The sequence below is a fragment of the Rhodamnia argentea genome, chromosome 7 (genome assembly GCF_020921035.1).
Source record: "Rhodamnia argentea isolate NSW1041297 chromosome 7, ASM2092103v1, whole genome shotgun sequence".
Classification (NCBI taxonomy): Eukaryota; Viridiplantae; Streptophyta; class Magnoliopsida; order Myrtales; family Myrtaceae; genus Rhodamnia; species Rhodamnia argentea.
The window spans coordinates 28039518-28176881 of NC_063156.1; the positions used below are offsets into that span (position 1 = coordinate 28039518).

The 137364-nt window shown below is 40.5% G+C and overlaps 16 protein-coding genes and 1 non-coding gene across 36 annotated transcripts; 11 read left to right on the forward strand and 6 right to left on the reverse strand.

Annotated features, from left to right (window-relative positions):
• Nucleotides 1-2631: 2631 nt before the first annotated feature.
• Nucleotides 2632-4025, forward strand: LOC115749784 (probable aquaporin PIP2-2). The gene is made up of 4 exons (XM_030686757.2): nt 2632-3045; nt 3264-3559; nt 3656-3796; nt 3906-4025. The coding sequence occupies exons 1-4, from the start codon at nt 2736-2738 to the stop codon at nt 4023-4025; spliced, it is 867 nt and encodes a 288-aa protein (XP_030542617.1). The 5' UTR covers nt 2632-2735.
• Nucleotides 3139-3213, forward strand: TRNAV-AAC. The gene has a single exon. It is a non-coding gene; the product is annotated as a tRNA-Val (tRNA).
• Nucleotides 4026-7740: 3715 nt separating the features above from the next.
• LOC115749703 (V-type proton ATPase subunit G1-like) lies at nt 7741-10965 on the forward strand. 2 transcript variants are annotated; one of them, XM_030686635.2, is made up of 4 exons: nt 7741-7853; nt 9888-9977; nt 10291-10391; nt 10596-10965. In XM_030686635.2, exons 2-4 carry the CDS (start codon nt 9890-9892, stop codon nt 10737-10739), a joined length of 333 nt encoding a protein of 110 aa, XP_030542495.1. In that variant the 5' UTR covers nt 7741-7853; nt 9888-9889; the 3' UTR covers nt 10740-10965. The 2 variants fall into 2 exon arrangements, with proteins under 2 accessions (XP_030542495.1, XP_048137993.1); XM_048282036.1 differs by lacking the exon at nt 7741-7853 and having other exon boundaries at nt 9869-9977.
• Nucleotides 10966-14018: 3053 nt separating this feature from the next.
• On the forward strand, nt 14019-17423 carry LOC115749702 (probable E3 ubiquitin-protein ligase LOG2). Its single transcript, XM_030686634.2, has 3 exons — nt 14019-14830; nt 15946-16438; nt 17102-17423. Exons 1-3 carry the CDS (start codon nt 14337-14339, stop codon nt 17216-17218), a joined length of 1104 nt encoding a protein of 367 aa, XP_030542494.1. The 5' UTR covers nt 14019-14336; the 3' UTR covers nt 17219-17423.
• A 13077-nt stretch (nt 17424-30500) lies between these two features.
• Nucleotides 30501-35214, forward strand: LOC115749684. 2 transcript variants are annotated; one of them, XM_048282215.1, is made up of 8 exons: nt 30501-30829; nt 31253-31753; nt 32619-32790; nt 33383-33674; nt 34054-34126; nt 34199-34289; nt 34386-34465; nt 34728-34893. In XM_048282215.1, the coding sequence occupies exons 1-8, from the start codon at nt 30740-30742 to the stop codon at nt 34758-34760; spliced, it is 1332 nt and encodes a 443-aa protein (XP_048138172.1). In that variant the 5' UTR covers nt 30501-30739; the 3' UTR covers nt 34761-34893. The 2 variants fall into 2 exon arrangements, with proteins under 2 accessions (XP_048138172.1, XP_030542472.1); XM_030686612.2 differs by having other exon boundaries at nt 30504-30829; nt 34703-35214.
• Nucleotides 35215-36717: 1503 nt separating this feature from the next.
• LOC115749683 (WD repeat-containing protein 20) lies at nt 36718-44957 on the reverse strand. Its single transcript, XM_030686610.2, has 12 exons — nt 44376-44957; nt 43521-43838; nt 43331-43439; nt 43151-43244; nt 41447-41534; nt 41261-41344; nt 39776-39872; nt 39580-39667; nt 39323-39428; nt 39144-39236; nt 37106-37471; nt 36718-37018 (listed from the first exon to the last, which is right to left on the reverse strand). Exons 1-12 carry the CDS (start codon nt 44553-44555, stop codon nt 36944-36946), a joined length of 1698 nt encoding a protein of 565 aa, XP_030542470.1. The 5' UTR covers nt 44556-44957; the 3' UTR covers nt 36718-36943.
• LOC115749681 lies at nt 44634-64947 on the forward strand. Of its 10 annotated transcripts, none has more exons than XM_048282214.1 (9): nt 44634-44660; nt 45753-45756; nt 55949-55999; nt 61739-61828; nt 62197-62967; nt 63049-63446; nt 64176-64274; nt 64353-64490; nt 64755-64947. In XM_048282214.1, the coding sequence occupies exons 4-9, from the start codon at nt 61741-61743 to the stop codon at nt 64902-64904; spliced, it is 1644 nt and encodes a 547-aa protein (XP_048138171.1). In that variant the 5' UTR covers nt 44634-44660; nt 45753-45756; nt 55949-55999; nt 61739-61740; the 3' UTR covers nt 64905-64947. The 10 variants fall into 10 exon arrangements, with proteins under 10 accessions (XP_048138171.1, XP_048138168.1, XP_030542466.1 ...); XM_048282211.1 differs by having other exon boundaries at nt 44635-44660; nt 61739-61840; XM_030686606.2 differs by lacking the exons at nt 44634-44660; nt 45753-45756 and adding an exon at nt 57793-57876 and having other exon boundaries at nt 61739-61840.
• Nucleotides 47819-53092, reverse strand: LOC115749685 (dnaJ protein P58IPK homolog). Its single transcript, XM_030686614.2, has 9 exons — nt 52832-53092; nt 51961-52123; nt 50350-50551; nt 50060-50220; nt 49892-49985; nt 49520-49732; nt 49278-49358; nt 48371-48589; nt 47819-48252 (listed from the first exon to the last, which is right to left on the reverse strand). Exons 1-9 carry the CDS (start codon nt 52959-52961, stop codon nt 48073-48075), a joined length of 1443 nt encoding a protein of 480 aa, XP_030542474.1. The 5' UTR covers nt 52962-53092; the 3' UTR covers nt 47819-48072.
• Nucleotides 64948-68455: 3508 nt separating the features above from the next.
• LOC115749680 (MLO-like protein 3) lies at nt 68456-75159 on the forward strand. The gene is made up of 15 exons (XM_030686599.2): nt 68456-68695; nt 68792-68849; nt 68940-69265; nt 69531-69647; nt 69744-69804; nt 71633-71721; nt 72059-72133; nt 72245-72336; nt 73141-73190; nt 73319-73359; nt 73477-73650; nt 73810-73845; nt 73963-74030; nt 74497-74557; nt 74668-75159. The coding sequence occupies exons 1-15, from the start codon at nt 68564-68566 to the stop codon at nt 75052-75054; spliced, it is 1767 nt and encodes a 588-aa protein (XP_030542459.2). The 5' UTR covers nt 68456-68563; the 3' UTR covers nt 75055-75159.
• A 974-nt stretch (nt 75160-76133) lies between these two features.
• Nucleotides 76134-81148, reverse strand: LOC115749686 (lipid phosphate phosphatase gamma). Of its 3 annotated transcripts, none has more exons than XM_030686615.2 (2): nt 80411-81148; nt 76134-76459 (listed from the first exon to the last, which is right to left on the reverse strand). In XM_030686615.2, the coding sequence occupies exon 1, from the start codon at nt 81108-81110 to the stop codon at nt 80451-80453; it is 660 nt and encodes a 219-aa protein (XP_030542475.1). In that variant the 5' UTR covers nt 81111-81148; the 3' UTR covers nt 76134-76459; nt 80411-80450. The 3 variants fall into 3 exon arrangements, 2 of the variants coding, with proteins under 2 accessions (XP_030542475.1, XP_030542476.1); XM_030686616.2 differs by lacking the exon at nt 76134-76459 and adding an exon at nt 78114-78449; XR_004016382.2 differs by lacking the exon at nt 76134-76459 and adding an exon at nt 79916-80296 and having other exon boundaries at nt 80331-81148.
• A 6617-nt stretch (nt 81149-87765) lies between these two features.
• Nucleotides 87766-95799, forward strand: LOC115749759 (importin subunit alpha-9). Its single transcript, XM_030686725.2, has 11 exons — nt 87766-87973; nt 88461-88704; nt 89953-90106; nt 90353-90455; nt 91447-91631; nt 91980-92059; nt 92694-92844; nt 93877-93958; nt 94037-94095; nt 94170-94475; nt 95357-95799. The coding sequence occupies exons 1-11, from the start codon at nt 87925-87927 to the stop codon at nt 95528-95530; spliced, it is 1587 nt and encodes a 528-aa protein (XP_030542585.1). The 5' UTR covers nt 87766-87924; the 3' UTR covers nt 95531-95799.
• Nucleotides 95800-96483: 684 nt separating this feature from the next.
• Nucleotides 96484-99301, forward strand: LOC115749692 (beta-1,4-xylosyltransferase IRX9-like). The gene is made up of 3 exons (XM_030686626.2): nt 96484-97261; nt 97564-97780; nt 99125-99301. Exons 1-3 carry the CDS (start codon nt 96609-96611, stop codon nt 99299-99301), a joined length of 1047 nt encoding a protein of 348 aa, XP_030542486.1. The 5' UTR covers nt 96484-96608.
• A 1951-nt stretch (nt 99302-101252) lies between these two features.
• On the forward strand, nt 101253-106910 carry LOC115749737 (interactor of constitutive active ROPs 2, chloroplastic). Of its 5 annotated transcripts, none has more exons than XM_030686686.2 (5): nt 101253-101624; nt 102047-102784; nt 104059-104245; nt 104713-106374; nt 106505-106910. In XM_030686686.2, the coding sequence occupies exons 2-4, from the start codon at nt 102765-102767 to the stop codon at nt 106360-106362; spliced, it is 1857 nt and encodes a 618-aa protein (XP_030542546.1). In that variant the 5' UTR covers nt 101253-101624; nt 102047-102764; the 3' UTR covers nt 106363-106374; nt 106505-106910. The 5 variants fall into 5 exon arrangements, with proteins under 5 accessions (XP_030542546.1, XP_030542545.1, XP_030542542.1 ...); XM_030686685.2 differs by having other exon boundaries at nt 101254-101624; nt 106568-106910; XM_030686682.2 differs by having other exon boundaries at nt 101254-101624; nt 102047-102380; nt 102686-102784; nt 104713-106910.
• A 3185-nt stretch (nt 106911-110095) lies between these two features.
• On the forward strand, nt 110096-112100 carry LOC115749714 (40S ribosomal protein S23). The gene is made up of 4 exons (XM_030686651.2): nt 110096-110201; nt 111332-111487; nt 111578-111704; nt 111803-112100. Exons 1-4 carry the CDS (start codon nt 110197-110199, stop codon nt 111941-111943), a joined length of 429 nt encoding a protein of 142 aa, XP_030542511.1. The 5' UTR covers nt 110096-110196; the 3' UTR covers nt 111944-112100.
• Nucleotides 112101-113220: 1120 nt separating this feature from the next.
• LOC115749713 (PWWP domain-containing protein 5-like) lies at nt 113221-117236 on the reverse strand. Of its 3 annotated transcripts, XM_030686649.2 has the most exons (5): nt 117135-117236; nt 116957-117049; nt 115950-116844; nt 113788-115727; nt 113221-113675 (listed from the first exon to the last, which is right to left on the reverse strand). In XM_030686649.2, the coding sequence occupies exons 2-4, from the start codon at nt 116996-116998 to the stop codon at nt 113809-113811; spliced, it is 2856 nt and encodes a 951-aa protein (XP_030542509.1). In that variant the 5' UTR covers nt 116999-117049; nt 117135-117236; the 3' UTR covers nt 113221-113675; nt 113788-113808. The 3 variants fall into 3 exon arrangements, with proteins under 3 accessions (XP_030542509.1, XP_030542510.1, XP_048137567.1); XM_030686650.2 differs by having other exon boundaries at nt 115950-116840; nt 116957-117230; XM_048281610.1 differs by having other exon boundaries at nt 116957-117230.
• A 2505-nt stretch (nt 117237-119741) lies between these two features.
• LOC115749772 (pentatricopeptide repeat-containing protein At3g09650, chloroplastic) lies at nt 119742-122511 on the reverse strand. The gene is given in 2 exon segments (XM_030686743.2): nt 119742-122090; nt 122093-122511. Coding segments are annotated over 2 exon segments (2283 nt in total). The 5' UTR covers nt 122192-122511; the 3' UTR covers nt 119742-119906.
• Nucleotides 122512-123227: 716 nt separating this feature from the next.
• LOC115749704 (probable LRR receptor-like serine/threonine-protein kinase At1g67720) lies at nt 123228-131118 on the reverse strand. The gene is made up of 16 exons (XM_030686637.2): nt 130688-131118; nt 130466-130557; nt 129186-129717; nt 128487-128992; nt 128152-128284; nt 127969-128040; nt 127787-127855; nt 127644-127715; nt 127345-127413; nt 126317-126465; nt 125976-126217; nt 125399-125525; nt 125256-125324; nt 124984-125170; nt 123985-124120; nt 123228-123848 (listed from the first exon to the last, which is right to left on the reverse strand). Exons 2-16 carry the CDS (start codon nt 130542-130544, stop codon nt 123516-123518), a joined length of 2775 nt encoding a protein of 924 aa, XP_030542497.1. The 5' UTR covers nt 130545-130557; nt 130688-131118; the 3' UTR covers nt 123228-123515.
• Nucleotides 131119-137364: the final 6246 nt, after the last annotated feature.

Sequence of the window (137364 nt, forward strand, 5' to 3'; positions counted from 1 at the left end):
TTATTTTAATTTTGAAATGCCCTTTTTTTCTAAATCCTAACATTTTTAACTTCAATCAGAAAAATACAAGCATAGACACGTAATTCACATAGAATTTTTCGTTTTCAAAATATGGACAATATTTCAATTCTCTGGAAGAAAAATAAAAAGTTCCCCTCTTTCTGTTGTTTATGAAAACAAACTTGTTCTTAGTGTTTTCAAGTTTCTATAATTTGTAATAAGCCAAGTAGACTAATAGCATGATGCTTAAATTTTATGTGATGTATATTAAAGAAAGGCCGATTTAAATTAAAAAATAATAATTTCTCAACTCAATTTGGCCAAAAAAATAGTTTGGAAATTGGATTAATCATTCGAATAAAGTACAAGAAATAGCAATATTTTTATCCTTGATGATACTAAAAAGCTGCGTAGAGGAAAAAAGTCATGGCAATCTTGCTGATACTCCAGAAGGTTTGGACAACACAAGCAGATTGATTATTTTTTATAATTAAAAAACAAAGCATATGGGAAAATAAATTGATTCTTTACTGATAATTATCCCTTTTTTTTGTCTCACCTTTCGTTGGAAGCAAAAATAAGTGGAATGAGTGTTACAATGCAATATCTGATTTTGGCTAGTCGAATTGTCTTATGAGTTTTGTCTTTCAAGCAATGGTGAAAACGTCGAATATGAACGAAAAATATTATTTTCACGAAATTGTTTCAATATAAATTATTGTTAACGATGAAAGTATTTTCCTTCATATTAATTATTTGAAAAGACGCAAGCAATTGACTTTAGAAAATTATTTTGTAACTTATTTTATTTTTAGTGAAACAAAATGATTCTTATCCAAAAAAAATGATTATGATTAAAACTGTATTTTTTTATTTTGTTCTCTGTATGATTTTAGAGAATTAGAATGCATTTGATGATTGTAAAAAATTTCTGTTTCCGAGCAAAAACGCATTTGGTAACTGCATAAAATTTATGTTCCTAGGAATAACCATGTGGCGAGAATTCTTTTTAAAATTTTTAACTTTTTAAAAGTTTTTTTACATTTTTTTTGCCCCATTTCTATTTTAATTTTTTTTTCATTTTATTATATTTTTAATTTCCCCTTTTAAAAAATGTTAAAACTTATTTTTAAATTTAATTTAAAAAATTAGTTATTAGTAAATTTTCAAATGTAGTTTTATTTTTTTTTAAAGTTCAGAAGTCCATGTGGGAGCCTTAAGTTTAAATTTTTTAATGGTTCAGAAGTCCACGTGAAACTTAATATTTTTAAAAGAATTGAGATGTTCTTTTTTGTTAATATCAAAAATAATTCTTTTTTTTACTTCAAAATTATTTTAGAAAATATAATCAGAAAAAAAAATTATTCACATTATTAAATATGTTTATGATTTTTTTTATTATGAAAAATAGGCTGAGAGAATTAAAATCGTTGTCACTCTAAAATTTTAATTTGACATGTCTAATTACGGATGATGACGATTGGAATTCCACGTGTCGAAGCGCGACAAATTCCAACGATGAGGACAACACGGAAGGGCCAACGACCAACCCATCAGACGCTCGTTTTCTCCCCCCTCCCCGACACGTGGCAGCACAAGAGCCAAGCTCTTCTTGTTCTCCGTTTTTCGATCTGTATTTTGAGGTTCTTCCGTCCCGCCGTTCCTTTCCTAGCACGTGTCGCATTTGAAGGGAACGATCATTGGCAGTGCAGCGGGCCCCACACCCCAAGGACTTGCAACGTGGACGGATAAGACTGGCGAGACGACCTCGAAGGGAGTGGGATCGGACGGTGGTGGTGAAGAGATCTCGCGCAAGGATTTTTTCTTTTTTCTCAACGAGAAAAATTGCCAACTAGTCTCATAATAAGAGAGTAATTGGAGAATTCACACATGTAACTTTCCTGAAGGCATGGAATATTATCTAAGCTTTGTGATCGCAGCTTTATTTAAAGGGTAATGATAGATAATGTATTTACACGTGTCATTTCGAGAAATAATTATATGCATAACATATTTTGATTGTGTGATCGCATGAAAAATATTTTACTGACAATTGAATATCGCAAGAAATGTTAATAACTTGCAAATTCACATGCTTTTTAACCATTTTCACATCTTTCTAACTCGTGAAGAGATGACATGGAAATTTCATAATCAGAAGAGGGTATGAAATTATCTGAATTTCGATAATTGCATGAGAAAGTACAAACAATTCCAATCCTTTTTACGATATTCACATGAGATTGGTAAATTTTGTTATAGCCTATAACATCCCGCAATAAAAAATTCTTTTCCCCCCCTCTCCTTTTTGAAGTTTGTTTTGCCTTCTCTCTTTTGTTTTTATTTTGTATTTCTTTGGGTGGTAGGAGTGAGCCATTCGGGAATGACCAGATTCGAGACATAGCAACCTCGGGAACACACCGGAACATCCTCAAATTTCAAGACCAAATAATACGGGGCCAGGTCACCATCAAAACCCCTGGAAAATCAAAACCCAAAGTGGGGCCCAGAAGCAAAAGGCCTATTGAAATATATATATATAGGGATAAATATTTCACTACAATCTTCTCGTTCGTTCACTCATTCTCGTACTTTGTCTGTAACACCCTCATAAATAGATAGAACATCTCCTGCCGACAGTCACTCATCCCTTTGCTTCTTGACTGATCAGCAACAACCACACTCTCTAGGATTCCCGTTCTGGGAAAGTTAAAGGAAAAAGGGATTCTAAGGGAATGGCCAAGGGCGTCGAGGTCGTCGAGCAACACGGGGAGTTCCACGCCAAGGACTACCGAGACCCGCCGCCGGCGCCGCTGGTGGACGCGGAGGAGCTCGTCAAGTGGTCCTTCTACCGGGCCATCATCGCCGAGTTCGTCGCCACGCTCCTCTTCCTCTACATCACCGTGCTGACGGTGATCGGGTACAACAGCCAGATCGACCGGGCCCACAACGGGGACGATTGCAGCGGCGTCGGCGTTCTCGGCATCGCCTGGGCCTTCGGCGGCATGATCTTCGTCCTCGTCTACTGCACCGCCGGCATTTCTGGTGCGCACAGTATATCGACTGTGATACTAGCTGTATCTTCTTTTGACATTTACATAGTTTCTAGCGAAAAAATTTGCGTATGACAAACGAAATGGTGTCGTGGTGTAGTTGGTTATCACGTCAGTCTAACACACCGGAAGGTCTCCGGTTCGAGTCCGGGCGACGCCAATCAGCGTTAATTTTTTTTTTTTTTTTCTTGACGTTCCTTGTTTGGCCAGGGGGGCACATAAACCCGGCGGTGACGTTCGGGCTGTTCCTGGCGAGGAAGGTGTCGCTGTTGCGGGCCATCCTCTACATGGTGGCGCAGTGCCTGGGCGCGGTGTGCGGGTGCGGCCTCGTGAAGGCGTTCCAGAGGGCCTACTACGAGCGGTACGGCGGCGGGGCCAACACGCTCAAGGACGGCTACAGCAAGGGCACTGGGCTGGGCGCCGAGATCATCGGCACCTTCGTCCTCGTCTACACCGTCCTCTCCGCCACCGATCCCAAGAGGAGGGCTCGGGACTCGCACGTCCCCGTAAGCTAAAAACCCCCTTTTCTCCATTTGCCTTCTCCCCTTTTCTGCTTCTTTTAGAATTCGATTTTGAAACCGTGGCGCATCGTATGTGAAAAGGTGTTGGCGCCCCTGCCCATCGGATTCGCGGTGTTCGTGGTCCACCTCGCCACGATCCCGGTCACCGGCACGGGCATCAACCCGGCCCGGAGCTTCGGGGCCGCGATGATTTACGGCAAGGAGAAGGCGTGGGATGACCAAGTAAGGAATTCGAACTCCCTCCCCAGAGCTCTAGTACACTCCCATCTTATAAATCGACCAGGCCACAGGATTTAACATCGTGCTTTTCTGTGTGTGTCGAATTGTGCAGTGGATGTTCTGGGTGGGGCCATTACTCGGAGCGGCCATTGCAACCTTCTTCCACCAGCACATCCTGAGAGCCGCAGGTATCAAGGCTCTGGGTTCCTTCATGAGCTCTTCCATCTTGTAACCACGAAAAATGCCCTCAAGACATCGTCATTCATCATCATGCTCATCGTCAGAAGAGTCGTCACGGAGACTTCATGTGTCGTGTCATGTAACTGTGGGTCAGTACGTACTGAGTTTTCTTAGTTCTGTTGCTCGCTTGGGTCACTGTGGAACCATGAAGTCGTATCTAAACGATAGTCGAATGCACTTTTCTCCTCGAAATGCCACTTGCTGTACCTTATCAGTGTGCCCCGATTGAGCCCCCTTGCGGGCCTGAACTGAAGTCCTTAGCCAGATCCTTCTGTGGTTCCTCATATATGATTCTTGATTTCACGGTCGGGTCCGAGCGAACCTAATCGGGTCTGAATGGGCGGGCACGGCCTCGAGACGGAATATTCTAACCGGGCGTGCCCGAAACGCACTTGGGCTTTGGAGAGGATGGGGATCCAGGTCGACCGCGTGCGAAAGCCGCCGAACCGGCCAAGTAGGCAGGTGCCGGGGTGGCCTGCGAATAGGATGATTTGCGCGCATCTCTCGAGTTAGTCTCGACAGAATTGTGAGGAGGACATAAAGGGACCTGAACAAATTAGATAACGTATTCCGACCAAAAAACAGAAAATAAGATAAGGGATGTTTCTTTTCTTTATTGTGTGTGTGAGCTGGGCACGTAAGGGGAAAAGAAAAGGCAAAAAAAAAGGGAACAGGCTCTGATTCGTACCGGGTAGCATTAGGGGTGACCTGTGATGGTTGAACATTGATTCGATTTTTTGAAGAATTGAGGATTAGATCGGTGATTTGAATCGGGAAAAGAAAAGGAAAAAAACGGGCGGGCTCTGATTCGTATTGGGTAGCACTAGGGGTGATAGGTGATGGTTAAGTATGGTTCGGATTGATTTGATTTTTTGAAGAATTGAGGATTAGATCAGTGATTTCAATTCTCCGGATCGGAAGTCTTTGGAACTGATAAAATGAAAATAAATAAAATAAAATAAAAAATAGAAATAGGAACTCGAATTTTTTTGCTGATCTTTCTTTGCGGGTTAGTGCATACATAGAGATCCTTGTGGAAGAGGGAGAAGAAGTAGATGACTCCGGCGAATTTGACAAGCCATTTCGGGGACATCGTGACAAAGTAGTAATTTTGCAGAGCAATATACTTCTACTTGTGTCAATTGTTCCCATAAAGTACTAAAATTATTTCCCACAAGTACCCCTAGTCAAGAGTCACATCTTTATTGTATAGTAAAAATTAAAAATGTATTAATCTAGGAGTGTGGCTCATCGGTCCAGTTCCCTTTTAAAATCGAAAACCGGATTGACCGAACATCGATTTCACTTTGAGGAACCGAGGATTCGAGAACCAGTCTAAAACCGTCGGTCCAGACAATTCTCGATCCGGTCGGTCCATTTTGCTTACTTATAAATAGCTTCAGAACACGACTTGTAAGGATGTGGATAAGTGCGTTGAGGTGTGATTCATGCTTCTTATTGAAATAAAGGCACGAGAATCTCGCTTCTTGATGAGCGAGCAGGGTTCGGTGGGTCACCCCGAGGGGGGTTGTAGGGAGTTAAACAAGACATTAACAAGGTGTTAACTGAGATGGTAAGAGAGTTTGTTGATGTTTTTTTTTTTTTTTTGTCTTGAGTATAAACCTTGCTGGGAGTACCTTAAGAGAACTAGAGAAGTGCGCAATTAAGACTTGAGCATCACTTGACCCCTAAAAATAAAGGAAAATTAAACAAAGCATCAAAGCAACAGTGAGGGTAATACACAATTTGCCCCTGAACTTTCAACCATTAATGATGTGTATTGAATTTTCATTTTATTACAATTGTTGATCCTTCGCTATCTTTTTCATTAGCATGTACAATGCACGTGACTTTTAATAGACAAGAACGTATTTTTATCTCATTTTTTTTTTTCAAGAAAATCTCTCTTTCACCCCTAATTACCATAAAAAAATGAAAAAAATAAAAATAAAAATGGGAGAAAACCAAATCATTAAAATACCAATAATAGGAAAAAAAAAATACACCGACAATAAATAAAGCTTTTTATTGATATTCATAAATGTAACCATTTAAACAGAACTAAATAAGATGTTATTTAAAAAAAAAGAATAATCCATATTAAACAAAAACAGGAAAATGCATGATAACAAAAATTGTATACTTACTATGCATTCGCAACGGTTAATTGATGCAAAAGAATCGATTGATCAACTGTACCCAATTTTTGTTATTCGGCCTTTTCTTTATTAATGTGTTTGTTCCTTTTTATTTAATTGTTTTCTTTTCTTGAAATATGTTTTTTTTTTTATCCAGCTTCTTATTATATCTCATTTTTTTATAGATAAATCACGGGTAAAAGAGAGATTTTCTTCTTTGAAAAATATATAAAAGTACAGATTTTCCATTCCTTGTTTGGATTAAACACTTCCTCCATGGCTTTTTTTATCTCCTTTACAATGTTGTACCCACAAAAAATCAAACGTGAGGCTCATTTGGATCTTTTTTTTTTTTATTTGTTTCTTCTTTGTCTTCCACTTTCCTTTTCTTCTTGGTGTCTTGTTGACTGAGGATGCTGCCTCACCTCCAACATTGGTTGATTGATGAGAGTTTCGAGCTCCTCATCATCCCGGATGTTCAATAGCACATACATCGAGGTTGTTCTCTTCATGTTCCAGTCTTTGCTCATGTTGCCCGTGAACTCGACCACCTCGATCAATTTTCCCCAATTCTCAAATATCATTACGAGAATCAAAGGATCGCTTGAGAGAATTATAAGCCCTCTCTTCATTGGTGAAGCTCGGGATGATCATCTCAAACCACGAAACCATAATTCTCAAAAGGACTCTTCCAAAATTCTTGCTGAAGGTGACGAAATCCTCTCGCCGACTCGATCGGTGATGGAATTCGGACTTTCCTCAACGGTTACAGCGCGACTCTCTCTAATATTTTGAATATGCCGAAATTGTTTTTCGAAAGCCCAAATTCCAGCGATCTCCCGATGTATCCGAGTCTCGATCGATTAGCGTGGCTAATCCTCATCTCGCTTTGGAGACTCAACACCAAGGTTGAGCCTACAAGGACGCGTCTCGCTCTTCTACCTATTCCTCGCGAATAATTTGAACCGCTCGACGAACCTCAAAACCCGCTTGAGGACGAGCATGTAGCGAGGCACTCAAAGAAGACGAGGCAATACGCGGCAAGCTATGCGGCCATGGTGCGGAACACGGTCCTCTCGTCCCTGCCCGAGGCGACGGCCATGGGATGATCACCGAAGGCAACACGTGCATGTTTCCGGAGGTTCAACGCGGTGTTCCGGGAGGAGTGCCGGAAGGCAGAAGCGGACGTCGTGGACCTTCCGGCCGAGAAGCCAAGGGATGAGATCAAGCCGTCCATCTCGAGAAGGCTCGGAGGAGCAAGTCGAAGTAGTGCCGGCGATAGGCTTGGTACAAGCGAGAACAAGCAGAAGGAAAGTGGAAGAAAAATAAAAGAAGAAACAAATAAAAAATAGGCCTCAAATAGGTCCCGCATTTGACTACGTGTGATATATTAATCTAAAGGGAAAAAAATCGAGAGGTAATATGATCAACACATTAAAGGGAGTATTTGAGCCATATAAGGAGTGGAAAAAGCGTTATCCTTGGAAAAAAAAAATTACAATGAGATGTTACTGGAATTGAAAAAGTTCAAAAGTTTAGGGGGAGTTTTTAGGTAATTCCAAAAGATATAAAGAAAAACATTATCTATCTCCTAAATCAATAAGGCGTTCGTTCGTATTCACCGTATTCTCCCGTTGCTGCGAAGAAACTCTCCCGGTCGGAGCGACGCCAGACCTCATCAGGTACGCCCAGCGCCTCTTCTATGTCGATCGATCCTCTCTGCTCATTTTGCATCTCCGTTAGATCCGCTCGATCGGATCTGCAATCGTTTCGGCTGTTGCTTTCGCGCTGGATCTCTGGCGGTCGATTATTTGGACTCGATTGGTCGGAACTGCGCGGAAAGGGAAGGAATGGCTTTCGTGTTTTGGATTCTCGGAATCGATTGGAGCCGAAGCTGGCTGTAGTTTTCTAGCTTGTGATGGCGAGACCAGATCTATTGGCCTCGCTTTGTCCTTGGCGAGTTTCGTGTGCGAACATAGGCCCTTCATCGTGTTGTTTTCCGGCAGAATTGTCACCGGCGTGAAGTGATTCTGCTTCGTATGTTTCGCGACGAGACTCGGTTCTTTTTGGCCGTTCTAGCGTATCACTACTCGCCGATGCGGCGATGAATTTGTAGTTGGGGATGTCTGGCATGTCACTGCTACTTTCTTTTATCCATGGTTCTATTTTTTTCCCCCCCATAAGTCGGTGTTTTATTCACAACACAAGCGGGTGAGCAAAACCTGCTACATGCTAAGAAAAAGGCTCTCTAATAGCCCAGTTCGAACAAGGGCTCTTGTATCTCTCTAGACGAGTTTTCTATCTGAAGTCAACAAATGTGCTAATCTCTCCCTAACTACTCTCTTAATCGTTAATAAAACAGAGTTAGTATTGACAACAAAAGAAGTGTTTTGTCCGTGGCCAAGTTTGTGCATTTGGTTGGGAACGTATAGCAGCGGCTATGTTGCTCATGTAAGCAGATAGCATTTTCATTAGTTGATTAGATGCATCAGTGTCGGCTAGTGAGGATGTTGCAACAGCGATGGAAGCTCTTAACTCGTCGACTTCGTTTAAGGAAAATTAGACCTTAGGCGAGATGAAGTTGAGTGTGTTCTAGGAGAAGGCTTTCCTTTCAATAAGACCAGTTTAACGCACCCTTAATGATAAGGCCAAAGCTTACAGTACCAAATTGTAATGATTATAAACACTTGCATCTTGGAGTCAGAACAGACAAATGTGCAGTATGTTCCCCGTAGTGTGTATGCTTTTAGAAATGTGCTTATCAAGATTCCCGCCAAAACCACCACGATATTACACTGCCTTAATCTTAGAATATCGACACACTCAGATGTTATTTCAAGAATAAAATTCTTTACCTTTGTTCAAGACATGTAACCGTGTAAATAGCATTATAAACAAAGGTAGGGAAGGTGACCCTTGTCATTGTCTTATTGTAGAAGCATTCCATCGCAAAAGCTATTTCTAATGTAGGTTTTCCTGTTATCAATCTGGTAAGACATCTCTGTTTTATTGTGTATTACCTTTCTTAATTTTGAGTTACTGTCCATTAGACTGTTCTGCTTTGTATGATAACATGAGACCGAACTCTGCTTCTTATTGAAAGCAGTTGATTGAGGAGATTAATTGTTGCTGTATTTGCCTCCTGGCGGATTGTCTACTGCATTCTAGATGCTGGATGTACATTCATGATATGATTCTCATTTGCAAAGATAGAGTTCTTATAACATAATCATGACTTCTTGATTTCAGCCCAATAAATGGAAGCATTCTAATGTTGTTTATTCAACTTATATTCATATGTATGTTCTTAATTGCTATAGGTCTATATAAATGTGTGAAAATGATTCAACAGGGTGGCAAACTACTAGTACTTCAAAATACATGTTATCAATAGGTTAGGGATTTGGTGTTTTTTATGCTAACAGCAGATCTCTACTTGTATTTGGCTATTAGTGGGAAACGACATGTTTTATTTATGGCCTATTAAGCTTGAATCGACTACCATCTCAAATCACTCCATACGTTGCCGTATATTTGCTGCCATATGCTCAATCATATTTGAGATTACCTGGTAGATTGGATAGTGATTGAGGCAAATCTTCTTCTTCTAATTTGAAGTAGTTACTCTATCTACTTGGTTCTTCTTTCAATCACATGTAACTGCCAGTGTGCTTTTTTATTCCCCTATAGCTAGTTAAGTTTGGATAACTGTGCAGGAATGGAAGCCAATAGGGGTCAGGGCGGGATTCAGCAGTTGCTTGCTGCAGAACAAGAAGCTCAACAAATTGTTAATGCTGCCCGAAATGGTATAAGATCATGAGCTTCCCTGATAATTTGATGCATTAGCATATTGCTTCAACTCTTGAATTTGAAGTCCCAATCTTCAACGTGCATTGCGTTAACCTTTACATATAAGAAGGATATGAAAGTTAGTGCATCTCTTAAATCAGTTCCTTTTTAATAGGGGAATATGTTGTTAAAGAAAGATCTGACACTCAGGTGGGATGATGCTTTTCGATAATTTGCCAACTGCAAGTCATTTTTTTATCATTTGTTAAAACCTTCCTGGTTTGTGTTTTTCAAAGCTAGTCATATCATACTTAAATCCTGCCTTTTCAGCGAAAATGACCAGACTGAAACAAGCCAAAGAAGAGGCTGAAAAGGAAATTGCAGAATATCGATCTCAGATGGAACTTGCTTTCCAGAAAAAGGTTGCAGCGGTAAGTTTGTGTTGATTTATTGATACGAAGAAACCAATTAGTTTCCTCATCCTTAGAAGTTAGTACGCCCACTGGTCTGCAAAGAAACAATCCTTTATCATCTTTGAGTTCTCGAAACATCAAATTATCTTGTAGACTCGGCCTCTTTTAGGGTGTCTATAACTGCTGACTCGGTTTCCATGTTGCCTTGTGATCATCCAACAGAGTAGCGGAGACTCGGGTGCCAATGTGAAGCGGCTCGAAGGAGAGACTGACACCAAAATAAGCAACCTAAAAATAGAAGCTGACAGAATATCACATGATGTTGTGCAGATGCTTCTGAAGCAGGTGACAACTGTGAAGAATTAGGCCTTTGCTAGCAAAGAAGTAAATCTTCATGTAATCTGGTAGCGTGTGCAATATGCGCTGCACTGTCGTTGCATCTCAGACGCATCATGAACAGCTAAATCAATGATTGTTTAACATAGGCAGACGGCACCTGTGACTCAAATAAGCGTGTTGTTTGTTTGTGACCTGAGTTTTATTTATGTGATGCGGCTCCTCTCCTGCCCGTTCCGGGGAGAAATTCGACTCATCTGAGTATTGCTGAGTATTGCAGAGTGAGTTAACAATCTCCCGTTTGCCTATATAGTTTACGGTTCTGCTGCATGCCAAATTGCCGCATTTTGTCGGCTTGATGGTTGGATAACGAATGTCTTTCCAAGCGTGGCAAGTCTGGTGTGGTTGAGGAGATTGTGAATTGGTCACGTCCTGCACTACAATTGGTTGGTAAACACCGATTGGTGTTGGTCTGACTAATTGGAACTTGAACGCCTTAAGCTTATAGAAGAGGTTGCCAAATAAATCAACCAAAGCTCGAAGATGCCTCTCGGATTTCACGTGATAGATCCGGGCCTTTGAACTGTGTACACAGCTATGTTTGGCAGTTCATCCTCAACGTACGAACCCCAACGGAGCCTCAGAAAGACGAACACTTTACGTTAAGAAATTGGAATACATGTACCTCCCAACGTCGTATCTACTCTCCTTTTGCCTTTTCCATTTCGAGATACAGGAACATTTTTGAACTTCAACCTGTCGTTTGCCTTAACGAGGAAACTGGGCATGAAGACCCCTCTCTTGAACTTCAAACCCAAAAAGTGAACTGTGAATTCGATGTGGAGATGAGCCTGAGAGAGATGTGCTTGTTTTTCTAGCCGCCGTGTTCTTTCACGGCGTCCAGGTGGTGGAGTACACGTGTCGAGCATAATCATGTGTGCGCTTTTCTTCCTCCGTCGTCTTTCTCGTGATTAGAAAAGCTTCAGTGAGCTATTGCAAATTTGGGAAAAATTCAAAAAAGGGCCTGAACTCTTCTTGTTTTCTCAAATAAGGGCCTCAAATGATCTCTGTTTCAAATAAGGGCCTGAAGTATCTTCATTTTCTCAAATAAGGACCTGAAGTGAATATTGTTTCAAATAAGGGCCTGAAGTGACTATAAAATTTCAAAAAAGGGCCTGATTTTAAGGGCATTTTCGTCTTTTTATTTATTTGATTTATTTTCTTTTTTTATTTTTTTTTATCTGTTTTTCCCCCTTTTTTTTTTCCTTCACTCTCTCTCTCTCTCTCTCTCTCTCTCTCTCTCTCTCTCCTGATGCGACCAGGCCCTCCCTTTTCCCTGATGCTTCTTTCTTCTCCTTCGTCTTCATCTTCTCCTTCTCCTTCTTTCCTGATGCGACCAGGCCCTCCCCTACTCTTTCTTTTCTTTCTTCTCCTTCGTCTTCATCTTCTCCTTCTCCTTCCTTCTGTTGCTCACAGCCACCCCTCCATCTCGTAGATGCCGCCCAACCGTCCACCTCAACCCACCTACGCCGCCGCGCCGCTCGTTGTCGGTCTAAGCCTCTCGCCGCCGTTGCCACCGTTTCGAGCCCCCGAACCCGCGGCCGAGAGACCCACGAACCCACGAGCTCGGTGAGGTCCGACCCCTATCTCCTTCTCTCGTTCACCGCCACCCACTCAACCACCGAGCTCCACCTCGCGCCACCGGCTATACGTTCAATCGCCGGCCCGCCTTCCCCTCGCCACCGGATCCGAGCCCGAGAAGCTCAAATCTGCACCCGACCCAGTGCCTTGAGCCGTCGCGCCACCAGAGGACCCCGCGGTCGAGGCTTAGACCGTCGTCGGTCTAAGACTATATTATTAGGGCGGGCCTTCACCGTCGTCGCCGACCCCCCCCATAAGCGATGCACGGCGGCCACACGGGCGGGAGGGGCGGCCCTCCCACCTGTGCGGCTTTTTTTATTTTTTAAAAAAAATTATAAATAAAAAAAGGAAAAAAAAGGAGGAAAATGAACAAAAAAAATTAAAATGTGAAATGACAAAAATGCCCTTCGGGCCGGACCCTTTCTTGAAATACTGTGGCCACTTCGGGCCCTTAATTGAAACGCACCTTGTCACTTTGGACCCTTATTTGCAACTGAGTTCACTTGGGACCCTAATTTGAAAAAACAAGAGGACTTCAGGCCTTTTTTTGATTTTTTCCCTGCAAATTTTAATGAAAATACTCCCAACGAAGATAATCATAAAGGAGAATATTTAGCATTCATTTATTTAGTGATTTAGAGAGTGGGATTTCTTTTCTTATCAAAAGAAAAATAATTTTTTCCCAGTTTAAATTTATTATTTTTAGTCCATGAAAAACGTTTTATAGTTTTTATCATCCAAAGTGATAAAACAATTTTTGAAAAAAAATATATTTTTCCAAATAAAGGGACTCTCAAAAACCTTTAATTCTAATTTAAGGTTGCATCAGGCATACCCAAAGCCTTAGATTGAGAGTAATCACGAGGAAAACGACTGATGTTTTTTCCTCAACCGAGTTCCCTTTTGCTTTTATATTCGAGACGAGACGGAACACGCAAAAATGCACCTTTTGTTAAAGTTTTGAGCGCATGATGCTTTGCTTTGTACATATTTCATTTAATCATGGTTGATTGACCATATCCATTTAGCGAATTCCATACACCTCGAACCAAATTTCAAAAGTGAAATGATCGAACTTGATGAAAATATAATGCCTCCAAATTCCGTGATTAGAACGTGTTTTGCGGATAGGGGAAGTGCTATTGTCTTGGAAGGTCTTGACTCAAACAAAAATACCCTCCTCGACGTATTATGACAAGAGAATGATATGATTCGTTTAAGATTCGTTTCATGTTACGGCGCGATCGAGTGAATTAGAATTTTCCAACAATTTTATTAAACATTACGAGAATTAGTGGAAATTAGATTGCCCGACAAGATATCCATACTCCAATGGTTCCCTTTTTTTGTTTCAAAGGTTCCTAAAATTCCTGACAATTACAAAACGAACGGCTTAATAAATGTCGGCAATAACATCCACTTTTTCCCTCAATGTAATGCAGCAACGTTGGAGTTGCGGATCAGAAGCAGTGTGATGGATCTGCCAGAAAAAAAACAAAAACCTGCATAATTGCAGGAAGTGGAGCTCTGGCATGTCTGTCAGTGAATCTGTCTTCTTTACGTCCCATCTTTCTCTAAAGTAGACACTCCATTTCATTTAATTGCAAAATTAAATATTGTTTATACTAATTAAATATATTAAAGAAAAGGATTAAAAAAAAAAAAAAAGAAGGGAGACAACCTTTCTCCCTCTCCTCTCTCGCTCTCATCAATGGTGGTTTGGGTGGAGCTTTACGCAACCCGTTACCCCTATTCTTGATCATATCTTCTCCGTAGCCCCACTTCAATCCCATTCCCTTCGATCTCTGTGTCTCTCTCTGGACTCTGCTGGATCGTTTCTCTTCTGCACTGTTGCGATTTGCGATGGTTGCGATGGTGAAGTTCGCTTTTTGACGCCTGAACAGTCCCATGCTCCCTTCGCTTGTTGCCTGATTTCGACCGAATCGAAAACCCACTTTTTCTTTTCTTCTGCCCGAAGGGAATTCCATGGGCAACAGCGGCAGCACCGGCGCCAACCGCCGCCGGAGGCACGGGAGCCGCCGCGGCCACCCTCCGCCCCCGGGGATGCCGCAGCCGGGGGTCACCTCCAACAGGTACGTCGTCACGGCTGCGACGACGTACCCGCCCCAGTACCCGAACCATAACCCCCCTCCTCCGCAGTACTACCAGTACCCTGGCTACTACCCTCCGCCCCCGCCGGTGATGCCCGTGCCGCTCCCGGCGCCGTACGACCACCACCACCACCGGGGCGGTGCTGGCGGCGGCGGCCCGCCGCATGTCGACCAGGCCCACGGGAATTGGGTCGGCGGGAGGTACCCCTGCGGGCCGGTCGTGATGATGCCTTATGTAGAGCATCAGAAGGCGGTTACTATTAGGAATGATGTGAACATAAAGAAGGAGACACTGAGGATTGAGCCTGATGTGGAGAATCCTGGGAAGTTTCTGGTTTCCTTTTCTTTTGACGCCACTGTCGATGGAAGGTATTGCTTCTTGTAGCTTCAGCACTGGTTTTGTAAAAATCTAGCTTTTGTTGAATCATCAAGTGTTATCTGTGATTTTCCTTGCTTAGGTTGCTCTGTCCATGGATGATGAGATCATTTGATGTGATGTGATCCTACAAAGAATAGAGTATCTTCTAGAATAGGATTTTGCGTAATATAAGCTCGTGACATGTATATTTTCTACGAATTGATCTGTGGTGGGACGATGGTACTTTGTATTTGGTCAATTGTTTCGGTGTCTCAATGCACTTTCTTTCTTTTTAAACCTGTCCTCGCGATGTAACAAACTAATAGTGGGAGGTTGATGTTTGGGAGCTTAGGAAGGATATAAAATCTGTATGCTGCAACTCGGGTCAGCATACTAGTGTCCTGTTCGGATGAAATGTCAAAGCGATTCTTAGAGTGTGACGGGTTGAAAAGAAGCTTTTGTAGTCTAGCAGACTTATTGATGGGGGGATGACAATGTGGTCGACCTGACATGCCATGGCCTAAGATATTATGAGTTTGAAACGAAGCTAGAGCATCGTGGATGGACCGCAAAAAGTGACGAACACTGAGCATTATGAAGGAGATGTAAGTGATGGAGACTGTTGTGTCGTCTAAACGAATAAATGCAGCTCGAATGTTTCCTCCTTTTTTCGTGCTGATAGCCTGTGAGGAGTTCTCTATATTGTGATAAGAAACACGTAATTCAACAGAGTTATGGATTGCAAAAGAGATATATAGCAAGTGCTGAAATGCTGCGCTTCATTGGGAGGTGCAGTGTTATGGTAGTGAATGGGTTCTTAAGATATTGTGTATTGGCTTGTGAGTTTGACTGAAGTTAAGGTGCATCCTTGAGCATTTTTCATTGCCCATTTTTCTTCTTGCTGATGTCACTTACATCTTACACTGCCGATTGATATGTTGCACTTCATGTTCATATTTCCTTCTTTGAAAGGTTGGTTTAATTGGATTGATGTGTGTTGGTCGTCTTAGGCATGTCACTTTTATTGTTGACCCAATAGAATGGAGACTTGTCATCTGACATTGGTTAAATAATAAACCATCCTCTGTTATTTTGTCATCTGTCTAATTGTATAGTCTTACTGCAGAATCACAGTGGTTTTCTTTGCAAAGGAAGGGGAGGACTGTAGTCTCGTTGCAATGAAAGAAGACCTTCTACCACCAGTAATAGTGGAATTCCAGGAAGGTCTTGGCCAGAAGTTTAAACAGCCCTCTGGAACAGGAATTGAATTTTCAATGTTCGAGGAGATGGAATTAAGATACAGTGACACAGACGTGTATACTCTAGCAGTGAAGGCGGAGGCATCCGTGTGTACCCAGAAAGGTCCTGATGGGAATGTTATGTCCAGGACCATGAACTCTCAGATAACTCAGGCTGTGTTTGAGAAGGAGAAGGGCGAATATCAGGTACGGGTTGTGAAGCAGATCTTGTGGGTGAATGGAATGAGGTATGAGCTGCAGGAGATTTATGGCATTGGGAACTCGGTTGAGAGTGACATTGATGGAAATGACCCTGGAAAGGAATGCGTGATTTGCCTGTCAGAACCAAGGGACACAACTGTCCTTCCCTGCCGACACATGGTAATTATGCTTCCCTAACTTTTCTTTTCGGTGTAGCACTGTGAAGCTTGACCGGATTGTAATTTCTTGCTTGAGGCTTGTCAAGGTTTGTGCATGACTAGAGAAGTTCGTTTTATTCTTTCCTGGATTCTTTTGAGTTCTTTGTTGAATTATCAAAACACAGTATGAAATCCTGGTTTACCAAATTGTACAAGTGTGGTTCAACTCACTAGAGGATCATGTTAATTGCCACTCCATGATAGCAACTCACTGAATAAAGAGAAGGAAAAGGTAAAAGAGTGAATTAATTCCAAGCCTAGATGAAGATACATGCTATTCTGCATTAATTTACCCTATAATCAAATTGATGAAACATGGAGGTTAATGAATGTCATTGAGGAGTCTCCAGCATTTGATTTTGCTCATGATGGTGGTTCAGGAAAGTGAGTATTTAACTCATCCTGAAGTGAAAATGCCTGATTGCATTGTTTATCTGGCGTTGCTTGTTTGGGTTTCACAGTGACAACGTCATGTGTCATTCATATCATCAGTATGTTTTGGCCGGCTTTGGCACTAAGTTCTTCACTTTCCTCTCTCCTTCAACAATCCTTTACTTACAAACTGTAACCGGTCAATCAAGACGGCAGTTTTGATTTCCTTTCTCCGTCTCTCTTCATGGTACAGTGTATGTGCAGCGGGTGTGCCAAGGTTTTGAGGTTCCAGACAAACAGGTGTCCCATTTGCCGGCAACCGGTCGAGAGGCTTCTGGAGATCAGGGTCAGCAGTGCTCCTGACGAATGAAGTTGCCCTTAATTAGTGTGCTCATGCTGTATAATAGTCCTTTGGTTTTGTTCCTTATTATTTTCTTTTCTTTGAAATTCTTTTTATTCCTTGGTCTATGCTTATTTAGTCTTGCCTGTGTAATGATCACATGGCGAGCTTTACTCACCAAGGCACAACGAAGCGTTCGCTCCGAATTCATCAATGAACATACTGGTTTTTAATACTTCTGGGCGTTGTTTATGTGAAATTCTATGGATCTCATGCAATCTTAGCTCCTCTAGCTGCTCAAGATGATGTGGCGATGAAATTCTGGCTCTGATGCTGTTTAATCCCCCCTTCACAGCTGAATGGGTGTCAAGGGCTCTAGAGATCCCGAAGTGAGACATTTGAGTTCTGTTAGGGAGCAGCATTGTTGAGTAGTTCTTCTCATGTTATGAATGTTAAGACAACCACTTGTGCCAAAAACTTACGAAAGGATTCGAATATACGATTGGAATTATTATTTTCATTTTGCGGGAGAAGTCGAATAAGAGCCTCTCAATTGGCTCAAGATTCTCTGCACCCGCGGTCCTGGCAGCACTTTCTTCTGGCCTCATCGATAGGGTCCGGTCCTATAACCACCCCGAGCGGTTTGCCCGATCTCAACCCGAGCCATCAGGCTGAACACCCTCTGATAAACATCAGCAGCGCTTGAGAGTTGAAGACAAAACGAAGGCATGAGATAGTAGGTCGATCAGAAACTTCAAGCCCCAATCCTCCTGCAGAATAGCACATACTCCTCTCTTTTTCCGTTCTTTGCAAGTGAGGACCAAGAGTATCTAGGCAATAGCCAATTGAGGACTTTCCTGAAAAAAGATTCGCACAACACCTCGTGCTTCTCCTCTCTATTCTCTAAGAGTGAGAGGGAGGAAATGTCTTCTCATTTTTTGCCCGATAGCGAGATCGAACCTGCTTGCGATCCTCGCAAACCGCACGTGGTTGCAAAAGGGGCTCATCTCTAGCTTGCATTTCGTGATGTCGTTGATTGCGAAGAGCTCGAATATATCAAGCCCCGACGTAGATGAACTCTGGATGTCAGCTGTTGTTGAGTAGTTCAGGACCTTCGGCTCACATGAATCGTTCCATAGCAAGAAAAACGGAGAATTCACATAGTCGAGCCCTGACGCAGATGAACCTTGGATGTAAGCTATTGTTGAGTAGTTCTGGGCCTCCGGCTCACATGAATCGTTCCATAGCAAGAAAAACGAAGAATTCACATTTCAAGAAGGATGCTATGCGATCGATATATACTGTAATGGAGAAAATTACTAAAAAAGTCTTAAACCTATTATAATTGTGTCAATTCAGTTCTAAATCTTATTTTTTTTGCCAATTGAGTTCTAAACCTTTTGCATTTGTGCTAATTCAGTCCATTCGATCGATTTTGACTGGAAATCATTGACATGGACACAAGTCATCCTAAGTGTCGTGGCTGGTGCTAACGTAAATAATAATAGAGAATTTTTTTATATGCTCTTTTTTTAAATTCCTTTCCTCCTTCCCGTAACCGGTCCCCGGACCTCGGCAACCAGCCGGAGGCGAGGGCTAGCGAGGTCGGCCTCTCCAGTGATGGGCGAGGCCGACCCTCGCTAGCACGACGATGGCGAGCCTTGCTAGTAGCCGGGTGAGGTCGAGCGTCGTCAGAGGCGGGCAAGGCCGACCTCGCCTTTGGTTGGTCGCCGAGTTCCGGTGACCGGCTAGAGTAAGAAGAAAGAAGGCAAGAAAAAAAAAGAAAGAGAAGGAAAAAATAAATAAAAATAGAGAAAATGGCAAAAAAATGAAAATGTTATTAAGAATTCTCCACGTTAGTATTAGTCGTGTCATGCATGATGACCACCGTTCTTGTTAGCGGTTTTCAATCAAAATTGGTCGGATAGATTGAATTAGCACTAATACAAAATGTTTAAGACTAAATTGATCAAAAGAGATTTAGAACTAAATCAACATAGTTAAAATAAATTTAGGACTTCCTTTTAATAATTCTCATAAGCAACTTCTGAATTTGATGCATCGATTTGGCATTCGTATACCGTAATTTTTGCATAAATCTCGAGCTGCATGCACCTTGAAAGTGGAGACCCATTTGAGGGTTTCTATTGACAATCTCCAATTTTATTTTTTTTTCCCTTTGTTTTTGTGTGGAAAGTGAATGTCCCATTCAAGTGGAAGTGGGCAAGGAAGGCCAAAGGTTGCGTTTTTTCAACATCAATGTGACAAGTGACCACTTTGGTGCTGTAGATAATGGGCCTAATTATATAATTCAGGATAAGTTTCCTCCGTCAATTAAATTGTTTCTTAATGGGTCTGACTTGCTCTCGTGCTTTTGACTATATCAACACTAACTCGTAAAGTTGCTTTCAATGTATAATACCGTTGAGGATTATCTTTATTTATTTCTCATATATGCTTCATGTCGACAGAAATCCACGTGGAAGAATGGGGGAGGCCAGGATAGTTTCTATGATGACACTAACTACTTAAAATAGTTCAATGCCCTGGTTACAATAATCACTTCCAACATTGTATGCCGTGTCAGCGATAATTAAGAATTTTGCGGGATAATTGCTTACGTTAGAGATATTTTGATAATTATGTTGATTGTTTATATCTCTCAAGGTTATTTGTATATCTTAATTGATATGTTGTCTTACATGGTTTTCTAATAAAGCTTGTAAAGAGGCTCGCGTACTCTTGTTCAAGATATATCGAAATTTACAAGTTTCATATTTCTCTCTTTCACATTATATTTCTCAACTTGATAACAAAGGGGCGATGTGCACCCGGTGCACCTCAAATTTCCCAATTCTATTTTTGATTTTTATCATTCTCAACTTGCACCCTATGCATCCATGAATCCATAACAAAATAAATCAATCATTGTCTCTCGATAGTAATAATAATTCATTCTAGTCTGAATAAGCCCCATGCTGGTCGTGTTACGATGTCGACACCCGTCGCCTTGTCGAGCAATTTTCACAGAGGTGGCTCTTCTTTCAATGCCATCCCCAAGGCCGCATCGCTTCGTAACTATTTTCAAGCCAGCTGTATAGGCCGTTTGATACTACGACACCGGCGGTTTAGGTCGTGTCGCTCGGTTACTATTTTGCAAGTCAACCGAATCGGCTGCTTGTTGTTTCCTCTCCGATTCTCGACGTTTCGAGAAGTCGACTCCACCATCAAACTCACTACTGTCAAACAATCTGCGTATTAAAATCTCCCATGGTGCCCGATGTTGTTCGGTTCGGTGCCGGTTTCGACCATTTTCACTATATGATATCATGGCGATCGAAGATTTGTTCGCACTGTATTTAAATTCAAGTTGGCATCTTCTAGTCACCTTGAGTTTGAGGGGATGTTAGCAATAATTAAGGATTCTATTGGGTAACTGCTTATATAGAGATATTTTGATAATTATGTTGGTTGTCCATATCTCTCAAGATTGTGCGTATATCTTGATTGATATGTTGTCTTAAATAGTTTTCTAATAAAGCCTATAAATAAGCTTGTGCATTCTTGTTCAAGATATATCGAAATATACAAGTTTCATATTTCTCTCTTCCGCGTTATATTTCTTGATTGCCAATTGATCACATTGCCATCATTTTGGGGCACGAAGTAATTTAAATCGTGCCGCAACTCGAAGCACCGTCCAAGATTTTGAAGTTCTGGAATCAATTCATCGGCTATAGTTTATACTGCATGCGGACCTGTTGCATCCGTTTAAACATGGGTTCCGATCCTAATTTTCTTATCAAGTACATCTATCAATTTACGGAGGTCAAAATCAAGAGGGTTTGATTGACCCTACTCTTTTCTTGACACTATTTTTCCAAGAATGTCTTAAAGGGTAATTTCCTTCAACAAGGTTTATTTGTTTTGTCATTAGTTAATAATGCAAAATTTGGAGGGCCAGTAGATGGTGGTAGTTGCATTAATCTGCACTAATCGATGTAATACTTGGCTCTTGTCACTTCCAAGGTAAATTAAGATTTAAATTTTGGGGGTGGAAACATAAATATATGAAAATCAAGGGAAAGCACATGAAATGGACTTAGCCGTCCGATGTCGCATGATGGTCGGAGGTTGCAACACCACGATTAGATTATCGTTTGCAACAAACGAACCATACCTAGCAAAAAAGAAAATGAAAATGAAAAAAATAAACAAACGGATGGTCAACTAATTGCGTTTACAAAACAATTCATTTTCTGCAAAATAAACGGAGCCGTAATAAATACTTTTTCTGTTTAGAAAATCATTCGAAGATGCTGACAACGTTACGCAAGATTGACAGAGATTTTTTTGTTCTTGATGAAAAGGGTTATGTGGACGAGTGCTCCTCGAATACTCGTTAACGGTATTAAAATATTTTTGTTCTTTATCCAATGATTACAACAGTAGAAAAAAATAATATATTAAGGCTCCGCCTTGTTTAGTGAAAAATGGATAATTTGAAAAATATTTTCTTAAAATTAATAGATTGTATCGCTAACTCAATGAAAAGAGTTTTCATTATCAATAATAATTCATGCTTACAATTTTTTTTAAGGGCCAGTAGCTAATGATAATTTTTTTGGTCAAAATAACATTTCATTCCCTTTCTCAAAATGCAAGAGAGAAATATCGCAGTTCAATGTAAATCAAGAGAAATTTCATATAACTTCAAAACAAAACAAAACAAGTTCTAGATAATAAGAGGAATCACCAGAACAAGGTTATGGAACACACACTCAAAGAGCACATCTGTGGCTTCTTCACACCAAAATCGGTGATAATAACCGAATCTGTCTTCGATGATAAGCACATACTAAAATCTCTATTCGTTGTTACGGCTTTGCTTTTTGACGATGCGCGGCTAGATTTGCAGTCCCCAGTACCATAACCTAACAGAGTATAAAGATAGAACGAGCATAGATTTGACACCTGTGAGAGCGAAAACTTCACGAAACTCCTCTGATCACTTTCAAAGCTGGATTCTTTCCCCAACGAAACTCAAGGAAAGCAAAATCCCGAAAACATACAGGCAGAAAATCCTAAATTTAAACTAAATGGGATGAAGATCTCCTTGAAAATGGGAGAGAAGCTTCCAAATTTAAACTAAATCGGAAGAGAAAATATCCCAAACGGGAGAAAAAGAAAAAAAGGAAAAAGGGAAGCAAAATAGCCTAAAAAAATGGGAGGGGTGGGAGAGATGAGCTTAAATCCTCCCCTCCGTGGAGGTTGAAGAAGAAAGTGTAGGAAAATAAGAGGGAGGGGAGAGAAGATGAGAGAGAAAACGAGGGCCGGCCGTTCCACATTAGATGATGGTGGTTGACTTAGTATATAAGGTAGTTGCATTAATCTATACTGATAGATGTAATACTTGGTTGTTGTTAGGAGTGATCGGTTCCAAGTTTTCCAAGGTGGGAACCTGAAACTTGGAAACTACTTTATTATAACGAATTCTCAATTTTTGAAATCTGAAACCTATGATGTTTGCTCTAGAACCTATTTTAGAACCTACCCTATTTTTTTGGTCCGATTTCAAGGTCTACCGAGAACCTGTTTTTCTTTTGTTCTTTTTTTTTTTTTTTTCTGGTTTCACTTTTTTTCAATAAAATAATATGAGTAGCAATGAAACTATTCAAAGTAAAAAAATTAATAATGAAAATCACTATCTACAAAATGTAATAATCGCTAAGAGGAAAGGCGAATGAGTGCTGCCATGTTGCCAAGTCTCTTCTGATGAGGTTTGATTTTAGGAGGGAAACACATTAGATTTGGCTTTTTAAGTCATGAAACCATTTCCATAATCGGTCGGACTCTCGGGTGGGTATTTACTCAGAATCGGGAACCCGACCTGTTCCAACACCGTTTCGGGGACCTATTTTTCGGATGATCCGGTCCGGTTTCCGGGTAGAACTGGTCTAGTTACCCACCCCTAGCTGTTGTCACTTCCAATATAAATTAAGATTCCAATTTTGGGGGTAGAAACATAAATATCTTAAAATCAAGGATAAGTACATGAAATGAACTTAGCCGTCCTATGTCGCATTAGGGTCGGAAGTTGCAACACCAAGGTCAGATTAGCCTTTGCAACAAACGAATCGTACCTACCAAGAAAAAACAAACAAACGGATGGTCGCTTCTTAATTATTATTTATGTGAACCAATTGCATGGTGATCTAATTTCTTAATTCTGTACCGATTGAGGCCATATCTGCCATTTTACCTTTGGAGGCTTATCTGATGCTAGGATCGATTTTATTATTATTTTTTGTGGCCATAAGGTTAATCGACCTAAAAGATTTGGATATAAGTATTATTAATTATAATTTCGCTAAAAATTGCTACAAGGCACCTGTTAAGTACCTTACTAAATAAAATTAATCATTTTTAGGCACCGACATTATCGTCATCTCCGAATGATTTTCTAAAAAGAAAAACTATATAGTATGGTTCCGTTTGTTTGGCGAAAAATGAATGATTTAAAAAATTATTTTCTCAAAATTGATAGATTGTATCGTTTGAAATAATTAATAAACCAAATTTTTTTTATTATCGGTAATAATTTATATTTAAATATTTTTTATGGATGATGAAAATTAATTTTGTTTATTTATTTTTATAAGCTATACACGATCCCTATATATATATAATAACAATGGGCAGGTTGCAAGTGAGCCCACTCGCAAGGCAGCGGGTCCCACCACCCTGATTTTGTGGATTTATCAATTCATCTATCATTATTTGGCGGCAGAGTATTGATCAATTAGTTAGGGGAAATAGGCTAATAAAAAATCTTTGGAAGAATTCTAGCTTGACAAGTGTTGTTTTCCTCTCTTTCTCCATCCATCAATCGAGATTTTTTGAACATCCGACTAATCTTCACCGAACATGACAATCCTCCCACCTCGCATACGATCATTGCGGACATACGACCTATATAGTGAGGAATCGCACGATTCGATCTCCGATCACAAACCTTTATCACTCGAGGAAGCCCTTTGGACGGTTGGTTGGACAAAGTAAGACTACGTTTGGTCGTTTAAATAAAATTTGAGATAGAATATACTTTATCCTATTATGTGTTAGATAGATGTCCAGATCAAGATAAATAGAAATAGAAAGAGATATATGGGGATAAAATAATCCTAAGGCGGGGGTAGGATGGAATCAGATAAGATTTTTCTTATCCATCACTCAAGTCATCCCTCGCCGTCATCCCCTATTTGCCTCTTTGCCACGCCTAGTAGCCTCTCCGGCGGCGGCAGGGGACAGCTTCTCCGGTGGAGGCCCCAGTGATGGCCCCGATCTAGTTCGTCTTCCCTTTCTTCAGCCCCATCAACTCCACCGTTGAATCCCTTTTTGTTAGTTTCACAATATATATTTCTTTTTTATGTAAAGAAACGTCTTAATTGGTTCTTGAATCGAGAGACTTCGTTCAGCATATTCAATGATGGTACAACCAACACTCCATACATCAATAGCAAAAGCAATCTCAGGACTTTTTCTTCTTCTTTGCCATAAATCCCCGGGTCCTTGACCCATTTTTCACCCATATTTTGCATAAATAGGTTATATATGCAATATGGGTTATTAACTTTCAGAGGACCTAGTAAAAATGGATCCAAAAATTTAAAGTTAAATTCGATGGGTCAAAAATAGGTTACATATAAAAATCACGTAAAATCCATTTTGGACCATCAAAAAGTTAGGTCAGGCTTGCGAAGGAAAATTCTGCGAGAAAGTTGGAGGGAAAGTCGAGAGTGAAGTGAGAGAGCAACTCTTACTGAGGGGAAATTTGTTTTTTTTATCTAATGTTAAATTTTTATTCAGGTAACATATACATGTTAAGAGCTTAAAATAGGTTAAAAATGTTAGTGTGTTTTGGTAATATGGATCAAAATGGATCGAGTCAGGTATGTGTCGGTTGTGAATCAATTAGGATATATATCATCAAATGTTGGTCAAAATGGGTTAGACGAGTCAATATAGATCGAACCATATTCGACCCGAGCCAAACTCGACCCAACCCGCTAATTTGACACCTCTATCTGAAGCCATCCAAGAAGGACTACCCTTGAGAGAGAGAGAGAGAGAGAATGGAAACCTGTCCTGTGAGCTGTATACAAGCTTGAGTTAGCATACAAGCAACTGACAATGTTGATGCAGTAAACTTCCATGATGCTGCCCATGGAATGCAAAGGTGGTGCCCGTCCATCCACGACAGCACATATTTCTACTTTGCTTATGTTTTTCAATTTGCTGAATCCTACCACCTGAGTTGCCCACCTTTCCTGAAACTTTTAGCTAAAAACCAAGTTTTCTACATGTCAAATAAACTTCCCCATCGTCCAAAAATAAATAAATAAATAAACAAACTTCCTCAAAACTTGTAATTTCCTACTTATGCTTTCTATGGGTAATATATTTTCTCATTGCGAAATGAATTGAGCAATACGCTGTTTTTATATCAATCTTATTTTGCTACTCTATCTTAGATTCGCAGCAATTCCTGGCGGCCGTCCCCTCGAGCTTCTACCCAACTGCCTTAGTGAGTGACATGAGATTCACCGCATCGGCTCCAGTGAAAAGCCTCTGGATGGTACAAGTCAATAATTATTATACTGATATCCATTTTCTATCAAACAATGGACAAGATATGATATAAATATATCATCCGACTTTAAATCAGTAGTTCACCAAACGAGACATATGATATGATTAAATCTCTGGATTTCTTAACTTATCATATCCAGTCCTATCTTGACTATAAATACAGACGACCAAACGCAGCCTAAGGGTTTCTAAACACGCGTTTTCACTTGCTGCAAGTTGTTGAAATATCAAATAATAATCAAGCCTTTATTTCGACCCCCCAAAAAAAAAAAAAATCAAACCTTTATCTAACAAGCTTAACTTTTAAAATAGTCGATAGGGAGTGTCCCATAATTTCGTGTATGTACGTCCACCCTCATCAGTTCCCGGCCTTCTAGTTCGATGCACGCAAAATGCATGGGGTAACCGGCGCTTGGAACTCGTGTGACTCCGGCAATTGACAATTCTCATAGTGAACGCGCGACTTGATTTTATATTAGTTAAACTCCTACCCCAATAATCTCTCTTCTTTGCATCTTTTATGGAGTTTAAATGCTTTTTACATGTTTTATGTCAAACAAAAACAAAATGGTTTCGTATTCTCGTTTCAAGCAACCTGCGATTTAAACAAAAAAATTGCTTTCATGAGCCTAAAACAAATTTTGTTTCTTCAACGCAAGGCGATGTTTCCATTAGAGAAAGGCTTCGTGGCAGAAATATTGCAATTAGTATGCTACACCAATTAACTTAAACACGGGAAAAAAAATAATTTTAATGTAGGCTTCGTTTGTTTCACGAAGAATGAATAATTTGAAAAATATTTTTCTAAAAGCGATCGTTCATATCGCTTGAAATAATTAGTCACTAAAAAATATTTTCATTCTCAATAATAATTCATGTTTGAATATTTTCGTGAAGGTCATTTATTTTTGTAAGCGATACACATGATCACTTTTGGGAAAATATTTTTTAAATTATTATTATTTTAAATAAAAAGAGTCGTACGTTGGATAATTTTAGTTTTCAGATGCTAATGGTTGGTAAAGCGATGGCAGACAAAAAATTATGTAGTTTGCGCTCTTTCAAGATCGGCCCATAATCCAAAAAAAAAGGGTCTCCGATTTGACTTATTTTCCTTTTAAGACTATTTTTTTGGACTTTAGGATGCCTTTGTTTGAATAAAAGTATTTTTTCAAAATTGATTTTTCGAATTTTCACCCATTTGATTTATCGAAAATGACTTAATTAACGAAAAAGAGTTTTCAACCAACGGTAAATTCATGCACAAAATTAGAGAAGTGAATTTATAAACCTAAAAAGGTGAAAACACTTTCCGAAATTACTTATTTTTAATTTCTTTAATATTTAATGTTTAATTTTCTTTTTCTTCTTCCTTCGCCAATCACCAAGCCTCGGCGACGGCCGGTGACCGGCCACAACGAGTCGAGCCTCGCCGGATCCCAATGAGGCTCGACCTCTCCGGCCGCATGGCGAGCCCGAGGCCAACGAGGCTTGAGCTTGCCAAATCTCGGCAAGGCTCGAGCTCGGCAGATTTCGGCAAGGCTTGACCTTGTGTGGCCGGTTGCCGACTGTTGTCGAGCCCTGGAGATCGGTGGAAAAAGAAGAAAAAGAAAAAAAACAAAGAAAAATATTATATAATAAAATGTAAAATAGTAATAATTATTTAATAATTTCAATTTTTTTGCCTCAAATAAAATCATGAGATTGAAATCATTTTTCAAATGAGATCCAAACAACATAATACTTTTTCGATCATATATACCAAAAAAAAAAAAAAAGCCTGCTCCTGGGAAATCATTTTCCTTTTTCACGGAGTTTTCCTCCAAATAAATGCACGCATAGTTCTTTATTCCACCCCCTGTTTTAACATCCTAAATTCCTAGTTCCGTCAATGATCATCATATGTTGATTGTTGCGATGGTGCGTTTTCGCGAGTTCCCATAGCGGTTGCACCGTCCGACCCTCACTTGGTGGCAGCGGCGGCGGTGGCGGTTGCCTCATCCCTTACTTGCTCTCGTTAGCATTCGGGTGTGGATCGTTGGCCCTGGCCGGCGGAGGAGGTGGCAGCGTCGCCTCCCTAGCACCATCCCGCCCCTTACGATTCCAACGAATGAAACGGAAAAGGAAATACCATTAAAAGAAAAAGTCAAGGATCTTCATCCGCATTAGTGACCGACGAAGCTGACGGGTGCAAGCAATTCGACGCAACTTTGAAGACTTTAATGATCGAAATGGAAGATTGAGGGCTCACAAAATGCATGGGGAAACCGGTACCTGGAACTTGTCTGACTCCGGCAATTGACAACTCTCAAGGTGATGTTTCCATGAAAGAAAGGCTTGGCGGTAGAAATACCGCAATTAGTATGCTACAAAAATTACCTTAAACACGGGAAAAATAAATAAGTTCAATGTGGGCTTCATTTGTTTCACGGAGAATGGATAATTTGAAAAATATTTTCCTAAAAACGATCGTTCGTATCACTTGAAATAATTAGCCGATGAAAAATATTTTCATTCTCGATAATAATTTATGTTTAAATACTTTCGTGAAAGGTCATTCATTTTTGTAAGGGATACAAACGATCAATTTTTTTAAAAAAAATATTTTTTAAATTATTTTATTTTTCGTGAAACAAAGAGAGTTGTGCTTTAGATGATTTTATTTTTTCATATGCTAATGGTTGGTAAAGCGATGGCAGAGAAAAATTATGTATTCCATGCTCTTTTGAAGATCAACCCATAATCCAAGAAAGCGGGCTTCAATTTGACTTATTTTCCTTTTAAGATTTTTCATTAAACCTTAGAGTGCGTTTGTTTGAGTGAAAGTGCTTTCTCGGAATTGATTTTTTGGATTTTCACCCTGGTTGGTTCACCGCATTCACAAAATTGAAAAAATGAATTCATAAACCTAAAAAGGTAAAAACACTTTCCGAAATTACTTACTCATATGTAATTTTTTTAATATTTAATGTTTTAATTTTTCTCTTTCTTTTTTATTTTTCTTCTTCCTCTGCCGATCATTGGGCCTCGCCCGGCCACAACGAGGTCGAGCCTCGCCAAATCCCGATGAGGCTCGAGCTCGCCGGCCACATGGTGAGCCCAAGGCCGGTGAGGCTCGAGCTCGCTAGATCCTAGCGAGGGTCGACCTCATGTGATCGGTCACCGACTATCGCCGAGGCTCGCAGATTGGAGGAGGAAGAAGAAAAATAAAAAAAAAAAAAAAATATAATATAATCTAAAAATAGAAATAGATAAAAATTTGAATGTTTTTCGCCTAAGATAAAGTCATGAGATTGAAATTATTTTCTAAATGAGATCCAAACACCATCAAATTTTTTTAGTCACATATATCAAATAAAGGAAAGCGAATCTTGTTTCTAGGAAATCATTTTATTTTATCATAGAGCTTTCATCTAAACAAATGCACTCTTGATTCGTTATTTCACCCCATGTTCTACATTCCAAATTCCATCAATGATCTTCGCTCGATGCTCATCCAAAGCTCGACAGTGGCCGAGGAAGATGGGAAGCACTCGTTCTACTTTTAAGACTGCAGTTTCTTGCAATTATTGTGCTTTGGAAATTATTAGACTTGAGAAATAACAGAGGAGCGTGGTTCATGGTTCTCCAATTGCGCAATTATGATACACTTTATCGACGGATAATGTTCTTTTAATGCATGATGTGGTATACAGTAAATTAGATAAAAGAGGGTCAAAGAGTAAAAATGAAGAGTGCGCGCAGCATTTTGAAGATCGCCAAGAGAAAGCCCAAATTTGAGGCTGTTAACATATTCACTCGGATTATTTGGGCATATTAACTACTTCACACTACATCAATTTTCTAATGTGAGACTTCTCTAACACAATTCACATATGTATCCTAACGGATACAATGATATACTTTCAAATTTTCGCGGTGGCTGCACGAGGGTCGGTCGACCCTCGCTTGGTGGTGGCGACGATTGTCTCATCCCTTACTTGCTCTCGTTAGTGGCCTGGTGCGGATCGCTAGCCCTGGTCTGCGGAGGGAGTGGTAGTGTTGCCTCTCTACCCCATCTTTGCCCCTTATGATTCTAACAAATGAACGGAAATGGAAAATTTCAATAAAATAAAAAGCCAAGATCTTCGTCCACAATAGTAATTGAAAAGACCGACAGAGTTTCTAGACTTTAACAGCCGAGATGATCATCGCGCAACACTCAAGACTTTAATGATTGCATCATCCAAATGAAAGATTGAGAACCCGACGCCGACGGGAACTCGCTCACTGCAATTCTTGTTCATCAAAATGAATTGCAACTTTCAAGACTTTAACAATCGAAATGAAAGATTGAGGACTCAAGTGCACGAACAATCGGGTTCGAGGACTCGTACCGCAATTAGTCCATTTTGCCTTTACGAGATAGCAATTTCGCATAAGATGATGAGTTTGGACCGACAAAAGAAAGTTCTACGGTGCTCCGATATATATATATATATATATATATATAAAATTTTCGTATAGTCTTATTTTATTCGTGGGATGTAATGTAGATTGTAGAGTAGAGTGTCTGGTCTGGTTGTCGTGACTTGGCTCGCATGGTGACTCGCAAACGATAAAACAGGAGGCGAAAAGCCGAAGAAGACGACAACGATTTCTGTTTATGCATTTTTTTCCCTTCCACCTGACTTCACCCGCACTTGTCCTTGTCCACCTTCTCCTTCGCCTTCCTCCTCCTTCCTCTTTCCCCTTTTTCCTGCTGGCGACCCTCTCAGACCCCACTGCAGCAGCAACTGGTTCCGCCCCCAACTTTTGCGCGACGATCTGCCTGCGGCCCTCGCGGTCGCGTACGGCGCGCATACGAGCTCTCGTGCCTTTGTTGTTTCGTGATCCTCGGCTGGTTTGCTCTCGTTTGGCATGGGAAACGGAGACGAAGACGAAGACGAGCGGGCCGCGAGAGATAATGTCGACGCTCCCAGGGTGGGAGTCCACTGTCCAGCTCCGGAGGTACTCGCTTTTTGTCTTGCTTCTTTTTCTTTTTAATTTTCTCCATGTTGTCTCTCTGCTTCAATTCGTTTTGAGCGACTTGAGCTTTTTGGCTTTTTGGGTTATTGCGGGCTTTCTCTCGGGTGATTCTTAATTGCCGCGCTGCTTTCGGGTTGGAATCGTGTGACTCTTGTTCTCAGAGCGATTGATCTCACCCCTGGTTTGGGTCTGATTTGTCTCTGGGTTGTCGCATGCTCTGTATTGTACGGCTAGCGTCAGGGCTGCATTCATGCTTTAGTGGGAGTGCGTCCTCTCTTTGGGGGAGAAAACATCCATGGAAAAACACGCAAATGGATCACTTGAACAGAGGACGAGCAGTATGATTCTTCGACTCAAACCCCACTTCCTGATGTGGGAAAGAACTTATCTTCGCTTGTTTTGTAGGTCAGAAGTGCTCCAGAAATAATTGAAGAAATCCCAGATGCTGATCATCAAGAACGGCAGAGCCTCGTCCTAGAGATACCCGCAAGAACCTCCGAGATTGGTAGAGAGGATACTGCGATAATAGATATTCCACCAACGCCTAACCTTACTCCCAGAAGGGTCAACTTTTCGCCCATGCCCAGTCCCAGTTTTGCCAAAGTGGATGGAACTTCCTCCCCTTCCCCATCAAACCGCAGGACAACTATGAAAACCCTCCTTCCCAAACTGAGTTTTAAGTTTCGAAATAATACTTTCGACATCGAGAAGGCGGCAATGGTAGCATTGGGTGCTGCTTCTCCAGCAGGAAGAAGGGAGAGACCTCTCATTCCAAGGACGTTCTCTTTTACGAGGCTCTTCACTCCCCGAATGAAAACAGCATCATCCTTACCTGTCACTCCAATTGCTCATTCCAATCCAGAGTCCATGCATGGACGGAACACAACTGAACAGCTAAGTTCTGTGGTGAGGATAACCTTTCTCTGTTTGTTTGTGCACTGGAGAACTTATCGATCACCTAAGCTGACCATTTTTTAGGTGGCATGTACCAGACACCAATGCAATTTCACGTTTTATCCTGTCAAATCTCACTGTTCTATCACTAATCGAGTTGTGACAACAACCATGAAGTCCTTTCCTCTCAAATTGACTAAATTGATCTGATGTGCTCTTTCCAGTCCATTTATTGTTTATCATGTCTAGTACACCAAAAATCACTGCAATTTTCTTAGTGACGCCATTCTAGATTCTCTCTCTCAAAGACATCACGTCATGCTAACTCCTACAAATTTGTGCTGGTAATCATTGCAGATGCCTGGGATTCAGGCCATGGTTCCTTGTTTTTAGCTTTTGTTGGCACCAGAATCCGTAGTTTCTCCATGAGTGTAATCATCGCCACAAAGACTTTTAAAGATGTGAAACAAGCATGGAATAACTGAGCTGCTTTTCTCTGAATTAGAATCAGCTTAAGCTTTTTATCTCGTGGTCTCTAGTTTGGCCACTGTGAGGTTGGTTTGTTCCTGTTCACCAGTTCACAGCATTGTTCTGCACAGAGCTGAGATACCGGCACATTGAGTGGAAGATGACCCACATAGAGTGAAATTCTCTGACCATTATGGCATACTGTTTTCTTGCAGTTTATAGTTTATACAGGTAGATCATTAGTTACAAAGTTAGTAGTCGACTCCTCCTTTTAATCAATATATCTCTCTGCTTGTTGTACTTGTAGATTGATAGCACAGTATTATTCGAATGTAGTATAATGCTATTTGATATCCTTAATGTATTTGCTTATCTCTGGTTTTTCCTGTTCTGGTGTCTTTCTTCTCAGAAAGCTGAGGTCAAACCATCTATTCACCGGTCACATTCAGTCCCTGTGATTAACAAAGACGGGAGCATAAGGCCTATGGATTCTTTAGGCAACATGTTTCGCATAGTTCCCACAACTCCCCGGGTCGCTACAGATGCCAGTGTATCAGATGCAGCTCCTGCAAGTGAGACTGGTAAATACATCATTCGAATGAACTATCTGCAGTTGTCTGCACCAACTCTCATGCCGCATGTGGTCACAATAGTATAATTTGAAACCTGGGATTTGAAGTTCCTTGCTGACTTGCATTGAGAGACCCAGGTTTTCATTCTTCATATGATGAGACCAGTGGTAAAAGTTAGACTTTTCATCTGAATGCAGATTTAACCTGGGTTGTGTTCCTAAAGTAGCGAAGTGTGTGTCCTAATACAGATTTTCCGTCTGTCCCAAAAATTGATTACTGAACCCAGGCAGACTTCTTGTACGTTGTCTCATGTTGATTTCAGGTACCCTTGAGATCTCTAATTCATTTGAACTGTACTTTTAATTGTTGAACCTTCACTTGTGCGAAAAGTTCCTTATACGATGACTCCGGCTAAGTTGTGGGGTTTCCAGCATGTCTCTTTGCACCTAGAACTTTTAGTCGTAGCTTAGCCTACCCTTAAACAGTCAGTTTAGAAAATGTGTTTTGGTCTGTTATGTTAGGTCAATTTCACCCATAAATATTGTTCATTCTTGTGATATATGATATTTGACCTACAATTCATCTTAGTCCTATGGTGCAGATGAAAACCGTGATGATGGGGAAGATATTCCTGAAGAAGAAGCAGTCTGTCGAATCTGCTTTATCGAACTTGGAGAAGGCTCTGACACACTTAAGATGGAATGTAGTTGCAAAGGTGAATTGGCACTAGCTCATCAAGAATGTGCCATAAAATGGTTTAGCATCAAAGGTAATAAAATATGCGATGTGTGCAAGCAAGAAGTCCAGAACCTACCTGTCACTCTTTTGCGAATTCAAAATCTTCAAGCCCGTAACTTTCAAGGAGTTGGAACTCCTGAGGTTGTTCGGTACAGGTAATTAGTACGTCCATTTAAGTACTGCTTCTGTAAATAGTACTAATTACCTTCATCAAATCACTATCTTCTGTTGTAATATGCGACATGAACAAACACATTTACAAGTGCATGTCCTCTTAGTTATTGTCCTGTAAAACAAGTAGAAGGAATGTGAATTATTGAAGATCTTTTTGGGCAATGTACTGCCATAAAAGCCATACCAAATTTCAAGTTGATTAGTGCCTATTTGACTGATGCATGCACTTGAGTTTTATAACAGGTTCCCATCTTCATTCATGCACAATATGGTCAATAATGAACAGTACGAAAATAGCAAGCTTCTATTCTATTTCTATTTTCATGACCGAATAATGGAATGGCTGCAAACTCATGACAGGTTGTGGCAGGATGTCCCGGTTCTTGTCATTGTTAGCATGCTTGCTTATTTTTGCTTTCTTGAGCAGCTTCTGGTAAGTGTGTAACGTTCTCATGTGGTTTGTCTAAGCCTCAAGGTCAAGATTGCATAATTATTGTCTTCACAGGTAGGCAAAATGGGTTCTGGCGCAATTGCCATTTCTCTCCCGTTTTCCTGTATTTTGGGTCTTCTTGCAGCCATGACATCCTCCACCATGGGTAAGTCTATTTTTACTGTTCACAATGGCAATGTCGTCTCCTTTCCAAGATTTAGTGATTGCATCCTAACACTGATGGATTTGACATTTGTTTCAGTGCAAAGAAGATTTGTCTGGATTTATGCAACCATTCAGTTTGGACTGGTGGTTCTATCAGCACATCTATTTTATTCCCTGGTGAGAACTTAAGTCATAGATGTTATTTTGGAAGTTTGACAATGCTGCTTAGAGAGTAGATCTGATGTAGTTTTCTCAAGAAAATTACGAACCTTGATCGGCCTTGTAGTTAGATGACACCCATCTTTCTGTGAAGATGAATCACCATTGGCTTTAAGTTCCAAGCCATGCTTTGATTGCAGAGAGCTTGTTACTTACATAGTATTTTGGGAAATTAAAATTTTCTTTTATTTACAGCTTCACATGCAACCTGTTCTATCAGTTCTCCTGGCTACCTTCGCCGGATTTGGGATAACAATGTGTGGGACTTCTGTTCTAGTTGAGTTTTCAAAATGGAGGGTCTGGTGGCTGGCCCGATCAGCACAAAGACATAACACCCTGGAGAACTCGCAGCTTGATCAAACGCCAGTGGCCGTGGAGCAGAACCATATGCAGCCACAGCATCAAGAAACTGAACCAGGGAACTCAGAAACTTCCCGTGGTCACTGACTTGACACAGTATAAAAGTGCACGATGCTGAAACAAGCTGCATCAACTGTATATAAACCATCTTCTTCTTCTTCTTCTTGGCCAATTCCAGTCTTCTGTTAGCTGTCGATACATTCGGTGCCCGGTTTTGTTGCTGTTACGTTGCATTTTCCTCCTCTTCTTCGTTTTGGCTAGTTCCAGTCTTTGTTAGCTGTGGATACATTCGATGCCAATGGCATATGTTCGAAGCATAAAAATATGTCATCTTTGCTTTTTATCAACCTGTATGTTTGGATTATTAGTAGTTAATTAGCAAAATGCTGCGTGACCAGATGAACGCGGTAAAACAACCTCATCGTCCAAGGAGGTGATGCTTCGTGAAAGTTCTAAGAAGTTGTGTCGACCGAAGTTTATTGTTGCATCAAATATATCGTTTTGGCTATAGTTATCCTTGAATCTCCTGTATCACAAAATAAACTACTATGGGCGACTTCTTTTCTTGGCCAAAACTACTGTGACAGACTTAAAAGCTAATCATATTAATCCTGTTTGTATTAAGGGAAAAAAAAAATCTGTAAGGCTACTCCGGAATACCCTCCGGATGACAGCCCACCGATTTCAAGTTTGCCTCTTAAAAATCCAATGAATTGTAAATTTGTGCTAAAGCCCTCAAGACATCATCTATTGCTCCACATCTCCAGGTAACTCCAAGTCCTAGCAATTACCAGGTCGAACAACTAAAGCTTTGAGTGCATGTAAAGGTTGATAATAACAGAGAGAAGTGATGCGTGATCTTATGAAATGAAAGAGAAAGAGAGAACTTACTTCAAAGGGCCAAGATGAAGAGATTTAATGTAAAATTGTATGTATAATGTATAGTTATCAATAAGTACAGACAGTAAATTCTTAGTATATATTAATTCTCTTGAAAGTTGAGACAACATTAGGGAGATTTGGTAAAGATCCAATCCACTCTTGTGGCATAAGAGATGGATCCCTAGCATGCCTTGAAAATTTTCAATTTGACATAATCGCTAATCTCTTTTACGCTTGCTTTTGCACTCTGAATGTGCATCATATGCTTTTTGTGCGTTCCTCATCTTAAGTTATGTTCAATGAATGTGAATGTACGCTCATACAACATTTGAGAGAAGACGACGGTCATCAAGAATTATACGACTTTGATAACTGATAAAGACTCAAGAAATTGTCGTCCCGCTTGTGCAAGGACCACTTTCAAGCTGCCGTGAAATTAATGTCCAGATTACCGAATCAGTCATGATCGTCAACAAGAAGTCTGACGCGAATTAATATTCACCATACATAACCCTTACAATGATTACCAATCTTCATAACGTAACCCTTACGATGATTGCCAACCTTCGTGACTCTTTGCGCTGATGAACCTAAGCTCCTCGATCAAATTGAGCATCACAAGGGGCGATTTAATCCGAAGATGCATCACAAGGGACAATTTAATCTAAAGATGCGCACTAATTCAGCATCACAAGGGACGATTTAATCCGAAGATGCCCTAAAGTACGCGCTCGAAATGAGCTCTAATCAATTCCGAGACTAAATTTTTGCAAAAAAAGAGGTCCATTTTTGAATTTGACTTGCTTTTGTCATGCGCTATTACAGACGCACTAAGTTGAACACAATCTTATGATAGAAAGAGGATCGTGCAAAACGTGAAGTCGTTTTGGTTTACTGGAAGCATCATACTCAGAAAAGAAAAGAAACGGATAAAAAGGGCGCACAAATGAAGTTTACTGGAAGCATCATACTAAGAAGGGCCATTCTATAAATAACTCATTTGGGCAGAATCAATTTCGTCGACGTCACTTTCATGCTTCAATCCTTATACTACCTACATCTCCTTCCCATACTCATCGGTGCCATCAATTGCACCTTTATCCCGAATATACAAAGGAACCAGTTGGCCAACCCAACAAAAAATAGATTTACATTTACACAAACCAACTGAATGAACAACATGACAAGGCCACGTCAGTGACCAAATATTCTGCCTCCATGGAAAAAACCACCATTGGTACCGGTCATTGCTTGTCCGGAGTAATTAACCTTAGGTTGACAAGAAAGGATTATCCTTCAAACTTGTATCCTGGGAAAAAATTTTACTGATCATTGCTTGTAGCCGGAATAACTAACCTTTGTTGATGGAGGCTTATCCTTCAAACTTGTACTCAAAACCGTCTCCACGTTGCTTGCTTGACTTTCAGCAACCCCAGGTCTCATCCAAACTTTTGTGTGACCCTCCCGGCATACCGTCAAAACTGACTCTTGGGTAAATATCAAGCCAGAGAGAGGTTCGGTGTGCACTCTATGTGCAACCAGTGGCGATAATTTTGGGACATCTCGCATGCTAGGAGCTGGTTGGAGGATACCCACTGGAGGAGTGCTGTCCCAATGTGCAGACTGGCTTCCAGTACTGAAAGTGGGCGAGCCACCCGGAGGGCGCCTCAGCGGGACCACAATTTCGTCCAACTCTAAGTCCCACAAAAGCAACTGCGTATCCTGCTCAGACAGGCACATCAGAACAATGATAAGCCATCACGATAAAACCAGCAGCAGAGGACTCTCACGACAGGAATGTAAAATAAACTGAGTCAATGCAGTATGCCAATTAACATCTTTTTCAGTTTGCAACATTTTAGCTGTCAATGGGCTAAGAGAATTCCCCAAACAAAATAAAACCAAAACCTTACTGGACTATCTCGTTAGGTTGCATATTCAGTTTCTGGGTAACAAATTTGCACTTTCCTGAGTGGCTTAAAAGTCAGGTTACTACATCTTCCAAGGAAAGGTAAAATAAAAAAATTTCAATAAACATGTGAATGCTGATTTATATTTAGCCATTGCTTGGACATTTTTCAGGCACTCAAATGTGTTCTGGCTTTCACATAACAAATGTGGGGCTTTCAGAAGGGTGTGTTGCGTCCTATTTGGTATTATTCTCAAAATTAACTCATCTTCCATGACCCACATTGCTTTCAAGAAGAGAGCAATCTTAATCCACAATTAGTCACATACGTCATCCAAACCAATACAGTCTATTGATGACATTGCAAATAGATAAGACAGAAAATTTCATCTGCATAACAGTCTCCAGCAGTCCTTCAGATTCTCTTCTTTTGAAACTCACACTCCCCACCTCAGGCAAGTGGTCTTGTCAGAGTTTAGTCACTATGCAATGCTGCGTCACTCACATTGCTTCATGGGTACTACACCACAGACCAGATTTCCATTATTCATATACAAAAACAAATAGTCCAAATGCTCTATGTTCCTCATTCCCAAACTGATAAGTGACCAACCAAAACTGAACTGTATTGATTGGAGTGATGGTGCATACCGTGGTCTGTACTAGGTGAAAAGGTGGGAGTTCTCTAATATCTTATTTCTAGCAAGGAACTCCCTCCTAGACACGTTTTCCCTATGGACCATTAAGTTTAGTCAAAACCACACATATAGATAGATAATAAGTGACTCAGAAAATTTGCAAATATGACATTAACTGAAAACAATTTTCCACCTGATACCACTCAGTAGAGCATTTCTAGAGAGAACTGATCCTGGAACTACATTTTTGCCTGCATTCACATAAAGTAAAACTTTGGGCAAAAAAGTTGCATCAAAAGGCTCACAGTTACTCTGGGAAATAGATGGATCACACTAGAATTCAAGCTCAACATAGAGACAGATATTTTTTATCCAAGAATTGAGACGTCCTTCATTCCATTGAAGACTTTGTTTGGCCAACCAATATCATATTCGTCACCTCCATAGTATGATATTCTCTTCCCTTATTGGGTTGGCAATTACCATAAAATTAAGGTTTCATGAACCAAGAGGTTGACACCTGAGCCATATGAAACAAGTCAAGCAATACCCTAGCAGCCACAGCTTTTGATGGTAAACTATCAATATCAACATCCTTTACGATGTTGGCAGTAAAAGACTGCATTTCGACTTTAGTGATGAGGAATCATTGAATGAACCAAGAACTCCACCTTCAACTCTTACTGGTTCGAACGGTCTGTTTCTTATGAGGGTTAAAATTACAAAGAAACAATTGGCTCAATCAAGCTTAAGGATTTTCCAAAATTGACGAAAGAGTAGAACAAGATAAAGATATTTATCATCGGGTAAACAACAGATGGACATGATCGAAACCATTTTTTAATACCTGACCCACTGAACCGAACCGGTACATCACAGCCTCCCCTGTGTCATCAGCATTGGGTGGTGACCAGTATGAATCAAAAGCCACTCCACTGACCTGCAGCACCATCAAGTCTCACGTATATGAAACCTTGCAAACTTAACACATGGAATAAAGCTCATAATCACGAAGCTAAATCTCACCCATGAATTGTGCCCCTCGCCCCAGGCAACAACCTTCCTTTCTTCCATACTCCAGACTTGCACCAAGTCATCTTCACCTCCAGCAAGAATGTATTTTCCGTCCAGGCTGTCAAGGGACGTAATCCTCTCACATTATGGAATAGTCAAAGGAATAATGTTTCAGATGCATGATATAGTGTGAGATCTTATTTATTCTCTATTAATTAAAGTACCAAAAGTAATGACGATCTTATGGCCAAAGAAGTGAATTAGCTAACCTCCAAGCACAACATAACAAAGCACCGTAATAACTTTTGCCACCACATATCAGCTGTTCCTTTGAATAGTCAAAGACTCTTAAATATCCTGGATCAACAAATTGCTTTAAACTCAGATATGCTTTTAGTACATAGAAAAGAAGCAAAAAAACAATAAATATAATAAATTGACATGCAAATGATTCAGACGATTTACCATCTCTTCCAACAGCAGCTAAATAGGCTCCATCTGTCGAGAATGCTAGGCTATTAATTGAACCTTGGCAAATATGCCACCGGGCTATGGGGTTGCTCTGCACAAAGGAAATAACAAAGCAAAAGACAGGTAAAACTACAGCACCAAACAACTGCTCTTCCAGATGTGGACTCTCTTCTTTAAGATGTTATGAAACTATGCACCTATCTGGGAAAACAGCTGAACACAAACAATGAAGCTCTATGCAGCTAATGCAAGATGTTTATGCACAGACTGTACAGAGACTCAAAAGAAGAAATACAAGCTCAAAAGAATCTTCCAGAGCCTTCGGCTTAATTCTTATTAATGAGAGCATATTTTCATGTAGAACGAAACATGCAACAACGTTGGACAAGCATGCGTTCAATTCTGGTGTAGAGTTAACTTATCAGTGGGTTTTGGCAAATGTGTTTTCTGCCTACTCTCTGTATATCAGTCGGTAAGTAAATTGAGGAAAAAAAAAGACAACTATCGATCCAACATCCCTCATGTGTTCTGGCCCAATCTCATCAAATGCACGTAACCAAATTTAGTTGTACACAAAATAGAAGGCATACAATGCATAGCGAAAATGGACAAACCACGACTCACCCACTCTGTTTGAGGTAATGGTTACTAGGACTTGTATCAGAATACAGTACCACACTAAATTGCTCAGACATGAAGCATGAAATATGTTGATTGACCATCCACACAAACAGACAAATAGGTCCAAGTCTGGCATGCCAATTACAACCTTATTTCAATAGGCATATAGATAAGAAGCTCTTAAAATTTTCACAACACCTAATATAAATATAAGTCAACGGAAAACAGAAAAAGGCAAGAAGAAGACTCCATAAACCAGTTCTTAGGCAAGGTTGACACCATAGCTGCTAAATAAGACATGCCATCACACATTATACCATTAAATAGATAGATAGATATATATGTGTGTGTGTGTGTGTGTGTGTGTGTATTCAAGGCTTTGTTTATCTATTTACATATCTGCAATTAATTTATCAGCAATTTAATTTATATACACCTTATATATATGTGTGTGTGTGTGTGCGCGCGCGTGCGTGCGTGCGTGTGTGTGTGTGTGCGCGCGTGCGTGCGTGTGTGAGAGAGAGAGAGAGATTAGGCTAACCAAGTAACGAAATGCATCTTATATAATTACTTCATAATGTTGTCAGAATTATTTAAAGCATCTCCACCCAAGACTGTACACAGCAAAAAGTATTCTAACAAGCCTCATCAAAAAGACATCTTAAAAAATTGAAACGTACACAAGCAGAGTTAAACATCTGCAAGAGAGAAAAACATCATTGAGACTAACATGCCCCACGGCATTAGACCTTAGAATATGCATCCAGTGGTTATTTGAGGAAATTAATGATGCTATGGTATTACTTAAAAGCACTTGTGAAAGTGAGCGACAAAGTTAACCAACATAGACGACTTTACCTTGCTGTAGCGTGCATGTGCCACTGAAAACTGAGTTTGATCCTTAATGGCAGGGAATGAAGAATCACCTGCACCATCTTTGCTCTGATACAATGTACAGAGTAACAATCAAAACACTGGATGTGATGATATTAAGGAAACCAACAGATTTTTGGATGTACAGATTATGTCATGATCAAGGCTTGCCTTCTCATAAACATACAAATTTCCATCAGTATGTGCAACAACAAAAGCCCCATCGCCTCCAGGCACCCATGCGACGCAAATACAGCGACTGTTCGAAGAAAAAGCAGATAGTCAGGCAGTACAATATTGGATAGGTGGACCACAAACCAAATAATACTCCCCGAATTGAGATATGCAGAAACCATGCAGCAACTAATTACACTTTCTACCTATATATTAGAAGAAGGCTTAGCAATTCACTAGGAACATTTACACGCTTAGACAAACATGTCTTGGTAATACTGGTTGAAGGCTAGGCACTAGGCAATGGATCATACTCAAGCCCATGCTGAAAGAGGAAGGGACTGAGCAAAATATAAGCTTTAGGCGTAAGATGTATCTCTTGCCATGTCACCATTATTGGCTTCTCATCAGCAAGAGAGTTTAGGGGCTGGAGATGACTACCCCATGATGTTACTAGTACCAGAATTCCCTAAAGTACCAGGCAGTAAACCAGAACAATTAGACTTTTGAGACTGAAAACATAGGCCTTGGCAAGCATGTGAAGAACACTAGCGCCCATTTGGTCTGACCGCTTTTCCATGTCAGTTTATCCTTAGAAAACACATAATACTGCATGGAAAATGAGTTTGGCCATCATTGCGGTTTTTGGCTTTCTAAATATATGAAAATTCGCTGTCTAGACAATTTATTTCATTTCCGGATCTCGTTGAATTAATAGAAAGCTTTTTTTGGAAATATCCTATTGATGAGGCAATAAAGAAGTTGCAGCATTCAAATAATCCTAACTAACATGAGAGAGAAAATCTTCTTAAGAAAATTGACGCAATGTAATTGAAATAATGTACCAAACGCAATTCTAGAAAAGTGAAAAGGTGAAGACAAAAACCAGTTTTAATCAAATCTGAGCTAGAGATGAGAACCAGAAAGCTTTTCCATAGCTAGATACACTCAGCTTTTTAAAGCATGCACATGAAACAATGATTTAAATTGGCTTCAACTACCAAAGCAGGCATTAAGAATATTCATGCAGGATGATTCACTTGATAGAATATCATGCACTCTTAATGTAGGTTATATCACCATCTATACTGTCATCTATAAGGTAAAGCGTTAAGAAGGGGAAGCCCTGAAGCCATGCAGTGTTAACAGATTTGGAATGAGTTACTCCATACCACAAGAGTACTTGTCCCACTTTCTTGCACAAAGGGAAAAAAAGCTTTACCCCAACTTTTCTTTGAAAACTTTTATTTTGACAATTATCATGTCCAATTAGTTAAAGTCTACCTTAAGCACAAATTGTTTGAACTTATTGAACAATGTAAAGGTAGGAGCTTATGGAATGTTTTTATTTCCATCCAAAGAAGATCCTCTAACTAGAGCTGTAAAACAAAATATGGATGAGTCCTGTCCAAACCAACTTTACAACATTAAAGACCTATTTATTCGGGAGCTATTAGAGCGGGATCGACAATCTCATACGAGGAAAGGCTTCTAGATTTTACATGTCCATGCGTTTGTATTCCTACTAACTTGTAGATATCCTAAAAATGAAGTTACATTTATATCTTGACCACTTTTAATCGAGCAAAGGTGACAGTTTGCGGGAGGTGGTGGACTGATCATTAAATACAGGAAAGGAATATCTAGAATAAAATGCAAAGCACTCTAACACAAAATCTATGAAATTATAGTTTACAGTACCTGCTATTAACTGAACCATCTTTATTATAATGCTGAGCCCCAATAAGCTTTTTTCCACTGTCTTGTAATTGTTGTCTCAGTGACACAGAATATACTAGAATAAACAGAGACAAGCACACTGAGTTTTTCTGTTAAAAGTTTCAGACAACGTGAAAGTGAGCTCTAGATGCAGAAATATACCATCACCAGTGCTCAAACCAATGACCAAATCATGCCCTTCCTTAGCATCTTGGTCAAACGCATGGCAAACCGGGTAGACGTTGTTAAAGTAGATGGCCTTCATAGGTTCCTATCATGTAAATTAACCTCTTGATTACCGGCCGAAGCTTCTCGTTGTTTAACTTATCAAACCCCACTTAGTAAAACTTACCTTGTCTTGAGAATTCAAATCACTTATAAAAATTCCGTCTCCCATATTGAAGATCAAGTAAGTCCCTCTGCCGTCAAAATTTGCAGTCGAAGTTGAATTGCTCGAACTTGAAATGCCCAATGAACCAAGTCTACTACTTGCACTGACACTCTTACTCCCACCATTTCCTCCCACAAAGCTTAGAGCACGGCTCCCATTGCTGCCACCCAACAGCCTCGCAGCAGCTGATCTTACACCACTGCTGGCACTAAAGCCAGACGACGATTGAGATGGTGGAGTTGGTGGGGACGGCCTGTCCTTCAGATGAGCTAGAGTTGCCTGACAATCAAGATCAAATCATACCCTACCATCAAGCATCCACGATTGACCAAATTTTTCACAGACAAGAAGAATTGGAAAAAGTACGAGTCGAAGTCCATCCAAACAAATGGCCCTACAATAGTACTATCGTGTGGAAACTCTAGATATGAAACCAACAGGAAGCAGCTCACGAATTGGTTAGATAAGATTGATAAACGAGAACCAAAATGGTCAAAAGTAAGCCTTGACAGTATCTCTTTGACCTCCATCAAAACCAAGCAGTAATCGGAGTGAAGAAATCGCAACAGAAACAGCACAATGAGACGAATCCTCGAAAATTAATTTCGTAAAATCACCTGCAAACGACTGATACTCGGCAATCATCCAGAAACCACCAGCCCTAACATCGAATCTAACACGAACCGCAACATCCACCACGACAACACTCGGCTCGATCCGGATTGACCAACCGACCGCCCAAAAAAAGGGTTGACTTCGCCGAGAAGCATTGCACGGAAACAAACGAAGAAGAGGGCTGAAAAAATCGAGAATCACCTGGGTGACGGTCTTGCCCTGGACGTAGTGCATCAGGCCGGAGGGGTGGCCTTTCTCATAGTGGAGCTTGTACCGACCCTCCGGCGTCTTGAAATAGGTCTTGAGGCCCGGCGACGGCGCGTTCGCCAACGACGAAGACGATGCCTGCGCCGACGCCATCCCGTTCGCTGAGTTGATCATGTTGTGCTCGCTCGCCGCAACAGGTCGAAGAGCATGTGATCATGGACACACGGAACTAGGGCTTTTCCTCTCTCTCTCTCTCTCTCTCTCTCTCTCTCTCTCTCGGTGTGAGTGTTGAGTTCACTATGCTCCGTTTTCCTCTTTCCCAAACTTCCGAAGTTCTTGCGAAAGAGAGTTTTGAGGTCTGGTTTTGGTTTTTCCTTCGCTGGTGCTCTCTCTCCCCCGGGCCTTCAATTTCAATGGCTACGAGATCAAAGAAGGGTGGGAGCCCGGGGGGGCGGCACGGATCGCGTGGATCGCGACCCACGGTAAACGCTGCCCCGGTCAACGAAACGGACGTTTTTGATGCGGATCTCTTCATCTCCGCGTTAGAACTGGCCGAGATGCTTTTCTTGGAATTACGGTAGTGGCCCTCCGGAAGTTATTGCAAACGCGTTCTATCCTTCCAAAGATGAATCTCTCCCTCAGCATAAAACGTGTTTGCAATATTTGATTGATCCCAAACGGGGGCAAAACAAAAATCTGGAAACGGGGCGGTCAGCATCGACGGCCCGAAAACATTATCGCCCGAGTTCCAAATCCGCTACGGGATTACCCTATTCGTGCCATTACCGCTGTCGAGAAGTACGATGTTGTTGGCTAAACCTTACTACGATCCGAGCACGTACAAGCCAACTACGATGTGTGCTCTATAGGCACGTCCCCTGTTGGCCCGACGACAGGCCAGGTAATTATTTAGAACAGAAGGCATAGAATTCATTTCGACACCGAGGAGACTTGCAAGGAATTGCCATCGCCAGCATAAGGTTTGATAAATGTGGATAATGTCAAATACAGCGATAATATTGGTATTAATGTTAATACTTGTCCAATTAACTCGGGTTAGGATTAGATCATAAAGAAAATACATTAAGTAAATTAATATGTAAAAAATAAAGCATACGTCGATTATGTACTTTTTTTTTTCACACGGGTGGGCTGATATTGTTCACCTTAAATCTTTCTTTTCGGCTTCTCCTTCTTCTTAGTTTGTTATCCAATCTTCTTTCGAGTGCTTTATTCGGGATTTTTACGCATCATGTGCGGTTTTATCCCGTGGAGAGCGCAATACCCAGCACGAGATAGTAACTTACCAAGAATATTAATTGAGGTGCGACCCATTGCTTCCAATATGAATTGAAAATTCGAGGCTTTAAGCTTCTTGAGGCGGAAGATCTCCGTCATCTAAACACTCGGATCGTCCACTGGATACTATCTCGGGGCACTCATTAACTAAGATGAAAGCGACATTATACCCATAATTAAGTGGCTAATTCAGCTTGAAAAATGTGAAGTATAATGTCAGGAGATCTCTTAAAGAGCCTCTCACAAGGAAAAAAAAAAAAGATGTGGTGAACGGTAATTCACTCTTAAGGAAATAAAAAATGACAAGGAAAGAGAAAGTATGCATAGAAGGATTTTTCTTAACCAACCCAAGTCAAACTAAGATCCGTTCGTTTCACGAAAAATGAACGGCTTAGAAAATATTTTCTTAAAAAAATATCGTTTGTATCACTTGTAAAAATATAGGAACAGAAAATATTATCATCTTCCACAAATATATTTAGGCATAAAGTGTTATTTGATGATGAAAAAATTATCGAGTAATTATTATAAACGATAAAAGCGATTATTGGTATAAAAATATTTTTTAAATTATTTATCCGTTGCAAAGCCCTCCCGTAGAAATTCCCATCTGGACGTCGCATTAGCCGATACAACGCGAGGAGCATGACATGAATCTATTGACAAGAACGATGACACGACTTCATGTGAAGGCTTAAACGCACGCCTGGCTTGGATGGTGACGAACTTGAAACCACTGTCTCGCATCAATTGAGATTGGTTTAGATTTAGGCTCATTTTGTTTCATGAAAAATAAATTATTTTTAAAAAATTTATTCTAAAAATGATTACTTATATATTTTTTTAAAATTAATTAACGTAAAATATTTTCATTGTGCACGAAAGTGTTTAGATATAAATCGTCGGCGATAATGAAGTTTTGTTTATATCATTGTCTAACTATTCGAGGTGATACAAACTATTATAATTAAGAAAGTATTTTTAAATGTTGATTTTCCTCTAATTAAATGGAATCTTGTAAATATCGAATCCGGATAATATCTGGGTCACACGAAGAGACGTAAGCGAGGGACTGTATGAATGGATGCATTTTTCGAGAGTTGCTGCCAAACATTAATGTTGGAAGTTACAAAAGAAAACATACAGTTCCATGTGCTTAAAGTCATTGGAAGGTGGAAACTCGTGAAATCATTGCCCGATGATACCTATGAAAGTCCTGGTCCAAAGAAGACCGTAAAAAATGGGAAAAATTGCCATAAACTTCTAAACTTATTATATTTTTGACAATTCGGTCATAAACTTTTTAATTTTGCTAATTAAATTTTAAACATTTTAATATTTTGCCATTTGAATTCATCCGGCTAATTTTGACCGAAAATTATTGATGTGGACGCCAATCATCCTACGTGACATGACCAACGCCGACGTGGACAATTGTAAATAATACTTGAATTGATATTTATTTTCTTTTTCCTTTTTTTCTCTCTATGTGGCTGGTGAGGGGGCAGCCTGCACTCGCCGGCTTAGACCCCGCAGCGCGAGGCCAATCTTACCAGCAGCCACAATGGGCTCCCTAGAGCAAGGTGAGTCTAGGTGAGGCTGGGCGAGGGGCCGTCTCAGCCCTCGCCGATGGTCAGCGAGGACATGGCGACTTGAATGACTTGCCTTTCGTCCACGTTGAAGAGAAGTTAGCGTGGCGCACAAACGGATGGCCTACGTTACATTGTCAGACTTGCATTGTAGCCTGACTTCGAGAATGCATTCTTTCGTCAGTATTACTACTATATTTATAAGCAGTCGTGGTACATACTCTTAGTGAAATATTTTTTTGAAGGGCGGCCACCGTCCTCGGTTGATGCCACTTGCGTAACCAGGGCAAGACTTCGGTAGATAACATCGATGACGTTCACATCTCTTCTGTCCACTTCGGCGGACCAAGACTTTCATAGAAAACATCTGGTAATGCTTTTAGCAAAAATCGACGCATCAAGTCACGCTTTTCTAACTTACGTTCGTTCCTGTCACCCAAAGACGAGCATGTTATGCTTCCAGATAAAATCATGTTACTATTCTTGTTTGCGCTTTACGGCAAACCGGATGATATGTTTGCATTTTAAGGCACAGGTCACGAGACCACAACACGGGAGCCATGACTTGCTTCTCTGTAATGGTCGATTTTGAATTTCGCTAAGGAACTCGTACAATTTCCATCTACAATGGCCCGCGAAGCAACACTTTCTCAAAGACTACATTTTCGATTGTCACATATCTTCCTGAATGACCTAAACTATATACCGAGCACCTACCAGAAATTAGTCAGCTGGTGTTTTGGGTCCCCGAAATGCATTCAAGTGTCTACCTCCCGTGTTGAGATCCCCGCATTTCAACTGAATCAAAAATGGAACTCATACCCACCAAAGCCACCAGGAAAACCACCATCGAAGGTGAAAGTGAATTGCTGTCCCCCGCCGCCAAACGGGTTGAAACCGCCGCCACCGCCGCCTCCCATGCCCATTTCGTCAATGTCTTCACCTCTGTCATATCTCGTACGCTTTTCTTCGTCACTGAGCACCTGTGAATGGCAATAACTAAGTCAACCTCTCTATCCTAATACCATTTCAGAACCATCTTTGAGTTGAAGACCTGCAAACCACTAACTTAAAAGTAGTGCTTGATAGGATGATTCTAACCTCATATGCAGCAGCGATTTCTTGGAACTTGTTCTCTGCCTCTTCTCTATTCTCCACATTCTTGTCAGGATGCCACTGCAAAGCAAGCTTCTTATAGGCACGCTTGATCTCAGCAATTGATGCAGTCTTTGAAACTCCTAAAATCTTGTACCAGTCCTTCCGTTTGCTCATCTTCAATGCTTTCTCAGCTCGCATAAGTGCTTCACGAACAGCCATATCCTGCATATTCAGCAATTAGAGTCCTTTCACAGCAAGGCACGTGTTCATGATTGTGGCTTTATCAGTCAGCTCTTAGTACACAATAAAATGACTGCAAACAAAAGTTAGTTCTAGACTAATTCCGACATTATCACCTTTCATGAAGGGAGACGAATCTGATTGGCCATCAGAGCCACATTCAAAGACAAAAGCAATTGCTTGAAGAAAAGGTCACTGCTGCGTTATGATTGCCTCTCAAAAGAAGAGTTCCATTTTCAATCTGTGCTCTGCCGATGTTAACCGGCAGGCGGGATTGTATTACATTTAGGGACATAAAGATCTGATCTCCTTACGCATTATCAACAAAGAAAGGATGTTTTTTCCCCACAAGGTTCAATGAGCACAAAGTTAATTGATTCAAAATTTTCATACCCAGAACTCCAGAACATGTTTCATTATACAAATGAAGAAAACAAGAGCCCAAACTTATGTGGCTCTGGGAGAGAGGCTAAAAAATGCATGTGCAGACAATAAGGTAGCTTATATTCTCTGGCCATAAATTCTGAAGAACACAACCGTAACCTTAAAGCTTGTTTACATATTTTTCTTTGGTAGAAGACATAAAAGCTTCTGGTATTTGCAGTACTGGGCTTACTTAATAGAATCCGCATGGAAACCTTCAATCAACAACAGAGATGGCACAACTAACCTGGGGTGACTTTTGAGCTGCCAATTTTAAATCATCCACAGCACCTTCCCAGTCTTCAGTTAGAAGTTTTGCCTCGCCTCTCTAGAAACATAATAAACACTCATAAGATTGCATTACAGATACTAATCAGGGAAATATCTCTCACTCTGAAAGAATGAGGGGCTACCAAAAGTATATATAGAGGTCATCACAGTTTCAGGATGACGTAAGTGTGAAAAAAAAAATAAAAAATAACAGCATACCTGGACTAAAGCTTCAGTAAGATCTCCATCAATGTTAAGTGCTTCAGTGCAGCTAGTCAGAGCTTCCTTTCCCCGACCAAGCTTCACCAATACCTTACACAAGCCAAGATGAAGGTGTACATTGTGAGCATGATGATCGGGGTCCAAAGAAATAGCTCCTTTATAATCCTCTACTGCAAGTCGCAATTTACCCTTGTTCAGATTATCTTCTGCCTGAATAAAACAAATGAGAGTTCAGTAAATGGAAGAACCGATCATCTTGATGAAATCTAAAAGGTTTAACTGAAATAAACACATCCAGTGACAATCCCAAAAAAAAATACACCTGACAGACCCTACATAACTAAATGGTAGCAAGTTCAATAAACTCACACTCTTAGTCTTCTTGAGCAAATTTTTCAACCCAAAATATGCTTTCTTCAAGTCAGCATGCTCAGGGTCTAGGCGGAGACCTTTCTGATAATGCCTGAAAAAGAACATAAGTCAATTCTAAATGACTACAGATCCTTAAAACTCGTTGCACTGTGTAGATAACTCTACCTCATAGCCACATCGTGATCTGCCAAATAATAGTAGGCACGGCCACGAAGCAATAACGCCTCTAAATTGTTCTCATCTTCCTTGAGAATATATCCAGACTCAGCGATGGCACTGGAATAGTCTTTAGTTGCCAACAACAACTTCACTTTCAAAAGTTTGGCCTGGAAATAGAATAGAGGATATACTATTTTATGGAATAATCAATGACTAAAAAGGACTTGCATACAGCTGACTTAATCTCATACTGTCATCCTGTGAATCTAAAAAAAGTAAATGAATCACGGTCCTACCGTTGAGCAGGCTGGAGAAAAGACGAGCACAATCTTATCAACATATTCCAAAGCTTTAGTATAATCTCCTGAATCAAGGAGAGAAATTGCTGATTCGAGAGCACTCCGTGCCTGAAGCAGTTGAGAGAGTTCCTTATCTGCAGCTCTATTTCCAGGTTTTAACTCCAAAAACTTTCTGTAGCTCGATTCTGACTCCTGGTATCTACATCAGCCAAAAATCGCCTGAATCATAATTAGTACTCCAATCAGGAGTAGGAGGAGGATGCAGTTCCTCTTTGTGTGACAAAGACACAAGTGAACGTATAAACTTCCTCCTATTTCCATAACAGCTGTCTCAATTTATATTTTGAATCAGAGGGAAGGTCATAAAACTATCCAACAGCAGCATCAAGTTCCATATCACTGAATATGATTAGTTCCCATAATCATATAGCAGAAGAAGTCTCACTAGCAATTCATATTCTTCCATATCTTTAACTGATAATGCATTTCTCTAATTCCACAAAATCACTATCCTGTGAGATTGGACATCCTTAGAGAGACATAGGAAGAATAAAGTGATCACAATTCACAACATTGAAAATCATCTAACCGAACATTGAATTCCGAACTTGTTCGAAGGAAACCATGTTGTCTCAGGGTACAGACTGGGCACTCTGGCTATTTTGTCCACAAGTCCAAGGATGTGTTTAATAACTTCATTAAGAGCTGAAAATTTTTAGTCATTTAGTGCCTGATGGAACTCAGTGGATTAATTTAAGTCAAAAATCACTTAATCACTTAAGTCAATGGGTTCGACCCAAAAAAAAAAAAAAACTTTAAGTCAATGGGTACCTACATAATGTTTTGATTGATCGTGTCAATGATAGTAGAAAAGGGACCACATATAGTTCAGTGGAATTGGCGACGACAGATTGGTGGACTTAGGGCGGTGGTGATGGCAGCGCTAGGTAATGGTAGGAAGCGACGGTGGTTGAGGTGATGGGTGAATGACAGTGGCGATTGCAGTGGTGCATGAGGTGGTGGTAAAGGTGGAGGTGCTGCGGTGGCAGGATGGGCATTGACAGCAGCGAGGTGACAATGGCAATCACTGGGGACTGGCAGTCAAGATATTTATCATGATAACCATAGATAAATATTACCTCCGTTTCAATGCTTATTTTAGTAAAGCACAATTCTATATCAGCACCTACTTGACAATAATGTCCTGTACAAATATTATATTCTTCACTAGTTAAAAATTCTGCTTTAAAATTCTTAATTAAGTTGTATCAAGCAGAGCCAAAGTAGAGTTGATCAGTTACAGTTTCAATTTGTCCATTCGAAGGCAACAAATAGGATCATGAGGGATGCCTTATGGTAGAATATTTCAACAATAGGAACTATAACCAGAATCTGATTTTTTTCGTCTGATATGTTCAATTATGCCTGAATGTCTATATAACTCGAATTTCCAACATACATCACATGAACATCTGACTTGATATGCAAAAAAAGGCATCATGACAACAGTAAAAGAAGCATTCCATGCCATGTGAGCTCAAAATAGGACAGAGAGCTCAAATTTGAAACCAAAATATGGAGGGGAGAAACACAAAATAAGAAGAGAACCTGCATAGCTGCCGCAGAGTGGAGGCTCGATGAAGATAAGCTTCAGAAAGTTTTGGATCTGCTTCTATGGCAGCATTAAGATCATCAAGTGCCTCATTATAACGTTTCACCTTGATACTTTGTGATGCCCTATCAAGTAACTCAGCAGCATCGGCTTTTCCATCTGCGCATCCCGGTACCCAAAAAAATCCAAAGAAATGCATGAGACAGCGATTAATTGCTGAAATATAATCGAAAGCATACCATAAACATCAACGAGAAATATCCTTCTAATTTGGTGGACAAAAACCTACAGTCGTGAAGCTTTCCATTATACATCTGCTCAAGTGCCAGGAATTACTTTCTCCGCTAAAATAGTAACACACCATCTACAGACAAGATATTTCAGACTAAGCAACCCAAAGAATGGTAGTAAGTCTTAAGCTAACATACAGGTTTCTTAGACTAATGCCCATTTGCTATCCACAACACCCTCGTGAACTGTTCTACAATCATACAATCTCGACCCATGGAAAGTCCCACAATGCCGCCACCCTCAGGACAATGAACTAGAATCAGATAAAACTCGGGGTCCTCATGCTGGTAGTAAATTCATCAACCGTGCAACGTATGCATCACATAAAAGCCAAAATATCGCTCCAAAAGTAGATTTTAGAACCAATACAGAAATTTCAAGACTCTTCAGACCATTGCCTTTCTGCACAAGCTCCTATCTAGTCTCAAATATCCGAGAGGATTCGCAAGAAAAGATCCACCAATTCATCACCACTCTCTCATTGGTGACTCAAGACGCTAACAATCAGAGCGCACTACAACCTCTCAAAATCTCCATTCGGCAACGAGTTCGCAGATCTAAGCGAGAATGACGTACCCAAGGCAGAGACGAGAGGCTGAAGGAGGAGAAACTGGCAAGCGAACACGAAGTGCAGTATGAACACCGTGTAAAGCCATCCTCTCCACGCGACGCCTTCCATGACCGAGGAGAAGATAGACAGATTCATCGCGAGATTATCGCTTCTCTCCGCGATGGGTGATAACTTACTCTGGCGACTCCGATTCGGAGACTTCAAGAAGAGGAGAAGGCCAAGGGCACAAAGCAGAGGAATTGGAAGAAGAAGAAGAAGAAGAAGACGACGAAGAAGAAATAGTTCCGTCGCCAGTGAGTTGTGCCGGGAAGAGGGAGGGGAGGACTTTGCTTTGCGAGAGGCTCCACGTAGCTCGGGCCTATGGCTGAGCTCCACGTGGGCTCCGGTTAGTTTACCGGCCGTGATCAGGTCCAATCAGGACGTGCCACGGCATGGCAGGAGGGCCACGTCAGATCGCGTTGAAATTTGCGTTAATTCTGAGCAGTCAATGACCAAATAAGACCCGAAAAAGCTTTATCCCCCGTTAAATTTGATGGATCGGCACGCTTGGATCATGTTGATTAAAGACGTTGCCAAATGGATTGAAAAGCCGATTAACCTAAAAACAGGAAGATACTGGGCCTGTTTGATTCAGCATTTGACCAAAAAATTTTGAGAAAATACAAATATCTTTGGATTAAAGGCCTTTTCTAAAATGCAAGTAGTGTTTAGTAAAGTGTATTTTAAAAACACATTAAAAAATAACTTTGATGTAAATGTTGTTTGGTGAAAAATAAACTTTGTAATATATTTTTACTTTATGAAAAAAAAAAAAGCGGTGGGCGGCAATTGGCGGCAATGGGTGTTAGGCGGAAGCAATGGGCAACGATTGGCAAGCGGCGACGATTAGTGGGGGGTGGTGGTGGCGGCGGTCGGCAAGCGGCGGCAGGCGGCGACGATGGGTGTCGGTCGGCGGCAACAAGTGGCGATGGGTGGCGACGGGTGGCGGCAAGCTAAGGTGACAAATTTAAAAGAAAAACATTAGTTGTATTTAGTAAAAGTCTTTTAATCCAAAGTAGAGGTATTTGGAGAGCATTTGAAATATAATTGCATCTTCCCAAAGTGAGTCAAAAAATGAGTCAAATATCATTTGTATTTGGCCAAGAGACTTTAGAGTCTCAATGCTCATTCTCAACGTTGAACCAAATAGGGCCAGTGTCTCCGAGATTACCACGCCGAAGCTATACGCATCAACCTTTTCGGTGATTGCTGCACTCAGCCACTCAGAGGGGCCAAATAGCGAGAGGAGTTCCTCTCCCGTTGTGACGACCTAGCAAAAAGAGGCTCCAAATTTTTATTTTTTCATTTTTCCTTTTGGGTGGTTTGTATTGGAAGGGAGTTGCTCCCCCCGTCAAACAAGAAACGAAGTACCTCTTCTTTTTGCACACGTAACAACACTACGAAAAAGGAAAACAAGAGAGGCCAAAAAGCGACCGGGTTGCCACCGATGGTGTGCGTACGATCCTAATGTTCTCCTTTTGCGCAGCTACATCATACATGCGTGACGCATCCACTCTTCATTATTCTCTCCTCTCGCGATATTTAACGAAAGCCACCCAAAGACTGCGCTTCGTGAATACTCGAATTTGATACGACATGAGGTACGGAATACAAAAGGAAAAAAAAAATTAAGATTAATACCACGAAAAACTCTAAACCGATATGTCTATCTATGATAAATTTATCCCAAATCAATTTTTTTAACCACCAAAAATCTTGAACCAGTACAACCGTGGTAAATTTACCCACCGTTAGTTTCCGTTAAATTGAGTTTAACACCACGAAAAACCTCAAATCGATTCACCCTAAATTAATTCTTTTGACTATTGGAAATTTTAAACTGGTATAACTGTGATGGATTTATCTTATGTTAAATTTTGTTGAATTGCCGAGTTGGATGACACGTGACGGTTGACAGGCGTACCGATTTAGGGTTTTCGCCATTCATTTGTTATGGGTATACCGGTTTGAGATTTTTCGTGGTATTAGCCTAAAAAACAAATGCCTTGTTCGAAATCTTATACCACAGAAAAATTGCAATGGAGCTCGAATCTTTCGTTGGTTTAGCTGAGTGTTGAATTTTCTACGGAAGAAGGCAACGGAAAATTGATTCGGTTAGTCTTAAGCGGTTTTTGATAGCAACGTAGGCTAATTTTCTCATGGGAGGATCACATTGAACTTCTCTCTTTATAAAAGATTTAGAAATTGAGATGGGCCTAATCGAAAAGTTTTTATCGGTCGATTGCATTCTTGCACGACACTTGAAAATTTCCGCTAGATTTTTCCTTACCTAAAAGAATGCCTCAAAAACACTTATCAAGCAATTGAATAAGAAAATGCCGAGATTTCCAATACATCGATTGTCATCATGATATACCCAATTATACATCGAAGATCAAAGATCCCCTTAATAAAAATATTTAACTAGTACTCATGATACTCATTAAAATAGCCATAGTCAAGATAAAGCTTGTCGATATCAAATACAGTTTTTTTTTTTTTTTTGGGTCGAAGATACCAAATACAAGTTAAAGTTCGAAAATACAAGTTAAACTAAATCTCCCCTCCCTGCCCTTTTCTTTACAAGGATAAAAAAATCAACTTATCAATTTTTTTTTCTGCTCGTCGTATTTCTTAGCGCTTATTGCATTTTCTAAGATCAGTTAACCGAATTCCCTAATACGTTGTTATTTCGTTGGCGGTTGGGGAAGCCATTTTCACGAAAATACTGAAAAACGCGTACAATTTTTTTTTTCTCTCGGTAAAGAGCGTGAGCTATTTACGTAATCTAATTTAATTGAATCTAGTTTAGTTCTTTTTTAATCAGAATCTAATCTAATCAAATACACTAATTAAAAAAAAAGAGGGCAAGAAAAGCAGTTTACGGATTACGGATACGTCTCCAGAAGAGGGAATACGATTTACGAATACGATAACGTCTCGGCAGAGCAACAAATTTTCTCCTCTTATTTATAAAGTCTCTGCAACGCACCCAACTGCTTGTAATCACCGTCTATCAAGACAAAACTCTCTCTCTCTCTTTCTTTCCATCTCTCTTGCTTCCTCGCTCGCTTGGTCTGGCTCTCGGCGATTCTTCCTCGGCGCAGCGACCTGCGATCGAATCGACCTCGAAGGTACTCTCTCTCCCGCAACACCTCTTCTGACTCGCCGCGATCGATCGATCATCGCCTTTGAGATTGTCGGCTCCTTTGTCTTTGTAACGTGTTCGTATGATTGCGTGGTTGGTCCGATCATGGTCGTGTGCTTCGAAATTTTCGATTATCCGACTCCGGCACCCTGTTGTGAGGATAAGTTGGGTGATAGCTTTGCGATCCTCTCGAAATCGAGGGTCTCTGGCCGTTTTGCGATGGTTGGTTTCTAGCTGTTGTGGCTTACCTTGTTTGTTATTCTGTGCCTGAATCGTGGCTTGAATCGCGAGGAATCCGGTGACGTGAACCGTGGGATGCGTAAGTTTGGGCTTTGGGTGTGAGTAGTCGGTTCATCTTCCGTATCCCGGCTCTCTGTCCCGCCCGCACCTCCCCCCCTTAATTGATTGTTTCATGCATCATAAGAAGTTTTTCCCCCACTGGGTTGGTGATCGTTGGGCTGAGGTCGGTTGATCCTGATTTTATCACGAGGATGGCGATTATGAACAGTGTTGGTTGCTTTACTGGTCATAGAATTTGCTATTTAGAACCCTTTACCTTGTTTTTTTTATCTTTCTACTAGGTTATGCTAGAGCTTCGCTGTTATGGATATTTAAGAAGTTACACCATCAGTTACATGGTCCTCTCTCTCTCTCTCGTCCTTCCCTGGCTTCTTTGAGTTGTAGTCAGGGTGGTGGATAATTGGTACTGGCCAGGTTTCTATGTGCGGAGGGTTTAACATTACAATAGGATTACCTTATGTGATGATCAATTCAGATGTTGTGGCACGTTTAAACTGAACATTTGGGGTCAATTGATGCTACAATGAAGATTGAAAGTAGGGGGAACAAGGACAGTTGTTGCTCTGTGTATCTTTATTTCCAACTCTGCAATATGATTGCAAAAGTGAAGTCATTCTAGTTTTCTTCATCTAACATTCTCTTTCCAGTGTCTCTGTCCAAAATCAGTGGTGATGATGATCAATACATTACTCAAATAGAAAGCCAGTTGCTTAGGCTTCAGACTATCATATGACCTCCATTGAGGCTTCAAATTAGCAGTGCCTGTTGAACACAAAGAATGCCCACTTGTGCTTTTTTCTGAATATCTCCGGTTCATTTTGTCTAATATGGACATTTTTTTTTTCCAATTAGATACTCAAATAGAAAGCCCTTCTCTTAGGCTTGAGAGTATATTAACATCTTCACATAGGCCAACAAGTATATTGCAATGATTAAGTAACTGCCCAGTGCTTATAGTTTTCTGGTTATCTACCAGTTTCATATCAATTCGTTTGTACTTAATCATTGTTTTGTCAAGCACATAAAAGTGTACATTTGATTTAGTTTTGTCTAATATGGACATTTTTTTTTTCCAATTAGATACGCAAATAGAAAGCCCTTCTCTTAGGCTTGAGAGTATAGTAACATCTTCACATAGGCCAACAAGTATATTGCAATGATTAAGTAACTGCCCAGTGCTTATAGTTTTCTGGTTATCTACCAGTTTCATATCAATTCGTTTGTACTTAATTATTGTTTTGTCAAGCACATAAAAGTGTACATTTGATTTAATTTTTCATTATGCCTGATGAATTTAAAGTTGTAGAAATACTGAAGTCATCGAAAAGAAAATCATAGAGGATGTCATAGTGCGTAGACTAGGCTTGTAGTATCTCCTGGACCTAATGTTGCAAGTATGATGGCTTGATATCATTGGGACCTGGAGTTAAATTGAATTACCTTTGGCATCGACTAGGTTTGCCTGTTTCTGTTGTGCAGGTTTTGTTGGGTCCGGGTGGTATGATTTTTGTTGCTTGACTTTTATTCTATGGACAATTTGGAAGGACATGTCTTCATATGCAGGTGAGGATTGTGTGGCATCCACCTAACATGAGTCTCTTTCACTCTCTCTCTCTCTCTCTGAGAAATTCTCGTCTGAGTCCCCTTTTCAGTCACGTTTGAGTTGATAAATACAGGTGCTCAAGAGGTTATGTAGCCTTCTCTTCATTTTCAGAATAAAGCAGGTTATGCAGTCTTCATTTTATGGCATTTGGCAGTTATTTAGAGGGGATTTGTTTAGTTAGATGTTGATGACTAGTTTTAGCTTAGTCATAGCCTTTGCTATATACATTCTGAACTCCAAATGGCGATGCAGGCACTCTTTTGATTTATCAGGTGATTGAAGAAGCTACCTAATTTGATTGTGTGATCCCATCTTCTGGACTTTTATGGTGCCCTGCTTCCTTGGAGTGTTTTCCGATGGTCTGGTTCCTGGGATATCACTCGTACTTGATCTTTATTATAGTAGGACTTGCCGATTTCTTCTGATCAGTATAGATCTCCACAACTCGACTTAACTTTTCCACAGGGTTCTAGTTGTACATTACTACTGTCTGCTATTCGAAGGAAAGCCTATTACAATGAGTATGAGGGTTTTGCTGACTAGCTCTGTCCTTCAGATCTGCGTGCGCTCCTATGGATGTTCCATTTGTTGTGGCGACACTCTCTTGTAGTGTTGAGGACTGGGAGTTAGTGAGCCTCTAACAAGAAGTGGAATAATGCTTCCCGGTGTGCTCCCTGTTAGAGGGCCTTGTGAGATCCAATTGGTTTTCAATGGGCAATTGGGTTTTGCATCAGTGTGATCAATAATTCAAAGTCAAGGGGCCTGACATTGTGAGCTGAAATAGTTATCACCCTCTATGGAGATGCATATGGTCTTGGTTATAGGATATATCCAATTGTCTAGCTATGACTTCTCAGAACATGGGGTCTAATGGTTCATCAGATTTTGGCTAAACTAATCTTGCAGGGGCGTTTTCTCTTAGCTTGACGATGGTTGTATCCAGCAAGTCCAGTTGACCATGTTCACAAGGCTCCGCCTTTCTAGGAGTTTCTCAGTCTGTTTGTATTAGTAAACACACCTGCTTGAAGAAAAGATAGTGATTACCCTGGCTCTGCTGGTGGGCTTTTGATGGTTGTTTTGTCAATATTGGAGAGACACGTATTTAATACTATGTGCTCCTCGTGGAGAATAGATGTACCAATCTTACAGGGAATGAAAATGTGAGCAGTATTTGGAAATTTTGTTATACTCTATTTGACTTGTGATAAGTTTGTATATCCCATTATCAAGTAACTTCACAGCTTATCTCTCCAGAGAAGTGAAAAATAGTGACTAAGTTGAAATCTTACACAGTAAGCCTTATTCACTCAAAACTAAAACAGCAGAGGTTTTTTAGTGTGGCCTGGCCTTTTCTAATATTTTAAACTTTTCCTTTCTTCATATTCTGTTCATTAACTTCATATTCTGTTCCTTAATGTTAATAAATTAATGAGCCCTCTCTGTACATGGCTCTATGCACTTCTATTTCTCCATTTGTCCAATATCTGTTGCATGAACTATCAGGAAGAAAAATGTTATTTAAGCACCAACATTATGAAATTGTCTCTTATTTCGAGCTCCATAGTTATAAGGAGATTACCTTGACATCCTTTAGGGGGAAACAAGCAAAGACAAGAATCATGCTATGTCTATTTGCACTTTTGTTTTGTTGCATGGCAAGCTGATACTGTGAAACAAGTGTAAGCTCGTTTTTTATGACCTGGATCCAGTTTGGGCTGCTGTAAAGAAAGAAATGTACCATCTGGCTAATTATATTGAATATGCTGTATTTTTTATGCTTTAGCATGGCAAACGGTCTTATTTTATGCTCGAGATGTCTCAGGAAGTCATGTCATATGTCATCTGCTTCTTCCTCTCAGCCTTCTTTCTGCGTGCCTACCTTTTCTTTAACATAATCACATGGTTTTCTTGTCTTCCCTTTTACTTTTTTGGGATGTTATGTACTGCTGAATCCTTTCTGTTGAAGGTATCACAAGATAAGTTCCCAATCTTATGATTAATAGGGCAGATGAAGTCTCATTGATTATTTTGAAGAAACTGTTTATGTTTTTGTTTTAAGGAGAGTCGGATCAGATAAAAGCACGTGGAAATCTGTTTATCATCCCATTTCCTGCTTCTTGATCTATGAGCTGATTTAATCAGTATGGCATATTGCTTGGTTATCTGATCTCCTATAATTTGTCCCTCTTAAAGAGAACCCAATATTGGTTTGAAGAGTACACTATACTGCCCTCTAAATTCTAATTGGCTTACTTCTTCAGAGGGGCGAAACTAAAGTTGGTTTTACTTTCAATATGTCATCAGTCATTGGTGGACAAACTCTACAATATATCTCCAATTGTTGAGAATCAAGTTTGATCTAATAAAACACCATGATCTTGATGTACTGAATGAAATACAGTAGGAGCTGAAAAGTTTAGAAGCAATTAATGGAGGACTATTCGCAGTTCTTTGGTTTTTTATGTATGTAATTGATGAGACATCCTTCATAAATACAGATGAATATTCTCATTCCTGCAGAGATGGCATTCAAAGTTGTATAGTTGTTGAGAATTTTCTGCTGTTGTTTTCTTTCTTCCTTTCTTCCTTTCCTATTTGTGTGTTACCGAGCTAATTTTAGTTTCTGACTATATTCATTAGGCCTGAAAATTCTTCAGTACCGGTGAAAACGGAAAATAATAGTTTAAGCACTGTGTGCTTTTGAGGATTGGGTTGTTCAATCTTCTCTCCATCTAAAATGCATTAGCAAACGTATCTTTTGCAATGCTAACAGAAGCTTGGTTGTTTTACTGAAGTTTCTTTTCTTACTTAGTCTTTTCACATTTCTTCACAGACTCTGGTATGTATATGTCTCAAACATGATGTTGGGGATATCAATGTTGCAAATGCATAGTACACTCCCTGGACATTTCAAGATCAAAACCTTCCTGAATAGTGAGACTAATTTGCAAATGTTGACATTCAAGAAGAAAGTATAGGGGACTTTAGATATGTATCATGCAAAGTGGCGGTACAGGAAGAAGGACGAACTTGATTAAAATGTTATCTTGGCACGCTTGTTTACCTACCCACTGCATGCACCTACAATATGAAATCTTCGAATGTAATTAAAATGATGAGATGGAATGAGCCAGCTAGAGTAGCTGTTAAAGTCCTTGATGTTATGCTTAGACATGACATTGAATTTCATCAGAAGCACTGAAGTTTGGTGTGATGGCTTACCTTGTTATGTGAATGACATGAGATTAATAAAAGAAGGGAAAATAATACCAAATGATTATCCACTCTCTATTCTCTCCTAATCAAAGATCAGCTCTTTGTTTTTTATTGCCTTTTGAATGAGAAACGTATCAAAAGGGCTTATGACTTCCTATATGAATCTCTTGCAGCTCTACATACAGTGATCTATGGAGAATAGAAAGTTGAAACTGTACATCTATTGCCAGAGACGGTTTTGAACCAAAATTTCCTCCGATAATGTCCCCTAGACCTTTTTAAGAATGCATTGCCGAGCTTTAGTATTTACCATATCTAGTGGAAGGCTGTTGAATCCAATGTTGAGGACATTGTTGAGACTTGAGAGAAGATGGCGTCCTCCTGAAGAAATCAGATTAATGTACCATAGAAAGGTTTGCCAGTACTTAGCAGAAAAGGTAGCATGCTATGAAACAGGAAATAGTTTGAATGAACTCTGGTGGATTAATGCTGACTACTTAATCTGATAAATACTATGTTAATGAACAATGTTTCAATTATCTTTCGTCTGATGCAGAGTGTCTTTTTGCTTTGTGATTTGATTATCTTTGGCTTTTCTTTGTGCAGTTATGGGGCATAGGCATTTATTGGGTGCATCTCAGACATTTGAGGGTAACCATGCTCAAAGCTGGAATAACGTGAATATGGAGCAACCAAGTATGCAATTAGGTACCTGGTTGTTACTTTTTATTTGTTGGCAAGCTTTTCTTGGTCACTGCACCTGTGTCTTTCAGCACCCAAAAAGAGGACAATCATTGCTTGACAGTTTCAGATCTGCCCCGGCTTTATTCCCCCCATGATGAATTAAGTTCTTGTGTCGGCAATAGTTAGAACTTATAACTTGCTAACTCTTACTTATGTCATATAGTTTGTTTTAATGCATACATACTAATGGGTATGCATTCAACATCAGGGATTCAGGAGTTCATTTAGGTGAATGCATAAGTCTTTAGTTGTTCAGGTGTTTGTAGATCATTTATTTATAGCTCTTGCTCTGGTGGACTCAATTTTTCAAATGGATGCAGCCAGGGGAAGTTCTGTAGAGAATGGTACTTACTTTTATCCTGTGGAGAATGTGGCGGTGAATGGAGTGCATTATGCTTCTCATTGGACTGCACCAAGGCCAAGTGAATATGTTCCTCTTGGTCACAATGATGTGTTGCCACATTGTCAACCCAATGTTGTTGGGCTATCTCAGGATTCTTTTGTGCATGCACCAAACATTGGGACATTCAGGGCATCGACAGAAAATTATGCATGTCATGGATCGTCGTCGTCATCGGCGTCTAATTACAATGGGCATGCGCCATATGATGTTGATGGTGGATTTATTGATCTCATGGCTGATGGTGGAAGAGGTCACCTTAAGAGAAAAAGCCCTGTAATACCATCATTGTGTGAGAGAGGCAGTAGTAGCAGATACTACTATCCAGGAAGTGGAAGTTCCTCTGCTCCTCCTGTTTCTTCTGAATTACGGTTGGATGAACCAGACATTGACTCACTTCAAACGCCTTGGGATCATCTCTCTGCTAATGGAGATTACACCTGCAATGGGCCCAACAGCCTTTCAGTCAGGGGTGAGGGTCCTTTAAGGAATGTGAGAAGTCGTTATGGGGTTGAATTAGATACCAGTGTATCCAGGACACATGTGCCAACCAATCCGCACAATTTTATTTATACAAGCAACCCGGTTGAGCATTCTCGTGTGGTAGATCTTCAAGGCCAGTCTAATGGTCTAACACGTGACTGGAGCCATACCACTGTTCCTCCTGCTTATGGGAGGATGTTAATTTCAGGTACATTTCAAACTCATCGTGCATTCGATTTTTGCATAATGCTGCTTTTAGGGGTCCAATTTGAAAAACTTGTGGATGTAGGTGGATATAGAGATGGGCCGAACCAGTCTTTCAGTGGAAGCAGTACTGTTGGTTCTCCCATAGAGACCGGTGGATCTGATTTTATTTCTAGGAGGAATCCTATCATCCGTCAAGGTCATCTCGGATCCTCAAGCCAGCCACTGAGAAGTGTTCGTAGCATCTCTTCTCAAAGATCTAGCCGAGATCCCCGGCCTTCTTCAAGCAGCTTACGATCTTTACAAGTGGGACCCTCAGAAGAGAGACTGCCATCAGGTGCAGATGGTTACTCAAGACATCCAAGACCACCTTCTGCTACAGGATGGCGTAACAATGATGGGGCTCGGAGATCAAGGGTATCTACTGAAAGATTTCGGTCATTTCCTGATGACGGAAGTGGCCGTGATCAATTAGAGTACGAGGTGTGTAGTCATTCTTGGGGAAGATTAAAATGCATTCAGGGGGAACATGGTCTTTTCGGGTTGCAAACATGCTACCTGATTACCAAATTGATTAATTTGCGGGAGCCACAGAAGTGGCACTTGGTTTCTCATCAGGATGTTCTGTGATGATTGAAGTTTAAGTTAAAGTGTATATGCTTTTCCTAGTTTCCAGTTATTCACGGTAATTAGAAATGACATTAATAAGGAAGTTCAGGAAATGGTCAACATTGGGGAAAAGGTTTTCCAGAGGTTTTTTTTTAGTGAATTCCCTTTCAATTGGAAGTTGTGTAAATATTATGTGGCTTGGTGATGGTTCTAGATGCAGGTTCGTTTGTGATGTGCCCTATGAAATTTGTGCAGCTGGTTTCCTTGGAGCGATTAGGGCCTTGCTGCTACTTAGAAGAAGAGAAAACTGTATTGTCATTTGGTTATTTGGAGGAAGAGTCTGGCAAGAACAGATAGTAATATTCTACTGTTTATGACTAGTAGACCTGGTGGATGTTTGCATAGTGGATTGAACTTGAAATCAATGGTTATACAACCAGTTTGCCTGCGTTGTTTGGACTGTCAATAACAATGAATGCGTGAACTGAACGTATCTTTTGTTTGACTTCCTTAACTCCTAATTAGATGTTGACTTCACTATGAAAATGTTTGTTCTTAGTATATTGCATTGTTTCTCATTTCTCAATTTTTGATTCTTTGAAGGGATTCATGATTGCGGATCGCTCAGGCTTTTATGCTTCAAGAAGTGTGTTTGATGAGCACCGAGACTTGAGGCTAGACATAGATAACATGAGCTATGAGGTGAATATGAGGATTGAAATTTTCGCTATGATTCTTGATATTTTGGTTCCTTGACATTAAATGTCTGTATTTGAGCAGGAGCTGCTGGCATTGGGGGAAAGGATTGGTAATGTCAACACAGGCTTGTCTGAGGATGCAATAGCAAAATGTTTGACAGAAACTGTACAATATTCATCAGAGAAGTTTCAGGACCAAAGTAGATGTGTTATCTGCCTGGTAAGCTCAGTTTTGAATGGTTTGTCTTAATTGCATGAATATATGCTGTACATGTCGGGGACTTGTTGAAATGCCCAAAATGCAACCTAGTATCACTCCTTAAAGTTTATCAATCATTTTACTCGGTAGTATGGTAATAATTGAAGTACTTTCAAGGCTGCTGTCTCCATGACTTTTTGCTTCAATCAGCCAAGTAAACGTTAATGTTGTGCATGAAACATAGAATGTTTCACTAGCAGCTGGAAATCTTGCCCTGTCCTGCAGGAGGAGTACCAAAACATGGACGATGTTGGGGCACTGAAAATTTGTGGCCATGATTACCATGCGGGCTGCATAAGAAAGTGGCTATCGATGAAGAACTCATGTCCAATTTGCAAAGCTCCGGGGCTGGACGAGGGCATGAAGCCAACCTAAGTTTATTCTTCTCTGTCTTTGCTCTCGTCATGTACATATTCGAGGGGGAAAAAAAAGCCTGAGCTCCAAATGGAGTCTGAAAGATGCTTAGGGGACTTGTATAGGGATTATATGAAAGATTCTATTCATTTGTTTCAGGCTTCCATAATGATTTGTGGACGCCGATTTAAGTTTATGATTTAGTGTGGATCAAGTCATAGGATTCTTTAGTTCCTTTGGAATGTGGTAAAAATAAAAAGGGAGAATCGAGAGAGGAGCCGTATTAGGGGGGGAAAAGTATCAAAAAAGTTTTAAAATTATTACACTTGTGCTTATTGAGATCTAAATATTTCAATTGCGACAATTTAATTTTAAATTTTTTTCATGTTTTGTTGATTAAGTTCATTTGTCCAATTTAGGTTGAAAATTACTGATGCAGACATTTTTTTTATTTTCTATGATTTTTCATTATTTTTTCCCTTTTCATGAATCTTTGTTATGTGAAAGGAAGATCAGCAGATTAGCAGATGGGCTTGTCTCGTATCTTAATTGGTCTAATTGGATTAGTGGCTTTTTTCCCGAGTTCGGAGGTCACCTACCTGAGGCGGGCTTCTTTGTTATGAAAAAGACAAAATGAAATATGCAAAGTTGTGATTCTGAGCTTCAATTAGTGAATCTTTAGAAAAAGTTAGCATTGATTTCCACGTGATTGGAATGAGGAAATCGACTGCCTCATATTCCGAACTACTCATTGAAAGTCTGAAATTCTCGATTTCATCATCGTTTTCTGTTTCAAACTTGCACGCTATTGATCTGTAAGGTATCGGATTCTTTAGTTCACTAACATTGGATCATCCTTTGAGGATTTGTTTATATATATGTGGGATTAAATGTCATAATTCCGAATCCTAAATTCAATCAAACTTAATAAGGGGTATCTTCGAGTGTGTCACGTACCCGTGGTTTCTCTCGACACAAATCGTATGATGACGATGTCGCGGTGCCAGCATCGGCAAATCCTATTTGCAGTACAACTTAATCTTTGATCGAACGTCAAGTCGACATAATCATTAGTCACTTTTTAATATTCAATAATACCTCATATATTTCATCAAAACTATATCTTTGAACAACAATCATTGCTTTCCGGCTAAAACACAGAAATTTAAGGATCGTTAGGTTTCGGCTTCCTCGACATGGACTCCAACTTTTACTTGGTCAGCATTTGAAACAACCAGGAATCTCCATGAATTTCTGTCATTTTCTAAATACCCACTCCGTTATAACCTCATGGTTGACTACTTGGAAGTCAAAATCGTCGGAACTCAACTCGCAGGTCATCTTTGACTTTTGACACTAAGGAACCAGAAAAAATTGAGGAGAGGGAGAAAAAAACTGGCGACTTGATTCGTCATGTGATAAATGCACGGTGATCTAATGACACAGATAAATTATGACCTTAGTGTTAAATAATTGCCATATAAAGATAAATAAAGATAGATAGATCGAAAGTGGCTCCTATTTCAATTTCTAGATTTTTTGGGTGATACGGCGAATATTATTTCAACTGTAACCAAATGACACATATAAAATAAGTCTTAGGATGCTTTTGTTTTGCTGACAATGACTGATTTTTGAAAAAAAAATTCTAAAATATATCTCTTGAATCGTTTACAAAAACGAAAGAATGGAAAAAAGATTTCCGTCGACCATGGAAATATGTAGACGTGAATTGTGCGGTAATGATAACAGTTTTCATTGACCGGTTATTTCAAGAAACATGAGCAATCATTTTAGGAAAATAATTTTAAAAAATTATTTGTTTTTCACGAAATAAACGGAACCTTAATTAATATATATAAAGAAAAAATAAGAATTTTCTTTTTTTTTTAAGGTTAAGCAAACTTCCTCTTTATTACACAAGTTATCAGTGTTGACAAAAGTCTTATGAGGAAAGCCAACATTAAATGAGTCTTTTCTCTTTTTCGAACAGCAAAAACATAAACTTTCCAACGATCGAATTGGAATGAATTTGGACCCCAAAAAAAAAAAAAATGGAAGGAATGAACCCCAAAAGAAGACTTTCCATGAAAATGTTTAGGCATGAATTGTTGTTGGTGATGATAAAATTTTTTATTGTGATGTTATTTCAAACGACACAAGCGATCCTTTTTAGAAAAATATTTAAAATTTTCTTTTATTTCCAGAAAAATAAGAGGAATCTTAATTTGTCTATTAAAAAAAATAAAGTCCTGTCTTTTCTTTGAGGGTAAGCAGACTTCCTCCTTATTACAAAAGCTATAGTTGTTGACAAAAGTCTTACGAAGAAAACCAGCATTAAATGAGGTTTTTTTCTCCAACAACTAAAACATCAACTTTCGAGGGAATTGGAATGGGGCACCCCCAAATCTAAAGCCCGGTTGCGGTCAAAATTGTATATGGAAGCAAATGTTAAGTCAACACCAAAATTCATTCATCTTCATTCAAATTTCGAATAACCTATCTCATCATAAAGAATTTCCAGATGCTTATATATGCAAGACGACTTCAATTTGGTCAATCGGATCCGTGCTTCGGAAGAAAATTAGCTACAGAAATCACGTCACATCGCCTCAATTTTCTCGACGATCGGTTTTAGCTTTTCAATTGCTTTTCTTTAAAATTTTGCGGTCTCCCGAAACCTTCCGAAACATATAAATAACTTGACATGCAGAATTGTATATAGGTTCTTCAATTTTTCAACATTTGACTAGTATTTTCAATTTTTATCTTTTTACCTAAAATGGAGTCGGACAAAAATACTTGTAAGTCAAGCGTAGATCATTGCATCAAACTTCTAAAGAACGTATACTTGTTGCGTTTGCTTCTCTCTTCTTCAAACTTTAAGGATGTACGGCATTTGCCTGGATGCGAAAAAAGGTTATATGGATAGTATGATTATCAAATTTGTGCTCCTAATGTCTAGGTTGATATGGCTCATACGCAAGTATGGATAATTTCTTTCGATGCGGTCGATAAAGCCGCTAGAAATTCCCGGGGCAAACCTTGGAAACGAAATAACGGTAGCCGCAAAAGCATATCGAATGCACGGTCGGATGTTGAAGTCGAAAACCGTCGATAATCCTCTCTCCGAATTCCTTGTTAGTTTTCGCTATTTGTGGATTATCTGCAGAAACTGTATATGGCGGACCTCCCGCCAGGGTGATGTTTCGGGTCGGAAAGAAGGCGAAAATGAAATGAATTAAGAGTGGAATCCAAAAGAGAAAGAAACGAATGAGTTGATGGCAATATGCGAATTCTCGAAGGCGAAACATATTGACTCTCGATCGTCGCCACAAGTTACTCGTTCTGAGGGCTTGATTCACGCGAATCGGGTCGGTCGTTTCCAACGTATCTACTGATATTCCAAAACGACGTAGTAGCGGGAGAACTGAAGGCTTGAACTGATGTAGAAGAATAGATTTCAATGTGAAGGCTTTCTTCTTTGGGGCCCCAAAACATGAATTAAACTCAGCTGTAACAGTAAGAAACGCGATTTGGAATTCAGCGTGGACGGTAGGAACTAGGCAGCACGATGTGGACGAAGAAGCTCCACGTTTTGTTCTGCTTATATTATCCTCTCCAGCAGTGCTCATCTTGTCTTCCATTTCACCAGAAAAGAGGGAATTCTACCAAATATCATGGCCGGCGGAGGCGGAGCCACCACGGGAAGTTCTCTGCTGCACACTCCGACGTGGGCGCTCGCGGTGGTTTGCTTCTTCTTCATATCGACCTCCCTCATTCTTGAGCACCTCATCGATCTCCTCACCAACGTAAGCCGATCAATCAGATCATACTGATTTCTGTGACTTTTTCATTGATCTTGTTTTCTGTGGATACCGCAATCGATGAACTTCGTGATGGCGCAGTGGCTCAAGAGACACCGGAAGCGCGCCTTGACGGATGCGGTGGAGAGACTTAAATCTGGTATAGTCTAGTTTCACATCATCACTGGGCTTGGTTCATGAAATTTAATATCAACTTTTGTTTAGAAAGTTTTCGTCATTCCCGTTGCAGAGTTGATGCTGCTAGGGTTCATATCACTGCTCTTAGCGGTGACCCAACAATCGATATCAAACATATGCATCTCCGCCGAGCTCGCAGACACCATGCTTCCTTGTAAGAAGCAATCCTCGACGTCTGCCGAATCGATGAAATTCCAAGTCGAGCGCTTTTTGGGGGAAATGGTATTGGTGGCAGCATCCACAAACTCGTCGACGGCAGCCAGCGGAGCCACGTCTCGGAAACTTCTATGGCTCCCATGGCGGCAACTGGCGGATGAAAAAAACACGACCGCGGTGACGGCGACAAACAGCACAGCCATCGATCCTTGCAGCTCAAAGGTAGAGCGTTGATAGTATTTAGTTTATAATACAAATGTAACAGAAAAAATCGGTCTTTCCGTCGACAAACAGTGGTTATTTAGTTGGAAGGTTAATGGAGAAACACTTATCCACGAACATCATCGTACCGGCAGCTCGTCGGTTATCGGAAGACACTCAGACATTAACTAGTTCATATGCAAAATAAAATGTCGCAGTCGAATCCTTAGGCATGACCTCCATTGAAGACTCATGCATGTTAAAGACAAAAAAGAAAAATTTGCAGGGAAAGGTGTCATTGGTGACCCCAGAAGGGATTCAGCAGCTCCAGATCTTCATCTTCGTGTTGGCGGTAATGCAGATTGTGTACAGTGTTATCACCATGGCTTTGGGCAGATTAAAGGTAATTAAACATCTTATTAATCTCCACTTAGACTTTAATATAACCGGGAACCGGACCCTAGCTCGTTTGATTTTGACATTGATAAAAATTTGTCAGATGAGGCGTTGGGAAGCTTGGGAAAGAGAAACTCAAACTACCGAGTATCGGGTCGCCAACGGTATGTTCATCTTATAAAATCCTCATTTGATTATATGAAAATATTTCAAGAACGCCGTGAGGGACGGAGAGCTGAAAGATAAAAAACCCCGCTTTACCATTATTTCACACAGGATATAAGATATGTAATTCTATTTTTGTGGGTCGAGTTGAAGTGGGCCAAATTAGATATTTCTGTCCTATGATACTTTGCAAGTTGATCATAGTATCATCTAGAAGTTCCTCACTTTGAGAGAAAACGATCTTTGAGTCCAATCGATGTTGGGCGGTGACTTATCTACCAAAAAATTACATATTTTCAATGGGCAAGTCTCGAATGGAGGGCCATTCTCGGATCTTGGAAAAATAAATTAATTAATTTTATCGGTTGAGTAGGTTTGCATTCTGAAAATCCCCCTACCAAGTTTTGAACCTTTGACTTCGGAGTCCAGAGGACTTGGAGACACTTAAACGAATTAGTCAATTGCGGTTCAGCAAAGTCAACAATAATTTGGTTGATAAAGAAAAAATTATGGTCAACTAATAAAATAAAATTTTTATTTGTTATTGTTTTACTTTAGGTAACTGGTTTCTTATGTTATTCCTAAGATGCCCTTTATCGTAGGCTTTGAGTTGTGGACAAATGTGAAAATTCAAGAACTAAAGAAATCTATATGTCCATGTTAATAAATGAAACATGATTTGAAGTTCTAATTATCGTTTTCTTTTTTAATTTTTCCTATCACTTTTGATTCATTTTGTCTTCGAATTTTATCGTGGTTTTAGATTTTGTGAACTATTTGGACACTTTAACTAAGCATTCAAGCAAAAGTTAAACCCTTGAACATAGCCCGCATGACAACACTACTGCTCTAGAAATCAACTTCTGACCGGAAGTTGATTTTTCTACTTTTGCTTCTGAACGTAAATTGATTTTTCTAATTCTAGAGAAAAGTGATTTTTTTTTTTACTATTTCAAGTGGCTCCAAAACTACTTTTGGAGAAAAAAAAATCTAAAAACGGGAAAATGAAGTTGCATAGCCAAACGAATTTTTGCTTCAAAGATTACGTTATCAAACGGATTTCTGCTCCGGAAGCACGTTTGGAGCAGAAATTCTACTCTACAAGTATCGTCATGCGCGCCCATGTTGCAAATACATATAGTTTTGCTTCGGCAAGAATTCTAGTGACTAGCCATACATTTATTTTAACTACATGTGTGCCAGTCAAAAAATAAAATACAAATTGTAATTTGCAACTTTTCCTTTTTTCCGTTACAGAAATAATGGGATTTGTTTCCTTTCTAGGGCTTGTGCTGATAATTTCCTTTCTCAAATTTTTTTTAAAAAAAGAAAGAAAGGAGAGGGGATTGATAAAACTGAAAAGTAATTGGTATAGACAGAAATCTCAATATGAACTTGCGCGCCGTGGTCTGACCGATAAGTTGACGTTGACTTCAATTGAAAACGACATTCCTTAAACAACTGGTTCCTGTCAGTCTTCTAGATGAACCCCATTTCACATTCATCATTCTAAGCCATGTAATGTTATTTTCATAATTTTTCGAAAAGCACATGGTTTCAAAAACGGTTTTAACAGGACAGTGACATAAATAGTTTTTGAACTTTAACTTAACGTGCAAACATTTAATTTAATCCACGAATTATACGAATACACTAAAAATTCAGAAATCGTATTAAATAAATTTAAATTTTATGAATTACGTTAATTGAGAGATTATTTATGTCGTTTGTTCTTTATAATATTGGCAGGAAATTTTTTATTTTATTACTTTGTCTTTCTTTTATTGGGTGTGGTCCATCGTTGATATGACAACATTAATGTTTCAGATCCAAATAGATTCAGATTCACAAGGCAAACGACCTTTGGGAGACGGCACATGACGGCCGGTTCAAACACGTCCGTCAATTTGTGGATGGTGAGTCGGTTCTAGCCCTAATCAATCTTTTCTTCTAAGAGCGTTCATTTCGCAAAAGTTAAGTTTTTAAAAATAATCACTCATATTATTTAAGAAAATAGATGAACGAAATTTTTTTCATCGTTTACGAAAATATATAAATATAAATTATATTAAAGAAATATTTTTCATCGACTAATTCTTTCAAGCGATATAAACGACCATTTTTAGAAAATGTTTTACAAATCATTTATTTTTGGCAAAAAAAATAGAACCATAATTTTAACTCTTTCATTAATGAAGTGTTCAACTTTGTATTATTGCTGATATTAATGTCCAATGTCGATGCTGGGTCCAGAAATGTTTTTTCAGACAATTCTTTCGCTCCGTCGCGAAAGTCGATTACCTCACCCTCAGACACGGTTTCATCTCGGTAATTGTTTAAGCTAAATTACCTCCATTAACCGCATATTTGGAGATTAATTAAATAATTGATTAACTGGTGAATTAGTCATTTCTGATTGTGATAATATTTCATATTCAGGCTCACTTATCAGCTCGCAATAATAATTTCAATTTCCAAAAGTACATACAGCGGTCTTTAGATGAAGACTTCAAGGTTGTGGTCGGCATCAGGTGACTATACTCTTCATATCCTTAACTCAAACTCCAAATTGGAGTTGTTAGTGAAGGTTCAATATATCATTTATGAAAAAAATTTAGGTTTCGAATTGTTCGGATCATAATTTTCCACCAATTTAAGATTGAGAAATTTTCGATCCCTCGTGTTTGGACCGATATGTAGGAACACATATAAGGAAGAGTGCCGTTAAGCATTTCAGCGAAACTAGCAACATCGTTTAGTGCACATGATTTAGCAAAATATATTTTATAAGTATTATGTTACTAGTAGGAGTGACCGATTTCAGAAACCGACCTAACCAAACTGGTCCATTTTAGAAACAACAGTTCTTACGCCGGTCGGTTTTGGTATTAGAGAGCCGATCCAGTATATGTATTAGGTAAAATTCAAGTATAATGTTGCACTTTTTCACTATGGAAATATTTATTAATTAAGTGACTATGCTGCTGTACATCCTGGTTAAAGACCATAAAAATTCTTGATTAGTGCAAAAGCATTTCTTCTCTTCTTTTTTCAAAGAGACTTCAAAATCAATTCAACCACTCCGGTTCCGGCCTTGAAATCGAAAAGCAAACCACTCCTGGGTTGGTACAACTACAAGGCTTGCGGAGCTGGGAACCGCACCGGTTTTGTCTAGAACCGGTCTTAGCTGGTCGACCTATGCCGGTTCGGCCCAGCTCCCGGATTGAACCGGATCCGGTGCTCATCCCTAGTTACCGGCACTCATGGAGATCGTTGGTTGCCATGAGTACTTACTTATTTTGTAGTTCTGACTTCAATTTCTTGACTATTGACAGCCCCGTGATGTGGCTCGTGGTCGTCATATTCATGCTCGTGGACGTTCATGGTAATTTTTTCAGTTCAAATTCCGAAATTTTTCATAAGAAATTATTTAATTGTCAATGTTTTTCTTGTGTTATTCACCTTAATATCAACTGACAATTATTCTTGGAATTCATCATGAAACGAATTAAGGGTGGAATGTCTATCTCTGGGTTTCTTACGTCCCGCTCCTGGTAAGTTACCCTAAACTCAGCATCATTTAGTAATATATTTACGTAATTTTTCTCCAGAACATTAGCCCGATAAATTTAATTTACTTTTACCTGTTGATGATGTTGAAAAAACTACAGTTGGTGTTGATGGTCGGGACCAAACTGGAAGTGATCGTGGCGAGAATGGCTCTGCAGATGAAGAACCAGAACAGCGTGATCATCGGTGCTCCGCTCGTGAGGCCGAACGACGACCTCTTCTGGTTCGGCCATCCCGGATTCGTCCTCACCCTTCTTCACTACACGCTCTTCGTGGTACGTGTCCCCACCACTCCGCTGTCTCGACTCGGAAATAGCGATGCCGGGGAAGCGAGATGTTCGCCGGAACCCGGTATTTTCGAAAAAGCTTGCGACATTAGGGTTTTACTGAGAAAAATTAAAAGCATTTCGTTTTGTTTCTTGTGATGTTTTCAGAATGCGTTCGAACTTGCGTTCTTCATATGGGTCACGGTGAGCAGTTTTTCCGGCTTTGTTCTAATGCACCTCCCAATTCTTTTAGAGTTATTATTATTATTTTTTATAACCATTAGCATTAATATTTCAATTTTCTTGTGTAATTTCCATCAGGTACTCTTCGGGGTGCATTCCTGCTATCACGAGCACACCGTGATCATCGTGACAAGAGTGTTTCTGGCGTAAGAATATATCTCCATATCTTTATATACATATATAATTCATGTGATTCTTTGCCCGATGAACTAGAGCCGATCCCGTTCCTCGCTCAAGTTTTGTCTCTTTCTTGACCCGCCTGCCAGACAAGCTGGCTAACCGTGGCCTGATATGGATCCATTTGGTTTATTTGATTCTTGCTCGAGCTGGATGATAAAAAAATTTCATGTATGGTTCCTTCAGAGGATGGATCTATAAGAATTCACCTATCCCCATAACCAAAAAAAAAAACGGACGACTTGACTACAGTATGGGTCGGATGTTTCCATGAGCAGCAAGCAGCGGATCTCTCCTTTTTTTTTGTTTGGAAAAGCCGGTGGCCACATGTGAATATATATAGTTTGTGTGTGTGTGTGTGTGTGTGTTTGGATATGTGTACTCTAATTTTCATTATTGTTAACATTCAAGCTGATAAATTTTTTTTTTTGTCAGGGTTACAGTTCAAGTGCTTTGCTGCTACATCACTCTTCCCCTATATGCGCTTGTCACGCAGGTATAATGTATCATAATGTAGTAATTGTTGCTGTCATGCTTAGGATAGAAAATATCACATCTATGTTTAATTTTATCCCTAGAAGTTGCTGATTTTTATGGTGGACACAGATGGGTTCGCGCTTCAAAAGCAAAGTCCTGGAGGAGCAAATGGCAAACGTGATAAAGCAATGGCATGCCGAAGTGAGGGAGAGAAGGAACAACAGCCATAAGCTGGGACAGTCCTCCTTCCAGTCCCCTCGGACTTCTCTGTCTCTCGAGTTGAACCCCTCGAGGGCGAGCCCCGCTGCGAATTTCGACCCTATGCGGTCGTCCTTCGGAGCCGCCCGGAGGGCGCCGGACCTAAGCGCTCCCTCGTCGAGTAGCCACGCGAGAGGAGAGATCACAGAGGAAGGGTTCGGCGAGGATGACGAGGCAAGAGTCGAAGAGGGAGGTTCTTCCAGTTCCAGGGGCAAGTCTCGGGCTTCCATGCTATACATGCCGTCGTTTAGGCGATAATTGAGTCGGAAAAATTGAAGAGAGAGAGGTGGATGAGCATTTGTTTTTCCTACTGTACAAGTAGGTGATGGCATCATAGTGCATTACGGTCACGAGAGGGAGCACCGTATACCATCGATTTAATTACACCACAACATGACGTCGACACCGTATTTTCTTGTTTACCAGGAATGTGTTACTAGTCGACGTATATAAAAAAGCCTTGTATACTGTATACAAATTGTAATGATTGAACTCTAAAAGCGTCTCGTTAAAAGTATGCTGTAAGTCATATCTAACGCATGACCCAAATGATTTTCTTCATGCCAACGGCAACCCTCGCTTGAGGCGGGCGACCGCTGCAGGCCAAGGGAAAAAGGGAAAAAGAAAAAGGAAGGAAAATAGAAAAAAATTAAGAAAATAAAATCAAAAAAATCTAAGATGCTATTAAAAATTGTTCACGTCAACTGACTGTGCCATGTAGGAAAACCGGCACCCGCGTCAGCGATTTCCAACTGAAATTGACCGAACGGACTCAACCGACAAATTATGAAAAATTATAAAACTCTACAGGCAAAATTATAAGATTTATCACTGAATTGACAAAAGTACTATTAGTGTAGGATTTTTTCGACAATTTTTCCTGCGCATGACCCGAGTGATTTTCTTCAACGTTAACTTGAGATTATCAGGTGGAAGCGTGTGGGCAGATGCCAAAGAATCCTGCCACAGCTACAGTTCATCATGTGTAGGTGTACTTTGTCGTAAGTTTATGATCTCACTCGTTATCCCCGGCGAGGAGTAACACTTTTCTGTTTTTGAAGAACATGGTTTACTTTTCAAGGATTAATTACTGCTTCGTAATTCTGGTAAGAAGAATTACCGACGTGTAGCGGCCGAAGAACTAATGTCAATGTATCAATGAAGTGGGACAATGAAGCCAGAGTCATAGTGAAACCATCCTGTCTGCGGAAATCGCACTACAGGTTCAAACCAATGACGCTTACGGGCAATTTGGTCAACGAAAGATGTAAGCCAATCTATTCTATCCCGAGAAAACAAGAGACGTAGATTCAACAAGAGAACCGAAGACAGCAGCAGTCAATTAAACTAACTATCATTTGACAAGTAGACTCAAAGAAAGACGGCAGTATCTTTCAAACTTTTAAGAAGAGTTCCATAATAACCATCCGGTTTGACAGACTTTTATTTCTTTCCAGTTTTTCCAATGACTAAATGAATAAAGACTCGAATTTACCATCTGCTACGCAGAATCCTCCGAGAATATCAAGATTCTGTCATTCTAGTATGATTGGCAATCTAGTCTGGGAAACTTGGGTTAGTCTCAAATGTTCTGCCACCCGAAGAAGGTAAGGACGTATACAGCTTCCTCATCTGTAGTGATGGACAATCGGGAACACTACACCTGGATTGAACAAAGATTATGAAAATAATGATCAAATTGCAGATTACAGACGAGTAAAAGTTTTGGCAGAACCACATCCATTTCCCAAGTGCGAGGAAGGTGCATACTTGTTGCACACAAGCGCAAGCATGAGGATGTGTAAGGACAGGCACATGCAAGCATACATCTATATGTGAGTGGGTGAGTGAGAGAGAGAGAGAGAGAGAGAGAGAGATACCAAATAGTTGGGTCCATTTTACAGGAGCACAACACAATTTCAACATAATTCAATTGAAAAAGTATCTAGGGCAGCAAGAGCTAACCAGGTCCAGCTACCCAGGCACTTGCACAGTGCAAATTAGCTCCACACATCATTGTTCACTTCTCTAAAATAAGTTCAAGCTTTACAAACAGGAAATGAAAAAATGGTACTTCTCGGAAAGGTTCGTGCCAGCCCCAGTGCAAATACATAAACAATTTAATAGAAAAAAGGGAGGCTTCCAAAAGCAATTTCTTAATAAACCAACTCCGAAGGCTCAGATTGATCAGATGTACCAGGAGATTGGGAAAAAGATTGCCCTCCAGGCAATCATGAAATTCCCAAAAACCAAAACATGTTTCCTGGAGTGCTACCAACAAAATTAAATGCGGATTCAGACAATGACATCATATGTTGCCTTTTCATCACAAACGGAGGAGACTGCTAGCACAAGTCTCATAATAATGATCTTTACAGTATTCTGTCCCCAAAGAATATCGAACAAATTTTAATCAGCATTTCGAATGCCTGCCTGATCAAGCTTAGATATTTGAGAATTATAACTTCAAATTTCTAAAAGTAATTGTCCGAGGAAAATTAACACAGATTATTCTACACTAAAGGTAAGGTAACCGATACGCTAAAACATTGTTGTTGACCAAATTGCCACAATCTCCTCCGACAGGTGATATGAAGCATGAACAGAACAATTGGAAGATCAAGTCACCAAAAGGGAAAAAGGAAAGAAAAAAGCATATATACGTTGTGCTTCTCCTGCAGAACTTTCCAATAGACTCTCAATACTGATAAACGTGTCATGTAATCGCACATTTCAAGGTAGGAAGGACAAGAATCATGCTCGACTACAACTTCAGTGTGTCCATAACAATGCAGATAATGACATCTTATCAGCTCATTATCCCTCATAGACTGAATCCTTGCCAGGACTTTTGGATCTTTCAAGTTTCAACGATAATGTCATGTTTGTCCTTCAATAAAATTTACAATGAAGTCTGAACCGAGCAACAATGATAACATCAAAGCTTCTGAAGTTTTTCCTTCAACGAAATTTCAGGAAGCAGTAAATAAGTTCTCCTTGTTAGTTTGTCAATTGACAATTTGCACGTATATCCCTACCTTTGATATCCATTATTCACCACTACAACTTCAATTTGCTCTTGGATAACTTTTTTGACTTGAAGCTGATGAATGCAATAACACTTTAGTCAAACTAGAGATGTGAATGTCCTTTTGGATGACCAACTTATTTAATTCTTGCCTATTCGATTAAACACTTCAAAAAGATAACAAGTGCATTTTCTAATTTAATTCGATTAGCATATTAAATTGGAAGAACAGGTAACCCAGGAAACCTGGGACTCTTGGAGCACGTAGTGAGTTAGCTAGGAAAGATCATGAATCAAATAAAAACTTTTCTTGATAATAAATTTTAAATATAAAGAACTCTTGTAATATATCAAAATTACACAAGAACATGGATAATCCAATTCCAAGTAACAACGTCTACAATATCTTTGGATCGATATCCAGTATTTCGATCTGCAAAGGGGTTCATTGCTCTCCAAGCAGAGGATCACTTCATACTGTTTTAGATTGTCTTTTGCAACCTAAATAGCCAGGAACTAAATTCTTCAGCAACTTTCACCAGTTGCATATCCTATAATTTAGGCCGCTGCTTGAAGTAGTACGTGTTCATCTCTCAATAGACACATATGCATATCCTTGTACATACTGCACCATGCGACAATTCCAAGCTTGTGGTTGTCTTACAAATAATCTGAATTTGCAGTATAAATCAGGCAGTCCAAGGTAAACATATCTATTCAGGGGAAAAAAGATTGTCTAACCATATGCCCTTGGAAATAAACGAGAGAAGCTGCAAGTCCTGAGAAATCATACTACCGGAGTTAAACATAGATCATACTTCAATCATGCATATGATGGACTGCACTTACACTGCCTAGAAGATACAAATTCTCGAAAGAGACAAAGCAAGAAGACTTGAAAAGACCAAGGAAAATTTTAACTTTTTAAGAAGTCTAGTAGCAGTAATTCGGATGTTGCTTCACAAATATGAAGTTTGTGAGAAAAGTAAAGATCCAATTTAAAGATTCTTTACCTTTCTCGAATTCAATCACCAACAGCAATGCAATCAAATAACCTCATGTGACACATGGTCTGCCACTATCAAGTCTAGCATAATCTCCTTTTCTACTTTTTCAGCTTTACTTTCATCATTTGGCATTTTCCTGGTTTTAGGTCCGCGTTTGAAAGAAGAAAATAATCTAAAATGAAGAAGTACAATGGAGTGTGCAGGAAACCTTTGGGTTATCTTCTCTGGAAGAATGCGATGGATGCCAAAGCCAAAGCCAGACAAAAGTGTCTATGATACACTGAAATAGTTTTACAAGCGATTTGCTCAAGGCACCTTAATAACTTTTTGAACTGTCAATTTTCTCCAAATATTTACACAATGCCATTTAAGAGGAGAATGGACATTGCACGCATAATCGAACGGTTCTTTTCACTAGGCAGGGACTTCCGTAGTCATAATCAATGCGTTCAATCTTCTCAAAACCAAGATGAAGCATGAACTAAACAAAGTTCTGCACATATTACAACAAGTCAACGAACTAAGATGCCTTTGGCTAAGAAAAAAAGGAAAAGAAAAATGTGATTCCATGTTTTCCAGATAAGATCAATGTTAAAACCATCAACTCCAACGAAATTCACTTTACTCAGCTTCTCTCTTTATAAGGGTTCTTTTCCTTTGCTGGTTCTGCAATGTTCATCTAAAGACAAAAAGAACCACACTCATAAAGCACAAAAGGTGAAAAATGAAGGAGGACTTCCAGGTTCTTTCTTCTCGCAAAAATGTCCTTAAACATCAACGCCATGAAAGAATATTAAAGACTGCACTTGGCAACCTTGCCATAGATTTGCTGAAGACACCGAATAACTTCGTTAAATGATAGACTTCATTGAAACTACTGTTTGCATTTTCAAAGATGATTGCAGGAAAAACACAACTTCTTTAACTGGAGGACAGGGAACTCCTTTCCCATTGCGGATTCTTCGCTAATGTAATATGCCAATAACAAGAGTCGAGCTTAACTTCTTTAACTCCCTCTACACTTTCTATATAGAATGGGTTGCCCGGGAGGAGCCGTATGAGGTGAAAATCTCACATATCAGGATAAATGGCAGCATACAAGTAATGACATAGGCAGTAATTCAACTTCGGGCTACCCACATGGCTAGTTGGCACAATATTTCATTCACGAATGCTTGGTAAAAGTAAAACGATTCAATTGAAACCAATTCAAAAGCTCAATCCTAAAGTAGCTCCAAGTTAAAACACTAATTTATGCCGGAAAAGCTGATGTAGGGAAGAGAAGATATGAATGGTTATTATTTCAGCATGTGAATCAGCTTTCTAGGAAAATAAATTGGGTTGCCACAGTGCAAACAGACACGAGAAATTCAACAGAACGAATGCAGAAAAAATTCCAAGATAAGCTTCCTTCCTTAATCAGTTCGCACCAAACACGAAGAGAATGACAGAAAAGCAACTTGTAATGCCATATCCATAATTCGATCCAAAAAAAAAAAATGTCATATCCATAAGAGAATATGGGCAAAGGCTACTCGGGAAACATGAACAATGAGTAGAGCGGCGATGAAGAACGCACCTATTGAGATAATTTCCCAATCAGTCGGCCTCAGTTGCACTTACATTCCATGTTTTTTTCTCGCAGCCCTCGCATTGTCATACTCGAACTTCAACACATTCGGGATATGTGAAGTGTCCTTGAGGTAGAACCTCCTCCCAAACGCGCTCTCTTCGATCGCCGGAAAGTAGCGACAGAACACCGAATTCACCAGCCAAAACCAAGCCCACCCGATCAAACTCCCGAGCGCGGCACCTGCAAATACCTGACCGACCGTGTGGTACCCCAAATAAACCCTAGAGTACATCGTCAGCACCGCCAAGCACCACGGCAAGAAGCACGCGAGCGGCTTGTTCTTCGTGTCGGTGAGGCCGATCCCCCTGTACGTGAGCAGAGTGTAGTATGTGGCGAAGAAGAACATGTACGAAGAGTGGCTGGAGGGCCAGCCATGGGAATCGCACATCTCGAGCACCGCGCAGGTCTCGGGCCGGGCCTGCTGGACCCAGGTCTTGATGTGCTCGCTGATGTACTGGGAGACGAGGAGGCCGAGGAAGAAGAAGATGCCCTGCAGCTCGCGGCGGAAGATGAAGTGCGAGACGAAGCCGCCGAGGCTGATGAAGACGGGGACGAGCGAGATCCACGCGAGGAAGTGGCCGAGCCGGTCGCCCCTCTGGTAGCGCACATGGGTCACCGTCACGGCCTTCAGCAGCGGCGGAGGCATGGCAGCGAGGTCGGAGAATCGGAGAGCGACTGCGAGCGGGATCTGTCGGGGTCGATCTTCAGCCGCCGCGTGCTTATGAGGTGCAAGGATTTTGTTCCTAAACATGAGATTTAATAACTTGTTGGATAGATTTTTCTTTTCTTCTTTCCTTAATTTAAATCTTATAACGGACACCCTTTGATTAGTTAGAACCTGTTTTTTTTTTCTTTCTACTTAATCTTACAGCAAACACACTTTGATTATTTATGCAAAAGAGAAGTGAATGAAGAAGAGCTACAAATCTATCTTAAAATTGTATAAATAACGGCAAAGAAAATGAGAGAAAGCTTCATATCGATTAGGGAAGGAATCGAGCCTGAGGTGCTCATGGTTGATGATTACTTGGGACCGACTCGCTTAAATTTGATTAGAACTCGAGCTCGAACTATTCGAATATTTTATCCAGTTCAAAAGTCGAAACTAAAAAAATGAGATTAATTGATATACTTAGGGTGTGCATGGTAACATTCCGAAAGTGAATTTCCGTTCCGGAAGTGCTTCTGGAGTATGAATCTATTTGGTAATTTAATTTTTGAAATAGAAATCCGTTTGGTAAAAACTTTTATTCTGAAAGAAACTTCTACTTCTGAAGTAAATTTTCACTTTTGAAGTTGTTTTTACCCCAATTTAAGAAGTTAAAAAAAAATTAACTTCTCAACTCAATAAGTATTTTTTGGACCAAAAAAAAAAAATCACAAAGTACTTCTTGGCTCACTTTCTTTTCATTACGCTATCACCCTCTTTCCGATTAGACTCGCCTCCGCCGACTTCCGTAGCCGCCCATCGCCGACCACTAACTCCCACCGCCGCCGCCGACTACCGCTAACGCCAACAACCGCCGGCCACCGCCTGTGACCACCGCCGAACATTGCTCGTTGTGACCACCGTCTGCCGCGGCCATGATCGCAGCCCATCACCCGCCTCCGCTCACCACCTACCGCTACTCGTGATTGCCAACGCTCACCGCCCTCTGCTGCCGTTGCCAACTCCGGCTGTCGGAGTAAAAAATGAGTAGAAAATTTTCGGCCGCCAACAATAATTCTTCATAGAAGATTTTACGTTAATAATGTTTTAGAAGTAGAAATTTTCAATCGTTACCAAATGAATTTCTATAATGAGAAATCAATTTCTGGAGTAGAAGTAGAAAAATCATATTATACTTATGAGTAGAAGTAAAAAACTCAATTTCTAACCGGAAGTTGATTTCTGAAGCAGAAGTGTTATCATGCGCGATCTTACTATACTCACCATATTCTGATACAAAAATATTCACCATATATAAACCAAAGAAAAACATTTGAGCTTGTTGGGCTAGAGCTCGAGCCCAAGTTCTTTTGGACTCAAGCTGGGCTGAACTAAATTCGAGCATCTCAATTTTCTTTTCGAGTTGAATACAAGCTTTGATACTCAATCGATCTCGGGGTTAAGTATCGAACAACGAACACGTGGACGAAGTCTAAGGCAAATTTGGAATTGTATCAACTCGACCCAAGCCATCAAATTATAATATTAGGTACACAAGCTATAAAGTCATGGGACGTCCAAAAATAGGTTATACAATCCACATATCTAGTATTTGAACTTCTACTATCGACCTTTCGCCCAAAAGAAAAAAAAAAGGAACTTCTACTGTCCGCCAAGATGAACACAGTAAGAAGAAAAATATAGCCTATTTTATTATCATCATATTCCGTGAAAAAAATTAAATTCACAAGTCGCTCTAATTTTCTTTTTGGGAAAATGACACAAGTAGTTCCTAATCTTTGGCCCACTACGTATTGTGATCTTTGAATTTTAAATTTATTCAGCATGGTCCATGAATTTTAGCCCGATGTGCAACGTGGTCCCTAAATCTTGAATTTTCTAATACAGTCCATGAACTTTTGGTACATGTTCAATTTAATCTTTGAACCATATGGAGATGTTTGTTATTGTCCCGTTCTTAAATTAATGGAAGGATTATATTGAACATTTTCATATAGTTCAAGAATTATATTGAACACGTACCAATAGTCTGAGGATAACATCGAACAAATAAAAAGTTCATGGCCCACAATTGAATATTATGCTAAGTTCATGGACCTTATTTAAATGCAGTTGATTGTCAATTAGCATTATAAACAATTCGATCTCTTTTATATATGTCTTAAGATAGATACCGAATTGTCTGATTCTGTCTTTTGATCTAATTATGAATTATAGCTCGGTAAAAAGGAGATTCGAGTGTTATCATTTTCACTCTTATAATGGACAGAGAAATTCGCAAGTGTCTTTTGGTGACATGATCCAACTCAAGCATATTTTTCAGTTTGCAACAAATCACATAATATTTCAGAACACAATTTCCAACGCGTTTTCCTAAATTTGCGATTGGCAAATGCTTTCAGCCCTTATATAGGCTGCGTTTGGAAAGACTTTTGGGAAAAGCCTTTGGCAAAATGCAAATGCCTTTGGTCCGAAGGGATTTGGTGAAATGCAAAAGTTGTTTGGTAAACTATAATTGAAAAGTACCTTGAGAAAGGCTTTTGGGAAAATGCTGTTTGGTAAATATATGTTTGAAAAGTCATTTAATATAACCAATTAAGATTTTTTTTATTTTAATTTGTATAAAATTGAAAAAAGAAAACAATGATTGTCACTATTGCGTGTTTGCATTGAGAATAATGTGATACGGACGTACGAACAAATTTATAAATAAAAAAATCATATCAAAGTGGACTTCTTTCGCAATTAAAAAGAGTACTTTCATTATAATAAACATAGTCACATATGCACAAATACTAGATTTACGTTATTATTGAAAATTACAAGCATTCTAAAATATTTACTAAACTCATGGCTATTCGATCACGTAATCGTTCCATGTCGGAAGATAAATTACCGTTTGAAGCACTAGTCCCCTCATTTACATCATTAAGGTTAACTAAATATCCATAATCAAGATCCAAATTAGCTCTTGCAAAATGTGTATCATTGAGTTGGGATCCTTCACGTCGTATATCCTTCCAAGCTTCTCCTTAGGCTTGGCCTGAGATTAAAAAAAAAAAAACACACAAGGTTGCAAACCAACAGCTTTAAGTAAAATTAATTGTGAAATAAAACAATCAAACAGGCAAAAAGAACCTACAACAACACTGAACTTTGTAACTTCCAAACTGTGGTTACCTTGGAAAAATTGGGTGTTCCATGGTGCAGAACATCAATCACCTACAATGCAAGGGGCAAGGCATCAGTAAATAAAGAGATATTACCTTCTCTTTAAAATATCACACCACAAGAAGATCGAGGATCTGGTTCTTCCACTTAAATTGTGAAACAGGATACTGCAAAATCCAGCTCAAGGGCTAAAACTAATGCTACAGCAAGCTACTTACATGAGGACCTTGATAAAAGGAAAATTTTACCTCAAATCAGGTCCAACAAGTATTTGCCGCATTGGTCAATGAACCTAAACCTCACGACACAGTGTTCTCCATTTTTGTACCCAAAGTAAAGAACTTCAAATCTAAAGTCCCTTAATGACGCTGGAAACAGAGATAAAATCAACCCCCGATAGCAAATTCGCAACTACTTCAAAGGATTTTCCACCAATTCACCACCAAACCACAAACCAAGAGCCATAGACATTGATCCTAACAATTGCTACCTTCAAAGAAGTAGCTTTATATGATCACAACCAACTTGGATATCTCTAATCAGTTCACACATCTACTGCGGCTTCTCGGGGACATGCTCAATATGAACAGAGGAAGAGTAACTGTGGGGAGTCGATCATTAGTCACACATAGGCATTTGTTTACTTAATGCTAGAAATAGAAACTACATACCGACCCTTTGCATGATCAACAACATCCAAAATAAGGAAGCAGTACTCATTATTATTGTTCAATTCCCAAAATCTTGCAGGATATCGTTCTCATCTTGCAAGATATCTCAGTAGTGAAGCATTCGGTTTATGCATGAGGGGACTTCTATTTTTCCATTTATTTTTTTTAGGGGGACAATGAGGAACAAAGGCTTCTTCTTCGCTTTCTTTCCCATTATCAACTCGAACTGACTGTAAATGATCCGCTAACTCTAAATTGAAATCTGAAACTCAAAGCAAAAAAAAATCGCAAGCAAAAAAAAATTGCAGAGCAAACACCTAAAAAAAAGCAACTCAACATCCACAACTAATATGCTAATACAATCAATGCATGATTAGTTAAAAAAGGGAAATCCCAATTCGTCGAAACTGAAATAGACATCGAAATCAATACTAACAGGAACGAAACGAACAAGAAATTAAACCTACTGTACAAACAATTCAAATCCACTAATAGATACTTCCAATGAAAGTTCGAAACGGTGCTTACGAGAAGCTGGAGTAGGACGAAGCCGCCTGTAGATTGTGGGACACGATCGGCGATTCACTATGAAGGGCAAACGGAAGGTGTGTAGGGCAAGTGTGAAGAGCTCGTGGGGGGAGGTGGGGTTGGAGCACCAACTAGTCTTCTCAGTCTCGCTCCAAGCGACGAGAAACAAAGGGTAGAAAACGAAGCCTAACTACCAGATCTACTCAATTCTCAAAAAATGCGAGAGAAAACGAAGCATGATGAAGAATCGTTCGAAGCGTCCACCACGAAACTCACTAGAAATGCAGGTGAAATCCGGATGATCGGAAGGATTTTGAGACGGAGAGCGAGCGATGGAGTGCGGACAGAAGCAACACGAAGAAGAGATGAGGACGACGACAGCTTCGGATCTGGTAAAGTAAAGAGGCAGATCTAGGGTTTCTATTGGAAGGGGCAAACTTGGAATCATAAAAGATATTTGAGGACAATAACGACAAAATAAAAAAATTGTTTACTATTCTTAGCAGCATGCCGAGAATGCTAAAAGCCAAGGCAGCCTCAAGGTTGGCTTGGGCTTTTGGCTTTTTGAATGTTATCATTGGCTTAAAGATGTTTTCAAAAAACTTCCCAAAAACCAAAATTTTGGCCCGAGGTGCTTTGGACACCCAAAGTCCCTTGAGAATGCTCTTCCTAAACGCAGCCATAAACTCGAAACTTCATTTGTTTAGCAAAAAAATTGATACTTCCATTTTTTTTTTGTAAAATATTAATATTTTTCGGTATTCAGCTAAAATTGATTTTTTTCCCTGTCATTTGGGGAAAAAAAAAGTCGGTTTTATTTTCCTAAAGAGCGATGAACTATTTGTGTTATTTAAGTGATACTTAGTCGGGACCCAAGATTTCTCGAACCCAACCATTGAAAACCCGAGCACAAGTGCTAGAGACTCAAGCACTAGGAGCCGACGACCTAGGTGAGGGAGTTGGGTGCCCCGACAAGGGCATCGAGGTCCGAAGCCCCGCTTTTGTGGACCTACACCCGGCCTTTGGCACATGCATGGCCACCAAGGACTCTTAGCTCAAGCACCGGATCTTGGGATTGGTTTCCATGGACTTAGCCTTTGGCAACAATAAGTGGGGCATGGGAGCCGGGTATTTGGGCACAACCGTTTGGGCACCGGTTCTCGGATCCGGCCTTCGTGACTTGGGCTCGGTCTTAATGGATTTGGGTTCGGGTGCCGATGGCAAGAGCACATAAATTGGGTGCGTGGCATGGGCACAGGGTTTGGAGCCAAGCTTTTGTGGACTTGGATTAAACCTCAATGGGCCCGTGCTTGAGCGCCGGAGCCGAGTGCCCGTACATGGCCGCTGGGGACCTGTCATCGGCACTCGCACCCGGCACCTGATCCTTAACATTAGGGACTCGAGCATGGCTGCCAAAGACCTGGGGTCCCAAGTGCCTTTATGGACCCTGTCTTTGCCACCGAGGAATCGGGCACGGGTGTCGTGGTTCTCACGCCCCACAGCTAGGTTTTTGGTCCAAGCACAAACGATTAATCATAATACAAAGACCGTTTTTGTAATTTCTCAAAATTTTGATCGGGGATTACTTTATAGACTAACTACGAGAACCAAAACATAATAAATATACATGGAACATTTTTGTAAGGGGAAATTCCATTCAAAGTGCCTTCATTTTTTTAAATAAGAACATGAAGTAGACATTATTTCAAATAAAATTTGAAAGTGCATTCATCTAGAGCATTTTCGTGTTTACCTTTTTTTTTTTCCCCCTTTTTCCTTTCCTTTCTTTTCTTTCTTTTTTTTTTTTGCTCTTCCCACTCGCTGGTCACCGGTGAGGGCCGGGTGAGGTGGCCCTCGCCGGCCTCGCCCACCCCTAGGCCCACGACAAGAAGGAAGGGAAAAAATAGGGGAAAAAAAAGAATAAAAAAAATAAATGACAGAAATGCTCTTGATTAAACTCCTCTTTAAAATAATGAAGGCACTTTATATTTTTATTTGAAATAAAATTCATTTCATCTTTAAAATAATGAAGGCACTTTATATTTTTATTTGAAATAAAATTCATTTCAAGTTTTTATTTTAAAAAGTAAAGGTATTTCGAGCTCTTATTTATAATGTTCAATGACTTTATATATCTCATGAACGATAATTTCCCGGTTGGACCTGCCTTTTCAATATTTAAGTAATCAGGCCTAAAAAACAAAAAGAATTATTTATGTAAAAATTAATTTAAAATATTCCACAAGGTATCATCAGGGTCGTCCCTGAACAGCGAGGGAATTTTTTGGACTCCTCTTCTTCACTTCGCAGAAAAAACCCAGCGACAAGGCGGTGAAAGGTTCACATCTTTGCGCCATCCTTCTTCAACCTCCCTCGCTCTCGACTGATAAAGTTCTCTCGCTTCTAATCGGTGTTCGACAATGGCCGATGACGCCTCGCCTGTCCGAAGAGACCCTATCAAGTCTTCAGGTGCCTTCTCTTTTGACCATTCCCCTCTAACTTACGATGCCGCTATGCTCTTGAAGTTTTGATTTTTGCGGTGCATCAACGTAGAATCTGAACAGTCGATCACGAAGTATATTCGAAACTAGCTTTTTTTCTGAGCGAAGCGTTTTTGGGGATGGGCTTGTGTAGGCGCTCAGCTCGGGCTTAGCATCGGTCTCCATTTTGATCGTTCATTCTGGTTCTTCCCACACTCGTGTGGCGGAGGATAGAAATGAGCCATCAAGCCTCGTAGAGCCTCATAAACTTCTTTGCTTAATAGCTCTATAGCAGGCTCTCGGTCTATTGTTAGAAACACTATGTAGGGTTAAAACTCACATATTTTTTCTTTATCTTTTTTTAATTCGTGAAGATGGGCTTTCTGGGTATTCTCAAGAGTTCAACTTTGTTGGGGCAGTTTTGTTCATGGAGACTAATTTTGTGAGTAATGGTTCTTTTGTTCTCGGAAATTTAGTTGGCAATGTCGCAGCACAAAGGAGGCGGCGACAAGCCGTAGCTGTGGGGAAAGAAAGAAGAGAATCATTAGTTCGGGCAAAGCGGTTATGCAGGATCGGGGTTAGTGGTAGCGCTGATGGCGACGGTGACGGGGAAGGTGATGTCTCCCCTGGCAATGATATGGTGGTTGATGAGGAGCAGTCTGTTTTGGAAACTCAAACTTCCTCAGCTGTTGAAGAGTTGAAGGCTGCTATTACGTACCAGTACGTGTCTCCTCAAAGTCTTGTCCTTACGATGCATTTAATTCTTAGTGAAAAGTTAGGGCATATTTCTCAATGGCTGACTTTTGATAAATAGATTAACAATGTACATCAAGTAACTCTTCTGTATTGTGTATAAACAATGCCTTCCATGCAAACATGGATGGATCTAGATTTTGTTCTCAGTGGGGCAAACTTAATAATTAGTAATAGTATCATATTTGATTTTGATAAATTCATGGAGCTTTTTTACTTGAAAACAACTCTGTCTGCGTCAATTATGGGTTTAAACAAGTGTATAATTTTCAGATGGGATTCTGAACAGTGGGGCAAATTGAAGAAAAAGGCTTCTCTAAGTACTCTAAGAAATTTAGTGGGGGCAAATTGAAAGAATTTTGAAAAACGTGTGCCATTTTAGTACTTTGGCAAAAAGTTAGTGGGGCCACTTGCCCCCACATGTAATAAGGTAGATCCGTCCCTGCATGCAGAACATAATATCAGAAGTGACCATAACCATGTCAATGAGAACACCTGGTAACCATACAGCAGAGTAAGGGAGTGCTAGGAATCGAAAGTATAAACTAAGCTTTAACATCATGTTATGCATCGGAATACATAACTAGAATGTATATCAAGCATATATCTCAGATATTTTGTTTACATTCATGTACCGTCGGGCTGCTGTATCACTATGACTTCTTTCAGAGTAACTTGAGAGCGGACTAAACTAATAAGGCATGCGATCTGTCTAGAGCATCTAGATATAGTTATCTGACAACAATGCTTTGGACTCCTCCCACTCGGAACCTATCTATTTGATTTTTTAATATCATATTAACTCACTAATTTTCTAGTGTATGAGAACCACATGACTTTTCCTATTATATGGCTTGTTGAGTTCTACTCTCGACAGTTTATGGTTTCTGAAACTATGAAGGGCGACTCATAAATGTGTTATTTGTGCAAGTGTGACAGAAAAGGTATTCACAGCCTGTTTTTCTTTTTTAACAACAAAGATGCCTGCAACTTCTAGCATCTGTATTATTGAGTTTAACTCTGATAAGTCCTTAGAGTTAGAAATTTGACAGAAAATCATTAGTTTATTTGCTTAAATGACCTTGATAATAATCATTTCACGGACTTTTTGAAATTAAGGGAAATGGTTTATCCGCTGATGGCTGAATGTTCTCATATTCTTAAGGGATTTATCAATTTTCAAACTATTTTATAATGTGCTTATTGTTTTTTAAGGGGAAAAGGTGCAATGCAGAAAAGAGTGAGTGCCCTCCGTGAATTAAGGCGATTGTTATCAAGGTCTGAGTTTCCTCCTGTTGAAGCTGCTCTAGATGCAGGAGCAATACCCATTCTTGTGCAGTGTCTTTCCTTTGGCTCTCCGGATGAACAGGTCGAAAGATTATGTTGAGTGTGCTCTTCTTTTGGCTATTGTTGTTTATTGTTTTGTTTATACCCTAAACACGTAGGACATGATGTTAATTGCTATAATAGGATGAACAATCATTATCTCTTTTTGTTTGCTGCAAGTGTAGACATGTGCAAATTTAATGGGCACATGAAGCTTGTCTTTTATTTCGTGTGACATTTGCTTCGGTGAGAATCATTCGAGCTAGACATCCTTTCTTGAACATTGCAGTTGCTTGAGGCAGCATGGTGCCTTACAAACATTGCCGCAGGAAAACCAGAAGAAACAAAGGCTTTGTCGCCCGCATTGCCAATGCTTATTGCTCATATTGGTGGTACGTTGCAACACCTTTTATCTGTAGAAATTATGTCTTACCAGCTTTTTTGGGCCAGGGAATGTAAATAATGTCATATCATGGTGTGAATTCCATTGAAACTGATTGAAATAGTATTTTATGCTGAAGCTGAAACTGAAAGAGAAAGGAATATATCCAAAACAACCTAATTCTTTGGCCTTTTACCATTCTTAGATCATTCTGTCGCACCTTTGCCCACTGAGAGCATCAATAGATGTCACTCACTCTTATTTCTTATGAACTAAAAATGTTCACTGCCTCAAGAAATCTGTGAAAGTTACAGAGAGTTTACGTGATCAGTGGCAAAAACCTAAATTATTGGACTTATAGTAATTTCTATACGTAAGGAATTGTCTTTAGGCAGTTATCCGTGTTTAGTATCCGTTATCTTATGGTGTGTTGCCGTAAAAATGCTAGATGTATTCTTCTATAGGTAGAGTGGTAAATATTATTCCAACTAAATTCCATCATTGACATGACATCCTGGTGGAAACATTTTCATTGTGATATTTGATCATAGTGTCTTTCCATGGTTTTCTCCATTCTGAATGTGTGAATTATCAGTCTGGTTACAATAATGCGGTATTGATCAATGTATAATGCGATCTCATTAGATAGAGGATGAAGAAGCCATATAGATGTCGTGGTTCTATCAGGTTAAAGAAGCATTAGGAGTCATCATACCCAAGAATTTCTACGTTAAAGACGTCTACCCGATCAAGGATCTGTAGTTGTCTCCTAAAGTATGGACCATCTTTCTATCCCTCTCCAGACTATCATCACTGAATGTGCGTTGTCCAGTTTAATCTTCTTATTTCCTCCTCTCTTCTCTCTTTCTCTCCCCCCAAAAAAAAAAAAATATATAAAAAAAAGAAAAATTACCTTCTAAATGATATAATCGGTAAGTATCCCTTTGACGCTAATCTCATCTCTGACTAGTTTCACTCATGTGATTGCATTTGTTTCTCAGAGAAGAGTTCTTTACCTGTCGCCGAGCAGTGTGCATGGGCATTGGGAAATGTGGCCGGTGAAGGAGAGGAGCTGAGAAACACTTTGCTCTCACAAGGGGCCTTACTACCTCTTGCAAGAATGATGCTTCCAAACAAGGGTTCAACTGTGAGAACAGCTGCCTGGGCATTGTCAAACTTAATTAAGGTTTCTATTCTTCACTATGGACATACACTCAAGTACTGTGGCTAGATAAACTTCTTAAGAAACGGTGGATCTTTCTTTCCCACCTTCTTGGTTGCCATTTCTTTCTGTCATCTGATTTGATAATAGATTTTATTTCTTCTTTTCAATCTGTTCTTTGTAATTTGTCTGTCCCTTCTATTCATAATACTTCCTAAGCCAATATACTTTGGCTATAGGATGTGCAAGTTCATAGGGCACTAGAAGTATTTATTATTGTCTTCCATTCATTATGCTTCTCTAACTTGAGGGATGCTTTTATCTTCTCTTTTAAATTCTACTTAAGAAATAATTCCAGTGTGTTGAAAGCAGGGACCTGATTCTAGAGCAGCGACCGATCTGATCAAAATTGATGGGGTGCTGGATGCAATTGTTCGGCACTTGAAAAAGGCGTAAGTGGGTTTTGTTGATCCCAAAGACAATTCTGCTATCGCATTTTGTAGATAAATATGAGGCAACTGGTTTGTCTTCCCTATCTTGTACTTAGATTTTGTGCGAGTGGTCCCATTTTTAAGCTTTCTATATGCAGTATCTTGGCAAACTAGTCCACAATCCATGTAGATTCACAGAATGCATCTTATGGCATCGCTGGCTTCTGTTTTTGTAAATAGAGTGTCGACCTGAGAGAATGCTTCCGAAGACAGCCTGGGAGTTGGTAAATGGAAACTTTTAGCTGAGGAATCCGTCAGGAGTATGGTTATTTGGGCAAACCTAGAGCTTTGGTGAGGGATCTTTTTCCCCGCTTTGAGGATATTTCATGTGCAGTATATCCCAGAGATACCACTTAAGCGGACAGAGAAGTTGGAATCTGGTTCTTGTAAAGTATTGTGAGAATAAAGAATAAAGAACAAGTTGGAGCCTGCATAGACATGCATGGATTTCCTTATGAGTGTAGAAATGCAGTTGGTAATGCTTAGGAAGTTATTCCTGAGGGGGGACTTGGTTTGTTGCTGTATTCTTATTTTGGAAATTCTATGACGTTCTCTGAAAAATCCTCTTCTTATGGCAATGTTTTGGCATTATCAGGGATGAGGAGTTAGCAACAGAGATTGCTTGGGTAGTTGTGTATCTCTCAGCCCTGTCAAATTTTGCTACTAATTTGCTGGTGAAGAATGATGTGGTTCAACTCCTTGTGGAACGATTGGCAACATCTAGTAGTCTGCAATTGCTCATTCCGGTAAGCATGATGGATGAACAGAAACCTCATACCTAAGAAAAGGAGAGGTGAATATTGTATGTAATAAATTCGTTTTTCTCTATTTTGTTTATAGTAATCTCCTAGCACTTTTCTGACAGATTTGTACAAAATGAGTTGAAAATAGTTTTGAAGCTTGAGGTTGCAGGAGTTTAGCCATTGCACATGGGTTTTAAGGGCATCATAGCACAACCCTTTTGTTCGTCTTTGAAAGATCATTAGCATACGATTGAAGTTAAGGTTTTGTAAAACAATACATACAATTGGAGTCCACAGTTCCTTTAGCCAACTCCAACATATGAACTCTGATGTGGTTCATGAAGTATAAAGAAGGGGCAAAATGTGGAGAGGGCGGGAGGGAGGGATTTTTTTTTTTTCCCGTTATGTTGAGATTATCTTGAACTTTTGATGTTCACTTTCAAATTATTGATGGAGGTTTACCTACTCCAAGTGCATGTGCTACTCATTATCATTTATAATTGCAAGAATCATTGCCATTTTTTTTCTCTGAAACATAATTAAGGGAATACTATATTTTCTTGTCAATCTGCTGGATTAATTATCATACTATTTTCAAATTTTTTTAACTGAAAACATGGTGCATATCTTGGGTAAGGTATGATAAGTCCGTAAAAGTGATTGGAGGTCAAGGATGGATTGGGTAGGTAGTGTTAAGGACAAAAGTTGGCTTATGTGTGGCTTCTCTGTAATTGCTTCACCAATATGGGGAAAGCCTAAAGAGCATTCCATATACTAATGCTAGTTGCCTTTATGTTTACATGGATCATTGTCAACGTCATGTAACCTGAATAACCCTAGTTGATTTTTGAGCTTTTCTCTCCTAAGGTGAAATAAATGCGAAGTAAGTTTCTTTTAACATATTCATAAATTTAAAAATTTCTGTTACTGTCTCTTCCAGCATCATATTTGTGTCGTTCAGTCTTGGATTGGAGTGATTTACTTCAAGATGCTTGCTTTTGGTATTTTGTTGATATGTATATATTTTTTTTCTAGGTATTGCGGGGTTTAGGTAACCTTGTGGCTGGTGATACAAACACCTCTCATGCTCTTCTTCTTCCCGGGAGTGAAGTCACAGGTTAGCAAATTATATGAAAACGAAGAGTAATTTCCATTTGCATTTTGTGTTTATCTCTTTTTATTTTTACAATCTCAGATGGGGTGGTGAAGGTCCTCGTAAAATGTTTAAAGAGTGAGCACCGAGTCTTGAAGAAGGTATACTTGGTCCTCTTTTTTTTTAGTTACAAAACTTAAACTTCCCTTGTCACTAATAACCACAACTTTTGTAGGAAGCAGCATGGGTGTTATCTAACATAGCCGCTGGTTCTGTTGAACACAAAAGGTTACTATATTCGAGTGAGGCATTGCCATGGTTATTACGCCTCCTCTCATCAGCCCCATTTGATGTAAGAAAGGAGGTGGCATATGTCCTGGGAAATCTTTGTGTTGGCCCAACAGAAGGTGATGCAAGGCCCTATCTTATTCAGGAACACTTGGTTTCACTTGTGGGTGGTGGATGCCTCTCAGGGTTTATTGATCTGGTAAGGTCTGCTGATATTGAGGCGGCAAGAGTGGGACTTCAATTTATAGAGCTGGTAAGGAAAAGATTATATTTGATTCATAGAATTTTCCTTGGCAGATGTCTTATATCCGTCTTCCATTGATTTTATGAGTTCTCTGGGCCACATGTTGAGTGCTTAGTCTTCTCTCGAATGACTCAACTTTTCTACCCGATGAAAACCTTGGGTAACTGACCTTGTTCTCATTCATCCTTGTGGTTACCTTTTCTTAGATCAAGTTTCCCAAATATTGTAGCCCCATAAGTTAAATGAATATTTTTCCGGAATTCTAGATTTTCATGGGTGATCTCAGGCTCTCTTTTTCAGACCTTTTCTGTTGAATTCAACTGTCCTATTTTCCGTTCTTTTCGTGTCTCAGTTTGTTTCTTGTAGGATGATAATCTGCACACAAAGGTTTACTCATGAAAGATTTTCTGACAGAGAGGATGCGATTCCTTTCTTTCAGAAACGTTTGGTGTTTTGTTAGCCATGCATTGGCTAGACTAGTAGCTGTTAGATGAAAAAATTTCAAAATATGCTGCCCTGGGAAGTTACTGACAGTGATGATAATATTGATAATAAGTGTTGCAATGAGAACGGCTGATCATTTGATCTGCCAGTGACCCATTTGGGGTGATTTCTACTTTCAATTTACTTCTTTTCTTGAACTTTGGGGCTCACCCATTTTCACATTTTAAAAGAATCTAAAACCTATTTCAATTCATGGCATCAGTTCTTAGAGATATGTATAATATTTTCTACACTTTTCCAAGAATGTATTTATATATGTTTTCTTCCAATATCAAATTTGGGAGAGGAAGTCGTAAGTAAAATTAGTAAATAACTTAGTGGGCTTCCCAAGCCTAGGAAAGTTACTCTTGGAATTTTCTTACTAAATCCGCTTTCCATGTTGGCAGGTTTTGAGGGGAATGCCCAATGGTGAAGGGCCGAAGCTTGTAGAGCGAGAAGATGGGATTGACGCCATGGAAAGGTTCCAGTTTCACGAAAATGAGGACCTGCGAAATATGGCGAATGGTCTGGTCGACAAGTACTTCGGGGAGGATTACGGGGATGATGAATTGGCCGGTTAATTCAAGGATGACCCTGGTGCTTGGCTTTTGAACTTGCAATTGTGTACATTAGGCCTGTGAAATTATTGTGGATCATTTTAGCTAATTTTAGGAAGATGAGATAGCTGCGAAAGTCCACCTCTTCAATGTGCAGATTTTGATGGGTTTTTCTCTCTCCGGTCATGGCTTGTCGTATTGGCTGTGGACGCGCTTGCGGCCTCCTTTGGCATGTCTTTTGCTGGAATGTCTTTGCTCAAGGAAAAGCAATATAGGGAATACATTTTATTCCATCCTTACATGTTTCTTTTCGGGACATCGAGCGCGCGCTTTTGCTATGTCCATAGACCGGAATTGGTTATGATTTCCCGATGTGTGCATAGAAATTTATATCCTAGCGATTTTGCGCGTGCCCACGTCACACAAATCCTTCTGGTTATATGCGTATTCCGGAAATTCGGAGCTTCAACTCTTTCGGAGTGTCACTTCTGCCTGTACCTTTCCCGATGTTCATTAGTTTTGAAACGTTCGCGGTGGTGCATGAGATGATCTGATTTGGAGGAACATTGAGGTCAATCTCATAAACAGCAGAATTTCACATAACTGGAGAGAACTTATTCAAGTCGAAGTTGGAATAAGATCTCAAGCAATTAGTACAATCTTAGAGTGGTTGATAGAGATTTGTCCTTTCGCATAATCTAATTGACAGGTTCGATCTAACCACTGTTTGTCCAATCTTTAGTTCAAGTCCTTGTATATATGTTGATGTGTTTCTTTTGTTTCAAGTGAAGCAATTCCTGTTTTTACCAAGTTGAGTGAATTGTTAAATTCAGGCATGCACGTTAAGGTTGCCTATGACAGTGAACAACTTGGATCTCTGCCCTGCTCCTTACCTCTCCCAAATACAAACCTTCACTCTAGATCCAAATCATCATATTTTAATCGTGCTTCTTTATGTATAAACATATATGTTATTAGCTCCTTTTGCCCATAAGATATTCTGGATGACTGGTGTGGTGCATCAAACCTCATTGTCAGACTGTTAGTTTATTTCTGCCTCAAAGCTCAAGATTCTAGTGACTCTCAACTTGTTTTTGCAGAGATGGGATCCGTGGAAAGATCAAAGAAGAAAGCCCAATATTGGCAAAGAGCCATTCTCCGTTTCTCTGTATGCCTGGTTATCGGTTTCTTCGCAGGCTTCGTTCAGACAATTAAGGCCTCCACTTTTGCCGGTCGTGTTGCTGGTACCTCAGATAAAGCGGATTTCTCTCCTCAGACAGCGCTGAAATCTAGGATAAGCATCGTCAACGCAAGTTCGAAAACCGAGAAACTGGCCGTGGCAGCTGTAGCTGGAGGAGAGGATGAGTTACAGGAAGAAGAAGAAGAGGTAGTCAAATTGATTCCAAGAAGACTCCTCATAATTGTCACACCCACAAGGACAAAAGACAAGTTTCAAGGGGTGTTCCTAAGAAGGTTGTCCCACACCTTGAGACTTGTTCCTGCGCCATTGCTCTGGATCATTGTGGAGCGGCAATCCGAATCCAATGAAGTATCGGGAATACTCAAGAACACCGGCATTATGTACCGGCATTTGGTCTCCAGGGAGAACTTCTCCGACCCGGAAGCAGAAACCGATCATCAGTTCAACGTTGCTCTACGGCACATCGAGCACCACCGGATAAGCGGGATCCTCCATTTTGCGATGACTTCGAATGCTTATGACTTGGACTTCTTTGAGGAGCTCAGGGAGATAGAGTATGCACCAATATTAAAGTCGCTTTACATTCGAATTTCCATCTCTCTCAGGATGTTTCTGATGTTCTTTCATCTTTTCATTTGTTGCTGTTTCGGACTGCCTGGTAATGAAAGAAACTGGTGTTGGTTGCACCAATTGATGTTTCAATCTTAAGCAGAGATCGAGTAGAAGCAAGGGATGAATGCCATACTTCATCATCAAGTCTGAAGCCAAACAATTAGAACTCTTTCTTTCCCTTCTTCTTGATGAGAATACTTCATTCTCCTTTTGAGTTCATATCTTACCAATTTGCTACCTGCAGGGTGTTGGGGAAGTGGCCAGTGTGCAAACCTACTTCACAAGCTAGAGGTTGGCATTATGATGGCGACCAGAGCAATGACACAGACCCAAGGCCTCCATTGATGATGATTCATCCTTCAAGTTTTGCATTCAACAGTTCGATTCTGTGGGACCCCGAAAGATGGGGTCGATCTTCATCATCCGCTCATCCCACCGCCGTCACGGCCAATGCCGCCCAGGTACACAGACAGGCAGCCACACCAGTCTTAGTGTGCCTAGCCTTAGATTGCTTGATTTCGTGATAAGAACCATCAAAATAATTGCTTCAAAAGCAAGCTTTAAATATGTGGAATCGACACCTTCTTGAAATAGGGCTAGCAGATTCAGGCATATTTAAAGTTGGCCTGTTGACAATTCATAGCAGAAAGAGATGCATGGCCTTTCAGCAAAGATGCGACATTTTACAGGTGCAATGCAAATGCAACGATGGGTGCCAGCTCTATGAATTATAAAATATGGTAGAGAGTACTTAAGGATCTGATCATATCTTTATGCTGCAAAAATAAAAATGTTTTAGGTTTGTCCGAATTGATAAGCCTAGTTCGGTAGGAAATTTGGCCAACCTCCAACCTTTTGCCAATTATTTATAGATTTCCATGAAGGGTAGGTCATAGGAATAGGAAAGCATTAGGCTTTTGGATTTATCTTGTGAATCCGTAACAAGTGATTCCCTCGAACACATGGGGGCGTTCAAACGATTTGGACCGTTTAACTTATTAGTAGGTCTAATAGATTCACGCACGAGACCCCGGTAGGTTCAATAGTTCATATGATTTCAGGATTCACACCTAATCAATGTAGTAATTATAAAAAAAAGTCTAAACCTATGTAGCAATTGTGCCAATTCAGTCGTAAACATTTTATATTGGTGCAAATTCGGTCCACCCGGCCAACGCCGACGTGAACTTTTTTTTAACTATTATTTTAATTATTCTTTGGACGTTTTATATTTTTTTCTCTTTCCTTTTTTCTCCCTCCTTTTAGGCTTGGCAAGGGGTCGTCGGCCGACTCTCGCTAGCCATAGGCGAGGGCTAGAAAGCCCTCGTTGGCACTAGGCAAAGGTGAGGGTGCGCGGCCCCTCATCGGATTTGGCTAAGCGGCTGCCACAACGCCCTCGCCGAGTGGTGGCGATGGAGTTTGCCCCTAAGTCCAGAAAAAAAAAAAAAACTAAAGAAGAGAAAAGAAAAATAAAAAATAAAAAGTTCAAGATACTATTATAATATTTGGTAAAAAAATCCACATCGTGGTCGGTTGGTCAAAATTGGCCGGATGGACTGAATTGACACAAATGCAAAATGTTTAGGACTGGATTGACAAAAAAAAAAGTTTAGGATGAATTGGCACATATGCAAAAAGGTTCAGATTTAGGCCTTTTTTTTTTGGGTAATTGTCTCCAATTTATCTTATAAAACAGACCGAACAAAACAAAACTCGTTGAAATTGTTTATCCTTTTCTGATTGTTTCTTCGCTGTAATAATTTAAATTGAAGAGGTTTTCATTCTCTCGTCTTGCTTGTTTTAAGGATCTGTTGAAGTTTATGAAGCAAATTGTCCTTGAGGACGACACGAAACCAAAGGGTGTTCAAGCAATAGATTGCTCCAACAACATGGTCTGGCATCAGGAAATCCAGATTGATGTCGGGATGTCGAAAATCGAACAGTTACGAGGAAAATCCAAAGACGTGCAACCGAAGCATTGAAGGCATTTCTCATTCATTTCAATCTTTTTTTAATCCTGTATCATTTTTTTTCTGTAAATTTGTCGATTTTCATTGTATCAATAGTTGAGCTAATAACTTATTAGTAATAAGTGCGAATTGACGACCAGTTAGCCAACATCGTTAACTTGTTTAACGAAAACGTATGATGAATGGAATTTAAAAGTTTAGAGACTAAATTAAAGTAAAAAAAAATTTACAAACCATGCCGAAGAATTATTAGGAAAAAAAGATTAAGGATTACCAATATCATTGCTCCTTATAAAAATAATTCCCCTTCCCTTTACAACCTCCTAATCTTCTGGATCCCAAGGAAATCATGTATATACACGGGGAAAATTATCTGAAAAGTTCTAAACATATTGCGTTTTTGTTAATTCAGTTATAAACTTTTTTTTGCCAATTGAGTCCTAAATCTTCTCATATTTTATCAATTGAGTCTATCCGGCGAATTTTGGTTGGAAATCGCTGATGTGGACACCAACTATCCTATGGTCGACGCCGACGTAGATAATTTTAAATAACATTTTGATATTTTTGAATTTATCAATTATTTCTTTTCTAGCAAAGAAAAGAAAAAAAAAGACAAGAAATAATAAAGGTATGAAAAAAAATATTAAGATACTATTAAAAATTATATGCATCGTAGTCGACCGTACCACATATAATAACTGGCTTCCAGCTCAATAATTTTCGATCAAAATTGACTGGACGACTAAATTGGTAAAACACGAAGAGATTTAGGATTAAATTGATAAAAGCACAATAAGCTTATGACATTTTGAACGATTATCCATGTATACAACAAGAACAAACGCCAAAATCACAAACCACGAGTGCCTTCACCTAATGGGCCAGCATAAGCATCTCCAAGTAGCCCATCGCAAAAGAGAAGACAACCAAGTGGCCGATCGGGTAGCCAAGGCCCGCGGGCGAAAGACTCAACCTTGTAATTGGACTACTAATCATCCTCCTCAGCTCTTATTTACGGAGGCCCACGATGACGCCGAACGAGAGCTGGACCAAGTGCAGCGGTCGAACGAGGCCGAAACCTCTGCAGGATCCTCAATAATCAAAAGGGTCGCCAGCTTCCCCGGCTCCATGTGACACTGACCGCCGACCGGCGGCGTCTGTGCTCGTGACTCTGGACCCATCGATCCTACCAAGAGAACAACAACGTGGGGGCGATTCCAGTGTTGGCTGTTGCGTTGACGACCCCGGCTTTGATTCGAACAGGACAGTAAAGCACGTGTTCTAGTCTAGGACACCCTTCCCTCCATTTTCATCAAGGAAGATGCTTTGACCCTCTGATCACAGCCCACATCTTTTGGTGTTCCGATCAAGATTTGGGATCCACGAACCATGACTATATATCTCCCCCTTCTTCTTCGTTTGACTCTCCAATGATTCAAACCACAAAGGAGGCACTTACTTAAGACTAATCAAAATTAGTAATAATGCATATCCGCGTATCTTGAAAATTGAGATCGAGTAAATTTAAAGCGAAGCTGACATATTTCAAATGGAAGTGTTCACATTTTCAAAGCATAATTAATAGCCCTTTCACCAAATGTGTTTGGGAAAGTCTCGAGTTCTTTATTCATTCGTCGCCGTAAAACCTGCTGATTCATTTTCTTCTCCTCTCTTAAGCAACTCTGAAATAAAGACCGCGGTTTTGATCTTTTTTCCGAGGGAATCATCATGTCGGAATTGAAAAGAGGCTGAAATGTCGTCTCTTTTTTCTTCAAGTTAGAGATGAGTCAAGAAGAAGAGTAGCTTTTCCTTTTAGCATTTTCAATGCGAGGGGCTTAAGATAAAAAGCAGGGAATATGTCATTTAAGCAGTTCACAAAGGAAAAGAAAAGTAATCTGAATAAGCATGATTAAGAAAGTAAGGCAGCCATTTTAATCCCGGATGAACTGCGAGAAATGACGGATCACTGGAAAAGGCGCGTGCAAAGTGAGAGAGCGTAGCATCGTGGCTCGTGAAGAGTGCTGCAACAGTCAAGTAAGTAGTCAGGTTGGTCACCTCTTGCTCTCTCTCTAGACAGAGTTTTTGGGAAATGAGAAGTGAAGAAAGATAGCTTAGGCCGACGAAGAAGAAGAACCAGAAGGCAAAGATACCATTGGCCCAATACAGTCCAGTCAAAGTCCCTTCCTTCCCCTAACCTCCGTCTCTCTTGGGATCCTTCTCTATTTTTCCTCTGCTTTTTCTCGGGGACATTCCTTCCTGTTCTCGCCCACATTGGTCCAAACAAACCAACCGGTTTCAACCCCTCATTTGGAAAGCTCGTCTTCTGCCGGTGGTAAGCTCGAAATGCTCTTGTTCTATTTCTACCGCGCTCGCTGTTGAAGTTCATTCCTTTTGCAACTACACAGGTACTCTGTTTTCTTTTTCCTCTTCTTTAAGCCTTGTGTTGTGGTGAAACTCTTCTCTGCTTTCTTCCGGTGGGATGCAAATCTGTTCGCATCAAGTTGGGACCCTTTTTTCCTTCGCTTGCCTTTTAGGTGGAGAAATCCGAAATGGGGTTCTCTTGTAAATTTAAAAGAAGACGTTCTCTTGGGGACATATTTTCTTTGGTCTGTGCTCGTGAAGTAAAGTTACAGCCTTTTCTTCTGTAGCTTCCATGTTTCTTTTTCCCCTTTCGAAGGTGGTGCCGCTTTTGCCCTCCTGTCGACTATTTACGATTAATGGCAAAATTTCATGCTTTTTGAATGATTTCGCTAGACATTTGCTGGGTGTTGTCGCTTGTGATTTCATTACGGAAATGCCCTACGAGACATAATGCAAGCTGTTGGTGCTCAAGCTTGAAGTTTTTGGAGATCTTCCCACTTCCTCGGGAGGCCCGCTAGTGTTTTTATTATTGAAAAGGGCGGTCTTCATGGTCCATTATTTTCATTTATTGCTCTTTTTGCTCTGTGGCCCATGTTGTTGGGTTGTCCTCTCCAATAATGTGCCTTAAAGGCAAGAGTTAAGTGAAGAGTAAAAGGGAAGGAAAGTGAGGAGGCAAAGATAATAAAGAAGAGAAGTAATTGCGGAGACGGTGTTTATGATGAATTCAGTGAGTTCTTTCATGTTTTTTCTGTCTTCTGATATGGCTAAAATCTTTTAGGGTTCTTGTTTTGTGGTTGTGGTTGGTAGTGGGGTGGAAAGATTCTGTGGAGTTTCTTTGAAGGGATTGTGTGCTCGTTTGTTTGTTGGGTAATGTACTAAACACTCATTGAGGTGGCTGTCCCTGTTGTGGACCATTAACCTAGTTTCTTTTGTACATCATCGTACTTACATTCCTACATGCTTGCACATTCTTTTTTCCTTTTCTTCCCCATTAATTTCTCCAAGGAGGAGTTTCAATGAAAAATGTTGCAGGAGGTGTGGGTCAGGGGGTTGTGAAGGGGAGGGGTTGGTATCTGCTCATTTCGCTATTTGGTTGAGGAGGACCTAAATCATGCAGACGCCACAAGCACGGTGAGTTAGCCTTTTGATCCTCCGTGCTAGTATTCTCCGACTTGGTATTTTCTCTTCTATTAATTAAAGAGATTATCGATGAACAAGAAAAGTTTGCGATAGGATGCTATGACTGTTACCTAACCAACTTTGGCATCTTTCTAGTCAAGATTACGGAGATTCTGTTGTTGTGAACAGCATGTCGTTGTTAATAGCCTGTTCTTGAATTTGCTTCAGGAGCATTTTGTAAGAACATGCAATAATAATTAGGGTAAGATGCTTGTTCTGGTAACAGGACAAGGAAGTGCTTCTCCCGTTCTGTGTCATCATAGTCTTTATCGATCGATCTATTTGACACAGCCTTTATCTGCACTAATCCATTGACTTGTTTCTGTTTTGGGTGTGATATTGTATGAGCCATGCCAGGAACCTAGTTATTTGCATCGATCATGGTCTCCTCGCCTATATCGGATATCATTCTCTACAACGTGTTAAGTTTATGTATCAGCTATTAACTAGAATCCTGCGGAGCTAAATCAGATGCATACCTTCTGTGTCAATCCTTGCTGATTGAAAGAATGCATTTCCGTTAGCAATTACCTTCAACTTCTTTTAGACTGAATCATCATAATATCTTCTAAATTCAAAAATCTGAAAGTCTCTTCCTGTATGCAGATTTATGCAATTTCTACTTTAACTTTCTTTTATTTGAGTGCACCTATAGACTCCAAAACATATTTCAATTTCTTGTCATACTAAATATTCTGTTTTCACATTCCTAGGCAATTTTAGTATGGTTTTTCTATTTTTCTCCGTTTAAAAAAAGCCATTTTTCTTTCCGGTTTATATGCTACTGACTAAACATGTCAAGTATACGGTAGTTTCATAACTGTTACACGTTAGACTTTATGTATGCCTCATTGCTTCTGCTGTCGCGCAGCTTGTGTTTTCTTAAGGTGGTTCTAGTTTATTAGTGGGATTGTCACCATACACATCTACTGTACATGCATAATCAGCCTGCAAGTATTGGTACACCAGCTTGAAAGGACGCCTGCCTTGACATCTGCCGATTATTGATGACTAAAAAGTTGCACCTGAACCACCGTTAAGATCAAAAGTTCTATTAAAGGCTGTTAGCCCTTCCCTTCTTAACATGCCCTTAATGGTGGTTTTGCATTGGCTAACATGTTGCAGCTGGAAGAAGAACTGTATTTCTTCTATTTTAATTTCATATGATTTATTTTTTGTGCATGTCGGTGAGATAAAGTACTAAATGTTTTGAACTTGTGGTGCAGAACCAATTCTCAGGAAGTTCCTCAAAGGAAATCGCCCAGAACGCCTCGAACTTCGCGCCAGCTTAAGATTCCAGGATCTGATCTGGAGAAAATTTCGTCCTCCCCAAATGCTGCTGCAAGGACTCCTAAAGGCAAAAGTCCTAAAGTTGGTGAGCGCAAGTCACCTCGAAGTTCGGCATCAGCTGAGGTACTCTGTGTGAAAGCAATGTCAGAACCCACAGTTGACTCTTTGGAAATTTGTGAAATCTGAAATTGATGCTGCATTCAGGAACTTGCATGCTTATGTATGTGCTGATACACATGCATTCTCTCACACTTCTATGCTTATGGTTTTGGTCTTAGTTGTGAGTTTCTTGAATACAATTTCATGTTCGAAGTATCAGTTGAGAAGTTTCTGCGTAATAAAATGTTTTTAAAACTCCTTTCTCAGTACTGGTTTTGGAATCAGATTTTAAGAAAGCTTACTTTTGTCGATGCCAAAATAACTCATTTCAGTTGTTATCACCTGGCTATGACTAAACATTCCAGACATGTGCAATGCTATTTAACAGACAACATAGCTTTCGACATGGCCACTTACACCATTGGAAGTTTTCTCTATGAAGTTTCTCTGAGCCTTGATTTTGATCTTTTAAAACTGTTTATGCATTACAGAAGAAATGCCTGAGCAGAGCATCCGAATTGGAATCACAGATCATTCAACTCCAAGAAGATCTTAAGAAGGCAAAGAACCAACTGGACTCATCTGAATTGGCAAAGAGGCAAGCCCAGCAGGAAGCTGAAGAGGCCAGGAAGCAGCTCTTGGCCATGTCAAAAACACTCGAGGAGTTGCAACAGCAGCTGTTGGAGCTTTCGGCTTCTGAGGAAGCCCGGGTTCAAGAACTGCTTAAAATTTCCCAAGATCGTGATAAATCCTGGCAGTCCGAACTTGAGGCCATCCAAAAGCAATACACTTTGGATTCTGCTGCATTGGGTTCAGCCATGAATGAAATAAAGAAGCTCAAGGCACAACTGGAGATGGTGGCTGAATCTGAAGCTACCCAAACTAAGCATGCAGAATCAGCACATCACAAGATTCAGCATTTGAGGATGGAACTTTCGGAAACCCTAGCCCTCGTTGAGAACCTGAGGATTGAGCTTACTAACTGCAGAGAGTCAGAAGCTCAGGCTCTAGAAGTCGTGAACAATTCTCAGAAGCAATTGGAAGCGGCGAATGCCACTGTCGAGATATTTCGTACAGAGAGTATGAAAGCCAAGGAGGCTTATAGCTCTCTATTTACTGAGTTAGAACAGTCGAAATCTCGAGAAAAGTTTTTGGATGATCTCGTGAAGAAACTCCAACCAGATCTCAGTGGCAGCAACAATTGTCCAGCTAATTCCACAAGCGATGTGAACCTCCCACGTGGAGATAGCGTAGATGAGGACATAAACGAGCTCAAAGCAGAGCTTAATTCCGTGAATCTTGAGGCAATTCAATTAAAGTCGGCTCTGGGTACCGCTGAGACCAGGTATCAAGAAGAGTATATCCAGAGCACATTGCAAATCAGAAGTGCTTATGAAACTGCCGAACATATAAAACTAGAGTCCTTCCAGAGGCAGGCTAAACTGGAGGCTGAATTAGAGGCGGCCAAGAGTCTTATTGAAGAACTGACTGCAAAATCAAAAGAAAAGGAAGCAGAATTCCAGAGTGTCTTGGATGAGCATCACAAACTAATTGTGAAGAAGGAGAACAACCAGGGCAGTGCAAGAGCATATGAACTCAAGATGGATTTGAGCAAGTCTCAGGTGGATTTAGAAGGGTTGAAGGAAAATTTGTTGGGAAAAGCAAGAGATATGCATAATTTGGCCGAGGAAAACGAAAGGCTCAAGAACGAAATGAATGAGAGGGACGTGGAGAAGAACAAAGCAAATGATGAGGCAGTGGCTTTAGTGGAGGCTGCGCGGGCTGCAGAGCGAGAGGCTTTGATGAAACTGGGATATCTGACAGAGGAGGCCGACAAAAGCAGCAGGAGAGCGGCTCGGGTCACCGAGCAGCTCGATGCGGCTCAAGCTGCGAACTCTGAGATGGAGGCCGAGTTGAGGAGGCTGAAGGTGCAATCTGACCAGTGGAGGAAAGCGGCCGAGGCTGCAGCCACCATACTTTCTGCTGGGAACAACGGGAAGTTTGTTGAAAGAACAGGCTCCCTTGACAATTACCACACTCTCGGTTCACCTTATTCCGAAGACATGGACGATGAATCTCCCAAGAAGAACGGGAACGTGCTGAAAAGAATCGGTGTCTTGTGGAAGAAGGGGAATAAGTAGATGGAATAACAGGTAGGCAAGCTGATCTTTCTTTCTTCCACTGCTTCTTTTCTTGTTTAATATCACTCTATCATCTATTCTAAGGAGCTTCATGGTGATTCGGCTATTCTGTTATCTGCGTCAAATTTTTGAGACTTCTCAGGGGACAGGTTCATTGTAGCGTTCATCGTTTTACTTGCTTAAATACACACAAAAATATGTGCAGGTATGTAAAAACTCGCGAGCCTTTTTCGTTTTAGAACTATCTATGGCGCCTTGGATGAAGCGCGCCTCTTCCTTCACTGCAACGAGATGCTGCGCTTGCTCAACAATGTGCAGAATTCAATATATGTTTCGGCAACGATTTAGAATTGCTGGTTATAGAATGTTCTCATTCTAGCTCTTGGAAACCGAAACTGTAACCATTTGTGCACGAGTCTGTCGCTCTGGTCACAGATGATATATGAGGATGTTTATGCATGTTATCTTGTTCACTCCCGTAGAATCATTTGTTTGCCGTTCTTTTCGCAATTTGCGGTTTTGATGAATTACTTGTATGGATGTATGGCATATGCAGACGCGCAAGTTTGGTATCTGAAGAGTGGATTCGCTATTCCTTGTACGAGAACTGATTCAAATGACTTTTCATGCAAACTTTCCCTTGCAATTGGTGCGAACATTCAACAAAACCAATTCATAAAAGCCTTTCGTGTGAATTTTCCCTAGTGTATCAAAAATCACATGGAACTTTTTCAAGTGCCTATAAAAAATCACTTAGTGCAAACTTGCACGAGAACTTATTCAAATGACTTTTTGTGCGAATTTTCCCCTGCAATTGGTGTGAACATTGAACAAAACCAATGCACAAAGCTTTTCATGTGAACTTTCCCTAGTGCCTATCAAAAATCACTTGGTGCGAACATCATGCGAACTTTTTCAAGTGCCTATCAAAAATTTGCACGAGAACTAATTCATGCGACTTTCATGCGAACTTTTCCTTGCAATTGATGCGAACATTCAAAAAATCAATTCACAAAGCTTTTCAAACAAACTTTCCTAATGCCTATAAAAAATCACTTGGTGCAAACTTGCACAAGAACTAATTCAATCGACTTTTCGTGTGAATTTTCCCTTGCAATTGGTGCAAACACTGAACAAAACCAATTCACAAAACTTTTCGTGCGAACCGTCCCTTGTGCCTATCAAAAATCACTTGGTGCGAACATCGTGCGAACTTTTTCAAGTGCCTATAAAAAATCACTTAGTGCAAACTTGCACGAGAACTAATTCAAATGACTTTTCATGCGAATTTTCCTTTGCAATTGGTGCGAACATTCGAAAAACTAATTCACAAAGCTTTTCGTGCGAACTTTTTCCAATGCCTATAAAAAATCACTTGGTGCAAACTTGCACAAGAACTAATTCAAACGACTTTTCGTACGAACTTTCCCTTGCAATTGGTGTGAACATTTCAAAAAATAAGGTTTAGAGCTTAGGGTTTATGGTTTAAGATTTAGAAATGCAAAACAAGAACAAGAATAAGATGCAAATGAGGATGAGAAAAGGAATATGATCCCCTTGTTCCAGTACTTGAACCCATCAAGACAAGCAATTATGGAACGGGGATATCTTGAATCGGTTCGGGATTTTCTTTTCAAGACAGGAGATCCCGAATGATGGTTACATCGTGATCAATATTCCGACATCGCATATTTCTTTTTCAAGTAAACCGGGATTCCCACCACCCCCCCTCCTCTTTTCTTAAACACTAGTTAATGTGATTTTAGCAAAGAGAAGTAAGTTCCAATTATCATGATCACCATTTACTGCTACAATCCATTGACCACTATTCAGATTTAGAGACACAAATGCACATAAAACATTAACAAAAAAAAAGTCTCGACTACAAATATCGCTGGAAATGGAAGCTCGGACCGGTGGTTCCATATTACATACTCATCATCAAACGCCATAAAACACCGCAAGATCCCGCCAAGACATATCAAGAAAAACACAAAAACTTATTACAAATTACAGGTTATGGGTTCTAAGCTCTAGGTAGGTGGAACCCGAAACTTGAAATCTATCCGTCGGAACAAGTTCTCAAATCTTTTAAAACTGAAACATATCTTGCGTACCTTGGAACCCGGAACTTGACCGATACCCTACCGGTTCGGCTCCAGGGCAAGTTTCATCTTGGAACCATGCTCACCCCTAAAAAGAATAATGTATCATTTTTTTTTCCAAAAGAATAAAAAATCTGTGATAGTTCTCCTTTTTAAGAGATTAAAGATTTAGAATGATGGACCTCAACCCAAATACGCAATATTTCTCTAGACAAGATTACTTTTCTTCTCAAATTCCTTCGAACGTCTGTTGATTCTTGAATCGATGTCATTCTAGGAAACAGAAGAAACAACATTTTACTGAGCCCTACATTTTACCTCTTGTTTGCTACATAGGGCCCTGAGTTTTTCACAGAGGTTCGAGCTAAAGTCTGTCGGAATTTCAAATATTATGTAACTTTCGAAAATTTTGCAGAAATTATATGTAACTTCATGTGTTAAAAAATTTCTGAGTGTTTTGGTTCTTAAAAAATTAAGCGGCGCGCATTGTGAAATTTCGTATAAGGAAAAAGTACAAAGTAAAAATCAATTAAGACAGGCTGGCCTTGCTGTGGAGAGGGTATTTTATGTAATGTTTTATTAAGTGATGGTCACACATGGTGTTAAAAACCCAATCGAAGCATTTATGTATTACATATGGTGCTAATAATAGAATAAGATGCGCATCATGCCAGTAGTAATTGGTCGATTATAACATGTTACCACTTTCCACGTGATGTAACCGTCGCATCGGATGTTGTAATTTTAACCATGAAAAGAGGTACAACTAGTAGAATCAAATTTTTTTTTTTTGTCATAGACTAGTAGAACCAACTTACTTGGTCTTTTGTAGGGTGAATCTTTGAAAGCTATCCTTTTACATTCTAAACCGTCTTATCAATCATATCGATTTGAGATTCTTTGTGATATTATACTAATATAATAACTCAATTAAGATGTGAATCAAAGCACGAGCAAAGTAGCCTAAACAAGGAACGATATGCTCTTGGTAGCATGGGAATTGCACCTATCTCGCGCGCAATCAATCCATATGCACAACTTGGTTCTCATTTATTAAGCAACCCATTGAGGCTAATATTGGTTCCACTTGTTTTAAGAAAAATGAATGACATGGAAAACATGTTCATATCACTTGAAATAATTAGTCATTGAAAAAATCTTTTCATTATTGACAACAACTTATGCCAAAACATTTTCATGAACGACAACCGGATCAATCATTTTTCGCGAAACAAACGAAGATTAAGAAAATTTGTTTCCGGAAATTTGTTTTTTGACTTTTTGGTGTTTTGATGAAGGAAAACTAATCAATTTACGAAAAACATGCTTCATTGACAAAAAAATAACAAATTTAGATTGGGAGAAAACAACTTTCCCTTCTAGCAAAAAGAAACTTTTCCTTCAAAAAGAACTACCAATTTCCTTGTATACGGGGTAAGGGACCGGCTTGACGGGACTGGAGGCTCCACTCCTGTATACGGGTTGAGTGGGCCTCACGAAGAGCCCAAACCTGAATCACTTAAGGCCCACGAGTACTTAGAGGGTCAGGCCTTTGGGCCCAAAAATTTCAAGGCCCAATCAGAGAACAGGCCCACACAAGCCCGACCACACACAGATATATACCGCCACTGATGACCGCCTGAGGCTAGGGTTTCTTCTTGCAGCTGCCGCTCGGTCTTCAACCTCGCCAACTTCCTCAGAAGGCCGCCGCAACGCCTACTCAGTCACCATGGGGTACTACACCGCGACTCTACCTTCGTATCTTTGAGATTGTTCTTGCTTTCGATTGTCGAATGTTTGACTCGGTTCATGTGGTTTGGATTGTCGTTTTTGGATTGGAAGCTGGATGTGTTTTGTTCTTGTCTTTAGAAAATTTGAGGTTTGCTCGAGGTTGTGTTTTACTGAACCAGACGATGACATCGATGGGCGGTTGCTTTTCTTTTCCTTTATTTTCTCTTCGAGCGAAGAAAAAGCAAAGCAGCAGTGCTTGAGAACTGAAGTCTATCCCCTAATCTGGGCAGGTTATGATAGTAATGTTGAATTTGGAATTGAAAATTACATGTGTAATCGAGTCTTTCTTAGTATGGCTAAATAGGTTTGAGCAGCTCCGTCAATTAATGAAAGGCGTGTCTGAATTTCGGTTCTTCAGCATTTATCGACTCTGTCAGTCTTTATCAGTTCGTTAGAGGAGTAGGCTGGCTTTTAGAAAGCTCCCGCTTGATTGTATACTGATGCGAAGTATCTTTTCGGCTGTCTCTTTAGTTCTGTTGGGTTTAACCTTCTCTGAGGGATATTGGGATTTGGGGAATAAATTTGCACCTTTAATTAGTAGTAGAGCCATATGAAATTGCCTCTACTACTTTGGACAACATGCCATATCTAAATCTTGCTCCTTTTCATAGCAGGCTAAGCAAATTTTAAGTTGGAACACTACATAAGATTTTGTTAATGCTTTTCGATTTGGCAAAGTAATAGGCCCTGTTGGCTTTAAAGACGATGGGTCATTTGCATAGGATAGAGAAGATGAAGTCATTAGCAAAAAATATGTTTGACATAGCGTCAGGAGACGTGTCCTCTTCAAATAATGTAATAGTTGTATGATCTCTGTCCTAAAGAAGGGCGCCGCGATGTTTTTGAGGATCAGTTGAATTATGAGGAGATAGCTACTCAATGTCTATTGATAAGCTACCCTCTATCGAAACTTTGGAAATGCCTATTCAATTCTAGTTATGGCACTTCTTTCAGCGATTTTTCGTCAGAGATTTGGTAACGTCATGAATGTCGGTGACCTGTGTCAGTATTCCAACGCATTATAGGAGATGTGATGTGTGGTTATTAGATGGTAAGCAGACAGTTTTTTGCAGGAAGACACGTGGTATGGGAGCTGGTCGCAAATTGAAGTCTCACAGAAGGAGGCAGAGATGGGCCGACAAGTCATACAAGAAATCCCATCTTGGCAACGAGTGGAAGAAGCCATTTGCTGGGTCTTCTCACGCCAAGGGCATTGTCCTTGAGAAGATGTAAGATGTTGTCTCTCAACACAAAACCTACTGTTTTTCTATTAATTAAATTGTCTAGAATGTGCTAAATGGTAATTACTTAATGTGCAGAGGTATTGAGGCTAAGCAGCCTAACTCTGCCATTAGAAAGTGTGCCAGAGTTCAGCTCATCAAAAACGGGAAGAAGATAGCTGCTTTCGTGCCCAACGATGGTTGCCTTAACTACATTGAGGAAAATGTAAGATCCAACATAGCGTATTATCAAGTATCCAACTGTTTTTCTCCTCCTCTTTTTTGCCTTCTGGTTACTGACCATGACTGCAATTTCGAAACCAGGATGAAGTTTTGATTGCCGGTTTTGGCCGAAAGGGGCATGCTGTGGGAGATATTCCTGGTGTCAGGTTCAAGGTTGTAAAGGTCTCCGGTGTGTCCCTCCTGGCCCTATTCAAGGAAAAGAAGGAGAAGCCTCGGTCCTAAGTTTGATTGTGGCTTTTGTCCATGATGTCAGTTTAAAAGCTTTATCACATTTGGGATGGCACTTTCAATTTTGATTTTGGCCCTTTGAACGATCCGTGATCACTTACCTAGTTTATTGCACCCGTTTCACTTCCAATTGATTTGATATGATGACTCTCTAGATTATTGCACTTGTTTCACTTCAAGTGACTCGATTTGAAGAATCTCCCTCGCGAGAAGTAATGACATCCGAATGTGAGGGCATATATCCAACTTTAAGCCCATGTCAAATACAATAATCTTTTTGACCTTTTATATTCTAATTCGAATTATGTTTTTCACTCATGCATTTTATTCAATCGCCATTCTATTTCCCAAAACGAAACCGCACGCTCTCTTGTTCTCTCTCTCTGCCCGGCTCACCTACCATCGCGTCTCCGCTGCATGCTGTCTGTTGCTCCTTCAGCGGGTGATTTGACACCAATTACAGAAGTCGCACCACCTCAAGAGTAGTTCGAGATCGACGACCTTGATTTGGCAGCCATGGCCAAGCTCTGTTAGAGATGCTTGCATGGTCGACCGTGGCCCTGGCTATGGTGAGCGCAAGGCCATGCGAGCGAGAAGGGGGACAAAAATAGGCAACCAGACATAGTCCACCATAAAAGAAACAAGGAAAATCAGGCCGATACAGGGCCTTGGGAGCTAGGGCGTCGGCCGCGGGGTCACGCAGCAACTTGATGCTGTGGGGGTGGCTTGGTGAGGGTGGTGCTGTGTGTGAGGGCACTGAGGAAAGACTAACGGATTGGAGGAAGATAAAACAGGGGAGGAGTTTGGGTGAGATTTTGGGCGTGTCAGAAGACAAATGAGTGTTTTTAGGCGACGGCATTTGATGTTTAAGAAATGGTATTTTAGGTGTAAAAAGTAGATTTTAAAACGTGAGAATGGTATTTGATATGGAGAATACAATTGAGAATAGTTCTTGCAATCGTATGGAATGTGACACAAAAGAGAGTACATGTCCCATACAATATCGTGTTTTGATCCACTGAAGGTACCTGAATTGCGCAATGTGTATAAAATGCGATTACGCCTACATCTATGATGTAAAAAGTTCTTTTCCCCGTTGGCGATAGAATAGGATTTACGAGCATTCAATCCTTTATGGTGCATTTCTTGGCACACAGGAAACATGATCGCCCAGCACAATGATGCCCATTGTAACACTATATTATAAGCTCGCCTAGATATGAAAAAACAGAATTGAGGAAGATTTGAGTATGTGATGCTCTTCTGAGAAATGGAACGTTAACTGGAGCTAAGCTTAAAGCATGCTATTCAGATCCTGTCTCAACTCCATAAGTTCACACTATCAAACACCTGTTCTGTTTTCACATGGCAGAGACCTTACTTACTTTCCCAACCAAGGTCACATTTCCTGGCCAAACAAAAGATGCAAGGCACAAAAGACTAAATGCATTTCCATCGACATCGGTTTTTGCCCTCAAGATCTGACAAAAAACGACCATGAAGGTTGAGTCCGGTGCTGGCGGTTGATCATGTAGATATCGAAGAGGAGGATTTTGCTGGCAATCTTGACACACTGTTCATCAATCATCAGCAACTCACAGCAAATGACGCCTTTCGGAGCGTTACTCAAAAACCTCCCGTCTTCCAAATGCAAAATGTCCAAACATTTTTAGTGCACATGAAAGTTGAAACCATGGGCCAATGAGCTTGAAAGGCCATTTGATCCCTGACAAGGCCAAAAGAGAAGAAAAGAAAAAGACAGGAACTTTTTTACCATTTTCAAGATTCATGTATGAATTGAAAAACTAACGCATAAACTGCAAATAGCGATAGAAGACCTGGAGTCACAGCTTATCCTGCTAGTTGTGCCTTCTGACGTGAGAAGGAGAAGGTTCAAGAGAGCAGGATCGCACGTACTTGAGACGATAACTTCGAAGTGACGGCCCGACAAAACGCTGCTCTCCAAGTCTGATGAAAGCAGCTTCCGCATCCATACTATTCTTGAAGATTATTTTAACCTGCTTGCTCTTGTTCAACACTTTCGACTCTGATTCCTTCAAGGGACCGAAGCAGCTGAACATCTTGTTCAGATTAGTTACTGAAGGAGCTAGATTCAAGTTGGTAAAGGTTAAAATTAGAGCAGTCGAAAAATAGTCTTCCTTGCAACTCCCGGGGACGTCTCTGTCTGGCTCTTTTACTTCCACATAAGGATTTTCACAAGGAGATTGAGCTTCTTGAATCGAGGCAGGACCAAAATGGTGATTGGTTTGTGGTCCCGTAAGATGAGCAGGCTTCGTGATTGGAGTTTCAAGCACAGAAACCCCTGTATCCTCCTCATCTTTGACCAACACTTTCTGTTCGGGAATGCTCTGGGTTATCCTGCTGGTCATACACGTATCATGTGAGCACTCAAGTGCCTTTCCAGAGAAATCATCACTTTGACGTTTGGTTTCCACACAAGGATCTTGAAAAGGAGCCTGTGATTTCCGAATCGAGACTGGACAAAACTGGCAATCTGTTTGTGGTTCCATAGAAGGCACGGACTTCTTGCATGGGGCTTTAAGCAGAGAATCCCCTGCATTCTGATTTCCAAGAGACTGTTGCGGTTTAGGAATGCTTTGGATTATCCTGCTGGACATAAATGAATCCTCGGAGAGCTCAAGCACCGTTGCAGGGATGGCATTGTTTGGCTGTTCTCCTATCATGTAAGGATTTGGACGACGGACTTGTAATTTATGAACCAAGGTACGACGAAACTGGCCTATTTGTGGTTTGATAGAAGGAAGAGGCCTCTCACATTCAATCAGAGGATCTTCTGTATTATGGTTTCCAAGCGATGGTTGCTGGACGGCAATGCTCTGGATGGTCCTGCCAGTGGAAAATGGATCTTTCGAGCACTCAATTCTCGTTCCAGAGTCATCATGAATTGGCTTTTTTACTTCCATCAGAGGATTTTCATGAGGCAATCGAGGGCCCCGAGTAAAGGCAGGACAAAACTGGTGATCCTTTTTCAGTACCACAGAAGGAACAGACCTCTCACACAGGGTTTCAAGCTGAGAATCCCCTGCATTCCAATTTTCAAGGGGCAGTCGGGGTTCCTGAATGCTACGAGTTATCGTGCTTGTCCTGACAGAATCCTTGAAGCATCTAAGATCCATAGGTTCTGCGATGCCAAAGTTTGTCGAAGTACTCTGAGTCTCAACAACAGATGCTTCTTCTGCAGACTCTGCACACGACTTCAATAGGAGATGACCCGGGACAACTGAATTTCTGAATTCTGAGAAGTATCTCACTGTGCGAGTCGGAAATTTATTCTGTCTCATGGGATTGCCGGCAAGACGACAGAGCTGCGAGAGCTTCTGTTTAGGAGAGGCATATCCAAGGAGGGTTTTTCTACTACCGGAATCATGAGGAATGAGGCCAGAATGGGGGTTTTTGTTGCTTCTACCTGGGGGACTTTCTTTAAGATGCTCTGCCAATGGGAGTGACCCATTTGATTCACTTGCAACCTTGTGGATTCTGTGCATTGCTCTATGATTTTGCCTGAATTGCATGGATTGGTCCATGCTAATCGTGGTCGGAGCACCTGTAAATGATGATTCCGATTCATACAGACCAGCAGCTTTGGCAAACGATTTCCCACAAGCTCCTTTATCTGACCCAACTTCATCTGTCGACATACGCTGACAATTCTTCGCTGACAAGGCTGGGAAGCTCTTTCTCTTTCTTCCAGTATGCACCATGTCAAGCGAAACGTGCTTAAGCTCATTTGAGCGGTCTGTGCTAATCATCGTTGGAGCGCCTGTACATGGCGATCCCAATTCATTTGGACCAGCAGCTTTGCCAAACAAAAAGGAGTTCCCATGAGCTCTTTTGCCGGAACCAACTTCATCGGTTGAAATATGCAGACAGTTCTCAGCGCACAACGCCAGACCGGTCTTTCTCTTTCTTCCAGGATGGATGCCGACTTGGAATCTGTCCTTATGCTCACTCAAGCCACTTATGTAACATCCTGTCTTCACCGCAAGCATCCCAGGACAGCCCTCAAACTCTGGATTAGCGCCATTAATCTCTATGGGGTTCTGATAACAATCTCCTAATGAAGTCATTATGTCGGCCTCATTCTCCAACTTCCCACCAAATGATATGAATTTAGGTAGCCGAGGAAAACCCTTCCATCGGGAGAAGGCCAACAGTTGGCTCTTTGCCACAGAAAGCAGGAGTCTGCTAGGTCCATCGTGAGGCGATTCACCCCATTGTTTTATATAGTTGACAAGTTCCCGAGGTGTAAAAGAAGCCGTATTCAGCACACTATCTTCAGCTCCCCGTTGACTCGAACTTTTCACCAAAGCAGCATTAACTTCAGCCTGAGCTTCGAACCTGTTTTGCACTTCTCTGGGCACACACCGGCAGGTCAGCACGTATTCTGCCCGCCTAGAGAGTTCGTCAAGAGCGCAGTCCACAGCATGACGGAGCTTGTCTGTGCCGCTTTGCATCTCCATCAGTGGGAAATGCTCCCACAATGGCTTTATCAGCGAAACCCGAACAGGACCAAGTGCCGGATCCCCAAAACATGCTACCAAAAAATAATTCTTCGTCGCTCCGGCAGAGCAACCGATTAGCTTCCCCGGCCACCAATAAGGGCCCTTTATTTTGCACCAGACGAGATCCGATATACTGATCTCTAGGCCCAATTCTGCCGGTCTTCCATTCCTCCGGGTTCCGTCCCCCAAATCATCACAAGGCAAAATCGGTGCGGCCATAACGCACTCACCCACATTACTAACACACTCCATGGATGGCAAAAGATGGCAATTCTTGTCGTCCTCCTTATCTCTGCAGTATTCTGTTTCAAGTTCAGAACTTGCAGTCATTCGATTCCTGCTTCTCTCTGCCTGACAAGTGAGAAGCAATCAGCGCGCACCCCGTTGAAAATGCACACACGTTTATTTTAATTACATCTGGACTAAAGCAAAAATCAGTAAATACACACGGACATGAATTTACCTCCTCCGGTATATCAATCGTCATCCAGCCACACCATTTCATCCTCAGTAATGTCCAACGACGCCTCCCGGTTCCTCCACCAAATTCATTAGCCTACAAGGTTTCAACGCTAAAACCAGATCAAACAAGCGAGCCAAACCCCAGAAAATGAAAGAGATTAGTCACCGAACCGACTCACATTGTAAGGGCTGCGAGTGATGTAACCAGTATCCGCACGTCAAAACACCTCCTTTAAGCTCACAGCACAAAGAAAGGACCAGGATAACGAAGAAGCAGAGTCATGCGGTGTGCGAGATGAAGTCATTGACCTGTTGCTTCTCGAACGGAATCCGTCACCATCTGTTGCTTCGAGTCTGGCACAATGCGTAATGCTCTCTAGAGAGAGAGAGAGAGAGAGGGAGGGAGGGAGAGGAGGGGGGGGGGGAAGACGACGAAAGACTACTTTCTTTTTCCCCGGCTCTGCTCTGAAAAAGACCAGGACGAGGAGAGAGAAAGTTGTGACGCAGACAATGACGACAAAGCCGAAGACGACTCCTCCCAAGGCTTTTGTTCTTTCTTCTGTCTATTTTTTTTTTTTTTTTAAACTAGGTTTCGATTGACTCCACAATTAATGGGGGATTTTTTTTTTCTTTTTTTGGTTTTTTTATTTTTATTTTCTTTTTTTGGAAATTTTTTTTGGTTGATTTTTTTTTTTTTTGAATTGAATGAACAGAAAATGGAATTTTTAAGGCATTTATGGCAAAATCGATCAAAATTGTGATTTAATGGAGCAGGCATGGATAACTGAAAAAGAAATAAATGGACCCTATAATGCGTGCAAAAGGAATTTAATGACGTCATAATCTGAACTAATTTTTTTTTTTACCATAAGTACTTTGGCGATAGAGCTTGAATTTTTTTGGAAAAGCCGGACTCTTATCATTTATAGACCGGACCTCGACATAGTCAATTGCTTTCTCGTATCTCTTAATTTCGCACGGTTGTTTTCCCCGTCTTCAATTACTGCTCTCGCGTTACGAATGGCTCTTGCAGCTCCACTCCCGATGACAGATAATTTCTTTCGGTCGCGACGAGATAGATCCTCGTTCTGAGTAATTTTAACGAGATAAAATTACGTTCGACTATTTAACGGGATCACAACATACGTCAGAAAGTAAACGTGGACGATGGTGAAATATTCTAGACAAATAGTTTTGAGATCGGTAAAGGGAATCTCCTTGATATGCTTTACACATTATAATCTTCCATTATAATAATTGACAAGCTTTGTGATTTTTTTCCTTTCATTTATCGAGAGGCGGCTCCTGGAATTACTATTTCGCCGGTTGTTTCAATGCTTTGGTAACTGTCGATAATCGTCTTCCCCACCGCATATTTAAAGGAAAAAAATATCTTTTTCTTCAAATGCGTTCTTAGAAAATATTCAAGTGACTGTCGATAAGTACTTTATCATCGATCCGTGCTAGTATCGATAGGCTTTTTAAAGTTTTCTCATTGATCAACAACTATGGAAACTTCGCGTGCCATGCACGTACCCTTCTTCGTATCTTGATGCCGTGCTTAGATCCCTTCATGTCTCTCGTCACTGAAGCAAGGATAGAATTATGACCAAAAAAAAAAAGCAAGGATAGAATAACTTTTTTTTTTTTGCACATGTTGTTCAACTTTGCACGCGTGCTTAAATCTATCTAATATTACTCGTGGTAAATAATGATCTCGCACCAGTATAAACTGGGTTAGTCTTCATTCGATTTTCATCTACTGAGTTATAGCAGTCTCACACACATTTGTTGGGAAAATTACCAAAAAAGTTCTGAACTTATTATAATTGTGTCAATTCAGTCATAATTTTTTTTTTTTACCGATTTAATCATAAACATTTTTCAATTGTGCTAATTTAGTCTATCCGGCCAAATTTAGCCAACCGGCACTAACGTAGAGACCTGATGTCCGACGACATAAGCTTTTAATAATATTTAATTTTTACTTGTCTTTTTTTCTTTTCTTTTTTCCCTCCTTTTCTTCCTCCTTCGAGGCCAGATGCGACGGCTGGCTCAAGAAGAGCTCATCCCTGCAGGCTGGCGAGGGCGAGGCTCGCCTCGCCAGCCCAGATCTCGCAAAATCGGCGACTCCTGGAGCCCAAACCCCGATTTCAAGCAGGTCTCCCTCGCGGATCACCTCCAAAGGTACGGTCTTTCTCCGTCGCAGTCGCCTGATTTCCTCGCGAAGAATCGGTTCTTGCTCGATGCTAGCTTGCACGACACTGAAAGATCACTAAGCATTTTGTCCTCAGCTCAAGATTCCCAACGAATTGGGGGTCTCTTTGATGAGTCAGTATCCTGGGGTTTTGGAACATGAGTTCCTGAGGAAATGGGATTGGGAGGTGCCTCCCCGAGAAGACAACAAAGCTCGAGCAGAGACACGACCAGGACTCGCTCGCCCAGCGTCGCCTCACCCGGCGAGGGCGAGGCGGGCCCTCGCAGTCAATGAAATATGGCCAAAATCTCTGCTTTCTTGCCTTTTTTAGAAAGAAAATAAATTTTAAATCCATAAATGAACAAATAGGCCGATAATATCAATCTCGCACTTAATCAGACAGAGTCGACCAGATTTGGCGTCACGGCCGAAAGAGTGTCCAACCGCATCTTCTGGAGGTGAAACTTGTTGTTCACCAGTAAGCAATCGATCGACCTAATACGAAACCAAGAACCGCAGAGCTCATCCTGTAATTTGCTGATGGAATTGGAGACCACCACACCAGCCAACGGTTCATGGCGTGTTCAGCTATCAATCACACTGCAATTTTGTTGTTTGAGCTTTTCATTGTACAGGAAATTACAACGATATGCATACAATTTCCAATGTCACTCTGTGTTTACACTAACCAACTATACACTTCAGTTCAGACTACCATCGACTATCTTCCCCGGTAAATATCTTTAATTCGCCTTTAATCGGATCCAAAATGCCACTCGCTCGCGTAATACGAGTTCGGCAGGCCCACCCAGAACTTGAACGCCTCGGCCGCTCTCTTCCGCTCCACCCTCCTGGCTTGCCTGGCCTGAGAAGCGTGCTTGCTGGTGAACATTCTCGAATGCATCTCCACATAAATCCTCTTGTACTTGGTCTTGTTAGGTGAGATCCCATTCTCTTCCATGCACGCCACGATCTCCAAGGCCTTCCTGAAGAAAGCGGCCCTCACGCATATGTCGGCGAGGGCATCCAAAAGGCCCTCATCCGGTTTCAACGGCGGGAGAGACGGCGAAGTATCAGGTTTCTCGCATTTTTTACTCGCTCGACACCTTTCCTTTATCTCATTCCAGAGCAAAAGGGCCTCTCCGGGTTTCCTGGCCAAGGCAATGCCACTGGCAAGACTACCGTAAGTGGCGACATCGGGGTATGCCCCGTTCTCTTTCATCCTCTGAACAACCTTCTTCGCTTCTTCAACCAACCCAAGTTTGCAATACCCTTCCACCAGCATGTTCCAAGCTGCTGCATCGGGTTTCACTCTTGGATCTTGGATCATCTCGTCGAACACCTTGTGCGCCAGCTTCGGTTGCCCAGATGAGGCAAATGCTTTCATCAATGTAGTGTAACTGATCTTGGTTGGGGCAATCCCTCTCGCTCGCATCTCGTTGAAGAATTTGAGCGCCCCCGTGCTGTCATCAATTAGTATACATCCGTCGATCAAGGTATTGTATGATACCACATCAGGCCGTACCTCCGCGTCGCTGGCCATTTCTTTGATCAACTCCTTGGCCTTGTCCATCTGCAGTTGCTGGCAGTAGCCCTTCAAGATTATGTTGTAGGTGATCCTATTTGCAGGAACACCAATTCTTTTCATCTCAGCAAGCACCCGACGTGCTTGATCCATCGACCCGGCCTTCACTTGCGCAGAAATGACAGTAGTGTATGAGATGTGGTCTGGATGCCTAGAGCTGTCTTCCTCATGCTGCATTGCCTCTAGCATCCGGACTGTGTCCTTCACACGTCCCGTCCTCATATATCCCTTCATTAGGGTAGTGTATATTCTGGAATTGGGAGCGTATGAATTCGGCAACAATGGAGGGTCGCCTGAATTCGGTTGGATTGAATTTGGAAGCAACTTCGCAAACACAACGATTTCACCATCATCTCTAACCAAATCTATTGTCTTCAATACTTGTTCATATTCATCTTCATCTTCCTCCTCATCACTCAAATCTTCCATATTGGCATCCCTCAGAATCTTGCAAAGATCTCTCCTTCCTTCTCTCATAGCCTGCACTATCTTCCCTGCAGTATCCAAGTCGCCAAAACCAACATAGGCAGCGACGAGTGAATTCAACGTAGTCATGCACAATGGAATTCCCTTCAAAAGAATCATCTCCAACACACACACAAGCAAGTCCTTCCTATCTACTCTAGCACACAACTTAATCATCACGTTATAAGTCAACGCATCAGGCTCAGCTCCGAACTCGGGCATTTCATCGAACAGTTGCGAGAATTTCCCTGTGTCGCCCAAGTTGGCGCACGCGTTGAGCGCCGCATTGAACGCGGCCGTGTCGGGCCTCGAGTCAGCCACCACAGCAGGGTCGGCGACTTTACGAAGCCGCCGCGTCACGGCCTCGAAGAGCCTGAGCGCCTCCGCTGGGCCGTCGTCGCCGGACGCGGAGAGGCGGCTGACGACGGCGCTCCAGGCCTTAACGTGGGGGAGGTAGCCGGAGCGGAGCATGGACTTGACAACGGAGGAGGCGTAGAGGGTCTGGCCCGCCTTCGCGGCGGCCACGGCGAGGAGGCCGAGGGAGTTGGCGTCGAGGCGGCGGAGCTGGCGCTCATCGCGGAGGCGCGTGAGGATGGACTGGGCGCGCGTGAGTCCCTCGAGGGTCTTCTGGTAGGACAGCTGCGACACCAGGCGGCTGAGGCAGGTGGGATTGGGGAGGTGGGCGGACTGCGTGTACGCAACCCAGGCTGCCTCCGTCTTCCTCTGGCGAAGGAGGGTCAGGAGCTTGGCGTCTTGAGAGTACGGTTTCGGAGGAGCGAGAGTGGTGGCGGCCGGGGAGGAGAGAGAGAGGTCTCGCGTGTCGACTGTGCCGTGGGCGCAAGATGGCCACTTGGGTTGGGCGGTGGTGGGGGAGGTCGTGTTGGAGGGGGAGGCGGCGGAGAGACGCGGTGGAGAGAAAGTGAGCGGGAAAGTGGAAACGGAGTGGGGGTCGGTGAAGAGGAGGAAGTGGGAAGTGATAGAGGGTTCATCACTGGTCCATCGACGGAGGAATCCTTGAAGAGTGTCTGAACTCTTCTCCTTCTCTTCTGCTCCTCTGAGAGTAGTGAAGATGGAGGGACGAAGAAGGTGGAGAGGATAATGACAGAGAGAGACAGAGTTCTTACTTGCGCGCTGTACGGTAAACACGTGAGCCCTTCCAATTTATATCGTTAGATTATGTGGGCCCCCTTTCCGACCAGCATCATCCAATGGTTGAGATGGACTAACACGGCTACTCCAAGTGTAGGATAGAATTGCTCGAGTGGAAGAGGGATGGACAACGTCGAGCATATTCTGTCCCCTCGTTCTCGTCACCTCGTTGGTTGGTCTATCCAGGACCGGTCACTGGATTCATTTCGCATTTTCAAAAGTTACTGATAAACTCATTAATTATTGTCATGGGGATTTTGTTAAGGAATCTCTGTTAATTGGCGTGGACATAAGTTCTTTCTTTTCAAACCTTTCAGGCACTGATTTTTCTTCAATAATTACATGTGCGCCTTAAGAAATCTCATAATTGTAGCAGCTAAGGCTGACAAAATAAAAAGTTGGACGCCATAACTTCGGAACGAAGATATTGCAATTGAAAGATCGAGCATTTGAAATATTCATACATCGAACTTTATGAACTCCACTTGGGTGTTCACCTAGTCAATTTACTCATCTAAACCGGTCTCTTTCAATTGTCAAGTTCCATAAATTCGTCCCCCCGCATCTTTTAAAGTTAGGGCCCTCTAGATGTATTAAAAATCTTAATAGGATTCAATGCCTCTCGTAAAATCGACCTCATTAGAACTATGATTGCATTATCGCCATTTGATATGGTTCGGATTGAAGATGGAGCCTCCACTTTAGGCAGGGGAGAAAAATTTGGAGGAGAGGAAGCATGACTTGGACAAAAATATGGAGTGCATAATTTTCAAAATTGATATCTTAGGTTACTCAAAAAGTCCTAAAACCCTAATTTTACCTTATTCAGAATAAGTTATTCCACTAGGGTTTTGCTTTTAGCTTTGGAATCGGGAGAGAGTGCACAAATATGATTACTCGAACCTTGGCCTTGGCCTTAGGAGTGATGAACACAATTACCACTTAGATGATCAGGGCTAACCCTAATCCTGACATCATAACCAATTGTATCAGCTGGGCCACCACATTCATGGGAGGGATCGACTAGGCAGGCAATTCTTATCATGAACACCAAATCCACTTCTTCATCCCAGACAAGAAGGACAACAATCTCCAGCCGCACCCAAGAATAAACAGGAAGTATCACGAGGGATGATTAGTGGAAAAAAAAGGAAGTGAAAAGCTCTATCGAGCGGTCGGCAGCGCGATAGACTCATCGATCGATACGTAGTTCTCGGTCCCGGGAACGTCAAAGGCATCCATGTTAACGGACGAGTGGAACGAGTTCCTCGACAGGTCCGAGAGGCCCTCCCGCGTCGCCAGGGCTTCTCTCTCGATCAGCAGCGCGTCCTGGATCTCCTTGAGGACCTCCGACATCGATGGCCTCATGTGCCCGTTAGCCTGGACGCACATCAGAGCCTTCTCCGCTATCTTCCATATCGACTGGATGTCGTAGTCATCGCGTAGGTTCGGATCGATGATGCCTTGGATGTCCCCGCTCTCTATGTGTAGTCTCGCCTATGACAAGAGAGTGCAACATGTGAAGGAGCATACAGTACGCGTGCCGGACTTCGCTTCGGTAGGATAAAGGTTTTGAAGAATTTGCAAAACTATCAATGAACAGGCTTTGTCGCACTTACTGCACTGGACTTACCCATTGGACTATGTTGCGACAGTTCGCGCCAAAGCTTTCATTAGATATCGCTTCCCGACCCGATATCAATTCAAGAAGAATGACGCCAAAACTATAGACGTCGCTCCTGTCCGTCAATTGCTGGGAGATGTAATACCTGTCAAATTACCTCAAATATAAGAAAGTGAACCACGGATACCCTATAGTTAAAGTATTTAAATATTAAATCACGTCATTGTGTAATAGCTTAAGCTTCACATAATATTAGAGCGGGAGATGCTGAATTCAAAATTTTCTAGACCCCCCATTTACCTCCCATATTGTATATTTTCACGTCTTAGTCTTAGGCCAAAGTTCAGCCTACATACGACGGGGAGCATCAATGGCATTTAAAAATTACACAGTGCTTTATTCTAACAGCCAAAGCAGCTAATTGGTATGTGATTGCATCAGTTAGTTTGCTACCATTTTCCCTCTGGAGGAATCAACACTAACCGAATAAGGTTTCCTTCAATGGCACAGTAACTTCAAAAGTGAGTATGAATCAAAGGCATCTGGGCTTTGGGAAGTGGCATTGGTGAGTGGTGACAGATAAGTCGAAATTGCAATTTGCCAATTAACATCATTTTCTAATGGGCATTGAGCATTGAGCCAAGAAGAATTATAAGGTGAGACACAAACACATCCTCACATATGTAGCCGAGAGCTAACACAAAGAACGGAGTTTCACGGAATATGCATCTTGATGGATCTTACAACCACGGTAATGGTAACGAATCTTGGAAAGTCAGAAGAAGCAGAAAGGCTTTTTCAGAAGGAAAACTGTGAAGGCTGAGATGCATTCATGAATAAGTGCAGAACTTGCCTAATAGATTTTTCAAAACATGCCCGAGTTGATGAATCCCCATTTCAGAAATAAAATTGCATCGAGACATAATGACACCCTATTAACTAGCTTCAAATTCATAATAACTAAATACCCGTTAAGAAATAGAAGGTGTGACCAAAAATATGCCTTACTCGGGGTCCAGATACCCAACAGTTCCTCGAACCACACTCGAGACGTGGGATGCTCCGTCAGCTTGAGATTTTGAGAGACCAAAGTCTGAAACTTTTGCTTTCAAGTTGTTGTCCAGAAGAATGTTGCTACTTTTCAAATCTCTATGTATGATGGCTGGAACACATCCAGTATGAAGGTACTCAATCCCTGAAAACGATGAATGACATTACCAACTTCGGTAGCTAAAATGACTTCTACAGCTAATTAAACCAGTTTATGGAGGACTACCGACCTCTTGCAGCATCTTCAGCAATCTCAAGACGTTTGATCCAATTAAAACTCCACTCATGAGTCAATGGACCTTAGAGATAGATATGTGAATTAATATAGATGTATGATCACAGGCACACAGCATAACGAAGAGTATGATCTTACCATAAAGGTGCTCTTTAAGAGTTCCATTATGCATGAACTCGTAAATTAGCATGTTTCTCCCGTCTTCTTGGCAATATCCAAGGAATTGTACCAAATTCCTGTGATGTATTCTTGAAAGAAGAGTCACCTAGATCGCATACAGCATTAGTTATGCTATTTAGCTGAAAACTGATGCTAATGACGCTAGTCTTTGTCAGTGCAGAATACTAGTTTCATGAATATCAATCTAAGTGACAATGGGTTGGATGATATCCAGATAGTAATTCACAGACGAATGCTACAGAAACATCAACACTGAAGACTTACTTTGCATCAACTAAAACTTAAGGACATGAAAAAGTAATTATACTGAGTCCCCACTAAGCACGCAAGGGACTTCTGTTATAGCTTATTATTTCATTATTCACTTCCCTAGTGATTTGAGTTTAGTCAAGAAGATCTCAGCAGTAGCATGTGCTTACTCCTTGTAAGTACAGAAAACCATATTAACTTGTGATAAGTTCATTTAGCAGATCCCAACAGAGACTAGAGAGGCTAAGCATCCCTACCCATAGTGTTCAAAATTTGGTACAGTTACCTCATTTGAGAACTCTCGCTTTCCTTGATAGGAATCATTAGTCAGAACCTTGACTGCAATTTCTCTTCCATCTGTCAGTTTTCCATAATAGACAACTCCGAATCCTCCAGAACCAATTTTCTTCTCAAATTTTCTTGTGGCATCTTCAATTTCTGACAGCATAAAGCAATAAGCAGCTTCTGTAGGAGCATTACTCGAGGAAGAAACTAGCCGCTGCGTCGGCAGTATTTGCACGTTGTCATCTAGCAAAGATTACACGAAAAAAATAAGAACATCACGCGATAGAGATGCCAACACAACAAGATGGATACATCATTCCCTTGATTGCTCCAAACTCATACCATGCTTAGTGTTCTTGCCTCTCTGTATGAACAGACACGAGGCAATTGTAGCTACCAGGAGAACAGCAGCTCCGACTGATGAACCAATGATAATCTTAGTCTGGCTTCCTCTGTTCCCTCCCTCATGAAGATTCATATTCCCGGTATAGCTGTGAACGGCGGTGTTAAGATGCTACTGGTAAATAATTGGACAACAATACAGGAGCAGCAAAAAGTATGGAAAAATAAAAACTCAGTTTGAAAAAAAGATGAACCAAGTCCAGATATAGCTATATATAGGGATTAAAAGAAATGGTTCAGAAAAAAGTGAAAAAGTAGTGACACAATTTGGTAGCAGAAGCTATCTGTAATGCTGTGATCCCATATCTGGGGCTACTGCACCTAAAATTTCAGAAATGAAAATCAAACTCCTAAAATATGGATCTCACATTGTTTCACTATGAGAGAAGTATAAATTATCTAATTATAATTGAATTGTTCTGCAAAAGATTGTGGCAGCTACAACCGTAGATTGAAGCTATTAGAAGGCACGGCACCACGAAAAACTTAACAACAGAACAAGCCATTTGCTATAATCAGCCGATCAAAAGTTAATCCAATTAGCACAAAACGCAAGAAGGTGACAGATGAAGGATCTCTACAGATCAAAAGGCGAACCCCTAACACAATGTTACAGAATGACACAGAATACTTCAGTTTTCGGCTAGATAAGGATCCGAGCTCCAAAATGTCTGGAATCCACATCTGAGAAACCTTTCAGTCAAATAAATAAGGCCAACAGTAAATACTGGATAATTTTTATGACAAAGTAAAGGTGTGTTGGGAGGTCTGGCCAACAGCCATACTTTTAACTCATCTACCCCATCATGCCAACACAAATAAAAAGTTTCCCTTGCTTTAGCTGGCCCTTCGCGATTAGACCAACATACACAGAATTTAAACTAAATGTGATGAGATAAAGTGTAATGTGTGCATTGTTTCAGGAGCATTCAGCATCGCAGTAAAACTTAATCAGAAGTTGTACCCACTTCAGATTCAACTTTTTGTTGAGAAGACCAGATGGCACCGTGCCTGATAACATGTTATTCTGGACATACCTACAACCATCAAATTTAGCATGTGGGTAAGGTTTTTACTCAGGTACGGAATAAAAGCTACCACCGAAAATTGTTCATTAATCAACAATTGCATCAACACTTCATTCAAGGCCCGATAATCACATATATCAGTCAGATCCACATGTGAAATTCATAAACACAATGTGCTAGTTACTTGAATCGTCGCCGTGGTAAATGAGAAATCCTCATGTAAGTTTATGAACACTTACAGTTCCTTCAAGTTTGGCAGAGTTGCGAGAGAGGAAGGCAGCTCACCAGTCAAGTGATTGTTCTCAAGATGACTATCACAAAAGAAATTCATCAGCATTAAATTTTCCAAGTCCATTCAAAGAGGACAATCCATGGAGCTTACATGATCTCCAGGTTCATGCATGAAGAAAGATCAGGTATTGAACCAGTGAGTGAATTCCCGTCAAGCCACCTTCAGAAAAAAGCCAAGGCATACTTCAAAATAAGACATGAAAAGTTCGAGCATAGACATTGGAAAGAAATAAACTACTATCAAGTGGAAAAGGAACTTCTACATAAACTTACAGCTCAACCAATCCGCTCAATTTTGCAATGTCTGAAGGAATGTTTCCGGTCAAATTCTTACTAGATAATGTGCTGCAGAAATACAATTTATAACTTCAAAGCTTGATCATCCATACGGCGTTGACATGCTCCTAGAATAAGAAATGTGATCACAAAAGCACTTCACAAGAAGTAGACATATACACTGCAGTTATCAGTGGAGGCGAATCTGAGCTGCAGCGCACCCATGTCCATGGAACTGGCAGGCACGGGTCTCCACCTTCCTGTGCCCAAGCTGCTGAGGTATAGGGTGAAATTATGCTAGCAATAACTCCTCCTGCAGTTCATGGAAAAACCGTAAGCTAAACAAATAAACTTCATATATCATGCTCACAAAGGGCAGATCCAGCCTAATAAAATAGATGTGCCAGAAACAGGGCTCTACAAGCTCACACCAAGTGATAAATCACAACATGATCATCACATTAGCAGCAATCTTACAAACTACAAACTCAGTGGAAATTGATCAAGGGACTTACCATCTGGAGAACCATCGATTTTCTTCACATACTTGTTTATTTCCATGGCATTCAATAGTGGACCCTTCGAAGAATCTATTGTCCGCGCGAACTTAAAGGACAGTACAAATGGGAGGGTTATGTTCACAAATCCTGGCTCATACAGGCGATACTTGCCTTGAGCATTTTCAATTATATTGACAACAGCTTTGCTGATATCAGGTGAGCCTGGGAGGATCAGCTTGAATTTTCTCGTGTCATTGGGAGCCAAATCTTCGATCTCTGCAAAGTAGGAATATGCCCAGCCACAACCGAGAAATCCGTCCAAGTTCAAGCGGTAAGTTAGTAATCCATTTGTTCCGACTACAGCAGTCTGCATAACTTTTCGAGGTGGCTTCTCATCATGGTTAACATCAATTGGCAATTGGGTTGACACCTTTTTTGTGCCAGCAGCCACGTCGACAAGGTAGTTTGCTTTCTTTACAGAGTCAGACTCCCATATTCTATCGAATGGATCATCTGGATACCTAATAAAGAAGAACTGCATGTGAGCAATAAGGATGACCAACTCATTTGTAGTATAGACTCTTTTCACCCAGGAATCATAAAATACACATGTTTTCCACTTCTTCTTAAATTGCAAAAGCCATGGTCAGAAACTAGTCAAACAGCCGAGCAATAAAAGCTGGAACAAATACATACACAATGTTCTAGATATACCTGACTGGCTCTTCACTTTCTGCACCAAAATTAATCCGGGCAGAGGTACCGAGATAAAACTGGTTTTCATAGTCAGTGTAGTACATCGAACCATTGAACTGACGGAGCTCAAGGGTAGATATGAATGGCTTGCCTGTAGTAGCATTAGATAGGCACACATCGATGGTAGGATCTGAGGCCAGAAATATGAGCTCTCTCACTTCTATAGTACTGGCATCAGAAATGGCAATCGTGGACCAATAAGTAGGTCCCAGGGAGATCTCGAAGCTTGGGTACACGTTATCGCTGTCAAAGTTCCCATACAAGAATGTCGCTCTTATTAAGTATCTTGTCCTAGTGGTCACATTTAAAGTGTAACAGTACTTTCTGTTATCGGCTGGGAAGTATCTCAATGTCGTATATTGAGTCCTCGTCTCATTGGCGAGAGAAACGTTAGTTATTTCTCCAAAGGTGAATTGGTCATCCGGAGTCCATTCCAGCCCAATCTCATCGGTGAAACTCTGAGATCCTCCACAATCCAAACTAACAGAACCTGCCCAATGAAATCATGCATATCAGTCGGCCAACCCAGCACAAATTATGAAATCAACAGAGGTAGGAAAAAGGTTATGAAGCTTTTGATGTCGATAGGAACCTTCACAAATTAGAAAAGCATCAATCACACGCTATACAAATTACCAGAAAATCGAAATCAGGTAGCAATCTTGATATCTTGATATACAGTGAAGAAGGTGTGAATTCTTCAATTCACTCACTCGAAACATCAAAATAAAAGAATGCCTTCATCTGTCTATAACAATTTGTGTTATGAACTTTCACATAGATGCTAGATAGGATTTTCAACGAGACAGGAGGACCACACATTTTCCTTTTAGCAGGAGTGATTAGCTACACAGTCAGTTTCTTCGGTACAAGCAGAGGATAGAAGAACCACTTCGAAATTAAACACAGAAATGACAAGCATTCACAAGATTGCATATACAGATGCGTAGAGAAATGCCCAACCTCAACAGAGCAACCACATAATTAATTAGCACGTTGAAGCAAACAGTAACGGGTAATTCTAACAACTGAAATAAGCAAACAAAAGAATGAGCCTTTAAAGAACGAAAACTAAGGGTAAGAATCATCATCCGGAGAACTGCTCAAAACTCATATAACTAAGTCCTACAAAAATTACAAATTGCTATAATAAACGAAGGCAGGTCTTAATTTTCAAGATACTTTTGCTTCACCAAAGTAAAGGCAATCAAGAGATTTAACAGGGGTGGAGAGAGAACCTGGCATCTGAGCAGTGGAGGACTCCATGAGAAGTGGAGTGTAGAAGATGAGTAAGAACAGGAAGAGTCCCCTTCCCATAACTGCGTCTTCTCTGCGAGTCCCAGAGAGAGAGAGAGGAAAGATTGCCCAAAAGAAAGAAACTGAGAAAAGCTAGTCCGTGTGTCAGCAACGTTCGATTAAAAACAACACGGAGAGAGAAAGAGAGAGCCAATGGAACGAACCCCTTTTTCTCTTTATTTCAAAGGGCGAAGAAAAGGAGACGCTTTACAGGAGAGAGAGAGAGAGAGAAGAAATTTGGTAATGGTGGAAGCTGCAGTTCCAGCAGATAGTTCCCAAAAAGAACCTAGCGAGAGAAGAAGACGATGAAGAAGAAGAAGAAGCAACTCAGCTTCTTGCCATTTACAGAGAGAACGGGCCACAAATCGCAATCATCAAAAGCTGTAAGAACGGCTTCAAATCCGTTCTATCATCGGTTTCACACTTGTGCGGGTGGCGTGGCGCTGAGCTCGAGCTTCGTTTTGTTAGAGATGGACACAGAGCCGTGGTGGTGAGGGCGTCGTGTGTCGCCAATACAAAAGTGGACTGGACAGTGTAGAAGCTGGGACTCCGGCGACGACTCGCTGGAGCTAGAAGAAAATCTTAGGAACATGACGAGATTCGGCCCCTATTTAAAGCTTTAAAGGAGGAGGGATGTGGGGGGGGGGACCCACGGTCACCATCTGGAGGTTCCGGTCTTGGCACATGGCATGGGCGTGGCGCATTCGCATCAAGAATCGCGTGGCCTCACGCGCCAGCAACATTCCCCCATCGCCTATGGCGTCATTATTGCAGCGACAGGGCTTAATTATCCGTGCCTGCTCTAATGATAGCAACATGTGACTTTGATAACATGTTGGTAACAATCGTCTCAGGATGGCATGGTGGTAATCAGGGGATTTAGCCAATGCTCTAAACGAGAGGTGGGTAATCTTGCGGCTGTGATTAATTGGGTGTTAAATGATAATGCGTCCGTTCTTGGACAATGCATGTGAACTTACACATGCATTAATTAATCGATTTGTTCTAATTATTGGATCGAGCTCTAAATGAGAGTTGTGTGATTTAACCGTTTGGACGTTGATTCGTTCGATCCATTTGAATCATTGTAGAGGGGTGTACAATACGGGCATACGATCTAACTCTTTTGTGATTAATTAAGTACGGATGCATTGACTAATCGATCCATGCATGCTCAGTTCATTCAAATTATTGGATCGAGCTTTAAGCGAGAACCGTACGACGTGATGGTTATGATCGGTTGGATGTTAATGTGTCCATTATTGTTCGATCAAATTATTGGATCGAGCTCTAAATAAAAGTCGCGTGGTCATTGACGCTATTAATGCATCCGATCTCGCCCGATCGAGACGGTTTTTGACGGAGCATCTTAGTCTGACATGGACAAAGGACTCTCCTAAAATGGTTGCCCTACCTCAGGTCATCAACTGCTCGAGACTCGGTCCATGGCGCAACAAGAGAGACCGGATCAAAATATTTGGTACTTTTTTTGTCGTTGTGGATAACAACCCCCGTTCCTCTAGATTTTACTTTTGAATTTAAACTGATTTTCAGTAATTACTTTATTTTTAGCGTTGTTTGTCTTCATCCAAAATCTTGCTCGCATAAAAAAGAAAAAGAGAGGCACGTGCAGTGCATGTGAATGAAAAAGTTTACAAAGACTTCAAATTATAAGAAGTAGAACGAAACATAGAAATCTGTTCCACTTTGGGAATAAGAGTTTAAAACGATACAAAGACTAAAATATGGGGGATTCATGCACTATTTTTGCAATGATCTTGCAAGAAAATTCAGGGAGGGAGATTTTCATGGATTATATCCTTCTAATCACCTTCATGATTACATCGATAAATACCCCGATTATCAAAGTTCGCGATTTTATCCATCCATAATCGAAAAAAGTTACCAAAAAAGCCCTTAATCTATTACAATTTTGTCAATTCAGCCGTAAACTTTTTTTTTTTGCCGATTGAGCCTTAAACTTTAGTCAAGAAAGCTAACGGAGTCAAATGACATGGATGTAATCATTGTCAAATTGTCAATGATGGCTTTTGCTTGCCACAACCCAAAGTGCCGCTTGACTCGAACCCTACCATCACTCAACTCGATTCGAGAATGTGGCTCAACAATCATCGTGGCGGGGTGTGGCGCGCCTGTAATCTAGTGAAAGCAGAACCAGTGCTTAAGAAAGATTAAGAGAAGTTGGCACATCTTTAACTTGGCTACGAAACTATGCTATGATTCCCAAAAAAAAAAAAAAAAAGAAAGAAAGTAGCCCCGCCTATAACACCAGAAAGAGAACTGCGGGAAGAGCAGATAAGAGAAGAGCTCATCCATCATCGGCGGCGATAGTGGTGGTGACAAACGATGGGGGTGAAGAAACAGGGACGGCGATGAGCAATAACGGCGGGTGAGTCCGGTAGAGAGGCGGGGGAGATTAGGTGCCATGGAAAATCAAAACTGATGTGGTGGTCCAACGGTCTCTTCTCCCCCAATCATTTGCCCATTACGCAATCCACAGGGGACAAATGCATGTGATGCAGTGTTATGCTTCACAGATTTATCATTTGATCCAATCTATAAATGTTTAGCCGCTAGATCGAATAAAAATAACAGTTCACAGATTATATGAAACAATGAAGAAAAGTTCATAAACCGTTGATGTCGTTATCACTTTATCTTAAATATAGTCGGTACACTGAATTCTTGCTGCAATTTCTAAGGTTGAGATTGCCGTTGGGTCCAATGGCATTCATAGTCAAAGCTAAAGCACAGTTCATGGCACCTACCACACGTGAAATTTATCTAAACAAAGAGGCTATAAATAAGAAAACGAGCCTTATTAACTATGACTAACTTTCCACGACATAATTGACTCACACGGCACTATAAGGTGTTCATGTTTCCAATGCGCTAAATTCTAATTTTTCGTCGCGTGCTTTTTTCAATCGATGTATCTCGAGCCTATCTTTCAGCGAGACGTCGATTCGACGGCTGTTCCTAGCATCGAAAAACTAGTCGCGTGCCCGCCGATGCGATATCTCACCAGAGAACAAATTAGGTCCCCGTCAATGCGTGTCAACTGTACGGAAATGGAAATTTTGGTTCATTAGTCATCGACAATCAAAGTCGAGTGACCTTGTGAAATAACAGTTGAAATTCACTCAAACTCTTTGTTTGAACCCCCCCCCTCGCGTGTGCGAGACGTCCAACTCTAGAGCTTACTATACAATATTGGCGATCAAGGATTCGAGGCACAGGTCATACCGTTGACTTCTCAGTCAACTCGTTGATCAATCACGGTGGTGTGGATACGCGCTATCGTCCGCGCGTGCAGCTACCTTTCCGGAGATTAAATTCCTTTATTTTCCTTTTTTATTTTGTCATTTATCTCTGGCTCTTCTTTGATTATTTATTTATATATTACATTCTAGTCATTAACATATATTTTGTTGGCCACTACTACCGGCCATGTGATTGGTGATTAGTGATCGAAAGAGTAAATTAGGTGCGGATTTAAATGAATGGAGGAAAATTAAGCGAAGATTGAAATGAAAACTTTAAAGGCCAACCTATTTCTAATTTTTCTTTTTCGAATTCTTTTCTTAGTGAGACTTTATTTTTTGGTATGTTCTATCTCTAACTCTCCTCTATCCGACTTTTGCTCTGTTTCTTTGCAGAGCACGGGAGTCGAATCCCGCACTTGTGATACTAAGTACTAACCTCCCCGCCCCCAATCCCTTTATTGGTAAGATTGCATGCCTATTGGCTTCTTAATGAGGTTTCACGCATTTTTTTTTTCATTTTTTTTAGGGTAACGGTTTTGACGGTCTGGGGTGACAAAAACAAATTCCAACTCTTCTCTTGAAGCAATAACGCGTTGATTTAGTCGCCATCAAAGCCACAAAGGACCATCTAAATTGATTCTTTTGTGTCGACAAGCTCCGATAAAATTTATTTCTCTTTAAATTTTGCCACGCATGTATGCTTTAACTTCTTTTTAATGGGAAATAGTTAAATCATTTCAAAAAAATACAAATATAACCATGAACGATATTTTCATAATCTCTTTCAAACATAAATTGTTTTTTCCTTTTTTTTTCAATTTTCAAAGGGAATTCCCGGAGGGAAATTAATGGTAGTTTTGTTCTTCTAAAAGTCGAGGAAGAAAAGAAAACAACTAGTAATGCAAACCGCAACATACCATCCCATATTAGCCCGCACTCCGTTTATTTGGCGAAAAATAAATGACTTCAAAAATATCTTTTCTCAAAGTGATTACTTGTATCACTAGGGATTATTAGTCAATGGGTGATGTTTTCATTTTCGACCACAATTAATGTTGAAATATTTTTCATGGACAATGAAAATATTTTTCGTTCATTCGTTTGTCATAAGTTATACAAGCGATTATTTTTAGAAAAGTATTTTCAAAACATTCATTTTTCATGAAATAAACATAGCATAACAGTAATTTTTTGGTCCAAAATTTAAGGAAAAAAAGAAAACAACCATCAATTCATATTGCAATGTAGAGTCCCACTTCAGTGTCATGCATCCCAAATAGCCTATCCTCGATCTCAATAAATCTTGGTTAGTCAGCAAAGATGGGGGTTGGGTTTAGGTGTATCGCCCGTCTCGGGCTTCTCCACTCATATCAGAAAAGACAGCGGTGACGAACTTGCCCAGTGAGCACCTAGTGCCTCTTAAATCGAACATTCCAACGGCGGGTGAGATCGATCCCTGTTTCTTCCTGACCCCATTGTTCACACTTTGCCCATCGAAAGATAGGATCCAATCTAAATTCTAATCAAAGCCTCATGTCAATTCAGGATAAGAAAGGTTTGCCCCCTTGACCATATCCTTCGCGCATAGGAGGGATGGATCCGAGCTGGGACGAAATCTTCGAAAGCAAGGATTAATAAAGGGTTTAGGCCCCACCATCCGAGGTAATGAATACATTAATACACGTCTCTTTTTCCTACTTTGCCTTTTGACATTGACTTATAAAAAGTTCCTACTTCCCTTTATTTACTTTTCATTTCCCAAAATTAAGGAAAAATTTTACCATAAAAATCTTAAACATAATATAATTGTATCAATTCAGGTCTTCATATATTTTTTTATTCGTGAATTAAATCATAAACCTTTTACATGCATGTTATTTTAGACTCTCGGGCAAATTTTGGCCGGAATCCCCGATGTGGACGCCAGACGTCATACGTGGCACATCCACCGTTGACGTGGATAATATTAATAATTTTTTTAATTTTTTACATAAATTTTATTAATTTCTTTTTCTTTTTCCTTTTCTTCTTTTCTTTTCTTTTATTTTTTCCCTATAAAGTGGCTGGCAAGGGCTGATAATATGAAAAAAATAATGAAAACAAAATAAAGAGAAAAGGGGAAAATAAAAGTAAAAAAAAATTGAAAAAAATTGAAAAAATAATGAAATACTCTTAAAAATTATCCACTTCAATATTGGTCATGCCAAGTAAGACGGCCAATATCCATATTAGCAATTTTGGCCAAAATTAACCGAATGGACTAAATTAGCACAAATATAAAAATATTTGGGACTCAATTGATTAAAAAAAAGATTTAAGTCGGAATTGGCATAATTATAATAGGTTTATATTTAAGTAATAATCACGTGTGCTCATTTACTTGGTATACAATCGTCATGTATTAGTTAAGTGCTGTTTTGTTTAATAAAGATAGGGCGCTTTCCAATGGGTAATTTCACGCTTTTTGAAGGAGGTGCGCGTCAGCCAGCAAAAGTAAAAGTACCCACTACCACAGCGCAATCGCCAACCTCTAACACCGCTAGTTCCGACGCCGGCCATCCCTTCTGATTGGGATCACTCCCCGTCATTGGCTCATTGCCCCTCTCTCTCCTCTGTTACAATACTGAGCATCTAGTAAGGGATTTCATTCATATCAATGTAATAGTCGTAAGTAATGACGTGCGTTCTGATCTGAGGTTTGGCCGGGAAAACCTTAGAATGTCATGCCCCACGCACCTTGATCTTCTTTCGTTCATTCACTATAGGTGGAAACCAGATGATCAAATCAGCCCGGCAATCTTTCTCGCGTAAAGACAAATTATTTTGGCTGTCAACTCTATTAATCAAAAGTAGGGCCGACTGGCTTTTCAAAAAGACCAATCAAATCTCCGCTGGCTCTGTCTAATGCCTCGACCCCTTTTTCGCTGCTTTACCCGTTGGAGGATGAGGACTAAAGCCATACGGTACAAGTAATCATTCTTTTGAAGAGGAAGGGGACCATCATGAGTCCAGGCAAAGAAGGCAACCATAACAAAAGCTTTTTTATCCAACGAAAAGGTGAAGCGGCATACAAAAAGCTTTTCTTAGCGTCTAAGATTCCTACGACAGCAGCAACACGGGCTTCACGAGGCATGGCGAGCGATCGGGAGTAGTAGCCCAAGAATCGCTCTGAGCTTCTTCTAGGTCGCTCAGACGGAGCCTATCGTTTTGTGGCTCGGTTGGTGTCCCGACAATATAGGATAATCCCCACTTGAATGTGACCGAGAGTATAGTCTCATCCAAGGAGTCGGCTAATTCCCTAAAAAAGCACCAACTTTAGGTCTAATGATGATTATGGCCCGAACTTTGTTTTGTCTCATAAAAAGGCATCAAATTTAGGTCCAATGACGATTCCGGCCCGAACTTTTTTCATCTCATGAAAAAGCCCCAACTTTAACTCAAGTCCCAAATCCGACCCCCTTAATTTGGAACCATTAGTTGTCCAACGTGGCAATCACACGTCATCAATAAATCCACGTGGCTTATTGATGTTGATTTAAGGCACTATTTATCGT

Bases quoted from the DNA above. Each gene is read 5' to 3' on its own strand.
- LOC115749714 (XM_030686651.2), top strand. The intron at 111,488-111,577 runs GTAAGATGTTGT...CTTAATGTGCAG, and splicing joins GGCATTGTCCTTGAGAAGAT to AGGTATTGAGGCTAAGCAGC. The intron at 111,705-111,802 runs GTAAGATCCAAC...TTTCGAAACCAG, and splicing joins TTAACTACATTGAGGAAAAT to GATGAAGTTTTGATTGCCGG.
- LOC115749681 (XM_030686604.2), top strand. From the start codon at position 60,775: ATGATGTTGGGGATATCAATGTTGCAAATGCATAGTACACTCCCTGGA. The intron at 60,851-61,738 runs GTGAGACTAATT...TTCTTTGTGCAG, and splicing joins GATCAAAACCTTCCTGAATA to TTATGGGGCATAGGCATTTA. The intron at 64,491-64,754 runs GTAAGCTCAGTT...CCTGTCCTGCAG, and splicing joins GTAGATGTGTTATCTGCCTG to GAGGAGTACCAAAACATGGA.
- LOC115749684 (XM_030686612.2), top strand. From the start codon at position 30,740: ATGGGAAACGGAGACGAAGACGAAGACGAGCGGGCCGCGAGAGATAAT. The intron at 31,754-32,618 runs GTGAGGATAACC...CTTTCTTCTCAG, and splicing joins CTGAACAGCTAAGTTCTGTG to AAAGCTGAGGTCAAACCATC. The intron at 34,290-34,385 runs GTAAGTCTATTT...CATTTGTTTCAG, and splicing joins CATGACATCCTCCACCATGG to TGCAAAGAAGATTTGTCTGG.
- LOC115749702 (XM_030686634.2), top strand. From the start codon at position 14,337: ATGGGCAACAGCGGCAGCACCGGCGCCAACCGCCGCCGGAGGCACGGG. The intron at 14,831-15,945 runs GTATTGCTTCTT...GTCTTACTGCAG, and splicing joins GACGCCACTGTCGATGGAAG to AATCACAGTGGTTTTCTTTG. The intron at 16,439-17,101 runs GTAATTATGCTT...TTCATGGTACAG, and splicing joins TCCTTCCCTGCCGACACATG to TGTATGTGCAGCGGGTGTGC.
- LOC115749683 (XM_030686610.2), bottom strand. From the start codon at position 44,555: ATGATCAACTCAGCGAACGGGATGGCGTCGGCGCAGGCATCGTCTTCG. The intron at 41,345-41,446 runs GCAAGCCTTGAT...ACATTGTATCAG, and splicing joins ATTTGTATGTTTATGAGAAG to AGCAAAGATGGTGCAGGTGA. The intron at 39,429-39,579 runs GTTAGCTAATTC...GTCCCTTGACAG, and splicing joins TTGTTATGTTGTGCTTGGAG to CCTGGACGGAAAATACATTC.
- LOC115749680 (XM_030686599.2), top strand. From the start codon at position 68,564: ATGGCCGGCGGAGGCGGAGCCACCACGGGAAGTTCTCTGCTGCACACT. The intron at 68,850-68,939 runs GTATAGTCTAGT...TTCCCGTTGCAG, and splicing joins GGTGGAGAGACTTAAATCTG to AGTTGATGCTGCTAGGGTTC. The intron at 69,648-69,743 runs GTAATTAAACAT...AAAATTTGTCAG, and splicing joins TGGCTTTGGGCAGATTAAAG to ATGAGGCGTTGGGAAGCTTG.
- LOC115749686 (XM_030686615.2), bottom strand. From the start codon at position 81,110: ATGCCTCCGCCGCTGCTGAAGGCCGTGACGGTGACCCATGTGCGCTAC.
- LOC115749737 (XM_030686686.2), top strand. From the start codon at position 102,765: ATGCAGACGCCACAAGCACG. The intron at 102,785-104,058 runs GTGAGTTAGCCT...CTTGTGGTGCAG, and splicing joins ATGCAGACGCCACAAGCACG to AACCAATTCTCAGGAAGTTC. The intron at 104,246-104,712 runs GTACTCTGTGTG...TATGCATTACAG, and splicing joins GAAGTTCGGCATCAGCTGAG to AAGAAATGCCTGAGCAGAGC.
- LOC115749703 (XM_030686635.2), top strand. From the start codon at position 9,890: ATGGAAGCCAATAGGGGTCAGGGCGGGATTCAGCAGTTGCTTGCTGCA. The intron at 9,978-10,290 runs GTATAAGATCAT...CTGCCTTTTCAG, and splicing joins TGTTAATGCTGCCCGAAATG to CGAAAATGACCAGACTGAAA. The intron at 10,392-10,595 runs GTAAGTTTGTGT...ATCATCCAACAG, and splicing joins TCCAGAAAAAGGTTGCAGCG to AGTAGCGGAGACTCGGGTGC.
- LOC115749784 (XM_030686757.2), top strand. From the start codon at position 2,736: ATGGCCAAGGGCGTCGAGGTCGTCGAGCAACACGGGGAGTTCCACGCC. The intron at 3,046-3,263 runs GTGCGCACAGTA...TTGTTTGGCCAG, and splicing joins CTGCACCGCCGGCATTTCTG to GGGGGCACATAAACCCGGCG. The intron at 3,797-3,905 runs GTAAGGAATTCG...CGAATTGTGCAG, and splicing joins AGAAGGCGTGGGATGACCAA to TGGATGTTCTGGGTGGGGCC.
- LOC115749713 (XM_030686649.2), bottom strand. From the start codon at position 116,998: ATGAAATGGTGTGGCTGGATGACGATTGATATACCGGAGGAG. The intron at 116,845-116,956 runs GTAAATTCATGT...CTCACTTGTCAG, and splicing joins CGATTGATATACCGGAGGAG to GCAGAGAGAAGCAGGAATCG. The intron at 115,728-115,949 runs GTGGCTTGAGTG...TGATTAGCACAG, and splicing joins GAAGACAGGATGTTACATAA to ACCGCTCAAATGAGCTTAAG.
- LOC115749685 (XM_030686614.2), bottom strand. From the start codon at position 52,961: ATGAATCTGTCTATCTTCTCCTCGGTCATGGAAGGCGTCGCGTGGAGA. The intron at 52,124-52,831 runs GTACGTCATTCT...CGGGATGCGCAG, and splicing joins GCCTCTCGTCTCTGCCTTGG to ATGGAAAAGCCGATGCTGCT. The intron at 50,552-51,960 runs GTTCTCTTCTTA...TGGCTGATGTAG, and splicing joins ACTCTGCGGCAGCTATGCAG to ATACCAGGAGTCAGAATCGA.
- LOC115749704 (XM_030686637.2), bottom strand. From the start codon at position 130,544: ATGGGAAGGGGACTCTTCCTGTTCTTACTCATCTTCTACACTCCACTT. The intron at 127,856-127,968 runs GTAAGTTTATGT...TTTTTTCTGAAG, and splicing joins TTGAGCGGATTGGTTGAGCT to GTGGCTTGACGGGAATTCAC. The intron at 126,218-126,316 runs GTATGAGTTTGG...AATCTTTGCTAG, and splicing joins AGGCAAGAACACTAAGCATG to ATGACAACGTGCAAATACTG.
- LOC115749759 (XM_030686725.2), top strand. From the start codon at position 87,925: ATGGCCGATGACGCCTCGCCTGTCCGAAGAGACCCTATCAAGTCTTCA. The intron at 90,107-90,352 runs GTCGAAAGATTA...TGAACATTGCAG, and splicing joins TTGGCTCTCCGGATGAACAG to TTGCTTGAGGCAGCATGGTG. The intron at 94,476-95,356 runs GTAAGGAAAAGA...CCATGTTGGCAG, and splicing joins GACTTCAATTTATAGAGCTG to GTTTTGAGGGGAATGCCCAA.
- LOC115749692 (XM_030686626.2), top strand. From the start codon at position 96,609: ATGGGATCCGTGGAAAGATCAAAGAAGAAAGCCCAATATTGGCAAAGA. The intron at 97,262-97,563 runs GTATGCACCAAT...TGCTACCTGCAG, and splicing joins GAGGAGCTCAGGGAGATAGA to GGTGTTGGGGAAGTGGCCAG. The intron at 97,781-99,124 runs GTACACAGACAG...GCTTGTTTTAAG, and splicing joins TCACGGCCAATGCCGCCCAG to GATCTGTTGAAGTTTATGAA.